Source organism: Magnolia sinica, chromosome 12 (assembly GCF_029962835.1).
Source record: "Magnolia sinica isolate HGM2019 chromosome 12, MsV1, whole genome shotgun sequence".
NCBI classification, from domain to species: Eukaryota; Viridiplantae; Streptophyta; class Magnoliopsida; order Magnoliales; family Magnoliaceae; genus Magnolia; species Magnolia sinica.
In genome coordinates, this window is record NC_080584.1 from 39,746,148 (window position 1) to 39,890,326 (window position 144,179).

General features: G+C 39.8%; 1 protein-coding gene across 5 annotated transcripts; it reads right to left on the reverse strand.

Annotated features, from left to right (window-relative positions):
- Positions 1–24,573: 24,573 nt before the first annotated feature.
- LOC131221251 (uncharacterized) lies at positions 24,574–98,869 on the reverse strand. 5 transcript variants are annotated; one of them, XM_058216446.1, is made up of 7 exons: positions 98,620–98,869; positions 92,373–92,635; positions 92,132–92,251; positions 91,854–92,012; positions 73,987–74,159; positions 33,821–33,926; positions 24,574–24,762 (listed from the first exon to the last, which is right to left on the reverse strand). In XM_058216446.1, the coding sequence occupies exons 1-7, from the start codon at positions 98,858–98,860 to the stop codon at positions 24,733–24,735; spliced, it is 1,092 nt and encodes a 363-aa protein (XP_058072429.1). In that variant the 5' UTR covers positions 98,861–98,869; the 3' UTR covers positions 24,574–24,732. The 5 variants fall into 5 exon arrangements, with proteins under 5 accessions (XP_058072429.1, XP_058072428.1, XP_058072431.1 ...); XM_058216445.1 differs by having other exon boundaries at positions 92,123–92,251; XM_058216448.1 differs by having other exon boundaries at positions 92,123–92,251; positions 92,373–92,701; positions 98,620–98,768.
- Between the last annotated feature and the right edge of the window lie 45,310 nt (positions 98,870–144,179).

Consider the following 144,179-nt stretch of genomic DNA (forward strand, 5'->3'; position numbering starts at 1 on the left):
TATAAATAATTACTAATCCATCATCAATGCATATGCTATAATTCACCATCCATTAAATCATATCTATCATTTCAACCAACAACTCACAATCATCATTATCATGTTACCATACATGTATCATCATCTCACCCGTCACTAGGTGCGTCCTACCTAGCGTGACTTCCACACTGGACTTGAACTACATGCAAGGCATGGGGTCGTATAGGTCAAGTATGAGTCCCACTTGGTGAACCAATACGCCAACCCAAGGGCATAAATGTCCAACCACAACGCTTTCAATGGTGTGGATCTATTTTCAAAACTAAGTGGGCCCCACATATTCCACCAACTAAAAATAATGCACAATCTCAAACATAAATGATAACATACTAACATCTATCATGTCATATATCATATTGGGCCCACTAGCCACATACACAACAAACCAAGAAAAAACCCAATTATCCAGTTTATGCATTGTAAAATGGGTTTCTCTAAGCATGGTCCACTTAACTAGAGGTAGTATGAAAGGCATGCTACCCCAGTAGGCAATGGGCCTACCCAACAGGCTCAAGAAAGGTTACCATTGTGAATTTCTCATTCCCCAACGATTTCTCTTAGTGTTGGGCTCGCTTGGGCCTTAGGGTTATATCATTTAGATGGGCCCAAGGCCACCTATGTCTTAAGAGAACATTTGGACAGTAAAATCTATCCCCTAAATATTTTACAAGTTATACAACACCCATTTATAAAACATGCTAGGTGGACCTCATTACATGAAAGGTAAGGCCTATAAAAGATAGCCCATACTAGATGGCCCACTTAAGATTTTTAAGCCCAACAATAACTGAGAGTTATTTTTCAGAGTTTAGATGATGTATTAAATGCTTTGGGAAGGTGATGGACTATACTGACATGGCCCCACATAAATTTTACATCAAACAGATTTTTGTGCAATGTTGGCTTCTGGCCATCTTCAATTCAGATTTATAATCATGTGGGACCCACATCTGGTGAAAGGAAGGATCCATCCGGTAGCTCTATGTATGGGCTTTAAAAGGTATAAGGCAATCCTCATTGGTTTGGTGTATACAATTTATGATGATGTCCCAAACATGCGTACTTGGAGGAAATGTGCAGGAAACACAGCGCGGAATTAGTTTTGGCCCCATTTTGAGTATGTCCCATGATCATAAGAGACCATCTTTCAGTGTGTCGTCTGGTGCTTTTGTAGTACTATATATGTACTTCAAAAACTATAAGCTGGGACCAGGTGGTTGTGCACACATAATATTTGGTATAGGGCCAAACATAGGTACTTTAATTTTCTGCACATAATTTTCTGCACAGCCATACTTGGCCCCATTTTGGGATCCACTCCCTGATCATGTGGGGTCTGATTTAGCCTGAGAAAAATATTATTTATCTATTCATTAGTATAGGTTAAAGGTTCCAAGTGGTGGCCTACTCATATCTCCAGCGTGTGGTCCATTACAGAGGCCCAAAGTTGATACAAAACACAAATAATCAGATAATTTTCAGAAATGGGGTCTATCACAACTTAGGGCCCAATTCCAAACACTTGGGGATCATTCTTAACACAAAGGTGGGACATCTCAGCTCATTTATAGAAGAATTGAACATCCCTCATAGTGGTACCCTTAACTACAGAGTGTGGAGCCCACCACAAGGTGTTAAAGGGGCCTACATGCAATGCAGTTAGGTACTTGAAAATATTCCAGCAAACGGAAAGTGCAAAAGAAGGGAAATAGATAGAATGGCAAGTGGGGCCCACATACTAGCAAAGCATAGATAAGAGACACACATCAGTATACATGGCTGTCTAGATTAAACGAACTAATAAAGTACATAAATCAAAAGTGGTCTCACTACCAAGTGGGTCCCTAATAAGAGGATGAATATTGTGGTCAACATACATACAACATACAAGTAGCACATGAAATGTCTTGATCAAATATCTATGATCAGATTCTATATTAGAAAATCTGAGCCAATGGATGGTTTGGGAATACATCATTCAGGTTGTTTATAGGTTTCCAACCATACAGAGCCTTGGATCCATCTGAACCACACATAGAAATTTAAGATTTTTCCTAACGGAAGTATCTGACGGTCCAAAATTTCCTAAATTCTATCATGAAAGAATCTGACCATAGTGACCATACATATGATCAATAACTATTTTAAGTTGAGAGCAAACATCAAATACATCTGACCATTAGAATTACGGATATGGCCCACACAAGAATGATCATAACAAGTTCCCCAAGTACATCTTTCATATAAGGCTAAGATCTCAGCCGTCCGAACTCCGATTGAGACTTATTATATATCGTTGGAAAGATAGTTCGATTTTCTACGAATCTAAAGAAACATATATTTTTAATACATTCATTAAAGGAATAAAAAATGGGTCCATTTTAGGCAAATCGGAATCCTGCATGTGCTGCTGGACAGCAGCCAAGTAAACTTGATGTTACAGATGATTGGATCATTGGATGGCTATGAAATTTGATCTAGAGCTAGTTCATATTGTGGTTTATATTATTCCCAAGTTTCAACTCTGATCTTATCATTGTTGATTTTATATGATTTTTAGAACTTGGTGTCCAGATTTTTTATTATTATTTTTTTTTTTTAAAAGACAAGATTACATGTGAAGGGTGTGGATATAATGTTTATCATGGTGGACCATACTGACATGGGCCACTTTATTGTCCAACATAGCCATAAATACATGCACACAAGAACTCTACACCAGTGGGGCCCACACATATCAAGAAAATAAAAAGAGGAAGAAAGAGAAGGATGAGGAGGAGGGGAGGAGGGGTGTACACTCACCTCAATGGATGGATGGTTGGATGATGATGTGTGGTCCACTCCCTCTTTGATCAATGGTGGGCCACACCTTGGCCCCACTCTCTCTCACTCTCTCTTAAAATCTTAGAATTTTCTAAGTATAAGAAAAGAAGAAGTTCAAGAGAGCTCCTACTTTTATATAGGGAATTGGGGGTTGAGGTGGCAAGATGATGTAGCAAGGTTATGAGATCTTATCGATGCTAAATGTGAGGTGGAAGGTGATGTATGGTATGGGTAGTAGATGGATGAGGTGGATGGTGCTAAGCATGCATTTGCGAAGGTGAAAGAAATCTAGACATGCATTGGCTAATGGATGGATAAGGGTTATGGGTTGTGGGTGATGCATGGTGGATGATGAAGTGAAGTGTTATAATTGGTTGTTTAAAGTGATGTGGCAAAAATCAAGACATGTATTGGATGCATGTATAGGATGAGGTGGATATGAGCCATGATTAGTTTCTAAGGCATGGGGAGAAAGCTAATGATGAGTTTTGGGATAGAATCCAATTTTGTCTTATAGTGCTTATCTTATACGTGCTAGCTTCTTATTTTGTCATGTAGCAATTGTCCTATTTGTTAGTAATTTTCATGTTCTAAAAGTGGACTTTAGGCCCACATGGGCTCAAGTCTAATGGGCCTAGCATAATAAAGGTTGCTTGTATTACTGGATACATATTTTGGTCCTTACATTCAATGGGTCATATCTATTAATGGAGCTTCGGATTGATGCGCGGTTTTCACCATTGCGATTGCAACGACGACGCGGTCCACATGATAGAGGTCTCAAGATCATCCAAAAAAAATCACCTGGGTGAGTTTTCTAAGTGCACTAGGGTGTAGTGTATGGTCTATCAACGGTGCAAGTTGGGACACGTGTGCACACGAGCGATGTTGCAAAAGTCTGAGATCCCATAGATGAGCTTCTTAGGAAAGGGTTCATTCAAGAGAGCATAAGTCCATGTGTCGTCCCCACCCTTATGACACCCAATAAGGATGGTATGTGGCGTATGTGTGTGGATACTAGGGCTATCAACAAGATTACCGTTAAGTATCAGTTTCTTATACCACGTCTTGACGATATGTTGGACATGATGGCCAATGCCACAATTTTCTCCAAAATAGACCTCATGAATGGGTATCACTAGATACGTATTTGCCCAGGTGATGAGTGGAAAACAGTCTTCAAGACGAAAGATGGGTTGTACGAGTGGCTAGTCATGCCTTTTGGGTTGACCAATGCCCCAAGTACATTTATGCGGGTGATGACCCAGGTGTTGAGACCCTTCATGGAGAAATTCCTAGTTGTATACTTTGACGACATCCTTATTTATAACATGACTAAGGAACAATACCTCCACCATCTGAGGCAAGAAGGGCTGAAAGTTGGGCAGGTTGGTTTGGGTTGGTGCTCAACCCAAGCCCAACCCAAGGTTCTTATACCTCAACCCTAACCCAACCTTGGGTTGGGAATTTTCAACCCAAGCCCAACCTAAGCGGGCTCGGTCAGGTTGGTCAGGTTGGTCAGGTAGATATATGTTAATATTTTCATTATTACATTAGTCTATTATATTTTCAATATATGTCTTATTTTTTGTACCTATAATTTTATTAATTATATATGTAATTATTTATAGTAAAGAAGTTCATTTTTTTCTAAACAAACAAGCTAAAATATAGGACAACTACTCCTTTAAAAGTCATATTATGTATCAAGCAATCTATTTGGGAGAGAGAAATCCATCGTATCTTGTTAACTTAAGTTATCGGAAATGACTCGGACCAATGAAACCCGTTAGCATTGGAATTTTATAATTAATTTATAAGGAACTTATATATTGATCGGGTTCGAGTTGGGTCAGGCAACCCAAGCCCAACCCAAGTTTTATTGGGTTGGTGTTTGTATGGCCCAAGTCCGAGACCAAACCCGATACATCTTGGCCAAGCCCAAGCCCATGTCGGGTCGGTCACGGGTCAGTCGGGTTGAACCCGCCCAACTTTCAGCCTTAGAGGCAAGTGTGAAGGATCCTTAGGGTAGAGAAGTTATATGTCACCTCAAGAAGTGTTCACTTTTGTCTAGTAGTGTGATTTTCTTAGGTTTTATCGTGTCATCTGAGGGCATGTATGTGGATCCTGAGAAAGTCAAGGACATAATCAGTTACCTTGAGCCGCATAATATTCATAAGGTGTGTAGCTAGCAACCTTTTTTAAACGATTCATTAGAGAGTTTAGTTCCATCATGGATCCCATTACCGATTGCATTAAAAAAGGGGAGTTTCAATGGACTAAAGTAGCTTCTAGGGCGTTCAAGGAGATTAAGGTCAAGATGACTAAAGCTCCTGTCATGCGACTTCCAGATTTTTCCAAGGCTTTTGAGGTCGCTTGTGATGCGTTTGGTGTAGGTATAGGTGAAGTGCTTAATCAAGAAGGGCACCTTGTCACTTTCTTTAGTGAAAAACTGAATAAAACAAAATAAAAGTATTTATCTATTACGGTAGGAGTTCGTCTTATTTTTTTACCATGAGTGATCGGAAAATCAAAAGATCTACTCGAGTGTACCAGAGACAGAGACGATCACCCACATCAGCATAACTTTCCTTTTAGATGAGAAACGAGTTCCATATGTAGCCCGCCGAGCCATTTTGAAGACCCCACATGCATTGGATGTGCATCAGGAAGACCCCACTTTGGAATGATGCATGTGGGCTGCTTAGAGGACTATTTTAGTCATAGGATTTCTATTTTATGTCGATCTGACCATTGGATCTTATCGATCAGGCCATTGGGCCACTAGATCTTTTAAATTTGGGCCCCTTAGACCCTGATCTTGCTTTCTTTATGGTTTTTGTTATTTTTAGGAGTTATTTGATGGTTGAGATTGATAATATATGTTTTAGTTTTCTTATTTTGAACAATGAGTCACTTTACTTAAGTGAGTGACATCGTTATAATTATACTGAATTTTAATTCCGAATTTTTTAATTATAAAACCACAAGGGGAGTGGAGTTCCAACCCTAGTGGTGTTATTAAGAAGAAAGGAAAAAAAAAAAGAGAGAGAGAGAGAGAGAGAGAGAGAGAGAGAGAGAGAGAAAGAGAGAGAAGCTCTTTTGTGTGAAAGAAATTTCGTCTTTACTTTCTAGGGTTTTTTTTTTTAACCTCCCTTCCAATTAAATTATGGAAGGGTAGAAGCTTATTTGGTGGTGGATTCTAAGGTACATCCTTCCTCTTCCGCTTCTTCGAAAGGTATTCTCTTCTTCTCTTGTCTTCCTCTCTTCCCTTCCATTACAACCTTCTAAACATTAGATCTTCGATTTCTTATTTTCCCCAATTTCTAAAACCCTAATTCCAAAATCTCCAATTCCCATGAACCCTAATTCTCCATATTTCATATTTTTCCCTTCCTAACCCTAATCATAAAACCTACTAGTCATTCCCTTGAGTGTGAAACGTGCCTACGCTAGATTGGAAGTCCCTACTTTCAACTGGTCCACTCTTGAACTATTTTATATTTTCGTAAACCGTGTATGTGAAAACCTAGGATCTTCATGTTATAAATATGAATTTTTGAATATATTATAAGGATATGCTTGATTTTACATGTTGATTACTGAAATTAATGTGTAATTGATCTCTCGTCATGCATCCAAGGATAGTTTCCATCATCCTATATCAATGAGGCTTTGTGCTATCTCAACTCGTAAAAGAAGTTGAACTCGAGGCATGCCAAGTGGGTCCAATTTCTCGAAGAGTACACTTTTGTGTTGAAGCACAAGGCCGGGGTTGAGAATAAACCTGTCGATGCTTTGAATCGTAGTGTCTTGTTACTTCGCTCCATTAGCGTCGAAGTCATTGGGTTAGAGCATTTAAAGGAAGATTATCCTAGTTGCCCAGATTTTGGAGAGGTGTACGTATTGTTGTTAGATGGTCGGTCTAAGGGTATTAGTGACTTTTTGTTTAGAGGTGATAGATTGTGTATACCCTGTACGTCCCTCTGTGACTTTCTTGTCTAGGGGCTTCATTCTGGAGGGATAACTGATCATTTTGGATTCCAGAGGGATAGTTAGTCATTTTGGGGGTGAAAAACTATTGTCCTTATAAAGGAACATTTTTATTGGCCAAGTCTCAAGCGAGACGTGACTGACATTATAAGGCAATGTAGGACTTGTCAACTAGCAAAGCAGAGGACGGAGAACACATGTTTATATACACCTTTGTCAGTCCCCCACGTCCATTGGGTTGATATTAGCATGGATTTCGTGCTTGGGCTCCCCAAGACGATTAAAAAGCATGATTCTCTTTTTGTAGTTGTGGACCGTTTTTCGAAAATGACTCACTATCTCCCATGTTCTAAAACGTCTAATGCCACTAACATGGCAAAGATATACTTTGGGGAGATAGTCCGTCTACATGGTTTGCCAAAAACCATTATGTCAGATCCAAATGTGCGGTTTATGAGTTATTTTTGGAAAACTCTATGGTACATGATGGAGATTAAGTTATAGTTCTCTTCGGCATACCACCCTTAGACTGATGGACAAACGAAGGTTGTCAATCAAAGCTTAGGAAATCTGTTACGATATTTGGTGGGAGACCATATTAGGACCTGGAATGTGGTTTTGTCCATAGTCGAGTTTGCATACAACAATTCCATCAATAGGTCCACAGGAATGAGTCCATTTAAGATAGTATTTGGGTACAAGCCTAGAACGCCTATAGGTCTCATACCCATGTCTGTTTCACATAGGCCATCTGAGTCCTTAGATGCATTTGCACAGCATATTCATGATTTGCATAATGAGATCAAGAAGCATATTAATGCTAGTAATCAACATTATAAAATCTCTTCAGATTCACATTGTAGGTTTAAGGAGTTTCAGGTGGGTGACTACGTCATGGTCTGCATTAGGCTCGAACGATTCCCACAGGGAACCATGAGGAAATTGCATGCCCATAGTGCAGGTCCATATAAAATTTTGACAAGAGTGGGCCCTAATGCGTATGTGGCGAATCTTCCATCTGACATGGACATTAGTGCAATATTCAACGTGGAGGACATTGTGCCTTGTGACAGACCCACACATCCATCTTCTAGCCCTCCTGCAAACCTTTATCCTATTTCAGATAATGTTTTTCGTGACCCCATCCCCAATCCATGGCCTTCACCAGATTTTACTTCCTACCCATTGCCTTCTCTTCCATCACTACTTGATTAAAAAGAATATATCGAGGATGTTCTGGACCACAAAGTGGTTTCTACCCACCATGGAGGATATCAACAATACCTCGTGAAGTGGAAGAATAGGCCGGAGTCAGATAACAGTTGGATTACAGAGGCAAAGTTCCAGCGCATTGATCCTAACCTCCTCGAGCGTTATCACAGCTTTATTAAGCCAGTGGCAAATTCTTCTTAGCCGGGGAGAATTGATGGGGACATTAGAGGACCTGCTTGGGTGTACCAGAGATGGAGACGACCACCCACATTAGTATAACTTTCTTTGTGGATGGGAGATGAGTTCCAGATGGGGCCAGCCGAACCATTTTGAAGACCCCACATGCATTGGACGTGCATTAGGAAAACCTCACTTTGGAATGATGCATGTGGGTTGCTTAGAAAACCATTTTAGTCATAGGATTTCTATTTCATGTCGATCTGACCATTAGATCTTGTCGATTAGGCCATCACGCCACCAGATCAACTTAATCTGGACCCCTTCGACTTTGAGATTACTTTCTTTATGTTTTTTTTATTTTTAGGATTTATTTGATGGTTGAGATTAATAATAATTGTTTTAGTTTTCTTATTTTGGGTGATGCGCCACTTCATTTAAGTGAGTGGCATAGTTTTAATTATGCTAAATTTTTAATTCCGAATTTTTAATTATAAAACCACAGGAGGGGTGGAGTTCCAACCCTAGTGGTGTTATTGAGAAGAAAGAAAGAAAGAAAGAAAGAAAGAAAGAAAAAAAAAAAAGCTCTCTTGTGTGAAGGAATTTTCCTCATTGTGTTTTAGTGTTTTTAGAAACCCTCCTTATAATTGAAGAGTGAAAGGGTAGAAGCCTATTTGGTGGTGAATTCTAAGATACATCCTTCCTCTTCCTCTTTTTTGACACATATTCTTCTTCTTACGCCATTCGTCTCTCTTCTTCGAAAGGTATTCTTCTTTTTCCATTGTCTTCTTCTTTTTCTTTCCATTACAACCTTTTAAACCCTAGATCCTTTGAATCCCTAAAACCCCATTCCTGAATTTCCATCCATGAATCCAAAACTCTAATCAAAATCTGAATTTTTTGTTTTTATTTTTGGAAACTTTCTCCAAACGAAAATTTTGCTAGCATCATTATATATCCACGTAGTTGCTGCACTACCCACCCTAGATTGGAAGTCCCTACTTCCAAGTGGGCCACTTTTGAACTATTTTATATTTTCATGCACCGCGAATGTGAAAACCTAGGATCTTCATGCTATTAGTATGAATTTTTGAATTTATTATGAGGATATGCTTGATTTTACATGTTGCTTGATGAAATTAATGTGTAATTGATCTCCCATGCTGCATCCTAGGATAATTTCCATCATCCTGCATCAGATCCAACGCGAGATGGTCATGTATGATTTTGAGACAGTTGATGATGTTCATTGGAAGACTCGACGAGTGGAATAGCAGCTGCAGGAGCATACTCTTCGACGCTTTGGTTCTCCAATTGGGGAACCTTCCGTGAGAAAGGGTTCAAATTCACAACTCAATCGGACTGCACCACAGGGCTACCGACCACCTCCTCATGCTTTTCAGTCGTGCCCACAGATGCAAACTTCTCTTATAAGACAGCCTCAAGCTTTGCAACAACCTCCGCCAATCAATTCATACCAAAAGCAACCAGCAGTGCAGGGTCATGACACTAGGGGGCGAGGTCTTAATTTTAATTTTTCCCTTCGTAGAGAATGGTGAGGTATTGACCATTACTATTGTGGACAGATAGGGTACTTTTCTAATGAGTGTCCGCAAGTCAGGAACCTCCATTATTGTAGTAATGAGGACCCCTACAACCTGGACGGCCAAGAGCATTACGATGAGTGCATTGAGATAGAACAACCCTGTATATAACCTGGATCACAACTAGAGGACCCTCCTATTGAACCTATGGTTGAAGTTGAGGATAAAGGCCCTACTCATACGCTGCCTCCTTACTACCATCAAGGGGGAAGAGGAAGACTGGCGATGAACCATTGTTTTCGATACGCGGGTAAAATGTCAAGGTAGGTTATGTAACATGATTATTGATGGTGGCAGTGCAATGAATATCTGCCATCCCCATGACTCAAAGGTGTTTGGTATCATTGAAAATTGGCATATGAGGATGATATTTGGTATGACATAATTCTAATGGATGTCACCCACATTCTTCTCAGTCGACCTTAGCTCTCTAACTAAAAGGTACAAAGTGGCAGTGAAGCTAATACACAAACTTTTCTATGGCACAAGGTATTCTGTATTGGTAATGGTGGCTGTAACGGTCACAACTGTTACTGATACGGGCATCAGTCATAACGGCCGATACGAGGGTGTAACGACCGCTACAACCTCCGTAACAGTTCAAAAAAAAATTGCCCAAAATTTTTTGAAATGATATCTAGAAAATCTATAATAATGTCAATATTTCAAATCTATATTCATTTTTATGTTTGAACATGTTTATGGTAGCATAACAATCCACCCTTTGGTGAGAGTGTTGTATTGGGTTCTTAAGTGAATTTATGAACATGGTTATGTGTCTCTAATGTTTACACATCACAATCAAGCATTAGAATTAGAAATTGGATGATCTACCTGAGGAGTTGCCTCTAATGTGTGATATTCAACACGTTATAGATTTGGTTTCTAGAGCAATCTTACCCAACTTGCCAGCATAACGGATAAGTCCCGCCAAGCACGTCGAGTTGAAGCGCCAGGTTGATGAGTTGCTTAAAGGGGTCTACATCTGAGAGAGCCTAAGCCCATGTGCAGTGCCAGCCCTCCTTCCTCCTAAGCAGTGTTTTAAATATCGACAATATCGACCGATATATCCCACGATATTTCTTGTATCCCACCTGTGCGATACAAAACACATAAGTAGTGGGATATACCCCATATGTTCGATTCGGTAAGCATTTTTTATTTTCGATCCTTTTTTTCTATAAATCATGTTAAATCATTGTCAAATTGTTACAAATCCATGTTTTTTCATGTTTTGCATGAAAAATTATCGATTGGGAGCTTCGATTTCAAGATTTGTAGGAGAAATTCCAAGCTACAAAATTTTGAAAAAAAAAATCCCAATTTCTCCTAAATCAGTTGCAATCTTTGTGTCCAAACATAAAATCAAACATGTATGTAACTTGATTTAGTGACTCTTCTTTTGCTTTTGAATATATTACTTATGTTTCCACAAGCCATCTTACATTTATAAATTATATGAATAAACTTTGAATAGACTTGCATCAATTCAGTTAGAATATGGATAGATTAGGACCTCATACAAAGAAAACCCATTATGTGCACTTTTTTTTTGTAATATTTTGATTTGTGTGTATTGATATCTTTTTTAACAATCACTAAAATTCATTGAAAAAATCTACCAATTTCCAATGTTTTCCCATGTTTCCAACAACAGCAATACATTATGCCATACAACCAATATATCTCATGCGATAATCGATACATATCCACATCCCAAAGGTGCGATATGTAGCGCGATACTGATATTTCAAACACTGCTCCTAAGAAGGATGGAAGTTGGTGCATGTGTGTAGATCAAGGTATTCCTTATCAGTAACGGTGGCTATAACAGTCACGACCGTTACCAATACGAGTATCGGTCATAAAGGACGATACTGATATTTCAAACACTGCTCCTAAGAAGGATGGAAGTTGGTGTGTGTGTGTGTAGATCAAGGTATTCCTTATCAGTAACGGTGGTTGTAACAATCACAACCGTTACCAATACGAGTATCGGTCATAAAGGACGATATGGGGGTGTAACGACCGCTACGATCCCCGTAACAGTTCCAAAAAATTTTGCTCGAAAAATTCTGAAATAATATCTTAAAAATCTAGAATAATGTCAATATTCCAAATCTATATTCATTTTTATGTTTGAACATGTTTATGGTAACATAACAGTCTACCCTTTAGTGAGAGTGTTGTATTGGGTTGTTTAGCGAATTTATGAACATGGTTATGGGTCTCTAATATTTACACATTACAATCAAGCATTAGAATTAGAAATCAAATAAAAATGCATATATACCACTTTTTTCAATTTTTTGAAAAATGGCCCTTGGAGATTCTATTTGCCTAAATCGCTTCAATCTACTATTTTAATCCTAAAGACTATAGTACGAGTGTTTGAAATCTATTGTAGAATAATGTAGGAAAGTTTTTGGAATGAGAAAAGTAGAAAAATTGGGGGAAATGGATTTACATAGAAAAAAGAATTAGTTGTTTTTAACCATTTCGAGGGTAACGGTCTTTTCACCCCTGTATCGCATAACAGTCACAGGCGTTACCTCTATGTATCGGCCTTTACGGCCATATTGTAACGGATACAGGGCACCTTGATAAATGACCTATTAATAAAATCACAGTTAAGTACCATTTTTCCATTCCTCGGCTTGATGATATGCTAGGTTTGATACCAAGTGCTAGTATCCTATCCAGGAATATTGATCTTTGCAGTGGATACCACCAGATTCGCATCAGACCTGGTGACGAATGGAAGATGGTATTTAAGACAAAGGAGGACCTCTACAAGTGACTAGTTATGCCATTCAATCTCACAAACGCACCTAGGACTTTCATGCGCATTATGACCCAATTGATGCACAGTTTGTCGTTGTCTATTTTGACAACATTCTTATCTACAATAAGTCAAGAAAGGAGCACCTCAATCACCTAAGTCTTATCTTCAGAGTTCTTCATTGTGAGCACTTTTACATCAATGTTAAAATGTGTACCATCATGAGTACATTTGTTGTCTTCTTAGGGTACATTGTCTTGTCACAAGGTGTAGAGGTGGACCCTACCAAGGTGAAAGCCATTGTTGATTGGCCAACACCTGCCAATATTTCGGAAGTTCGTAGTTTCCATGGCCTCGCTACATTTTACAAACGTTTTGTGCGAACTTAACAACATCATGGCCCCGATCACCGATTGTATGAAACAAAGGGAGTTTCAATGGACAAGTGCAACAACACGAGGGTTTAATAGGATCAATCGTAAGATGACCGAAGCTCCAATCGTGCACCTTCTGGACTTTGAGAAGGTATTTGAGGTGAGCTGTGATGCCTCTAACATCGACATTAGTCGAATTCTCAGTCAGGAGGACCTTCCGATAGATTTCTTCAGCGAAAAGCTCTTTGATGCGAAGCAGTGGTACTCCATTTATGACTTGGAATTTTATGCCATTATGCAAACTCTACGTCATTGGCGTCACTATTTGGTTAGCAAGGAGTTTATCCTATAATCTGATCATGAAGCACTCAAATATCTAAACTTTCTGTAGAAGATGAGTGCTCGTCATGTCACGTGGAGTGCATACCTCCAGGAGTTTTCTTTTGTCAATCGCCACAAGGCTGACAAAGACAATTAAGTTGTTGATGCATTAAGCTATCGGGCACTGTTTCGACAAGAAATGAATAGTATTGGATTTGGGGATTATCTCACTTAATAGTAACAAAGAACGAATGAAGAGAATAATCATCGCATTTTACTCATTCTAAATACATTTACATCCTTATCCTTTTGATTCCAAGATAAAGTATTTATGATTTAAAAAAAAAAAAAAATACAAGTACTGAATGAGCTTAATGTCGATTTCAACAACATTTCGGCTCATATCATTTAAGTCTTCATAAGAGAAGAGTTGTGCGGATCTTCTTTCATGCATATTCCTTCATTAATAGTATAAAGGAATGCTGAAATCCCTTGGAAAGAACTACAAAACTACAATATATGTGTTGCCCTTTAGGTTACCGCGGGCCGAGGAGTTGCATGGACTCGCGTAACTCGTCCCAGTTGTGCGGTCCTGCCTTCTTCTCTCCCTCTCCTCTTTCTCAAATACATGTCAGAAGTATCGGTCTTCTGTCAATCTAATCCCTTAAATGAAGGAAGAAGGGGTATTTATAAGCCTTTCACACGTGTAAACCCTCGAAACTTGTGTCTTGGGACCCACTTCGCATTTATTGCGCGCTACTCTACGCATTCCTCATCTATGAGTTGCACGGACCCGTGCTACTACATGTTTCCGCGCAACTTATTGTTCCTACACAACTTGATTGTTCCCGCGCAACTTGACTGTTCCCACGAGACTTGATTTCTTCTTTCTTTCTTCATTTCTTTTGTTTCTTACCTCTCTTAATTGATTTTTTTTATGCTCCAATAGATGCCCCCTTGATCCGATATTTGACCAATCATCAGGTAAATTTGAAGGATCAATCAACTGGCCTATCTGAAAATCGAGTTGCGCGGACCCACGCGACTCAACGGAATCGAGTCATGCGCAACTATAATCAGGTCCTGCGCAACTCTAATCGAGTCCCAACGACTATAAATACTGGACTTCCCAATCATTTCCTCACTTCGAAATTTTCTTCAAACCAGAGCCCTCTTTGTCGCGCAACTCATCCCCCTACGCAACTCATCTTTGGTCGCGTAACTTCCATTTCGCGCAACTCGTTACCCACGCAACTTGTTGTCCCGCGCAACTCCTTTGTACTTAGTACAATTTCTATCCATTCTGAAACTTTGCAAAAAATTTCCAAGAAGTTTTCTCACTTGGCCAAATTTTCTAACTTTCCAGACTTAGCCAATTGCTCCAACCTTGCGAAGATGGCCCGAACAAAGAGAACTTATCATGTCGTGGACCTTCCTACTGATCAACCTTCCCATGCTGAACTTTCATCATCTCCAACTCCTTCTCAAATCCCTGAACCTTCTTCTCAAGTTCCTGAAACCTCTTCTTCTCCCTTTGTACACAAAGATCGTCCAAAAAAGAGGATCAAAGTGACCAAACAATGCCCGGCTTATATCAAAGACCATGTTCTGCCTATTTTTAATTTCTCCAATAGAATCTTGGCCAATATGCAAGGCTATCATCGCTGGAGACATAGAAGGACCTCCAAAGCAAGGATGGGAGATCGATTGGGAAACATGGCTGAAATCAACAGCCAATCTTTGCACTGACCTCACACACTCACCTATTAGAGAAGATACACCGTCTCCCTCTTTTTCCAAAAAGAAGCGTAGCAAGTCAAAGAACCAAGAGCTTCAAGAGAAGATCAAAGAACATAAGAAGAAGAAGCTTCATTATACCTGGGATACTGTGAAAATCCAGGAGGGTATTATAAAATTCAATAGGCCCTTCAGAGACACGCTGATTGTCATTTCGCTGAACATACATCGCCACGTGTCCATTCTTCAGAGTGAACCTACAGACAGGATGACTGAAAGCAGGATGATGTACACTCCCAACTGGTCTATGAAGGAACCAAGAATGTTGGAAGGCATTCTATCAGAGAGGGGATCGAAGCAGCAAATCGGTGATATTCACCCGATGTGATTCCTCATCCCTTTCTATAACCCCCATGAACTGTTTCCTACGGCTTTTTACGAAACAGTAAGTCAGCACTTTAGAGATAGGAATTCTCTGTGGGGAAACGAAGAGTTCCGTATGCGCGGTTTCCTGTCTTCACGTAACTATTATACTAACTGGGCAAAGGCAATTCTCAACAAACATTCTACTACGTAGATAGAAGTCAACCTTTATGGTGCTATGGAGGTCACTTCTGAATACTGCTGCAAAGACCCTATGGTTTTCAAGGGATTTCTCAACTATTGGTGTCGAATCACCAACTCTTTCCACATGCCACTGGGTGAAGTCAGCATTACCCTTTGGGATTTACATAGGATGGTGGGGCTTCCGATAACGGGTCGTTTCTCTGACGAATATATTCCCACTAATGCAGAGTTTTCACACTTCTCGCCTTCTACGAGACAAGTGTTGGTGTCAGATGCTTCAGTTGAATTATTCAAGGAAATGTCCAAATTTCCCAACATTCGGAAGATTCCTCAGCTTCTCTGGCTAGCCCATTTTTCTCAAGGATTACGGTATAACTTCCGACTTATGGTATCGCAAATGTACAAACTTTATTAGTATTCACCTTATTTACTCTCTTTTCTTCTTTTTTTTTTTGTTGCAGATTTAAGAATAGCCATTCTAATGATTTGGAGAATGCATGGCAAAGGATAAGGAGTGATCCCGAATATACTTCCAAGGGTGAGCTTGCCGCCTTTCTTGCATACTGGCTCAGTATAGTAGTGCTTCCAAGCTCTAAATGGGCTGATGCAATCAGACCTACTATATTTGCCGTAGCAAGAGGGCTAGCAGAAGGTCGAAAATATTCACTAGCACCTCTTATTCTCTGCTCGTTGTATAAGGCTTTCGGCGATATAGCGACTCATTGCCAAAATCCATCGGTCGGGGCCAGTTCCGCATTCACACCATGGCATTACTTCTTATTAGGGTGGCTCGGTGTCTATTTTCCTTAGACATACGATGACTTAGAGAAAGCTTACGTCAATCCTTCGCGCCTCCCGCTATGGCACTATCAAAAGCAATCGATGACAAGAACGTATGAATGGGTAGTTGATAAGATCGAATCGACAAGTGCCATCGATTTTTATCAATTCTCATTTTCTAAGTATGTTGATGATCATGAAGCAGTTGATGATGAAGATCTTCCTCCAACTAAGCGAGCCTTCTTCATCTCAATCAGATCTAACAGCCTGCCGCTAAGAGAAGGTAATAAATTTTGGAGAGAATTATATTATCCAAGCAGATTCGCTCGTCAATTCAACTATGACCAGACAGTGCCTGAACATCTTGACATAGTGACCCATATCATGAGAAGCTATGGTGTGGGTCCTTATAACTGGGGATTGGTCTGGAGGCAATTACGTGACGCGCGTATCAACTCCAAATTCATCATTCCTAGTTCTGGACACTTCGTTCGTACCACATATCCCTGGATGAGATGGTGGGCACACCAATCTTTCATAGTTCGTCGTTATATGGCAATAAATTCTTCTATATGGATACCTCACCCCAGAATGAGAAAGTGAGATCTTGTGCAGGGAGTAGGACACACTGTCGAACAGGATCGTGCTCCTGCCCCCGGTGAAGCTTGCATAAAGATTTCTTTGAAAGAATCGATTCGTCAGATTAAACCTGTAATTACCCTCAAGGGCTGGATAGCTCATGGATTTCCTTTGGAGCATCTGAAAGCTCAACAAATTAAACCTACAAATACCCTCAAGTGTTGGATAGCTCATGGATTTCCTTTGGAGCATCTAAAAGCTCGAAGGAGGCACACTGGCCAAGAAGATATTGTTGACACTGCAGAAGCTTCTCAAGCCCATGTTTCTACAATTCCATCCCCGACTTCAGAAGCTGCAGGACCTTCTGAACCTGAGGCGATGTCTCCAACTGTTCCTCCTCAACCATCATCTACTCATAGAGATTCATCATCTCCAGTCACAAGATCACAAACTCGCGCTAGATCTTCTGTCTCCCCTGCAACTGTTTCCACAGAAGAACTTATCCCCATCGATAAAATAAGATCTTCGAAGAAAGGCAAACAAGTGGTCATTGAGGAACCAATTTTGAATTCATCATCATCGTCATCATCATCATCATTATCAAGGGATGAAGATGGAGAATCCTCTTTTGGTAACACCTCTTCTGCTAAAAATGATTCATCTTCTAATGATTCGAAAGAGGAGAGAGAACTGAATTCAGACGAAGAGGAAGAAGGGGAGGTTGACATCGGTGAAGAGGAGCATATCGTTGTGAACACTGAGGTAGATGAAGTGCCTCAGACTGCTGTTGTTCCTCAAACAATAACTACAGAGTCTGGCGAAGAGGAAGAGGATCTTGATTACGGAGAATATGAAGATGTACCAAGCTTTGATTTGACTATGTCATTCAGCAGTGACTATTCTCCTCTCCCACGTACCATATTTTCTAGTCCAATAGTTGGCACTACCATAGCTTCAGAGACTCTTCCAACTTCTGTAGGCGTGGTTCAAACTGAGGTGGCTGCTCCTACTTCTAGTGCACGTTCTATTAAAACGGCTGGAGCATCTCTTACACCTCTAGTTAAGACCAGCACAGTGGCACGTGAGATAATCTTCCAGACAGAGCCGGCTGATACTACGACTCTAACTACAGTCGCTTTTAATACTGAGGCAAGAGCGCCATCTTTTGTAGATATGGTTCGGATATGCCTGGTCCTTTGTCCTTTCCCGAGAGAGTGCAATCTGCGAAAGTGCCAGTTTCGGTTCCAGTGGTTTCAATTGCTAGTATATTTACTTAATATCTTGTTTTACAAGGGTATTTCATAAGTTTCATTCTAACTCATATTTCCCTTATTTTTGCCGCAGTTCATCCATCTTCGAGTGGTTCCGGAAGCTCCAATTCTGTCACTACTATTTCAAACATAATTTCCTTGGAAAAGATTCCTCCCTATGCATTAGTCTTGCTAAAAGGTTCTCTATCAGCAGCCATATGTATTTTTAAGGATCCGACACAGTGGTTGGATTTGGATATAGCATTGGCATCTCTAGACAATGCTGCAAGAATAGCGAAGATTAATATCTCTCCTTTGTGCAAATCTCTTTCTCACTTTTACGTCACACTTTGCAAACTGGAAGCTGCTCGAGACATGACTATTGCCCTTGAAATACTGGCCCGTCAGAAGGAGTTATTGCATCTCAAAGACAAGTTTTTAAGGGCGATAGCGACGATTTTTGGATATAATAAGGAATTCAATTCCCTCCAAGAACAAGCGAAGGCTTCTAAACATTCTTCAGCAATCATAGGTGAGAAGATTTTGAGTCTCAAACAGCAAATTTCTGATCTTGAGGCTCAACAGCATGAAGTGGATTCGAAGACCAGCAAGCTCGAAGCTGATATTGAAGGCAACATGCAAATAACCAATCTAGAGCAGTCAGAGATCTCGAAAGATGAAGCAACGATAACTTCTTTGGAACAAGAACTAACCCATGCTCCTGATCAGGTTAAGACTTATTGTTGATGCAGAGTTAGATAATACAGCTACAGAGGTTCAATTAAAGCAAGATTTTCAACGATATATGGTTGCACTAGGAATATCGGAAGACCTGTAAATTTTCATTTGCATCTACTGTAATTCACGCTTATACTTTGACATATTGTGAATGAAATTTTGATTAGCCAAAGATTTTGCGAATGTGATAAATGACTAAATATATGTTTTTATGATTTTACTTTATCAGTTTTTGCAAGCATACTTTGATAATACATGATATCTTCAACATATAATAAAGTGACAACTTATTCTTGATTGTTAGTATGATGTCACCTATATGGTGTTCTTTTTGATGGGCGGAGCTAGTTTTCAATCTCAGTTAGTTTCACACACAATTTAAGCTCTTGAGTAGTGGAGCAATCACAATTTTTCAGATTCTTAAGTAGCTGGAATCGGGTCTTACGCAAGTAGTCTTTGTAACTCTTACGAGTTCACTGAACCATTGCGGTCGGAAAGTTCACAAACCGCGATCCATTAGAGGGGCCCAGTGAAGCTACTAGGGCAGTGAACTCAGTAGGTTTTACGCGCAGGGTTGGCCGCAGTAACTCTCTAGAGTTCACGGAGCTCGCAAGGCTACCTTAGGGGTACCAAATCCAAGGTCGTCAGTCCATCAATGAGGAGGTAGTTTATTTTAGAGGCCCATCCTCATGAGCTTCTACTGGAATCAAGCCAGGAATCTGGGGGGTCTTACGCATGGTTGGCTTATCTATGGACGAGTCAAAGAGCGCACACTGCAGCCCGCTTTTTCTTCATCTGCAAGGTCGAACCCATTCACGGGAGGGCATTTTCACTCACCATCCCCCATAGTGTTGTCAGAAGATGAACAAACGGCATTGGTCTCAAGCATGATTGGCCTTCATGGACTTTTGGCCGCTTAGGGGTTTTAGTCGCTGGCTCTCTCCGCTGCCCGCATGGGTCTAAGCATGTGATGGCCTTCGCGGGCTTTTTAGGGCCACTGGCTTCTCATTGTTGCCCATATAATTTTTTATGTATCGCCGATCATGATAGGTCTTATGCGTGGTTGGCCGTATAGGCACGCTCTGCTGTCGTAAATGATAAATTGTCATCGTTGTCGTAGGACTTATGCGTGGTTGGCCGTATAGGCGCACTCCGCTCCCATAAATGATAAATCGATAAATGACACATTGCCATTACTAATAATATTTATGGTTAGAATAGTGTATCAGCTTGGCAATGATATCAATTTCAATAAAATGGCTTTTGTATCGGCGCTTAGAGATAGCGATGACGATAATTGTTGATTTAGCGATGATCATCGGCGTTTGGCGATAATCTGCGATTATATCGATATGCTTGAACTTGATATGATTGAGAATCTGCCTTTTATTCATATATGGAGAAGAGTACATGGCATTGCCTTTTGAGGCCTTTTCATCATTCTGTTTATCTTGCCCCATTTTGATTAGGAAGTATTATATTGATAATCTTCAAAATTAAAATAAAATAAAATAAAAAATGGCCATCTTCAGGGATGATATATTTTAATGCAGTGAGCATTGAGAAGTACACTAATGCCTCGTCCATTTTGGTCCACTACTCGATAAGCTCCATTGGACTATACTTCCGTTATTATATATGGACCATCCTATTTAGGGTCGAATTTGCCCCCTGTTCTGCAAGTGACTACTATAGGTCTTTTCAACATTAGCACCATGTCGCCTTTTTTGAAGGAGCGATGTTTAACTTTCTTATCGAAGGTAGCAGAAATTCTTACCTGATATATTTGTAATCATTGCTGGGCTGCTAGCCTTTTTTCATCAAGTGAATCCAATTCGGTCAGTCTTATTTTAGCATTTTCGTCATCTGTAATTGATTAATGCACCGCTACTCCAAGTGACACGACTTGCGTTTCGATGGGAATTACAACTTCGACACCATAAACCAGAGAGTACGGTGTAGCTCTTGTTGCAATGCGATGAGTCTGTAACTTTTCATCCTAATCACGCTTGTTTCTCGTAACTGTTTTCTTCAATATTTTCACAATTGTCTTATTGAAGGCTTCAGCTAACCCATTGGCCAGCGGATAGTAAGGCGTCGCGAACGAGTGCTGAATATTAAATTTTTGACATAATTTCTACATACCTTTGTTCTTGAATAGAGTGGCGTTATCAGTGACGATTCTTTTTGGGATGCCATGGTGATATATTATTGCATGTCAGATAAAATTTACGACATCCATTTCTTTAACATTTATTAGCACGATCACTTTGGTCCACTTAGAGAAATAATTTGTTGCCGCCACAATGTACTGGTTTCCTTTAGACGAGGGTGGATTTATGGGACCGATGACATCTAGTCCCCAGGCTGCAAAGGGCCAAGAAGCTATTGATTGATGGAGGTCTTCAAGAGGTACATGTGTGACGTCTTCGTGAATTTGACATTCATGACATCGCTTTACATAATCAATCGCGTCTTTGAACATTGTAAGCCAGTAATATTCCATTCGATACACTCGATGGAACAAATTCCGACCAGCCTCATGGGCTCCACATTCTCCTGAATGAGCTTCTTGTAATATCTGATTCGCTTCTTCCATATCCAAGCATCGCAACAACATCTCATTATAAGATTTTCTATAGAGCACTTCATTGCATATAATGAATTTCTTCAATCTCTGTTTGATTGTAACTTCTGTATTGGATCTTCTGGCAGAATATCATATTTGAGATAATCTAGAAAAGGCTGGCGCCAATCGTCTATCGTAATCTCCAAACATGATACAGGAAGTGCTTCAGAAATTTCATTGACGTCTTTGGATGACGGTAAGAATCTCCTTTCTTCGATCATTACTTGAAGAGGACTCCGATCAGGACGGGATAAAGCTACGGCCAAGCTAGCTAAAGCATCTGCCCTTGCATTTTCACATCGTGGTATGTGCTTGATTTCGATGTCATGAAACTGCTCCAGTAATTGTTGTGCTTGCCGGTAGTACAATAAGAGTTCTTTCTTATTTCGAACTCCGTCGTTAGCTAGTTTATTACCAACTTAGAATCACCAAATATTTGTAGCACTTTTATTTTCATCTCGTGCTATTTTCATTCCTATAATGAGAGCTTTACATTCAGCTTCATTACTGGTACATGTTGTACCTAGTGTAAAGGAATACGGCAATAGGTCGCCCTGAGGACTGATAAATATCATTCCAGCACCTGCTCCTGAAGATCTTGAAGCACCGTCAAAATACATTTACCAATAATTGGGCGATTCTTTCATCATTACCTGTTCATCTGGGAAGTCATCACTGACTATTTCACTGTCTACTACAGGGTGAGCTGCTAAGAAATCTGCTACCGCTTGTGCTTTCACTGCTTTTGCCGACTCATAGGTAATCGTATATTCTGAAAGCAATAGCTGCATTTCGTGGTGAATTCCCTTCACTTCACGGTCAATTTCCTTCACTTCGCAGTCAATTCCATGCATTTCACAGTGAATTCCAGCGAATTCCCTTCACTTCATGGTCAATTCCATGCATCTCGTGATCAATTCCCTTTACTTCACGGTCAATTCCATGCATTTCGTGGTCAATTCCCTTCACTTCACAGTCAATCCCATGCATTTCACAATCAATTCCCTTCACTTCGCAGTCAATTCCGATCCGGCGCTAGTGCCGCTGAGCACTTTTTTTGTTTTTTTGGGTGAGTCCCATCGTGGGTCCCACTCATACTTGAGAACACTTGTATTTAAGGTCCCCCACACGCCCAAACCTTCATCTTCCTCTTTCCTAAACCCTTTCTTTATCTCCCTTCCTATAACCCTCTCTTTTTCTAAAACCCTCTTACCATCTTCTCATCTTCCAAACACCTCACTCTTCATCTTCCAAACACCTCTCTTCTTATTTACACAACAATCTGCTCATCTTCCAAACACCTCTCTCTTCATCTTCCTAATCTTCAAGATTTCACGTTTATCAATGCATCCACGTTTTCTCAGAAAAAGAATGCAAGTAGCCTTGAGTAGAATGGAACATGGAAGATGCAATGTGATAGTAGGATGGAGATTCTATGGAGATTTAATGAAGAAAATAGGTTGAAAGAAGGAATAGGGATGATAGAGATGACTTCGGACGTGTATTCGAGTGTAAGGGAGAGAATGGAGTGAAATTGATAAAGCAAGGGCATTTTCGACCTGTGAAAAGTTGTCCATACAACAGGGGAGTATTCTTGGAAGGTAAGAATAAGTGGGCTTAGTAAGGTGCGTGGCCCATAAGTGGGTCGTATAGTAGGAAAAAACTCGATATATATATATATATATATATATATATATATATATATATATATATATATAGAGAGAGAGAGAGAGAGAGAGAGAGAGAGGCTGGCTCACCTACACACCTACGCATGTAAGCACCTTTGCACACGTGTCATGGGAGTGTAATCCGAACGGTCCACGTGATGCAGAATCCCATGAAACCCCATGGGGCCAAATTTCACCATTATCTAAAACTCTGGTGGGCCATAGCAAAAAGAAATGAAAATCAAGGGATGAAACAGTTTTCTTCTTTCATGGTTCACCAAAGTTTTAGATCAAAGTAAAAGTTGGTTCTTAAGGGTTTCATGTGGTTCTGCATCACGTGGACCGTTCAGATTTCGGACTCATATCATGTATGATGGGCCCACCAAAAAGTTTGCACGAGTTCTGTACAAACTAGTGCGCAGGTGAGCATTAGGCTATGTGTGTGTGTGTCTGTGGAAATGGTACTATGAGGTCGACCTCATGGGAACTTCCATGATGTCGAGCTATGTGGGCTCCACAGTTATGTATCTAAGATCAACACTGCATTTGATGGGTCCCCTTTTAAGTTAGGGGATATCCCAAAAATCGCCTATATACGGAACTCAGGTGGGCCATACCATCTAAAGTACTTGTGTGGCCCACAAGTCATAAATTGACTTGATTTTTAAGCCCATGGCCCACCATGGAATGGTGCATCTGACTGATGGGGTAGATGTTCGACACACATCATGGTGGGGCCCACACAGCTTGACCTCACAGGAAGTTCCCATGAGTTCGACCTCGGTGTACCATTTCCCACACACACACACACACATATATAGTTGCTATCCTCCAATCTAGGAAATGTTTTGAAGGTAGTCCTTCACAGTGGTCACATCAGACCAATAAAAGTGGGCCGCACTTTCGCAAACCAAAACCTAGAGAATAATTGGCATATACTTTCGTTAAGGAGGGATACATGAACAATTCAGGATTGATAGCCCCACAATTGCCAACCTGGGACGTGTGAAAAACATTTGCAAAGGTATTAGCGGAGAGAGTTTCTTTTGGCAAGAGGGATAATAATGAGGGAGGGAGAAGAAGGGTACTCTTCGGGGAGGAGATTTTATATGGGCCCGAGTACATACACGGTAATCTGCCCATCTGCAAGTGGTCTCTCCCTCTGTTTTAAATTGCTTGATAAAATGGATGAGGGTCAAATGGGTCTCCTTGGTATGGTCTCTTAAGCATTGTTTGGTCTTTGTCAAGAAAAAAAAAAACACACGAATTGAGAGGAATTTTTCCTGGTAAAAACCCACCCCTATCACAAACTTGACTATATGACTTTTTTACTTCTTTCCAATACTAAAGACAATCAGGAATACTTACATTGGCCACACAAGTCCCCACTACTTTAATACTCAAGCCACATTATAATATAATTCTATTGACAGAGAGGAAGGCAACGTTACTGCACTGGCCTAAACTCTTGGCCATTGGGGACTCACTACCTGCACAACAAGAAAACCAAAATATCAATTTGTTTCAAATTTCTGATTGCCACATCGATAGTAGCTATTGAAGAATAATACAAAACACTAGCATTTAGTGACTACTAAAATCATTATCAGGGGGTCATATAACTAGAGCAACAACATGCTTTTGGGAATATGGAGCATGGTTCATCATATCATTCAACAGCATCTCTCTACCTTGTTTCATGGTCTTGCCCTGGCTATACTCTGATTGCTTGCTAGTTTTGGCTGCATAAACTGATTCACACTGCGAAGTTATGATTGATAGACAACTCTATTACTTGGGAGATATCGTGTCTTTGCTCTTCTTGTTTCTCATGGTAAAATAGAGGAAACTGTTTCCAGCTCCAATACAAAAGCCGAGTATCATGCTACAATCTCTTCTAGGACTCGAAGACTTTCCTCTACAATCAGCATGACCAAAGAACAGACATTGAGGTTGCTCATGAAAAAGCTTTGTTCAAGACATTATCACTAACCACAAGTTTCTATAGACTGATCCATTGCTGACTTGTTCGCTAAGGTGGCTAAGAAAATCACTCGTGTTCAAAATCTCCCACTTGTTGATATTATCAACATCATCTTAGCCTTCCAACAATTTAGAATTAGCTTTCTAATTGGTCGGTTGGCAAATGTTCTAACTATTGGCTGCACGCTTGACATTAACCTTCCTCTTTTAACTGGGCTATCGGAACCAGACGTGGCCGAGGTTCATATTGACATCAATCACATGCCATTGATCAGCACTCTCTCATTCATATGAGAAAATAGTTTGAGCTGATGGCGATCATGCATATTTATTTGGGGAAGCAATTGATGTTCATGTACACTATGATTTCTCAATATAGAAGGCTATCCTTCTAGTTGATTACTTGCTCACAAGTGCATTTGATTGAAACTGTTTTGATATTTCTCTTTTCTAAGTTTCCTTCGGTTTTATTTCAAATATTGTTCTCTCAATTATTATTTTACCTCAGTAAGTTCCCTAGAATAAATGAGGTAGGCATAGACTCTTGATTTGACACTTGGAAAAGCTAGCACATGTCAATGTAACAATATCAAGGTATTCAAAATCGGTTATGTATTGGGTGTAATGGCAGATACATAACAGGAATAGTCGACACCATTATGCGATACGGGGTCAAAACGGTGTCCCCCTAATTTTTGGACTCGAAACAGCCGTTATGGGTTACAGGGCCATAACGGCCCATAATGGCTGTTACCCCCAATAACAATTAAAAAACAGCTTCTTTTTTTCTTTTCTTTTTTTCTTTTTTTTTTTTTTTTAAGTTACGATTTTTCCCATTTTTTGGCATTTTTCTCTTCCAACTTCTTTCATAAACTATTCTACAACAAATTACGACTACTCTTGGCATAAATTTGAGGATCAAAACAAGTTATTTCAAGAATTTTGTGAAATAGAAGCTCCTTAAGCTATTTTCTAAAAAAATCTTCAAAAATAGGTATTTATACCTTTTTTTAAAAAATATTTGTTATTATGGTTGAATATGATGCATTATTCAAATTAGAACATAGGAATGTGCATGTTACAGATTATGCAACTGATTTTCTTTTTTCTTTTTTTTATTTTCGGAATATTTCCGAATGATTTTTTAAAATTAAGAAAAATAGTTTTTTTTCAATCATTTTCTGTTTTAATGGTTGAATATGATGTGTTAATCATAGTAGAACATATCAATATGCATTTAACAGATTATGCAATTGATTTTATATATATATATATATATATATATATATGACTATTTTTAAAAATTAGGAAAAATCATTTTTTTCAATCTTTTTCTGTTTTAATGGTTGAATATGATGTGCTAATCATAGTAGAATATATCAATGTGCATTTAACATATTATGCAACTCGTCTCTTTTTTTTTTCAAACTATTTTTAGCTGATTTTTAAATATTAGGAAAAATCATTTTTTCAATCATTTTCTGTTTTAATGGTTGAATATGATGTGTTAATCATAGTAGAACATATCAACGTGCATTTAACATATTATGCAACTGATTTTCTATTTTTTTAATTTTGAATTTGTGACTTTATGTTTATATTTTCTTATTTTTGACAGGTTTTGGAGCTTCGTAGGGTTTAGAACTTAATTTCTTCTTTATTGATTACATTCAAAACTTCGAACTTTATTTCATTAATCTATTTAAAGTTTCAAGATTTAATTAATACATTCTCCTATAAAAACTATATTTAAATTTAAAGAATCGAGTAGACTCTCACATAGGCCATATCTACCTAAGAAAATGTCTGCGTCTGGCCAACAAGTGATGATATTGGATGGCAACATTGTCAGATGGTAAGTGATAGTAGGCACCAAACGAAGTGCAACTATTGTGATATACTAGTAACTTGTGGAATTATGCGACTCAAACAACATTTAGCACATCAAAAGGGTCAAGTTGTGGGATGTACTAGAGTATTAAAAGAGATAATGACCTTGATGCAAGCCAATTTGGATGAGTCGAAGGGGAAACGTGTTGCTGTGCAGGAGAAGAAAGATGAGATTCTGGACATAGGCCGACAAGAGGTGTTTGGTCCTGAATATATGTGTTCATGATGAAGATATTATTGATTATGACGAAGATTTAGATTGGGAAATAACTATAGTTAGGAAAGAGCTTGTACTTTCCTCGTGGAGAGGAAGAACGTCGGGGGGGGGGGGGGGGGGCAGCTAGGAGTGGCGGGTGGGGGTAGGTTAGGTGGATTATGACGTATGTTTGGCAGCCGATGCGAGAAATCTTCACATGATGCCCCTCTACATGTGGAAGAAGAAGAAAATAAGCCCAAAAGACCCTTTGTTGATCCAATCCTAATTAGGAAAAAAGCAACTAAATAAAAGACGATAAAGCAAATCTGGAGTAAAACTTCCATTGAGAAGCTAGGTAGGGAAACAACAAACTTATTTATACATGCCAACATAACCCCCAACGTGGCCAATTCTCCGTATTGACAAGTGATAATTGATGTAGCAACAAAAGCAGATGAAAACATTAAATCTCCCACGACTAGAGAGATTAGGAGGAAATAGACAGATGCAGAGTATGCGGATGTGAAAGCACACATGGCTACCTTTAAACCCATATGGCATGCTAGATGATGCACGATCATGTGTGATGGTTGGAGTAGTCCAGCCAGACACAGCATGATCAACTTCATGGTGTACTGTCACTTGGGAACGGTGTACCATAAATGCCTTGGAAGAAACCAAAAAATACTAATTATATTTTTCCCTAATGGATAAAGTGGTGGATGAGATTGGCGAGGAGAATGTAGTGCAGATTGTGATAGATAACGAAGCAACGTATAAGGTTGTAAAACAAAAGTTGATAATAAAAAAGAGCACATATATTTTGGTCACCATGCATTGCCCATTGTATTGATCTTATATTGGAAGATTTTGGGAAGAAGAACAGTATTAAGAAAATAATTGAAAGGGCAAGACAAGTAATTACATTTATTTACAACTATAGTCAAGTAGTCGCAATAATGAAAAAGTTCATGAAGGGACGATAGTTGCTAAAGCCTGCGGCGACTAGATTTGCAATAAACTTTATAGCCTTAGAGAGTTTATACCAGCATAGGAGAGTTGAGTGAGATATTCGCTTCCCGAGATTGACTCAACACAAAACATGGGAAGAAGACATCAAGGACACCGATTGATGTTGTGAACACCATAAGGGACAACAAATATTGGAAGAATGTCCAAAGGATCTTAAAGGTGATGGAGCCACTAACGAGGGTACTCCATCTTGTTGAAACCAACGAAGCACCTAACATGAGCTTCCTCTACGATGCTATGGAAAAGGCGAAGTTGGCGATTCAATGTGATTGTACAAGTTGAGTCTTATTGGAAGATGATTGACAAGAGATGGACAACACAACTCCATTACGATCTTCATGCAGCAGGCTACGACCTAAATCCTAGGTATAGATATGGCCAATCATTTATTGCAGATAATGAAGTTCGTGTCGGGCTAAAGATATTAGAGCATAACTTAGATATACAAATAAAGTCATTGAATGAATTAGATACATTAGGAAATTGCTAGGGTAGCTTTAGAGATGCTCTTGCATGGCATGCAATTGATCTAGGTTGCAACCAGTCAAATGGTGGATGAATTTCGGAGAGAGTACAAAGGCTCTCCAGAAAATCGCAGTAAAAGTTTTGAGCCAGACAACATCTTCTTCTAGTTGTGAAAGGAACTGTAGTTGTTTTGCACTTATTCATTCAAAGAATAGGAATAGATTGCAAATTAAGACGTTGGATAGACTTGTCTTCATACACTACAACATGAGGCTAAGAATGCGGCGACATCATAGCAGCATTACAAGCGCCGGTGACATGGACTACTATCCAATATTTATGATGAAGATGACCCGCTTCTACCTTGGTTGGAAGCAAGGGAAAAACATATTGAAGAGGATAGTGAAGAATTGGAAGTTAGTGACCCAATAATATGCACGGCGCAACAAAAGAATCGTGCAGCTGTGTTGGACCAAGAAAGAGGGGAAAGAGGGGTAGAGTTCATGCAAAGTCTGACTCAACGAAAGAGTAGGAGCAGTAGTAGCAGCGAGACCGAGACGGATGATCATGATGGTGGTGGTGATACACCTGATGGTGGCGGTGCTCAGCATACCATAAAGCCGTGTACAGAACATGAGGCCAATGAACATCGGCAAGGTACACAAGGTTGGACTTATGAGTGCACTGAATCACGACGCAGCCAGCAAGAGGAGGCTAGGTCTAATGGTGCATGGGGAGGTCCGGAACATCAACAGGCCCATGGTCCTGGGCATTATGATGGATATTCTTATGGCCAATGGGATTATGGTTATACTAAGCTTGTTCCATCACATTTGTGTTGTAGTCCTCCTAATTCATATTCATATGATTATAGATATCAATATCCAAATCCAAGTTACTCATCACAAACACATTCTCGATCTCGAGATTCTCAACAGCCTGAGTACAGGCACTAGTACGGCTATTCGACAGGCACTGGTGGATATCCCTACTCAAGGTCAGAGTCGTTGCCTAGTCAGGATCAGTCATCATCAGTTTCGTTGACCTGGTCTTTCCCTCTGGCACTGGATATTATGGATATGCAGCACCTATTCCACAGTCGCAGCCTAATGATGACGATGATGTGGAGGTCAAGTAATCACAACAAAGCAGATTTTCATTTTGGTGGTGACTAAGGAATTTTACCAAGGTAAGTATATATTTTTATAAATATTACTTACATTTAACGTAAGTATTGTTATACCCATTACCCACACATTCACTAAGAAAGCACACACTTGACACTGCTGAGCTCGTATTTAAAACTACTACCCTGACAACCAATCAAGTAATCCTCAATCAAGTTGCAGGGGAGCATATCAGACACTACTATTTTTTTTTTATCTTGACTTGAGGATGACAGGACAGGAATCACTGGATAGGAGAAGTCTCTGACATGTTGAAGACTTTAAATAGAATGAACATTGTAATTTATGCAAGTCCTCAGGTATGTAATATAGAATAAATTATGAAAAATAATAGCAAACACCTACACATGTGAGATATTTTGATATTATATTCCTTCTAATATATCTATCATTGATATTAGATAGTTAGAAAATTAAATTTGTGAGTTTTACAGTAATTTCCAGGTTGTCAGGTTCATAAATTCATCAAACAACCCGATACAACTTTCTCACCAAAGAGTGTACCGTTACACCACCATAAACATGTTCAAAATTATAATTGAAAGCATATTTGGAATATTTAGAATGTTTCAGATTTAATGGATAATTTTTCAGATATTTTTGACATAAATTTTTTTTTTTTACCATTACAAGGGGCGTATCAGCTGTTACGGCCCCATATCGGCCGATACGGCCCGTAACTGTATCGGTAACAGTGGGGATCGTTACGCCCACCATTACCGAATGGTACACCTCGGTAACAATGGTTAGAAGCACTCTAAAGATTGGGTTTTCTTTAGCATGATTTTTTGAGCTACTGGCTAGAAAAGACATTCTCATTTATTAGACTTCATTCCCAACCATACCACAATTTTCATCTATGACTTTGAAGGATCAAGTCATGTATGATTGAAGATGTTGGGGAATCAGGTACTTCTCGCAAGATCTATGGATCAAAACAATAAATATGCAAAATTACTCTCCTGATTTTGTTCACTAAGTTCTAACTTTAGTAATCTCAAGGAGATATAAAATCTAGTAAGAAGAAATCTCCTAGAGTTTGTATTCCTGTACATCACTATCATCAACCGTTTATCAAAGGAAAACCTTAGACAGCAGTGAACGGCATCACATAAAAGATATATGCATGAAAGATATGCATGCAAGTTCTTTCATCATATTTGCTCTTGGCTAACACTTGAAAACATAAGCTAATCCCACATGTATGTATAGACCAACCTACCTATGCGCAAGGACATTTAGCAGACAGGCACGCATGTATATCTTTGGCAAAAGAATTTGACATTAACAATCTAGGAAATTTGAGGTATTTTTTGGTATAAAGGTTGCTCGATCAAAGAAAGGTATATTTATCACCGAGAAAGTACACCTTAGATCTATTGAAGGACACTAGCAAGCTAGGTTCCAAACCTGCTGACTGTCCTGTTGATTTGTCGATTACTCTATCTCTCACTCGATGTTATATAGCAATGCAGTAATTATGGTGAGTTAGTTTGTGCAGGCACCACGAGCTCCTTAGCTAGAGGCTGTTGAAAGAATCCTGAGGTATTTGAAGACGTCTCCTGGGAAAAACCTCATATTTGTGAATCATGGTCTTCTCCACATAAGCTTATATTGATGAAGATTGGGCCAATGATGTAGATGATCGAAGGTCAACTACAGGATATAACATTCCTGTGAGAGGAAACTTTGTCACATGGAAGAGCAAGAAACAAATTGTGGTGATTAAGTCTAGTGCAGGACTAGAGTACAGGGCTATGGCTCATGGTGTAGCAGAGTTACTGTAGGTGAAAATTATGTTATGTGATTTGGGAATCGTGGGGAATTCTCCTATGAAGTTGTTTTATGATAACAAGGCAGCCATCAGCATTGCATAAAATCCAGCATGATCGTACCAAGTACATTGAAGTTGATAAACACTTCATACCTGAGCAACTTATCTCTCAAGAACTTTGCTTACTACATGGAGAAGCAAGAAAGAGATTGTAGTGGCTAAGTCTAGCATAGAAGCAGAGTATATGGCTATAGCTCATGGTGTAGCAGAGTTAATGTAGGTGAAAATTATGTTACATGATTTGGGATTCAAGGTGAATTCTCCTATGAAGCTGTTTTGTGATAACGAAGCAGCCATCAGCACTACGCAAAATCCAGCATGACTGTATCAAGCATATTGAAGTTGATCGACACTTCATCTGTGAGCAAATTCTCTCTCAAGAACTTTGCTTACTTTTTCTAATAACTAACAATCAGCTCGCTAACATTCTCACTAAGGAAGTTGTTGAGACAAAGTTTGAATCTATTCTTAGCAGGCTTGCATGATAGACATTTATGCCTAGCTTGAGAGGGAGTGTTGAGATATATTTATAAGAACCTCTTTGTACTAAAAGGAATGTGAGGGGCTTCTTTGTAATTTTGTTATAAGTTTTTTTTTTTTTAATAAAAGAATACGAATAGGGCAGCCAGCCCTAACTTCTCCTTTCTCTTTTCATTCTTCTTTTCTCTTCTTTCCTCTTCCTCTGTCTCTTCTTCTTTTCCTCTTCCAATCTTCCAGTCCTAGCACCTACCCTCATCTTCTACTCTCCTGTCATTGAATTCCAATGCGTGATATTTCTTTCATTGACAATTTGCAGATTATGAGTGAATCACAACAAAAAAAAAAAAAAAAAAGCTTTGCAAGTCTATTTAGACCAGACCAATCCAACAAAGGTGCCAGGTCCAGATGGGTTTAATGGGCTTTTTTACAAGGTTCGCTGGAGGATCACAGGTGCCAAAGTAAGCAATCCAATCCAAAACCTTTTCAACACCTCCTGTCTTCTAAAGCAGGTAAAAGTGGCCATTATCGCTCTCATTCAGAAATCAGATCAGGCTGACTCTCCTGACCAAATCAGGCTAATTTCCCTAGCCAATGAGCGATATAGAATTCTCTCTCACATTATGGTTAATCGCTTGAAAGCAATCACGTCCCACATCATTAGTTAAAATCAATCTCTTTTCATGCCCAATAGAAATATAACAAATAACATTATGGTTAGTCATGATTTAATTAGAAGCATTCACAGGGATGTGGTTCCTCTACGAATGTGTACTAAGATTGATTTGCGTAAAGCATTCAACAACATTAACTGGGAATTTATCCATGCTGCATTGCAAGCCTTAAACTTCCCCATGAAATGGATTGAGCGTATAAAAACCTGAATCTTCAAGGGGTTTGGCCAAAACACGTCTACAAACAATGCGAATGAGTTACTTTAGTAATCCACAATATTCTAACATCCATGAATGACATTCTTGGAAAAGAAATTACATGGTTTTGATGCACTAGCACACGAACAGTGATGCACATGTCCATACAAGTAGAGCCAATGTTCGGTGATGTAGATGGTAGAACATAGATTTGATGGGCCCCAACATGAACAGGGGATGCCCAAATACATCTTCAGGTTGGAAGATACTGGCTCTTCAATGACTTAACAAACACAGTCAAGAAATATAGCAATAGACTAGAAAAAGGGGGCCATTATAGAGTCTAAAAAGATTTCCGGGCCATCCTACATCCACGGTGGAGTCCATCAGATCAATGGTCGTGATTTTCGAGTACTGTCCCTACATTGACCAACTACATTAGATGTGGAAGCAACAACATCGTTCAACTGGAACCAAAGGAAGGTGATTTTCTGAAGCGAAACAATAAAATCAAATTTTAGAACTTCACTATGCATAAGAGATTGAAGCATCATAACATTCTATACATTAATATCTAGATATGCATCAAAGATACAAAGAGAATCAACAAACCTCTAGTGTGCTAAAAACTAATCGCATTCGACCAGCAACAACTGATGGCTCCTCAGCACTTCCCACAACAGCCATTTGTTCTAGCTGTAGAGTTTTCACTGGAAGCCTGTGAGGGCAAAGTAGAGAAAAGAATCTGAGGTATGGAGTTCATATCAAGCATCTATCTATAAGTTGAAATTTCAGTGATAGATCTGACAAGGACACAAAAAGAGTCGTTTTTTTAGATCATCATCGACTCATTTCTTGGTAGCAAGTTTGAGTCACAAACGTCACGATTTAACATGGGCATAATAATAGAATACTTTTTCCTAGCTATAATTTGGTGCAGTTTGACGTAGTAGTTTATAAGATAATGTTTTGCATAAAGAATAAAATTAAAATATTAGTTTATAAAACGATGAACTCTATGCTTCGACATGATATCAGAACTAATTCCCTATTCTGCTCTATTTTAGGAAAATCTATTTCAATTAGTATACTTCGTGAATAATTTCAAACATATGAGTTCAATAAGTTTGAGAAATAAACTTGTTATCACATCTCAGCTTACATCATTTATCCTCGTCTTCGTCATCATCATCATGACAGAAATTCCCCAGCTATTTGGGTTTAAGCTTCATTAAAACCATTTGCCCAAGCAATTAAAAACAAAGTTCTCATGAAATCCTTGGCAAAGTTCAATGATCAGCTGCCAACTTGACATCAACCCTCATTTACCCAGGGTGTGGGGATCGACTGGCACATCGCTAGCAAGTGGGGTTGACATTTCAACTTATACATGAAAAGATGAAGGGGATATATGCTTCCACAACTTACAAATATTTTACATTTTTTTTTATTTTATTTTTTTTTGCTTTCTACATTGTAAAAATAAGATAAGATATAACAAGATAATGATGATTCCTTCTAGATAGAATAAAGACTTTATTGTTTCCCTAGTAAAAAAGTTTGGAAATTGTAGAGAAATAAGTAAATATGTGTGTCCATGCGCGTGCACTTCAGTGAACTTTTGGTGTACCATATGCATTTTCTTCTCTTTTACTATGTAAAGTTTCTAACAGATCAGATTAAATGCTCTGCCTCCTCACTTCTCTTTGTTTCTGTCCTCCTCTTCTCCCTCCTTTTCTCTTCCTTCCTTGTCCTTTCAAAACAGGACATCAACCAGGCCCTTCTAGGGCTTGATGTACGACCAATGGAACCAACCAACCCAACTAGAAGTGCCAACCAGCCCATCTAGGCTAGCTGCAGAACCCTGAGGGCCATCCCGCCCCCTACCAGTGCCAGCCAACCCATCTAGGACCACCTTAAGGGCCTTTCGGCTTTGTCATCAGCTGCCAATTTGAAGTTCTAGTTGGGAAATGTGACTTCTAAGACATGTTCAGTTTCATCTTCATGTTTGAGGTAGAAATTAGGCCCATGGGCTTTGCTTATGTATGTTTAAGTTAATAAACCGCTAATAAAATAAGAGAGGGGAGTTGGTGTGAGAGGCATATAGAGTGCTTCTCCCTCTTTTCACTTCTTTCTCTCCTCTTCTCCTCTTTCCTCTTCATCAATCTCGTAGTTTCACATGGTATCAAAGCTGATCCATGGGTGATTCAAAGGCGCTCCTACTCAAAACCCTAACCTATCAATCAAATCTTGGAGGATTCCAAAACCCAAAAGTGCCAATTGAACACTAGAAAAGAGGATCTCTCTTCATTTTTCGTTCTAAAGTAAGTGCAATAGTTTGCAAAGGGAGTACAAAAATCGGGCTCAAAAGATGAAAGTTTGCTGATTTGTGTATAAAGCTGATGTTGCAATTGTTGTTCCTCCATTATTTTGCAGTAAAATGCAGTTTTTGAGTAGATCTTTGTCATCCATGACCTAATCGTGAGATTTATAGTTCATTGTTGGGTGAACCATAGATGATGAACAGTTGGAAAGTGATATTAGTTATTGTCATGAGATGTAGTTAAGTGTGGACCTAATCATAAATCAACAGTTTTCAATACACATTTAATCAAATTCGTTTAAAGTGGATTATGGAGCATGGTGTGCCATAATGGTCGTTACGGGGCTGTAAATTTCATTACATAAAGGTAACAGTGCCAAATGTTACACATTATGAGGTCATAACGGCTGTAAAGGCAAATATATATATATATATATATATATATATATATATATATATATATATATATATATATATATATATATATATATATATATATGACTCGTAACAGCCGTTACAACCCCCATAATGGCCCGTTACGCTAATGGTGTAGTTGTTGGTTCTTCATCATTTGATGAGAATCTCAATTCTTCATTTAATGCATCAATTACATCTATGAAACTGAATGGGAAGAACTACTTACTTTGGGCTAAATCTATTGAAGTGTGTCTTCTAACCCGAGAGACGAATCACTTCCTCATGGTGATCAAACTTGAGGAATCCGATCCCAAATGTAAACAGTGGATGCATGATGATGCTCAGATTACGACCTAGTTGTGTGTAGCAACCCAAAAAGAAAAAAAAAAAAAAAAAAACAATTTTAAGTGACCCAACTTTGTCCCTTGTGTACAATTTCTCTTTGTAAATGAACATGTGCGCACACATCCATCCATCCACCCATCTAACCATCCATCCATCTATCCAACCATCTATCCACCCATCCATCCATCGAATCCTCCAAACATCTATCCACCCATCCATCCAACCAACCAACCATCCATGTATGCCCCAATACATATTCACACACGCACGCACGCGTGCACACACACGCGCGCACGCGCGCGCACACACACACACACCATCCTCCAATCTTCTCCCTCACTCTTCCTTAAACTCCTCCACATTCTCCCCCTCTCACCCCACACACCCTTACACCATTGCCATTTCCCCTCCCTTTACCACGTATACCACACACATAATTCCTCCCCTAGACCACTCCCTCCCTCTCCCACTATAAATAAAGGACCTCCCCACCCATTCCTCTCAGGCCCAGGGAGGGAGGGAGAGAGAGAGAGAGAGAGAAACTTCATTTGGGTGAGTATATTTGTACACTTACATCTTATTTGTATACATTTGCATCATGTGTAGTATGCTGAAAAAGTATAGATTTACACCTTATTTGTGTTCAGAAATTTTTTTTAAAAAAAAAAAAAAAAAAAAAAAAAAAAAAAAAAAAATTGCACCGATTTCCTGTGCATAAAAATGTTAAAATCTGGACCATCCTCATACACAGAATCTGGACAGATCTGACCACTATTTTGTGCCCAAAAATCGCACAAATCTGGGCCGTCCAGTGTGTCCAGAATCTGGACAGGTCTGACTACTATTTTGAACCAAAAAATCTCACAAATCTGCGCCGTCCAGTGTGTCCAAAATCCGGACAGATCTAGCCACTATTTTTGTGCCCAAAAATACACAAATCTGGGTTGTCCATTGTGTTCAAAATCTGGACAGATTTTACCACTATTTTGTGCCCAAAAAGGCACAAATCTGAGCTGTCCATTAACATTCAAAGTATGGACAGATTTTGACCATACAATTGCCCCATTTGTGAACAAATTTGACCATCCGATCATGGCCAAAATCGAAATAAATCTGGTCGCATATTGGAGCCCAGAAATGGTCCAGATTTGGACAGCATCAAGGACCCAAAAAATGGTGTAAAGTTGGACGTGTATTGAGGCCTAAGCATAGTACAAATCTGCCCATTGTTTAGCATACAAGTCTGACCATGGAATTGTGTACAAAATGTGTTCGAACCTAACCATTTGTAGTGTACTACCTGACTGTACACTTGTGCCTAAATTTTGTGTTAACCCAATCACAATTTTGTACACAGAAATCAATGTAAAATTAAACAGTACTCTAGTAACAAAATGGCATGACTTGAACCTTATACTAGCACACAGAAATGGTGTAAGGATGTGGATAATTGATGTACATTGTTTCCTTCTATCGCTAACGTCATGTACTTTTGTATACTTCATAGTAGTAAAATATGTTTGCCTTTGGAAATGATCTTAAAATCATCATACCAGTTTCGGTTTTGTGAAGATTGGTAATGAGATTAATTATAGTATGTTTGGAAAAGATAATTTGATTTAAATCATCCATAACTCATGAGAATAATGAACCAAATTAGAACAGCAGAAAAAATATATGGGGTGATTGAGTCCCCTAGGTTGGAAATCCCTTAAGCATAGATAGGTGGGGCCATCAAGACCCTTGAGTTGCAAGTCCCAGAAGCACAAATTGGTACCATTTGGAACCTCCATCGTGGTTAGTAAGGGAAAGGCCAGTGGAGTGGAGGTTTGACCAGCTTACAACAGACAAATGGGTTAGGTTTAACCAGCCTACAACATACAAATCGGTTACCCACTGTCTAGGTCGGGTGGGTGAGCATGCCAGGATTGCAAAATTATCCTACTGATAGGTATCATATGGGTTTTCAGGAGAGTATTGGCCTAGCAAGTGTAAAATGGCCCTGGTGTTCAAAGGAATCAACCGTACTAATTATTGTGATTACCCTCTCTATATTGCATCATTATTCGTATATAAAAATGCTTTGGATTTAGTATTTTATCTCATGTATGCAAACTTTCTAATGAGTTTAGCTTTATGCGGTCTCAAGTTGTGTAGCATGTTTTAATTTTATTTAAAAAAAAATAAATAAATAAATAAATAAAAATTGTATAAGGATATACTCACTGGGCTTTTTAGCTCACCCAAATTGTGGTTGAAGACTTTTAGGAAATGGACCTCATTAAAGTTGTTGAGGACCCAGTTGTTTATTGATACCATTATAGATTTAGTTTCTCCAAATTAAAATTTTCTTGTATTAAGTTTGAATTATGGGGAGATGTGTTTAAATTATGGTTGTAGACATTTTAATTTGTGGAATGGAAGTTGATAGCATTTCCTTCAAATTTTAATTTGATGCTTGTGAGTTTTTTTTTTTTTTTTTGTGGGTTAAGAACTTAGAAATACCAAGTCGCGCCCTCAGGTGTGGCATCAGGGACAAGCACACCAGTGTGCCGGATTCAGGGCGCGACATTGTAGAATAGTATGGATTCTGAAGTCTTTTCAAAGTTGGTATTTGTTCTGCTCAAGATGTGTGAGATATGTTTAAAAGGACGTACTCCTTAGAATAGAATATTTCTCAGGTGTATCGATTATACAAAGAGGTAGAAGGGTGATAAATCTCTTAGTGAGTATTTTGCCAAGCTTTATTGGTATGTGGAAGAATGATGTAGGACAACTAACCACTTGCTCTAAAAGCTCAAACTGATAGAGTGTGGCTGACGTAGGACAGCCCTAATTATGATGCATGCTCATGGAAATAATTAAACAGCGGAAATAAAAGGAATAAATGATCTAAAATTCTAACAATAATCATCATAACTGAGAAAATCATAAAGGAAACATGCAATGGAGCGGGCCATCACTACAACCATGGAGTATGGAATTCAATTACTACTTAGGTTGGATCCGGCGAGGGATGAGACCTCCCGATCTTGCATGGTCACACCCAATCGATCAATGAAGATCACTAGTCCGAAGAACCAAGAAGTTTCTCGGATTAGGGATTTGAGAATTTGGGGATTTAGGGTTTAGATCGGTTCTCAAGATTTTGATCGAAGAGGACTTAGCCAAAACAAAAAAATAGAAGAAAGAAAGTTATTACCTTGAGGAAGTTGGAGGGGCACAAGAAGAAATTAGAAGAAGAAGATCAAGGGGAGAGAAGAAGCACCATTAGAGAGAAGAGAGGAAGGAGGCAACCAAAGGGTTTGCTTTTCATTCATCAATAGTTGAAAATCGTTATAATGGCTTTACCCAACTTAAATAAGAAAATAAAGAAATAAAATTACTAAAATACACCTAGTATAAGCAAAAAAAGATATAAGATTACTAAAAGACCCCTAACTAAGTCAAAAATGCACAAAAAACATAAGTATGAGAAATTCTCAGTCTTCTTTCTCCAATCTTCCTTCACATGTGTCTTCCCTAAGTGGGGTCTTCTATATGTCCAATCACATGTGAAAGGTCTTCAGCTCCTCAATATTCGCCTATCCACAAGGACGGCACTTGTGGTTGGCGCTTTCTTCGTTGGTACACCTTGAATGCACCTGTGTCCGCATCAATTCCCCTCGGGTGAGAAAAACTCGACTCCGACGAGTTGAAACCTTTGTAGCGCTCGAGTAGATCTGGATCAATACCTTGCAATGCGTCGCCCGAAATTCAGACGATGGTTTGTTTTTCCACCTGACAAGATACCTTTGGAAACCCCCATCTCTCGTGGATACTATCTCGTCATCCAAGATTTCCTCAATTGCTTCTTTATGGGTAATGGGTGGAGGAGGTGGTGGAAGGGGTTGGGTAGCAAACTCAGAAAAAGGCCATGAAAGGGACGATGTATCAATAATGGGAGTATGGGCACGGACTAGATCTTCCACATTAAAAGTTGGATTAATGCTCATTTCAGGTGGAAGGTCAACCCGATACGCGTTGGACCCAACCTTTTGTAATATCTTGAATGGTCGAGCACTATGCGCTTGTAATTCCTTTGCAGATCCTTGAGAGAATCGCTCTGGCCTTATTCGCACCATTACATAGTCTCCTTCTTGAAATTCTTGCACTTTACGATGAGAATCAGCTGAAACTTTATAATCATTATTGCTCTTATTTAACCGCTGTCTAATATGTGTATGCAAATCATGAATATGGCGTGCGAATGCATCGGTTGACTCAGAAGACTTTGGGTAATAGACATAGGTAAGAGATCTATGGGCATTCTAGGTTTATAACCACTTACAATTTCAAAAGGACTCAACCCTGTATATTAATTGACCCATTATAAGCAAGTTCAGCAATTGGTAAAATTAGGTCCCAAGTCTTAACATGTTCACCCACTAGACAACGTAGAAGATTTCCAAGGCTACGGTTTACCACTTGTTTGACCATCTGTTTGTGGGTGGTAAGTAGAAAATTGCAAACGAGTTCCCATAATGTGCCACGTGTCTTCCAAAAATAGCTAGTAAATCGAACATCACGATCAGACACTATGGTTTTAGGTAACCCATGGAGACGCACCACACCATAAAAAAAAAGACGAGCAACATAAGACGCATCTGACGTCTTCGAACATGGGAGGAAATGCGCCATTTTAGAAAAACGGTCCACGACGACAAAAACAGCATCGTGCTTTTTTATAGTCTTGGGAAGCCCGAGCACGAAGTCCATACTAATGTCCTGCCACGGAGCATGTGGCACTGGCAATGGCGTGTACAGCCCAGTATTTTGCTTTCTTTGCTTTGCCAGCTGACATGTTCGACACTGCCCTAAAACTTTGGCTACGTCTCGCTTGAGGCTTGGCCAATAGAAACGATCTTCCACGAGGGCAATGGTCTTATCACGACCAAAATGGCCAGCTATCCCTCCTGAATGAAGCTCCCAGATGAGGAATTCACGAAGGGACATACGGGGAATACAAAGTCTGTCTCCCTTGAAAAGAAAGCCATCTTTAAGAACATATTCACCCATAATATGTTGGTCACTAGAGAGCGACGCGTAAGTACCCCCAAAATCAGGACATATGGGGTATTCATCTTTCAGTTGCTCAAATCCGACTACCTCTACACTCAAGGAGTTGAGCAACGCCACTCTCCTACTAAGGGCATCCGCTGGTTTGTTTTCAACCCCGGCCTTGTGTTTCAAAACAAACGAATATTCCTGAAGAAACGCTACCCACTTGACATGCCTTGGGTTGAGTTTCTTCGGAGAATGCAAATATCTCAAAGCCTCATGGTCAGAAAACAAAACGAATTCTTGCGGTAGGAGGTAGTGTCGCCAATGTCTCAGGGATTGCACTACCGCATAAAATTCTTTATCGTAAGTGGAGTATTTTTGTTTTGCCTCATTCAGTTTCTCACTGAAATAGGCCACTGGGTGTCCTTCTTGACTCAACACTCCAATACCGACACCAGACGCATCGCACGCTACTACAAAGATTGTAGAAAAGTCAGGTAGACGCATGACAGAGCTTCCACCATCTTGCCCTTAATTTCTTTAAAAGCCTTGACGGCGGCTTTAGACCACCACGAACTCTCCCTTTTTCATGCACTCGGTAATGGGAGCCATGATCGTGCTAAAACTCCTAATGAACCGACGATAAAAAGTTGCTAGGCCGTGAAAACTTCGCACCTCATGAATGTTCCTTGGTTCTGGCCACTCAACTATGGCCCTGACTTTTTCAGGGTCTGCGCGCATCCCTTCAGATGACACTATAAATCCTAAGAACACAACTTGGTTAGACATGAATGCACATTTCTTAAGATTAGCGTACAACTTTTCCTTACAACTTTCCCTTCCTAAGGACACTACAGACCTTCTTTAAATGTTCAAGGTGTGATTCCTTAGTGGTACTATAAATAAGAATATCGTCAAAGTACACCACTAGGAATTTTTCCATGAACGGCCTCAAAGTTTGTGTCATCACCCGCATGAAAGTACTGGGTGCGTTAGTCAAGCCGAAGGGCATGACCAACCACTCATACAACCCATCTTTCGTCTTAAACGCTGTCTTCCACTCATCTCCTGGGCGTATACGAATTTGGTGATATCCACTTTTGAGGTCTATCGGCCATCATGTCAAGCATATCATCAAGTCTAGGTATAGGGAACTTATACTTGACAGTAATTTTGTCTATGGAACGGCTGTCCACACACATGCGCCACGTGCCGTCTTTCTTTGGCGTCAACAATGCAGGCACGGCACACGGGCTCATCCTGAATGAACTCTTTCCTAGGAAGCTCATCAACTTGCTTCTTCAACTCCGCATGCGCTGCAGGGTTCATCCCGTAGTGAGAAGGTTCGGTAGAGTAGACCCTGGGACAAGATCAATGGCATGCTGTATGTCCCTCATAGGTGGCAACTCATTCGGTAAGTCTTCAGGAAATACATCACTGTATTCCTTCAGGACCGAGGTCACCTCACAGGGCAACTCTGATGGAACCTCAGGTGTAATTTCTCTAGCCACAAGGGCATACACCATAGAATCCTCCTTAGCCTCTTTTTCAAACTCTCTTGCGCTGATTATATGTAAAGACTTAGGTTTGGATTTCCATTTCTCTAGGCTCATTTGCCTTCTCATCCTTCTTCTTCCCTAGCGTATTCTCAGGTGGCATGGGATTAAGTTTGATCCTTTTACCATTATACATAAAAGTACAAGCATTCGAACGGCCAAAGATCGTGACATCATTATCGAATAGCCACGGTCTACCTAAGATAACATGTCCCCCATCCATAGGTAAAACATCACACCATAGGGATTCTTTGTATGACCCAAACTCGATGGGGACTAGACATTGCTGGATGACAGGTAGGGATGTCTTGTCAACCCAAGAAACTTTATACGGGTCCGGATGAGGTGTGGATTTCAGTTTTAAGCGATCTAAGGTGCTAGTGGAAATCACATTCTGACAACTTCCACTGTCCACTATCACCTTACAATTCTTTTCACCACACTTGGCAATAGTGTAGAAGATAGTGCTTCGACGCCAGTCAGCACTACTTCTAGACTGAGCTAACACACGCCTGACTACTGCAAGCGTTGCTTCTCCATCCACTTCTTCTTCATCAGTAAGTCCTCCTTCAGGGTGATACTCTTCAACTTCATAATCACCCTGGTCATCTCCACCCTCGTGGGACTCACCTATAACTAAGGCTCTCCCACGGCTCTTCGTAGGACACTGATTAGACATGTGGCCAAGGTTGCCACACTCATAGCACCTCACTTGGCTCATGTTACTAGGACCGGCACCAAGAACCCCTTTGCCCTTGTCCTCCCTAGGCCTAGACGGAATGGTCGCCTGTGCCCTAGGTTGACCACTAATATTAGGTCTAGTTCCTTGGGAACTAGATCTAGCACTGGAGTCTCGGGACTCAAAACGACAAACAACAGGAGCCTTCAGATATTGCTCTAACTCCTGCACGACTTGATATGCTTCATCTAAGTCCGTTAAGGGCCGAGTAATAAGCTCGCGCTGAAGATCCGCACAAAGGCCCGTCTTGAAACGCGAGAGCGTTACTAGAGGGTCTTCTCGGATATCACATCGCATCTCATACTCTTCAAATTTAGCGATGTAGTCAGCGGCAGGCATTGACCCTTGGAGTAAGGATTGCCATTGGTCAAGGAGCTTCTGACGGTATGAGAGAGGAATGTACTTCTCCTTTAACTTCTCTTTCATCTCATACCAATGTGTGATAGGGGCTCGACCAACTCTCTCTATCCTACGCTCGGTGTTAGTCCAGAAGAGCTTGGCTTGACCCACAAGCTTCATCTTAGCAAACCGCATTTGACGGTTTTCCGACATGTCATACCACTCAAACTCGTGGTCCATGTCAGCAACCCAGTCAAGGAACGCCTTGGGATCCAAGCGCCCATCAAAACTCGGGGCCTCAACTCTCACTCTTCATCGCACGCTCATCTGGATCATAACGGTCTTGATGACCACATATGGCTCGTGCCTCTCGCACCACACCACGACCGTTACCACGATCTCTATCCTCACTACCACCACGTGTGGCAGCGCGTTCTTCAATGATTCCTTCCACTTGGGAGTGCACATCTTCCCCTACAGCGGGGTTTTCCTTTTGGGACGCCTCTAGTTGCTCCACCTTAGTCATGGTGGTGGTAATTTGGTTCTCAAGGCGGGCAAACTCACGCCTTTGACCCGCTTCTAGGGCGGTTATCTTTTGTATCAATTGAGCAAGTTGCTCAGATAACTGCTCGTTATTCATGGTAGGTTGAAGTCCGAAACCTCTACCTCTTCTCGTGGGCATACAATGAAGACTTGAACCAAACTCTACCTAACTAGACTACTAGGTGTTATGACTTTCAAGATGAATGCGATGAATGCAAAACTACTATGAACTGACACAATTAAGTTGAAACAGGAAACAACTCAAATCTGAAAATTTTCCAGATTAGGAACTTTCTAAAATTGAAAAGTTTCTAAAATTGAAAACTTTCTAAACCTAGAACTTTCCTAAGTTAAACCTAAAAATCAAAACCCTAATTTGATAACTCGATCTAGACAAAAACCATGCAAGCCTAGGCTTTGATACCAAATTTGACGTAGGACAACCCTAATTATGATGCATGCTCATGGAAATAATTAAACAGCGGAAATAAAAGGAATAAATGATCTAAAATTCTAACAATAATCATCATAACTGAGAAAATCATAAAGGAAACATGTAATGGTGATGTACATCTCTACTAACTTGTAGTTTGGAATTCAATTTCTACTTAGGTTGGTTCCGTCGAGGGATGAGACCTGCCGTTCTTGCATTGTCACACCCAATCGATCAATGTAGATCACTAGTCCGAAGAACCAAGAAGTTTCTCGGATTAGGGATTTGAGAATTTGGGGATTTAGGGTTTAGATCGGTTCTCAAGATTTTGATCGAAGAGGACTTAGCCAAAACAAAAAATAGAAGAAAGAAAGTTATTACCTTGAGGAAGTTGGAGGGGCACAAGAAGAAATTAGAAGAAGAAGATCAAGGGGAGAGAAGAAGCACCATTAGAGAGAAGAGAGGAAGGAGGCAACCAAAGGGTTTGCTTTTCATTCATCAATAGTTGAAATTCGTGTTTAGGGCTTTACCCCACTTAAATAAGCAAATAAAGACATAAAATTACTAAAATACCCCTAGAATAAGCAAATAAAGATATAAGATTACTAAAAGACCCCTAACTAAGTCAAAAAATGCACAAATAACATAAGTATGGGAAATTTTGTGCTCTCGGTCTTCTTTCTCCAATCTTCCTTCACATGTGTCTTCCCTAAGTGGGGTCTTCTATATGTCCAATCACATGTGAAAGGTCTTCAGCTCCTCAATATTCGCCTATCCACAAGGACGGCACTTGTGGTTGGCGCTTTCTTCGTTGGTACACCTTAAATGCACCTGTGTCCGCATCAGTGGCGCATCAATCCCTTTATCTCATAGCACAGGCCCCACATCCCATGGGTTAGGTCATCCGCCGAACCCCCCTTGTGAGCCCCACATCACATGGGTTCCGCCTCACACGGGTGGGGCCCGCCTCACATGAGCCACCCACCCCGAGTGTGCCTCTGCATCCCACAAGCCACCCCACTTGAGCCCGGTGTGAAAATGCCCATGCATTAAAGAACTTTCAACCTATCATTCCATTACTTCGGATGTGACACTTGTGAAAAAGCATATAGAAGATATGAAAGTTGTGAAGCTCTCGTCTAGTCTGTCAAAGGAGCATCAATCCACAAATGATCAGATTATGTGTGGTGTCTCGATTCCTTCAGTTGAGGAAATTTATGCTAGACTTCAAAGAGTTTCCACAAAAATTATTCCAGCAGTATTCAGGTTAATAGTTCAAATAAATCAACCTTGGTCACCTATTATGGTTACACTAGTATGCATGGAGTTTGTGGGGGACGGACTAGCCGTGGTGGTTTTCTCATGGCAGAGGTCAAGATGGTTGTGGTGGTAAAGGAGACGGCTTCTACCCTCACTCTAGTTTGACTAATCATTCTATTGATTTCTATTGGGACCTTTATGAAAAACCTGTAAGGGCCAATCAAGCGCTGGTTATTGATGATATTCCCATCTGATGGTAGACCTAGTACTTAGATTATGTCCAATGCTAGTGGTGATCATTGTTTAAATTATCTCCGATATTATCGTTATCTCTAGCTTGGCAATAGCGATAACACTGGTAGTATTAGAAATTTCAGGCATCAACAATGTACTAAGTATCTCTAACATATCGATAGCACCAATATTTTCATTTGTGTAAGTTCCAAGCATCGCCTGTATTGCCAATGTATCGATATCCTCAATGTATCGCCAATATTTTTTACTGTGTAAATTCTAGGTGATGCCATGACATGTGTATCACAAGTGTATCGGCAATATTTCAATAATATCATCAATGTATAGATATCACAGAAAGTTTGTTTATTAAAAAAATCTATTTCAATTTTTTTGAGCGCATGGTTGCATGTAGTTTTCAATTTGTCGTTGCTAATATTGATAACATCTCAATGTTATCGTTATCGCAACATGGGCAATATCCAATGTTATCGAATCGCATATGCAATCATGTGCAATCGCATATGCCTATGCGCATATGCGATCACACAAACGCATATGCGACCACATATTTTTTGTAAAAATATATATATAAATTAAGGAAACATTCAAAAAAATGTAAAAAAAAAAAATATAAGAAACTAATGGAAACTTTTCTAAGTTAATAGATAACTAATTTTACATATTTAAAATACGTTTGACATAGAAAAAATTAATTAAACATCAAGTCATCGACATTCAACAATACAGTTAACAGAAGTAACAACGAAATCAACAAGCTATTTATTTATAAATGTAGAAAATCAACAAGCTATCTTCCTTGAAACTTGAAAGCGCTTGAATCTTGATATTCCAACTTCCAAGAGAGAGTGAATGTAGGAGAGGGAGATTAAGATCACTTTGAAGTAGGAAATACAAGAGAGAGAGAGAGAGAGAGAGAGAGAGAGAGATTAAGACCACTTGTAATTAAGAAATGTAGAGAAGAAGAAAGTAAGAGAGTTTTGGAGTGAGAATATTGCAAATGGAGGAGATTTGGAAGCATTTTTAAAGGAAAAATGTTGTTTTTTTTTTTGCAAAAAAAAAAAAAAGTTCCATGGCCAATATGCGATCGCATTCATAGCATATGTGATCGCATATTTTCGCATATGCCACACATGCGATCGCTTTGCATATGTATATGCACATATGCAGTCTCACATGACAACATTGGCGATATCAAAACCACAATCTTTCGTTTTCTTTTCCGTTGTTGATGATTTCTTGGTAAAATATCGTGAGCTGTCAATATTCTACAATACCGATGGATTTTTGGATGGATGATTGAATGGTTAGATGGGATGGATGGGATGGATGGGATGGTTAGACTGTTTCTTACGACAACACATGATTTTAAGCCTCCATTAAATGAAAACTTATTATGTATACATTCTTTTTGCAAATTTTTATTCCTAAATGTGCATATATGTGTATTTTAGCATCTCTTGAAGTTTCACCGAAAATTCTACCGTTTTTCCCATGTTTTCCCGCATTTCTGGTTATCAGCGATATCGATATTGTTTCCATATCCCCAGCCAACGAAACTTGTAGTGATCCCGATACTTCGAACACCGGTGGTGATCAAGTTAATGTCACATTATCGCGGGAAGAATATGCACAATTCCTCACCTGAAACAACCTTATATCCAATAATGTACCCTCCACCTTTACTATTACTATGACTGATTCAGGTAAAATGTCTCCTCTAATCTCATTATGTCATGGCATAATAAATATGGGGACCTCTGATCATATTTCTAGCAATCGTAGCTCCTTTGTCACATTTGATCTTTACTCCATCCAACATAGATCCGTTACATTAGTTGATGTTACCTCCTCCAACATTTTTAGACTTGGTGGCCTCATGCACATGTGTCATTATCTTCTATCTTATGTGCTCTGACATTTCCCTTCAGTCTTTTATCCGTGAGTAAGCTAATAAAGCCTATAATTGCTTTATGACCTTCTTTTCTTCTCGAAGTTCTCGTTGTGTTTTTCAAGACAGCCAAGATTATTGGTGACATGAGAAGAGTGGTTTATACCATTTAGAAAGAGAATCAATAGGTGCCTCCGTGCTACTTGAGGGTCCTACTATCTAGTGGCATCATCATTCAAGCCATTCGTCTCTCCAGAAACTGCAGACCCTTATTCCATTCCTTCCAAAATTATCAAGTGTCGATTGGGAAACAGGTCAGCTGAGTAAACGCTATAGAGTACATTTTCTTTTAGAGTTGATGAATAAAGCACTCTTCCATTTAAGTTCATTGTAATGTTTGGGGACCAGCTCGAGCTCCTTGCCTAGGTTTTTCATATTTTATTCTTTTTATTAATGACTATTCTAGAATGACCTGGCTATATCTAATGAAAAGTCATTCAAAATTTTGTTCTATTATTTCAGAATTTTCATAGTGAGATAAAAACTCAATTTGGCTCAACTCTTTGCATATTTAGAACTGATAATGCATTGGAATTTGTCTCATTATTTTCAATCTCAACTACAGTGTAATGGTATTATTCATCAGACTTCTTATATTTACACACCTCAGCAGAACAGGGTGGCTAAGCGCAAGAATATAATTTGATTGAACTCACACATGGTTTGCTCTTTGAAATTAATGTTCCACAGTTTTTCTAAGGTGATGGCATGCTTACTGCATGTTGCTTGATAAACCAAATGCCTTCTTCTGTTTTGGAGGGGAAATCACCATTTTAACTATTGCTTCTAAATAATACTATCTTTTTTTTCCTTCCAGCAGTTTACGATTGTACTTATTTTGTCCACCTATTTGGAATTGGCCACGATAAACTTACTCCACATTCTGTTAAATGTATTTTTCTAAAGTACTCTTGATGTAGGATGATGGAAACTACCCTAGGATGCAAGAAGCGAAATCAATTTACACATTAATTTCAGCAATCAACATGTAAAATCAAACATAACCACATAATAGATTCGAAAATTCAGATTTATAACACAAAGGTCCTACGTTACAACATATGTGGTGCACGAAAATATAAAATAATTCAAGAGTGGCCCACTTGGAAGTAGGGACTTCCAATCTAGCGTGGGTAGTGCAACAACCACGTGAATAGACAATTATGCAAGCAAAATTCTGGTTTGGGGAAAGTTTCACAAAAAAAAAAAGTTGGATTTTCATTAGGGTTTTGTATTCATGGATGGACATTTAGAAATGGGGTTTTTAAGAATTCAAAGGATCGAAGGTCTAAGGGAGTTTTGGAGGAAAATCAAAAAGGGAAAACCCCAAATGGGGGCCCAAACGTGGCTGCCCGTACAGACATACGTGCGTGTGCACGTGGGAGTCCACGTGTCTAGGTAAAGGAGAAGAAAAAGAGGAAGGATTGAGTGAGGTTTTGATGGGTTTAGAAGGTTGTAATGGAAGGGGAATGAGGAAGACGAGAAAAAAAAAAAAAAAAACACCTTTTGAAAGAGAGAAAGATGATGGATGTACATTGGGGAATCCACCACCAAACAAGCTTCTACCCTTTCACAATTCAATTGGAATAGAGAATTTCGCACAAACTCTAAAACACAATGAGGAAAATCCCTTCACACGAGAAAGCTTCTATCTTTTTTCTTTCTTCTCAATAACACCACTAGGGTTGGACCTCCACCCCCTCGTGCTTTGAAAATTAAAAATTCGGGATAATTACAACTATGTTACTCACTTAAGTGAAATGGCCCATCATCCAAAATAAGAAAACTAAAACACTAATTATCAATCTCAACCATCAAATAAATCTTAAAAATAACAACAAAAAAAAAAAAAAAAAACAACATAAAAGAAGCAGGATCAGAGTCCAAGGGGCTCAGATCTAAAAGATCCAGTGGTCTGATTGCCTGATCGACAAGATCCAACGGTCGAATCGACACAAAATAAAAATCTCATTACTAAAATGGTCTCGTAAGCAGCCCACATGCATCATCCCAAAGTGGGGTATTCCTGATGCACGTCCAATGCATGTGGGATCTTCAAAATGGCCCGGCGGGCCCTATCTGGAATTCATCTCTCATCCATAAAGAAAGTTGCGTTGATGTGGGTGGTCGTCTCCATCTCTGGTACACCCAAGTAGGTCCTCTGATGTCCCCATCAATTCTCCCCGGTTGAGAAGAATTCACCACTGGCGAAATAAAGTTGTGATAACGCTCGAGGAGGTTAGGATCAATGCGCTGGAAGTCTGCCTCTATAATCCAAGTGCTGTCTAACTCCGGCATGTTCTTCCACTTCACGAGCTATTTCTGATATCCTCCATGGCAGGTAGAGACCGCTTGGTGGTCTAGAACATCCTCGATCTCTTCTTTCCAACCAGGTAGTGATGGAAGAGAAGGAGGTGGGTGGGAAGTAAAGTCTATATGAAAGACAACCTAACTGAATGTGTACTATATGATGAACGCAGTGAAAAGAAAATAAGATTTGATGACACTCAATGTGATGCGATATGATGCACATGTATCCTATGTATGATGATCCTTAGCACCTTAAACCCTATGGACAACCCTATAATGATTCTAATAAGGCTAAAACTGAAAATTCAACAACTAGGTATCTTAAAGTCATTAAATCTGAAAATTCCAACAATATAAGACTTCGAAAATACCCCAGCAGAAAATTCAGCAAGCCAAATCAGAAAATTCTTCAAGCTATATGCGACCTATATGCTCTAATACGGGGTACAGGAATTTTGTCGAACACCTACCCTACGCTAAACCTAGGCTCTGATACCGAATTTGATGTAAGATGATGGAAACTACCCTAAGATGCAAGATAAGAGATCAATTTACACATTAATTTCAGCAATCAACGTGTGAAATCAAACATAACCACATAATATATTCGAAAATTCAGATTTATAACATGAAGGTCCTAGGTTATCACATACATGGTGCAAGAAAAAATAAAATAATTCAAGAGTAGCCCACTTGGAAGTAGGGAGTTCCAATCTAGCAGTGGTACTGCAACGACCGGATGAATAGACAATGATGCAAGCAAAATTCTAATTTGGGGCAAGTTTCACACAAAAATTCAGGTTTTCATTACAGTTTTGTATTCGTGGATGGAGATTTAGAAGTGGGGTTTTTATGGATTCAAAGGATCTAGGGTTTAGGAGTTTTGGAGGGAAATCAAAGAGAGAACCCTACACGGTGGCCCACACGTGGCTGCCCGTATGGACACACAAGTGTGCGTGTGCACGTGCGAGTCCACACGTGTCTAGGTAAATGAGAAGAAAAAGAAGAAGGATTGAGTGAGGTTTTGATGGGTTTATAAGGTTGTAATGGAAGGAGAATGAGGAAGACAAGAGAAGAAGAAGATACCTTTTGAAAAAGAGAGAGGAAAAATGTACCTTGGGGAATCCACCACCAAACAAGCTTACACCCTTCCACAATTCAATTGGAATGGAGGATTTCTCACAAACCCTAAAACACAAGGAGGAAAATTCATTCACACAAGAGAGCTCACTTTTTTCTTTTTTTTAAATAACACCACTAGGGTTAGACCTCCACGCCCCCCCCCCGGTGCTTTTATAATTAAAAATCCAGGATAATCACAATTATGCCACTCACTTAAGTGAAATGGCCCATCATCCAAAACAAGAAAACTAAAACTGTAATTATCAATCTCAACCATCAAATAAATACTAAAAATAACCAAAAAAAAAAAACATAAAGGAAGCAAGGTCAGTGTCCAAGGGGTCAGAACTGAAAAATTCAGCGGCCCGATGGCCTGATCGACAAGATCCAACGGTCGGATATCGACACGAAACAAAAATCTCATGACTAAAATAGTCTCCTACGTAGCCCACATGCATTATCATAAAGTGGGGTCTTCCTAATGCACGTCTAATGCATGTGGGATCTTCAAAATAGCCCAACAGGCCCCATCTGGAACACGTCTCCCATCCATAGAAAATTGCGCTAATGTGGGTGGTCGTCACTGTCTCTGGTACACTCGAGTAGGTCTTTTGATGTCCCTATCAAGCTCGTCCTTAGAATGGTTATGGATACTATTGTCCTTCACTTAAAAGTCATTTTGTGACAGCTGATGTAACATTCTTTGATAATGTCCTACTTTATGCTAAAATTGAGCATGTTGAAAAAGTCACTCCCATAGAAGTTTTATTACCTACTATGTTCCCAGTAGATCTTGTTACTGAGACGTCACCACCTCAGAGAGATTTCATAAAGACGTTATTACAGAAAAACCAAGTATTGTAGATTCTTTCCTCTCATAATACACTTCTGTCCTCTGCTCCTATTAAGGTTCCAGCGTCTCCTGTGTCTACCGAGATTGTCAATGATCTTCCTTTTCTATTCTTAATGGTAAATGCTCTTGCATACGTCACATTCTATTTCAAATTTTATTTCCTTTAATCACTTATCCACTAATCATCAGAAATTTGTCCTTGTTTTATCTTCTATCTATATTCCTAAGTTAGTTTAGGATGCATTATTGGATAAAAACTAAAAACGAGCTATGGATATGAGATGAATGCCATATATTCCAATGATACATGGGAGTTAACTGATCTTCCATCCGATAGGATACCAATTAAGTGTAGGCAGGTTTATATGGTTAAATTCTTGCCTAATGGTTGCATTGAGTGTTACAAAGCCAGGTTAGTGGCCAAGGGATACACCTAGGTTATGGAGTAAATTATACAAATACCTTTTCCTTGGTTAAAACTTATTTTAATTCCAATTGTTATTTCTCTAGTTGCAAATCGTGATTGGTCTCTCTTTCAGCTTGATCTGAAGAATGCTTTCCTACATGGGGGTTTGTAAGAAAAGGCGTATATATAGCAACTTCCTAGGTATTTTAATATGCAGATTAAACAAGTATGTGTTAAAACAACCATCCAAAGGTTGATTTGAGAAATTCAGCAATATGGTAATATCATATGGCTTGAAGAGAAGAAGCTCACCCAGTTTTCTCTTGGCATACCACATCAAGTCATATTGTGCTTGTTGTATATGTGGATGATATTGCAATTAGAGGTGATAATTTCGTGGGTATTGACAATCTGAAGTCATATCTTAATTCCCAGTTTCAAATTAAAGAACTTGGCTTGACAATCTGAAGTCATATCTTAATTCCCAGTTTTAGATTAAAGAACTTGGCTTACTCCGCTATTTTTTAGACATAGTACGTAGCAAAATCTAATGTTGTGATAAATTTGCACAAGAGAAAATAAGTTCGTAATTTGTTAAAAGAGACAGTTATGTTTTGTGCCAAACCTGCAGATGCACTTGTGGATTCTCATCTCTCCTGAAGAAGTTATTGGAAGACCCCTTTGTGTATAAAAGACTCGTTGAAAAACTCATTTACTAAACCAATAATACGGCCGATATTGCCTTCTCAGTAAGTGTGGTTAATCAGTTTATGCAAAATCCAGAGCGCTATATTTAGCTGTAGTTATGAAAATTCTTAGACATTTGAAGTGTGCACCTAGGAGAGGTATCTTATACAGATCTCATGGTCATCTTTAAATAGCAGAGTATGCTGATGTAGATTATGCAAGATCAAAATTTGATAGGTCTACTATAGGTTACTGTAACTTTCTTAGTGGTAATGTGGTTAATTGGAAAAGCAAGAAGCAAAATGTTGTTGCCAAGTATGGTGTTAAAGCAAAAATAGATCTATGGCACATACAACTTGTGAACTTGTCTGGTTGAAATCATTTTTGGAAGATTTAGGATTTGCAACTCAAGTTATGATGCTTTTATGCTATGATAATCAAGATGCTATGAATATAACCAACAATTCAATGTTTCATTAAAAAACAAAACATATACAAGTCCACTGCCACTTCATTCGCGAAAAGGTTTCTCGAGAAGAAATTTTTGCTCCATATATCTCTTCTTATAATCAGGTTGCATATCCATTATTAAGGGTCTCAGGAAGTCTCAATTTGAAACGCTTATTTCTAAGTTAGACATGTACGATATCTATGCTCAAGCATGTAAGGGGGAGTATTAAATGGATCATTGTGGTCCCATTCATGGACAAGTTTGGTCCCATGTGTGATTTCTTGTAATTGTTGGGCCAAAGTATGTTTTGGGGTAGAGTTTAGGCCCATGGGTGTTGCTTATCTATGTTTAACTTAACAGGGGGCAGTTTATAAACAATAAATAATGAAAGCCCTAATAACATAAGAGGTGTAGACATGAGAGGCATTGATGTAGGACATGAAATTCAGATATGATGTGCAAGATTTCAGGCTTAAAATCACATAGTCATAAACAATTACACAAATTCCACATCCCACACAAAAGTCCAAATATTCAATTAAGGGGAATCTATGTGGGTCCAGACCTACAGACGTTAGGCCTGGACCAATAAAAATTATGAACCAAACAATACTCAAAGGGAAATAGAAATCAACCACACATGTATAGCAAATAATCCCTAATCCAAGGGATACCCCAATCTCAATTCAAGGAACCCTAGGGTCAAAAAATGGGCAAATAAATTAGGGCAAATGCAAACTAAGGTTGGGGTTTAGGAAATAGGAATGAAAAGAGGAAAACAGGAAGAAAAACTGACCCGGAGAAAGCTCCTGCATGCAGATGGTGACCCAGGGCTGACACATGTGCGCGGGTGGGCTGGCCGCACGTGTGATGGAAGCCCGCTTCCCCAAAGTGACACCTAGGCCTTAGTCGGCCAAGGGAGACCTCCAATCCCTCCAAGTTTGACGATGATCCGACGTAAGATCGAGGCGTAGTGTTCCGCCGAAGTTTCGGCCCTCCTACAGGTCCAGATTCTAGAAACTGGCTATAGGGGGATGAATAGCTACAAAAGCTAGGAAATTCAAAGTAATAATGATGATAGAAAATGAGAGATATGGATGGAAGAGGGTAGGGGCAGATGGGGATAGATGTGGCTTCGCACCACGGTAGCAAGCCCTTCGAAAAAGGAGGGCTTCGCACCCGCTTTTGAGTTCTTCCAGAACTCACTAAGAGAGCAGAAAAATATAGCAGGAATTTTTATTAAGCTTCAATGAATCAAAAGAACTACAAGGGGTGCCTATTTATAGGGAAAACTCTATACCCCAAAACTCGCACCATGTGCGCAACCTATTACTTGGCGATGAAGTAAACTAAAATAAAAACCAATCAAAGAAATCTAAAGCGTTCATGATGTTCTAGATAATATAAATAAGCAAAACCTAAAGTATGAACTTAATCTTACTAGTGGGGCATGATCATGAGATCCCATTATGGGCTTTTCTTGACCATCGGGCCCACTCTTTTGAATCAAAACTTCGTCTTCTAACTAGGAGGCCCTCCCTGGACGTCATCATCGAGCCAGATTGACGGTAGGGCCCTCCTTCTTCGTACGTATGTACGTAAGGAGGGTGGTGTGCATGCGCATGTGCGCATGATGTCCCCATCAGGCATGTAGAGCCTTTCTCCATCCTTTTTCTTCTCTCCTCCTCTTCTTTGATGCAGACAAATATGGGACCACGACCCATTGGCCGGGCTCAAGTCCAAGCCCATTAAGCCCAAGCCCAACTATTAACCCATCAACGAGGCCCAAGTCTACTGTTTAAGTAGCTAGCTTATTTAGGTAATTAGCTAGAAAAATCAATCAACTAGCTGAGAATAATCCATTAGTCAAACATTTTTAATGCATTCTTATCTCTTTTTATCTCTTTTTTTTATATTTGTAATAAGTTATAAGTTGTCAATGACATTACGTGTTTTCCTTATATGTACATTTCAAAAGCTTATATAACAGACTGGGACGAGTAGTATCAAGGCACCTTTGAATTGAATGAAAAATTCTAGATTGTTTCTTTCTACTGTGTGTGCTTCTTGTACTTAGCTTGGAGGTGCCTACGCTTGGATGGATCCTCCCCATCGACCAGTGAGATTAGAGCGGGTCCTTATGGCTAGATTGAATTCCTAGATCAACAACAATCTCGATATTATTGTTTCCATGTTCTTTAATCATAAAATTCTGCCACATTTTCTTTATTCTCATCATTGCATCCATCCCTCCTACCCAGTGTTCGAAATATCGATACTATCGGCCGATATTATCAGTATCACGGTCCAGCGATACGAAATCCTTCGAAAAAGACGAAAAAGTTAAATATATATATATATATATGTGCCAAATATCATTCGGAATAACATCATTATCCGAAAAAATCGGAAAAAAAACCAAAGGGTGGATTTCGGTACCTATAAAAGAGATCGCCATGATCGGAAGCTTCCATTTGGTGGGTCATTCGAATCGAAGAGTCGTTCCAAGGTTACCGCAAATAAAATCTCCGATTTTGGAGAGAAATCCGGAGAATTCCACACCGATTCATGAGATTTGGGAGAAATTTTAGGTTCCGGCCTTCCGGAACCCTCTCTGCTTAAAAAAAGGTCGTTCGAGCCCTTTTTTATCGAGATGAGTACCGCACACCACCGAGCTGACTGGTGTGTTGACGTCACCAAGTTCTGTGGGTCCCATCATGAGGTATGTGTTATATCCAGACCGTTCATCCATTTGGCAAGCTCTTCGTAAGGCTTGAGCAGAAAAATAAGACAGATCAAAAGATCAAGTGGACCACACTGAAAACAGAAGTGGTAGATGAACGTCTACCATTAAAACCCTTTTGAGGGTCACAGAAGTTTTGGATCAATATTGTATTTATTTTTCCTCTTCATCCAGGTCTATGTGATCTAATTAACAGATTGGATGGAAAATAAACGTTATGGTGGGCCCTACGAATGTTTTAACAGTGAGAATCAGTCCCCCACTACTATTTGTGTGTGGTCCACGATATGACTCATTTTTGGGTTCATGATCTAAAATAATGTCTCCAAATGCATGAACTGTGTAGATATAATAAATATATTATTGTGGAGCCATGTAACTTTGAAACGTTCGTACAACTTGAGCTCGAGGAGCATCAGCGCCAGACCCGGATTTCCTGCCAAAGCCTTCCGCACATTCGAAACCTTAGCGGGGCCCACTATGATGTTTGTGAGGAATCCACTCCGTCCATCCATTTTGTGAGATCATTTTAGGACATGGGGTAAAAAATGAGTAGGATCTAATATTCAAGTGCGCCAAAAACATGAGGATTGAACATCCGCACTTGAAATATTCGTGGGGCCACATAAGTTTTGAATCAGACTAATATTTGTATTTTCAATTCATACGAGTAGGAATGACGTTATAAACGGTATGGATGGCATGTTAACATCACTGTCGACCCCAAGAGAGGTTTCAACGGTAGGAATTTTCCTAATTCCTACCCACCTTTTCCTTTAGTGCGGCCCACTTTAGTCTTCGATCCTGCTCATTTTTTCTCTCAAGTTCTAAAATGATCTCAAAAAACAAATGGACGAGGTGGATTTCTTACAAACATCACAGTGGGCCCCACCTAGGTTTCTTGCTAAGGAACTTAGCTCGAAATCCGCGTCCGTCAGCGCACCAGTGTGGTGGGAAGTGGATCACATAGTGAGTAGTGTATTTGTAAACTTTGTGGGCCCTCTATAATTCATGTATTTTATCCACTCCGTCCATCCATTTTACCAGATAATCTTATGGTTATAGCCTAAAAAATGAAGCATATCCAAAGCTCAACTGGACCACACCATAGAAAACAGTGCAAATTGAACGTCTACTATTAACAAATCCTTGAGGGCCAAAGAAGTTTTTAATCAAGATGATCCTTGTTCTTTTCCTTCATCCATGTCTTTGTGATCTTATGAACAGGTTAGATGAAAAATAAACATCGTTGTAGGCCCTAGGAAGGTTTCAACGATGGAAATCATTATTCCTACTATTTCGTGCGGTCCATTTGAGCTTTGGATATGTTTCAAATTTGTGCTCAACCCCTAAAATGAGCTGGAAAAACAGATGGACCACATGGATAAACCATGTACATTCACGGTGGGTCCAACAGAGCTTATTCAGTACTATAAGAGCGTATTTAAGTGCGGTGCAGGGAGTTGATTAGGTGAGACCCCGACCTCACCCAAGACCGTACAGCCTCTACTGTGGGACCCAACTTGACATGTGTATTATGTATCCACTCCGTCCATCCATTTTTTTAGATCATTTTACAGCATGATCCCAATAATTAAGAAGATCCAATTATCATACTCAAGGAAATGGTGGTGGTTGAACAGGGTACCATTAAAAACTTCTTAGGGTACACTTTAATTTTCCCTATATTTCATTAGGCATCCAATATGCTGATAACTTCACATAATTTGAATGAAGAGAAAAAACTATTATCAGCTTGATCCAAAACTTTTGTGGCCCACTAATGGTCAATCACCATTGTTTCCTATTGGTATGGTCTACTTGATTATTGGATCTGCTTTATTTTTTGGATAATGTCCTAAAATGATATGGAAAAACGGATGGACGGGGTGGATACTAAATATAGTTGTCTTAGTTCAATCGGACAACGCATAGCTTAGGAGCCTATACAAAGGAAACCTATTATGTGCACTTCTTTTTTGAAACTTTATGATTGAAAAGTGTGTATTAAGTTCTTTTTTAATAATTCCAGAAGTTTCATTGAAAAATTCAACCATTTTCCCAATGTTTCCCCACGTTTCCCAAAAAGTGCGATAAATTACGCGATACAAACGATATATCCCGTGAGATAACCGATACGTATCAGTATCCCAAGGGTGTGATACATTGCGCGATACCGATATTTCGAACACTGATTATAACCATTAACAACCCTAATCCAGCCTATTTCAATCCATTAGAGTCTAAAATCCCAGCTCATTAGCAATCTTCTATTCAAAACCAGAAACCACCATATATTATGTCCATTACTTTCTAATGTCACGATGTCTACCTGTAGTGGTAACATCTATCAAATGAGGCCTACCAATCAACAGTGAGACAATTGCATCACCGAGCTATTCGCAAGGGTAGCCAACCTAGAAACTGCCATTGACCAACTATGTGAACAACAACATGGTGAGCAGCTTGATCCTATTGGAGATCATGATGGTGATCCAAATCTACAACAAGGGTTCCAACCAAAACCTTCGATGAATCAAGATGGCATGGGTTCTCGGGAGTCTGTTTATAACTTCATGCAACGGCTCTTTACAGAGTCAGAGAGAGCCCATGACACTGAGATAGAGACGCTCACGAAATATGATATTACCAAGAAAGTATGGGCTGAAGTTCCGGACTTCATGGGTCGTCTTAATGCAAAGGCTTTTGTCAATTGGATTACAACGCTGGAAGATTATTTTGCATATTATGACATGAATGATGTCTAGCGAGTAACCTTTGCCAATGTCAAGTTGAAGGGCCTAGCAAGACTCTAGTGGCGAAGCATTGACAACAACAATCTCATCATGGGTTGTCCTGCTATCGCCAAGTGAGCTGACATGAGTGAGAAGCTAGAAAGTAAGTATTTGTCATAAGATTACATGGATAATCTTCTCCATGAGCTCCTTGCATTCAAACAGGGAACTTCATCGATGGAAGACTACACCGAAAAATTCAATGAGCTTTTTGTACGTTGTAAGCGTGCATAGACAGACCACATAATAACTAACCATTATTGGGCAGGGTTATACCAAAAGATCCTGATGGGGACATCAGAGGACCTACTCGGGTGTACCAGAGACGGAGATGATCACCTACATCAGTGCAGCTTTCTTGTGGATGAGAGACGAGTTCCAGATGGGGTCCACCGGGCTATTTTGAAGACCCCATATGCATTAGACGTGATTCAAGAAGACTCAACTTTGGGATGATGCATGTGGCCTGCTTAAGAGACCATTTTAGTCATAGGATTTCTATTTCGTGTCGATCCGACCGTTGGATCTTATCGATCAAGCCATCAGGCCACCAGATCTTCCTAATCTGGACCTCTTGGGCTCTGATTTTCCTTTCTTTATGTTTTTTATTTTTTTTTAGGATTTATTTGATGGTTGAGATTGATAATAAATGTTTTAGTTTTCTTTTTTTGGGTGATGGGCCACTTCACTTGAGTGAGTGGCATAGTTGTAATTATGCTAAATTTTTTATTCTGAATTTTTAATCATAAAACCACAGGAGGGGTGGAGTTCCAACCGTAGTGGTGTTATTAAGAAGAAAGAAAAAAGAGAAGCTCTCGTGTGAAGTAATTTTCCTCATTGTGTTTTAGGGTTTGTAAGAAACCCTCCCTTCCAATTGAATTGTGGAAGGGTAGAAGCTTGTTTGGTGGTGGATTTCAAGGTACATCCTTCCACTTCCTCTTCTTCGAAAGGTATTCTTCTTCTTACGTTATTCATCTCTTCTTCGAAAGGTATTCTTATTTTTCTCTCGCCTTCTTTTTCCTTCCATTACAACCTTCTAAACCCTAGATCCTTTGAATCACTAAAAACTTCATTCCTAAATTTCCATCAATGAATCCAAAACTCTAATCAAAATCTGAATTTTTTTTGTTTTTATTTTTGGAAACATTCCCCAAACCAGAATTTTGCTTGCATCATTATCTATCCACGTAGTTGTCCACTACCCATGCTAGATTGGAAGTCCCTACTTCCAAGTGGGCTACTCTTGAACTATTTTATATTTTCATGCAAAGCAAACATGAAAACTTAGGATCTTCGTGTTATTAATCTGAATTTCGGAATTTATTATGAGGATATGATTGATTTTACATGTTGCTTGCTGAAATTAATATGTAATTGATCTCCCATCTTGCATCCTAAGATAATTTCCATCATCCTGCATCAAATTTGGTATCAGAGCCTAGGTTTAGCATAGGGTAGGTGTTCGACAAAATTCTTCACGTCAATGTTCCTCTTCCCCCTTGATAGTGGCAAGGAAGCGGCGTATGAGTAGGGCCTTTATCCTCAGCTTCAACCGTAGGTTCAATAGTAGAGTCCTCTAGTTGTGATCCAGGTTCTACACAGAGTTGTTCCATCTCAATGTGCTCATCATAATACTCATGGTTGTCTAGGTTATAGGGGTATTTGGTATCGTTTAAAATCGGCATATATGAGAATGATATTTGGTATGACATAATTCTAATGGATGTCATCCACATTCTTCTCAGTCGACCTTAGCTCTTTGACCAAAAGATACAAAGCGACAGTGAAGCTAATACGCATACTTTTCTATGGCACAAGGTATTTCGTATTGGTAATGGTGGTTGTAACAATCACGAGTATTGCCGATACAGGTATCAGTCATAACGGCTGATACAGGGGTGTAACGACCGCTACAACCCCCGTAACAATTCAAAAAAAAATTGCCTGAAAAATTTTGCAATAATATCTAGAAAATCTATATTCATTTTTATGTTTGAACATGTTTATGGTAGCATAATGGTCCACCCTTTGGTGAGAGTGTTGTATTGGGTTCTTTAGTGAATTTATGAACATGGTTATTGTGTCTCTAATGTTTACACATCACAATCAAGCATTAGAATTAGAAATCGGATAAAAATGCATATATACCACTTTTTCAATTTTTTTAAAAATGGTTGTCGGAGCTTCTATTCGCCTAAATCACTTCAATCTACTATTTTAATCCTAAAGACTACGGTACGAGTGTTTGAAATCTATTGTAGAATGATGTAGGAATTTGAAATCTATTGTAGAATGATGTAGGAGAGCTTTTGGAATGAGAAAAGTAGAAAAATGAGGAGGGGAGGGAATGGATTTACATTGAAAAAAGAATTGGTTGGTTTTCAACCGTTACGAGGGTAACAGCCGTTGTGGCCCATGTAACGGCTGATATGGCCTGAAAAAACCAATTGCCCCGTTTCACCCCTGTATCGTGTAACGGTCACAGCTGTTACCTATACGTATCAGCCTTTACGACCGTATCGTAATGGATATGGAGCACCTTGCTATGACAAGGTCATTGTATCCTTCTTCATTAGTTGGAGCCAACATCACCTCCTTCATCTACGCCCTCATCGTCGGCATCGGCTGCTCTTTCAAACTCGTGTTCTCACCATGCGAAAGTTCGAAAAAGAGAGCAAGGAGAAATGAGTAATGTTCGATCTAGTCACAAAAATGCACAGGAGCTTGTTATTGACCAGGATGACCTATTCCTAATGAAGTTGAATATACATTGTATGACTTCCAAGATTTAGTCCCCGATGATCCGCCTGAGGAGTTGCCACTGTTGTGGGATATTCAACACGTTATAAATTTGGTTTCCTCAGCAATCTTACCCAACTTACCAACATACTGGATAAGTCCCGCCAAGCACGTTGAGTTGAAGCGTCAGGTTGATGAGTTGCTTAAAAAGGTCTACATCCGAGAGAGACTAAGCCCACGTGCAGTGCCAGCCCTCCTTACTCCTAAGAAGGATGGAAGTTGGTGCATGTTTGTAGATCAAGGTATTCCGTATCAGTAACGGTGGCCATAACAGTCACGACTGCTACCAATACAGGTATCAGTCATAATGGCCGATATGGGGGTGTAACGACCGCTACGACCCCCATAACAGTTCAAAAAAAATTCGCTCGAAAAATTCTGAAATAATATCTAGAAAATCTAGGATAATGTCAATATTCCAAATCTATATTCATTTTTATGTTTGAACATGTTTATGGTAGCGTAACGGTCTACCATTTGGTGAGAGTGTTGTATTGGGTTGTTTAGTGAATTTGTGAACATGGTTATGTCTCTAATATTTACACATCACAATCAAGCATTAGAATTAGAAATCGGATAAAAATGCATACATACCACTTTTTTCAATTTTTTTGAAAAATGGCTCTTGAGCTTGTATTCGCCTAAATCGCTTCAATCTACTATTTTAATCTTAAAGACTATAGTACGAGTGTTTGAAATCTATTGTAGAATAACGTAGGAAACTTTTTGGAATGAGAAAAGTAGAAAAATTGGGGGAAATGGATTTACATAGAAAAAAGAATTAGTTGTTTATCAACCATTTCGAGGGTAACGGTCGTTTCACCCCTGTATCGCATAACAGTCACAGTCATTACCTCTACATATCGGCCTTTACAGCCATATTGTAATGGATACAGGGCACCTTGATAAACGAGCTATTAATAAAATCACATTTAAGTACCGTTTTTCCATTCCCCAGCTTGATGATATGCTGGATTTGATGCCAAGTGCTAGCATCTTCTCCAGGATTGATCTTTGCAGTGGATACCACCAGATTCGCATCTGACCTAGTGACGAATGGAAGATGTTATTTAAGACAAAGGACGACCTCTACAAGCGACTAGTTATGCCATTCAATCTCACAAACTCACCTATGACTTTCATGCGCATTATGACACAATTGATGCACTGTTTGTCGTTGTCAATTTTGACAACATTCTTATCTATAGTAAGTCAAGAAAGGAGCACCTCAACCTCTTATCTTTAGAGTTCTTCGTCGTGAGCGCTTTTACATCAATGTTAAAAAGTGTACCTTCATGAGTACATTTGTGGTCTTCTTAGGGTACATTGTCTTGTCACAAGGTGTAGAGGTGGACCCCGCCAAGGTGGAAGCCATTGTTGACTGGCCAACACCTGCCAATATTTCGGAAGTTCGTAGTTTCCATGGCCTCGCTACATTTTACAAACATTTTGTGTGAACTTCAGCAGCATTATGGCCCCGATCACTGATTGTATGAAACAAAGGGAGTTTCGATGGACAAGTGCAACAATACGAGGGTTTGATAGGATCAATCGTAAGATGACTGAAGCTCCAATCATGCGCCTTCTGGACTTTGAGAAGGTATTTGAGGTGAGTTGTGATGCCTCTAATGTCAACAATGGTGGAATTCTCAGTCAGGAGGACCATCCAATAGCTTTCTTCAGCGAAAAGCTCTTTGATGCAAAGCAGCGGTACTCCATTTATGACTTGGAATTTTATGCCATTGTGCAAACTCTACGACTTTGGCGTCACTATTTGGTTGGCAAGGAGTTTGTCCTATAATCTGATCATGAAGCACTCAAATATCTAAACTCTTAGCAGAAGATGAGTGCTCCTCATGTCAAGTGGAGTGCATACCTTCAGGAGTTTTCTTTTGTCATTCGCCACAAGGTTGGCAAAGACAATTAAGTTTTTGATGCATTAAGCTGTCGGGCACATCTAATGTCATTGATGATGGTCATTGTTCCAGGATTCGAAAAGATATGGCATGAGTATACTGATGACAAAGATTTCGAACGTATTTATATGGGCATTCTTAGTGGTGAGCTTGCGAGACACCCGCATTTCAGCATTTTGAGCTGCAGTAAGATCCTAGCCCTTGTTGGAGATAGATACTTCTGGCCTCATCTAAAATCAGATGTCGCGAAGATCTGTCAATTATGCAGGGTTTGCTAGCTTGCTAAGTGTTAAAAGAAAAACAATGGATTATATCAACCACTACCGATCCCACATGCTTTGTGGGAATATATCAGCATGGACTGTCCTGGGTTTGCCAAAGACCACTCAGAAAATTGATTCAAAATTTGTGGTGGTTGATCGATTTCCAAAGATGGCTCATTTCATACTACGCTCGAATACAGCAAACGCTCTCAAGATTGTTCAATTATTCTTTCGAGAGGTCGTTCATCTTCAAGGGCTTCCAAAGACAATTGTGTCTGATCGTGATAACAAGTTCATGAGTTATTTCTGGAAAACTCTTTGGCCAGCAACGAAAACCAAGCTTCAGTTCTCTGGTGCCTACCACCCTCAAACTGACGGTCAAACGGAAGTGGTCAACCGTAGCTTAGGCAAGTTAATACAATATCTTATCCACAATCATATAGCTACATGGGACCAAGTAATACCCATGGCTGAATTTGCTTATAATAACTCAGCCAATAGGTCCACAGGGATGTCACCTTTTGAAGCAGTAACTGGTATACGACCACGTCTTCCAGTCGATTTGGTTCCTGTACCCGTAAAGTCGAGAAGTTGATGACTTCATCCGTCATATACAGCAAGTGCATGATGAAGTTCGATGCAATATCGCCACAAGTATGAAAGTTATAAGCAGCATGCAAATATAAGACATTGCTTTGTTGAATTTGCAGAAGGTGACATGGTTATGGCCCACATTTGTCCTGAAAGGTTGCCTCCCGGCACCTCGAAAAAGCTCCATCCTCGCAATGGGGGATCACTTAAAATCATAAAGAAGATCGGTGACAATGCTTATGTTTTAGATCTCCCACTAGAGTTATCTATCAGTCCTACTTTCAATGTAGAAGATCTTTCAATCTATTATGGGCGCCATACTGACAATTGTATCGAAGAACAAGCCATCACACTTCTGACTGTTTTGCCACCTACAGACATGATCGTTGACATTCTCGATAACCATATCGTCTCCATGCGCCAAGGTGGTTACCAGAAGTTTCTCATCAGTTGGCAAGGACGGCCTTTCTCCTATGCTACATGGATCACAGCCACAAACTTCCAGCATTTAAATCTTGACCTCTATGAGCAATATCAAGCCATTAACTCGCCAGAGTTGAGTTCTTTCAAGCGAGGGAGGACCGATGCATGCTTATCTGGGCCCATGACCCATGGTCCAAGCCTGGCCCATTAAGCCCAAGCCCAACAACTAACCCATCAATAAGGAGGCCCAAGCCTCCTATTTAGGTAGCTAAATTACTTGGGTAATTAGCTAGCAAAATCAATCAGCTAGTTAGGAATAATACATTAGTCAAACATTTTTAATGCATTCTTATATCTTTTACATATTTATAATAAATTTGTCAATAACATTGTGTTTTCCTTATATATACATTTCAAAAGCTTATATATAGGCCTGGGATGAGTAGTATCAAGGCATCTTTGCATTAAATGAAAAATTCTAGATTGTTTCTTTTTACTTTGTGTGGTTCTTGTGCTTAGCTTGGAGGTGCCTACGCTTGGGTGGATCCTCCCCATCGATCAATTGTGACTTTCTCTCTTCTTCTCTTTCCTCTTCATCAATCTCATAGTTTCACAAACCTTGACAATAAAGATTGAATTTCTATAGTGATGGTTCAGTTAACACATGACAGGATGCGCTCTTTTTTTATTGCATATTGACTTGGACCCAAGTGGCCTATTGATTTAGTTCCTCTTCCTATTGGAAATTGACCATGTGAAGATGTCGGAGGTTTCTTGCAACATATTAAGGAGATTCAAGAAGATGGGAGGCATAAAATAGCCCTTAGTAATGAAAATACAAGGTACAAGCAGAAACCTGGAAAATTTGTTGTTCAAAGGAGATGAAGCATGCCTCTCAAGCCAAAAAAGTTTCCAACAGGAACCTATCACAAGTTGCATTCTGGTAATGTTGGACATCATCATGTCTAAAAGAAGATAAGAGATAACACCTATTTTATTGAGTTTCTTACAAAGTTAAAGTTAGCTCCATCTTTAATTGGAAAGTCCTTACTGCTTGTATTGGACACATGAAGATGAAAGCCTTGCAGAACATGCTAGAAGATACTTGAGGTACCATGACAAGTCCATGAAGAGAGTACTAGAAGTTCGTCACAAAGTTCTTGTTGAACATGCTTGAAAACTAGATTTTCTTTACATGATGTCCAGGTTGAGGATACCAGAAGTTCGTCACAAAGTTCTTGTTGAGGATACTTGTAATTCCTCGTGAAATTAGAAGACCAAGATCCAATAACACATGGATTATACCAATGAATTTGGCGCATCAACCCAAAGCTCTATGAGGAACACATCACAACTAACTAGATGGGTGTGTTTTTCCAAGGCCGAGTAATCAATGTGCCCACGCTAAACATCAAGAATGTGTGTCCATGGAAGTTTTTTAAAGGGGGTGTTACTTGGTGGTTGTTTGATCCCTTTTGCCAAAAGTGGCATCCGATTGGACTGTGAGGCCTATAAACTCAATAAAGTGGCCATAAGAGTTAACCAATGGTATTTATAGGGGCCCACAAGTCTAATCAATGGCTTTTATACAAAGTATATGCAAAGTGCATTTGTTTTTGGAGTTTATATACAAATTATACATTGATATAAGCCATATGGTCATGTGTATAATATATATATATATATATAGCCAGTAGCAATTGAACTCTTTTATTTGGTTTCCCTTGTCCAATTTATTCCCTTCTTGACTACAAGTCGTTTCAGGTTAGTTTGAATTAAATAAGGTAACATATAGGTGCGCCAATAGTAACTTAGGTGGGATTTATTCCTAAAGAAAGATTTGCTTGCATGAACGTGTATACATAGCTTGAAAGAAACATGCATATAGTACAAACATGAGTCTAGAAGGTTGTCTTATTCTCCCACAGTCAAGGTGTCCTGTATCCGTTATGATACGGCCGTATTGGCCGATACGTAATGGTAACGGCCAACACTGTTACGCGATACGGGGTCGAAACGGGCACCCGCCCGATTTTGTGACCGTAACGGCCGTTACAGGCCATAACGGCCCTTCTTCCTCTTCTTCTTCTTCTCGCCCTGCTGCGGCTGTGGCCCGGGCCTCCTCCTCCTTCTCTCTCTCTCTCTCTCTCTCTCTCTCTCTCTCTCTCTCTCTTCTTTCCCTCTTTTTCTTTTCGGTTTCCCTCTCTCTCACATCTTTTTCATTTGAAATCGGAAGCGGAGCTGCTGTAGGTACGTTTCATGCTAAGACGAGCGCTGACACTCCTCAAGCTCCGAGTTGTACGAACGGTTCAAAGGAGATCAAAGTTACGTGGGCTCCACAATGATGTATTTATTATATCTACACCGTTCATCTATTTTCAGATATCATTTTAGAGCACTACCAAAAAAAATGAATTATATCCAAAGATTGTCTGGACCACACCAAAAATAGCAGCGGAGATAATGATTTTCACCATTAAACAATTCGTAGGGCCCACCACAACGTTTATTTTCCATCCAATCTATTCAAGCCTTAAGACGAGCTCGTCAAATGAATGGACGGTTTAGATATAACACATACCTCGTGATCAGACCCGAGTGGGCCCCACCATGATGTATATATTTTATCCATGTCGTCCCTCCATTTTGCCATGTCATTTTAGGTTAGGATCCAAAAAATTAGTAATATCCAAATCTCAGGTGGACCACACCATAGGAAACAGTGGTTATAGAATGCTCACCATTAAAATTTTCTTAGGGTCCACTGTAATGTTTATTTTCTATCTAACATATTAATTGGGTCACACTAACGTGGATGGAGGGAAAACACACGTGTCAGCTTGATTTAAAACTTTTGTAGCCCCTAATAAATTTTTAATGGTCAACGTTTAATTATTGTTGTTTCTTATGGTCCAGTCCACCTGAGCTTTGGATGTGCCTCATTTTTGGGCTCATGCCCTAAAATTATTTGGCAAAATGGATGGACGGTGTGGATATAACACATTCATCACGGGTGGGGCCCAAAAAACTTTAACACGTGTGCTACACTTCACAATCCGAGTCCCGCCTAATTCGGGCCCTTAAAAAATTGTACATGAGACATATATTAACTTAAAATTTACCAATTAAATTATGGACTACAATTGCTAACTCACAATGCCAAAATCAAATTGTTTGAATAGTTTTAATTGTTAATTTGTGGACTTTTATTTTTTAAAATAGGGCCTTTTGATTTTTTTTCATGATTAACTATCCAATAAATGTCCACCAATTCATAAGTGGGATAATGGCAATAAATTGCATGAATTTCTGATTTGGGGCATAGATTGGTCCTCCAAGTCGGCCCCAAATTGGCAACGCCATCTACCTGAATTTAATTTCATTTTTTTAAAGAACTATTGGGAGAAATGATATCAAATTGTTAAGTATATAAATTAGATATTTAAAAAATTAAATATATGAATTTTGTAGTCAAATTCAGGTTACCTAGTTCAAAAATCAATCAGGTAGTCCGATACAACTTCTCACCAAAGAGTGGACCGATACACCACCATAAACATGTTCCAATTTTTAAATGAATGCGTATTTGGAATGCTTAGAATATTCTGGATTTAATTCATATTTTTTCATATTTTTTTGGCAAAAAAAAAAATGTACCGTTACGAGCCGTTGCACCCCCGTATCCGTATCGGTATCAGAGGGCACCGTTACGCCAACCGATACCGATACGGGATACCTTGCCCACAGTAGATGATTCACATCCATTGGGGTATCAATTGGCTTAGAACCAAGAAGGTCCGTCTCTGTGAGCAATACCGATAATACTGGTAGTATCAGAAATTTCAGGTATCGGCGATATACCACCAATATATAAGCCAATGTATCGATATCACCAATGCATTGCCAAGTTTTTTACTACGTAAATTCCAGCTGCCGCTTGTATTGCCAATGTATCGGCGATATTGCGATGATATCACCAATGTATTGATATCACAAAAAATCTGTTTATAAAAATAAAATTTTAAATTTTAAAAAAAAAAAAAAAAATTCATTTCAAAATTTTTTTTATGGGTGCATGGTTGTATGATGAAATACATGTTGTGTGTGTGTGTGCATGGATTGATGGATGGATCATGGATGCATGTATATATCTATGTCTGCATGATGGATTGATGGATGGATGGATGGTTGGTTGGTTGGATGGATGGATGGATGGATGGATGGACGTATATAAGTGGGTATGTGCGTATGCATGCATGCATTGATGGATGGATGGATGGATGGATCATGCATGTGTATATATGTTTGTATCATTGTATGTATGTATGCATGCATGCATGGACAGTTAGATGGAAGGATCATGCATGTGTATCATTTACACGTGTGCATGCGTGGATGGATGGTGGGATGGATGGATCAACCATTTTCTCCATGTTTTCCCAATGTTTCTCTGAATCAACGTTACATGCTTTTAGGCCCCCATTAAAGGAAAACTTATTATTTGATTCCCAAGTGTGTAAATATACGTCGTTCTTTTTTCTATTATTTGATTCTTAAATAGCAATATGTGTATTTTAGCATACCCTAAATTATCATTGAAAAATTCCACCATTTTTCCCATGTTTCCCAATGATTCGTTGAGTCAGCATTAAGTGCTTTTAGGTCCCCATTAAAGGGAAATTTATTATGTATGCATCTTTTTTGCAATTATTTGATTGCTAAATATGCAAATATGTGTATTTTAGCATCTCGTAAAGTTTTATTAAGAAATACCATCATTTTCCTAATGTTTCCCTCAGCAAGGTGTCCCGTATCGGTATCGGTTGGCGTAACAGTGCCCTCCGAAACCGATATGAATACGGGGGCGTAACAGCCCGTAACAGCGGAATTTTTTTTTTTGGCAAAAAAATATGAAAAAAATATGGATTAAATCCAGAACATTCTAAGCATTCCAAATATGCATTCATTTATAAATTGGAACATGTTTATGGTGATGTAACGGTCCACTCTTTGGTGAGAAGTTGTATCGGACTGTCTGATGAATTTATGAACCAGATAACCTGAATTTGACTACAAAATTCATATATTTAATTTTCTACCTACTATCAATGATAGATATATTAGAATGAATGTAATATGAAAATATCTTACATTAGGTGTTTGTGTAAATATATTAGAATGAATGTAATATGAAAATGATTTTTCGAATTTTTAGAAAAAGGGGCCGAAATTAATGCGTAAATAGAAAAAATATAAAAAATAAATAAAATGACGCCCCAAATCTGTAAAATGCACATAAACATGTTCAACTATGATTAACACATCATATGGCATAGTTAAAACAGCAAAACAATCATTAAAAAATGATTTTTTGAATTTTAAAAAAAAAAAAGAGCCAAAATTAATGCGTAAATAGAAAAAAATATAAAATGACACCCCAAATCTATAAAATGCACATTAACATGTTCAACTATGATTAACACATCACATGGCATGATTAAAACAGCAAAACAATCATTAAAAAATGATTTTTCGAATTTAAAAAAAAAAAAGGGCCAAAATTAATGCGTAAATAGAAAAAATATAAAATGGCACCCCAAATCTGTAAAATGCACATTAACATGTTCTACTAAAATTAAGACATCACATGGCATGATTAAAACAACAAAACAATCATTAAAAAATGATTTTTCGAATTTAAAAAAAAAAAAAAAAGGGCCAAAATTAATGCGTAAATAGAAAAAAGTATTTAAAGAAAAATATAAAATGGCACCCCAAATCTGTAAAATGCACATTGACATGTTCTACTATGATTAACACATCACATGGCATGATTAAAACAGCAAAACAATCATTAAAAAATGATTTTTCGAATTTAAGAAAAAAAGGGCCAAAATTAATGCGTAAATAGAAAAAAAATATAAAAAAATATAAATGGAACCCTAAATCTGTAAAATGCACATTAACATGTTCTACTATGATTAACACATCACATGGCATGATTAAAACAACAAAACAATCATTAAAAAATAATTTTTCGAATTTTAAAAAAAAAGGGCCAAAATTAATGCATAAATAGAAAAAAATATAAAAATATATAAAATGGCACCCCAAATCTGTAAAATGCATATTAACATGTTCTACTGTGATTAACACATCACATGGCATGATTAAAATGGCAAAACAATCATTAAAAAATGATTTTTCGATTTTTTTTTAAAAAAAGGGCCAAAATTAATGCGTAAATAGAAAAAAATATTTAAAGAAAAATATAAAATGGCACCCTAAATCTGTAAAATGCACATTAACATGTTCTACTATGATTAACACATCACATGGCATGATTAAAACAGCAAAACAATCATTAAAAAATGATTTTTCGAATTTTTAAAAAAAAAAAGGCCAAAATTAATGCGTAAATAGAAAAAAATACTAAAAAAATATAAAATGGCACCACAAACCTGTAAAATGCACATTAACATGTTCTACTATGATTAACACATCATATGGCATGATTAAAATAGCAAAACATATTTTTAAAAAAAGTATAAATACCTATTTTTGACGAATTTCTAAAAAATGGCCCACCGAGCTTCAATTCAAGAAAATCCGTAATATAATGTATTTTTATCTCAAATACCAAGCAAGATTGGTCGAAAATAGTAGTAGAAGGATTGAGTGAGAGTTTAGAAGCAAATGGTTTCAAAAAAAAATGAAAAAACGGAGCTTAAAAAGGCAAAAAAATGTGACCGTTACGGGCTAGCCGTTACGGGTCAGTAACAGCCGTTACGCCCGTAACGGGCCCATAACGGCCGTTACGGGTACAAAATCGGGACATCGGCCGATACGGCCCGTATCGTGTAATTTGTATATAAGTAGGTATGTGTGTATGCATGCATGCATTGATGGATGGATGGATGGATGGATCATGCATTTGTATATATGTTTGTATCATTGTATGTATGTATGCATGCATGCATGGACGGTTAGATGGAAGGATCATGCAGGTGTATTATTTGCATGTGTGCATGCATGGATGGATGGTGGGATGGATGGATCAACCATTTTCTCCATGTTTTCCCAATGTTTCTCTGAATCAACGTTACATGCTTTTAAGCCCCCATTAAAGGAAAACTTATTATTTGATTCCCAAATATGTAAATATACGTCGTTTTTTTCCTATTATTTGATTCTTAAATATGCAATATGTGTATTTTAGCATCACCTAAATTATCATTGAAAAATTCGACCATTTTTCCCATGTTTCCCAATGATTCGTTGAGTCAGCATTAAGTGCTTTTAGGTCCCCATTAAAGGGAAATTTATTATGTATGCATCTTTTTTGCAATTATTTGATTCCTAAATATGCAAATATGTGTATTTTAGTGTCTCGTAAAGTTTTATTGAGAAATAACATCATTTTCCCAATGTTTCCCTCAGTCAACAATACATTTCCAATCAGTGATAATATTTGCAATATCAATACATGTTTCCATATCCCCAGTTGGCGATACATGTATCAAAATCGATACTACGAACACATTGTAGCATCTCTTCAAGGAATTGATCTTCTTAAAGTGGTACATGGGCATCTTCTAACCAATTAAGTTCAATTTCTCTAATTTGCTACATCGTATGGGCATTGGACCCTTATTGTATTTTTCCATTTATCATTTCTTTCTTTATACCATTTATCATTTTTTTTTTCTTTTTCTTTGTTTCTTTTTTTGTCTGCACACGCACTTGAAGATTGTCTTGAGTTCTTGATCATTTTCCATTCTTTCATTGTATCGATTACCTATTTGTACGTTAACTAACAAGTTGAGCTCTCTTCTATGCATGTATGGTGATTTTCCATTTCTCTATCACAACCTCCTAGAAAGCTTGTCTACCGCAAGCAAGTTCCCATTGTGATTTTACATGATAATGGTTTCTGAATACAGAAACCAAGAAACTGTTTAATGAATGTGAGAATCCCTCAAAAGAAAAAAAAAAATAAAAAATCACCCCATTCAACACAAAAATCACATTGTTTTCTCCCTTCAAGATGAGAATCCTAGAGACATTTGTTGTTAATACATTGCAGCTCAAGAATTTAGCTCCAGTAAAAAGCCAAGGAAAATTTTAAATGTCGCAAAAAGAACACATGACAAATATAAAATGGGAATATGAGATGTCAAATAAAGAGCTAAAAACCTCAGTAAGGAATCCTCACCACGCCATTCCTTTAATATAATATGCATTAGCAATGAGAGCACAAAAACCATTCCACTGCAGCCTGATTTCATCCGAGACTGGAGGCGTAGACGACCATCTAACAACAGTTGGTTGTGGCGTGCACAAGATGGTGATAAAAGTAATGCTTAGCCACAGAATGCACTCATTAACCTGCATTGTGAAATGGAGAGTATGAAGTTCACATTTATTATTCCACTTACTGGAGCCCAAAACAATTGAGTTGTACGCTAATGACGGTGCATTGTGAAATGGAGAGGGTTTTGAATATCAATAGAATTCTATCAACTATGTGAAAGAAAAAAAAAAGTTAATATCCATATAGTTGGGGCAAAAATGATGAAGTGTAGAAAGAGGATGTAGATGTATAGACACATATATAGATGCAGCAAGTTGTAATAGCACTTTAATAACTAACACTTGGGGCATAATCAACAAAAAGGCAAAAGAACGCATCATAACAAACTCATTCGGTGTATACAGCTAAGAGAGACGTTAGGTTTTCCTATGAACTGGAAATCGAAATCCCAAAGACCCACGGGCATGAAAAAATCAGACAGAGAACGCAAAATTTTATTTTATTTTTTTTGAGGGGAAAAAAAAAAAAAGCAATAGAATAAAAGATAGGAAAATGATGATAATTGGATGCGAGTGTGGACTACACCAAACAATCACTTTGAATGATTTTCTTTTTCATACAGCAACTCCAAATCATTCCATGGTAGATCATTGGTTGTTTGGACGACACTACTAGAATAATCATTTGTTAACAAATTCTCTCTTCTTCTTTCTTCTCCACACAAATCCCAATTCTTTTTCTCTTTATTACTCCAAAAACATGGAACATGAAAACAGAAATAATCGTTTCAGAATTTCACTAAGACATCTGGGATACCCTCACTGAACATCCGATGTAGGATGGATGACCTAGCCTAGAAAGATGCAATGAGATCATTGACGGATTAACTAGAACAATTTAAAGCACAAAATAATGTTAATCAATTATAAGCTTAATGAATTCAAGAATTTAGCTATGCTCAGATTCAAGACTAAATCACAACCCGTCCATTAGATCATACAAAACATGATTATATGGGACCTACAGAAGGTAGGACTTCCATCTAGCATAGGTATTAATCATCATTCAAAGGAAGTACTTGCCTTTGTTAGGGTTGATAGGCTAGGACTGATTTAGAGGTTTAATGAATTGGAAAATAGGGTTTAGATTTTCAGATTTAGGGAATATAACGTTTGGGGATTTGGGAGTTTTGGATTTGGGAATTAGGGTTTGAGGTTTTAGGGATTTAGGGTTAGGGTTTTAGGGATTTAGGGTTTTTTCTTTTTTTTTTTTTAAGAAAAGTAAGTTTGGGAATTGGGATTTTAGGGATGGGTTAGGTTGCCGGTGTATGGGTTGGGAGGAAGAAGAACAAGGATGGATGTGGGCATTTTTTGTTGAAGGAGAAATAAGAGAAGAAAATTAGAATGAGCAAGAAAGAGGAGAATAAATACCTTTTGATGGAAGAGAATGATAACTAGGAATCACTCCATGGCATCACGCCAAATTGGTCCAATCACAGGAGGTTGTACTTTTGATGGAAGAGAATGAAAGAGAAGGATAACTAGGAATCACTCCATGGCATCACACCAAATTGCTCCAATCACAAGAGAGAGATTTTTTTAATTCATATGCAATAATAATAGGCTAGGGTGTGGACGTCCAAGCCTTATATAGTCTCAGAAAAGGCTTTTTACAAAAAGATGCTCTCATATAAAAAATAAAAAAAATCACATAAAGACGCTCAATAAAATAAAATTTGGTACTAACTCCCTAATCGCAAAAAATATATATAAGCTAAACTAATAAAAATGACAAAACATATAAACAAACTAAATAAACTAAACTACTTCGTAGCCCATGGAGTCTACAATCAAGATGTCCAATGATGATGATCCAACGGTCCAATAGGTCCGACTAAGTAAACCGCATGCATCTTCCCAGTGTGGGGCCTTCAAAGATGCATGATCATGCATGTGAGGTCTTTAACAGGCTAGGCACTCAAATTGGGGCCAAGGGGCCCCATGCATGCATCACCTAGTGTCAATGGAAGATTGCAGAATCAGTTGAACACTTCTTCATTCATTGTATGTCTGCTTAAAAGGTGTGAGACTACTGTCTAGATGCTATTTATTGATGGGGACATCACGCGCACATGCCCCCCCCCCCCCCCCCCCCAAAGCACGTATGCAGCGAGGAGGGCCCCACCATCGATCTGGATCGATGACGATATCCAGGGAGAGCTTCCTAGTTAGAAGACTGCGTTTTGGTTCCTTGGAGTGGACCCGATCGTCATGTGAATCCCGCCATTGGTTCTCATGATCGTGGCCCACTATTCCAAACGATCTAGTCCTTTGAGTTTTGGTTATTATTATTATTAGGAACATCATGGACGGTTTAGATTACTTTGATTAGTTGTTATTTGTGGTTACTTCGTCTCTAAGTAATAGGTTGTGCACATGGCGCGAGTTGTAAGGTGTAGGATTTTATTATAAATAAGCATCCCTTGTAGTCTTTTTTCTCATTGATGATTGGAATAAAATTTTTGCGTTTTCTTGCTCCTCTTTGAGTTGTGAAAACCTAATTGGGTGCGAAACCCTCCCTTTTTCAAAGGGTTACTACCGTGGTGTGAAGCCACACCCATCCCGATTCGCCCCCACCTTCTATCATCCATATTCCTCTCCTCCTACAGTCATTCCACCTGCAAATCCATTGTTAATTTGTAGTTGTTCCTTCTCTACAGCAGATTTATGGAATCTGGCCTTGCAAGAGGGTTGAAACTTCGGCGGAGCACCACGCACGAACCGTATGTCGGATCGGGCCGAAACTTGGGGGGTTTGTAGCCCAGCCCTAGCCGACCAGCCCCAAGGAAGGGGTTTTTGGGTTAGTAGGCCCCACGCAAGTGCCGACAGCCCTCAGTGCACATGCGTCAGGCGTGGCGTGTTATCCCCACGCGCGGGCGGTCTTCAGGTTCACTCTCTCCTCTTTTTCACTCTTCTCTTACCTGATTTCCCTAACCCTAGATTATCTTAAACTCCCAATTTCTTTGCCCTTTTTCCAACCCTAGGGTTTCCCGAATTGAAACTTTGTATCCATTGGATTGGGGAAATTATCAAGGTATCCCATATCAGTATCGGTTGGTGTAACGGTGTCCTCCGATACCGATACAGATACGGGGGCGTAACAGCCCGTAACAATGCAAAAAAAAAAAAAAAAAATCCAAAAAAATATGAAAAAATATGGATCAAATCCGAAATATTCTAAGCATTCCAAATATGCATTCATTTATAAATTGTAACATGTTTATGGTGGTGTAATGGTCCACTCTTTGGTGAGAAGTTGTATCGGACTGTCTAATGAATTTATGAACCAGACAACCTGGATTTGACTGCAAAACTAATATATTTAATTTTCTATCTACTATCAATGATAGATATATTAGAATGAATGTAATATGAAAATATCTTACATATATAGGTGTTTGCAATTATTTTTCATAATTCATAAAAAAATATATAAAATGACAACAACAATCTGTAAAATGAACATTAACATGTTCTACTATGATTAACACATCATATTCTACCATTAAAACATCAAAACATTCAATAAAAAATAATTTTTCGAATTTAAAAAAAAAAAAGGCCGAAAATAGTGCATAAATAGAAAAAAATTAAAATATATATATATATAAAATGATAACAACAATCTGTAAAATGGACAGTAATATCTTCTATTATGATTAACACACCATATTCTACCATTAAAACAGCAAAACATTGTATAAAAAGTATAAATACCTATTTTTGAGGAATTTCTAGAAAATGGCCCACAGAGCTTCGAATCAAGAAAATCCTTAATATAAGTTGTTTTTATCTGTAATATCAAGCTAAGAGTGGTCGAAAATAGCAATAGAATTATTTAGGAAGAGTTTAAAAGAAAGAAGTTTCAAAAAATGTGAAAAAACAAAACTAAAAAAGCAAAAAAAAAAAAAAAAAAAAAACGGCCGTTACGGCTACAGAATCGGGGGGTGACCGTTACGGCCCCGTATCGCGTAACGACCACGGCCATTATCGATACGTATCAGCCAATCCGCCCATATCGTAACGAATACGGAACACCATGTGCATGTGTGGCTGAATCTACTCTCCTTTGAGTATTGTTTGGTCTACAATTTTAATTGATTCAGCCCTAGTATGTGTAGGCCTGGACCCGCATAGATTCCCCTTGATTGAGTGCTTGACTTTATGTGGGATGTGGAATTTTGTGTGATTGTTTTGAACTAGTATGATCTAAAGCCTGGAATCTCACATATTATGTTTAAAATTTCTTGTCTTGCATCAAATTTGATATCAGAGCCTAGGGTTCTTATAGGGAAATGCATTGCATATTTAGGGTTTGGTCTATTCACGTTTAGTTTGCATTAACTCTCATCATAAAGTCTTGTAGGATCATTTAGTCTCATTTAGACGCATATAGTTGTGTTAGAAGGTCTTTGAGTTGAGGAGTAGTCATATGCCCACACGTACTGGTCGCGGTTTTGGTTTGCACCCTACCCTAAACATGGAGCAATTGCAAGAATCAATGGACAACCTAACCCGGCAATTTGAGTCTTTGGGTAAGAGCTTGGAACAACGTATTTACCATCGCCTTAAACAAATTAATGTGCGCGTTACCCAATTAGAGACCTCCGCCTGGGCAAACTCTACCATTGGGGAAGATGCTCAATCCCAGGCGGGTGGTCAAGCGGATAGACCAAGGAATGGAGGTGGCCAAGGAATCGGTTATGGGCGCGCACCCGTGCACCCACCTCGCGAGGGACATCAAGACCACTATGACCCCGATGTGCAACTCCTCAAGGGAGTGAGAGTAAATGCTCTTACGTTTGATGGCCACTTAGACCCTAAAGCTTTTCTAGATTGGTTGGCGGATATGGACCACTATTTTGAGTAGTATGACATGTCGGATGCTTGTCGAGTCCGATTCGCCAAGATAAAGCTTGTGGGTCAAGCAAAGAGGTTTTGGGCTACTCTAAAGCAAAAGAAAGGGCGAGGGAGCTCCCAATAGTCCACTGGGGAGAAATGAAAGAAACACTTGAGAAAAAATACCTCCATTTTTCTTAACACTTGAGGTTGGTTGAGGAATGACAGTCTCTTCGACAGGGTTCCATGAGTATTGTTGAATACATTAAGAAGTTCGAAGAGTACTTAACCCATTGTGAAGCTGATGAGGACCCCGTACTCACCCTTGTTCAATTTAAGACGGGCCTCCGGTCTGACATTAGGAGAGAGTTGCTCGCCAAAGACATTGACACTCTTGAACAGATGTATCAAGTAGTGTTGGAGGTCAAGCAATACCTCAAAGCATCTGTGGGAAGGCAGTTTGAGTCTCGTGATTTTGGCGCTAAGGCCAACCCTTCTGGGGATAAACATGGCACTGGATATCAGTATAAGCCTTCCAGTAGCTCTCGGTCTAGGCCTAAGGATGATAAGGGTAAAGAAGTCGGATCTAGCTTGCATAGAAGCGAGGCGACTAGATCTTTTAGATGTCAGGGGTTTGATCACTTTGCCCACCAGTGTGGCATGAAAGAGGGCATTAAGGTGTTCCTTATTTAGGGCAAGTAGAAGTAGTGCCCCCAAAAGGTAACGGTGAGGAGGAAGAAAATGAGCCGGCAGAAGCCCCTAGTGATGAGGAAGAGGGACCACAAGAGTCTGCGACTCTTGCGGTTATGCGTTGCGTCTTTGCACAAGCAGAGAATACCGACGATTGGCGCCACAACACGATCTCCGATACTAACACAAAATGTGGTGATAAAAGCTGCGAGATGATCGTGGATAGCGATAGTTGTGCCAACGTGGCATCAACTGGCACTGTGAGCCGTCTGGGCTTGAAACTTGAAGCCCATCCTCAATCCTATAAAGTGTCTTGGGTTGATAAAACTTTTATTCCAGTCTCGCACCGTTGTCTTGTTCCTATTCAGTTTGGATCATATAAAGACACATTTTGGTGTGATGTTGTTCCTATTCAGTTTAGGACATAAAAACCTAGGAAGCCTATTGATCTTGTCCCTATGTCACTGACCCATAGGCCATTAGAGTCTGCAGAGTCCTTTGCGCATCACATTCATTCATTGCATCAAGAAATCAGGAGAAAGATCACTACTAGTAATGAACATTACAAATTTTCTAAAGACCAGCATAAACGTTTCAAGGAATTCAATGTAGGGGACTCTGTGATGGTCCGCATCAGGCCCAAGCGATACCCTCAGGGAACCGTTCGTAAATTTCACGCGCGTAGTGCTGGACCTTTCAAAATTATAAAACGAAAGTCTCAATGTGTATGTGGTAGATCTTCCACGTTCCATGGGATTAGTTCCACATTCAATGTGGAGGATCTAGTTGCTTTTCAAGGGACCTCTGATACATTGTCCGGCCCTTCGCCCAACCATCCTGATTCTCCAGACCTGCCCCTTGATCCATGGCCTCTTTCCGACCTTTCTTCACAACCTCTACCTCCCATACCCACCATTCCCACTCCCAGAGAGGAGATAGATGATATCCTGGACCATCAGATAGTATCTACGTCAGACGGCGGATTTCAAAAGTTCCTAATCAAGTGGAAGTCACGCCCAGCTGCAGATAGTACGTGGCTCACTGAGGAGCTTCAGAAACTTGATCCTGACATCTTGGAGCAATCAAGCGGTTCAGGAGTTTTGTTTCGCCGGTGGCGAAATCTTCGCAGCCGTGGAGTTGATGGGGACATCATGCGCACAAGCACGCCCCCCTACGCACGTACGCAAGGATGGCCCCACCATTGATCTATATCCATAACGAAGTCTAGGGAGGGCCTCCTAGTTAAAGGACTGCGTTTTGATTCCTTAGAATGGACCTGATCGTCAAGTGAATCCCACCATGGGTTCTCATGATCGTGGCCTACTATTCTAAACGATCTAGTACTTTGAGTTTTAGTTATTATTATTATTAGGAACATCATGGACAGTTTAGATTACTTTAATTAGTTGTTATTTGTGGTTACTTCGTCTCTAAGTAATAGGTTGCGCACGTGGCGCGAGTTTTGGGGTATAGGATTTTATTATAAATAGACACCCCGTGTAGTCTTTTTTCTCATTGATGATTGGAATAAAAATTTTGCATTTTCCTGCTCCTCTTTGAGTTGTGAAAACCTAATTAGGTGCGAAACTCTCCCTTCTTCAAAGGGTTACTACCGTGGTGCGAAGCCACACCCATCCCGATTCGCCCCCACCTTCTACCATCTATATTCCTCTCCTCCTACAGTCATTCCACCTATAAATCCATCGTTAATTTGCAGTCGTTCCTTCTCTACAACAGATTTCTGGAATCTGGCCCTGCAGGAGGGCTGAAACTTCAGCGGAGCATCACGCATGAACCGTACGTCGGATCGGGCCAAAACTTGGCGGGTTTGTAGCCCAACCCTAGCCGACCAGCCCTAAGGAGAGGGTTTTTGGGTTCATGGGCCCCACGCACGTGCGGACAGCCCTCAGCGCACATGCGTCAGGCATGGCCTGTTGTCCCCACACGCGGGCGGTCTTCAAGTTTACTCTCTCCTCTCTTTCACTCCTCTCTTACCTGATTTCCCTAACCCTAACCCTAGATTGTCTTAAACTCCTAATTTCTTCGCCCTTTTTCCAAGCCTAGGGTTTCCTGAATTGAAACTTGTGAATCCCTTGGATTGGGGAAATTATTCCTGTGCATGTGTGGCTGAATCTACTCTCCTTTGAGTATTGTTTGTTCTATAACTTTAATTGATCCAGCCCTAGCATGTGTAGGCCTGGACCCGCATAGATTCCCCTTGACTGAGTGCTTGACTTTATGTGGGATGCGGAATTTTGTATGATTGTTTTGAACTAGTATGATCTAAAGCCTGGAATCTCGCATATCATGTTTAAAATTTCATGTCCTGCATCATTTATATTGCTTGGGTGATGTCAAAGTTTGTGGCAGATCTTTTATGGGCTTGACATGGAAGTGGGGTTGGAGAAGTTGTTTAGAGATTGCTTGTTATGGCAATTTTCTAGTCCATTTAGAGGAAGCGAAATAGGCAATGCTTTGAAATAGGAGTTTATCATCTCAGCAAGTCATCAATGGTATTAAATGTAATGTGTTGGATCGGCTTCTTTTGTAAACGCAGCTAATTCTACCAATATCTACTCCTTTTTTGAGTTGTAGAATTGGGATGTATTCTTTCATGCTTTCTTGGCGCTTCTCTAATAAATTTCAGTTTCTCTCAAAAAAAAAAAAAAAAACCCTGAATCAAGCTAATTTGCATTCTCTCCATATATAACCTAACCTCAGATACCTCATTTTGTGTAGGTATTTTCCTACACTACATTTCATATATCTTTGCTTCATGGTACATGAACTTAGTAAAATAAGACTTTCATCCTTCTACTCTATACTTACTAGTTCCACAATTTGTTATACCCCCACCCCCCTCCAAATCTCTCCGCTTCACAAAATTTAAACTTGGTAAATAAGACTTCCATCCTCCTCTATACCTACTCTGTTTGTACCTCGAATACCTCATTCAATGTACATGTCCTATCTCTACTTCACACTCTGTGAACTTGGTAAAATAAGACTTCTATACTTACTAATCTACAATCTTTTTGTACTTGAACATATGGTGAATACTATGGTTGAGTGTTATATTAGACAAAACAATGTCTTCGTTTACTACAACCTATACGTGTTATTATATGTTTCGGGACTTGTACTTTGAAAAATATTTTAGGGAGACTAATGTTTCAACTTTGACTAGACTATTCCCTAATAATGCCTCTGTTAGTGCACTCATTTTCGCACCTTGTTTTGTCAATCATGTGAGCCATTGTGTCATGTAGTCGGTAGAGCTTTTGGAAAGTGAAGACCAAAGACACAAGCGGAACAGAAGCATCAAGGAGTATATACAAGTAAAAGAGATGCCTTGGTGACCCTAACCCTTAACCCAAAACAACCATATAGCCTCTAGATGATCTTGACATGATAGGAATATTAATTTGATCATCCCTTAGTCTTAGGAGACCAAGAAAAACATGATAAAGAAGGCTAGAAGAGGTACGGATCTACTGTGTAAAAGATAGACCAAAACAATAGATTCGATGGCATGTTCAATGGCATCGAAACCTAGCCGATGGCATCAATTGAGAATCAGGGAAGTCCAACAACCAATCTGGAAATTTGGTTGGAATTCTTAATGGCATCGAGGTCCCTTCGAAGTTTCGATGGCATCAAAGACCCTTCGATGGCATCAATTTGAGATCCAGATTTGTCCAGCAAGGTTCTTGAAATTTCCTCTGATTTTCTCGATGGCATCGAAGATTGTTCTTCAATAGCATCGAAGACCCTTTGATGGCATCGACAAGACCATTTTCTGCCCATTTTTTTACCATTGGAGCTCGAACTTTTTATAAAAGGCAGTCAGTTCTTGGGCATTTTTATCAGTTTTTAGAGCAATAGAAGGTAGGGTGATTCCATCTGCAAATCCCTCATCCTAAGCTTCTATTCCATTGAGTTCTAAGCTATCTCCTTTGAGATTACAACTCTAATGAGGATTGCAACCTCACTATTGGAGATATGCTTGAACTCCTCTATATCCTAGATATTGGACTTAGGCATTCTTGGCAAATCATTGTCCAGATCTTCTAGGACCTCATCTTCTTGAATCCCCTAGGAAACCAACTACCCATTAGTTGTAGGAGATTCGACCCACTCACATCACCTTAATCATCTTGAAGACACATCAAATGCAAAGAGATTGATCGTGGAGCTGAAGCCTTGGCGAAGCAATGGCAACATGATCAAGGGGGAGCATCGGGGAGCTGATTGAAGCACGGGAAAGCAAAGATCAAGCAACCCAAGAGGCGCAACAAGCGGGGCCCAATCAGACAAGTGAGTTGTCATTTTTAGAGTCCATTGTCATGCTCCTTGTGTAGGTTGGAATACAAGAGTTTGTGTTCAAACTCACCTAGCGGACCTTGGCCTATGTGGCCTAAATTCGTAGTTCTTGTGTAGGACCTAGATTGTTGGTTAGCCGAAGGAAAAACCAACTCAAGTCCTTATGTTGGCCTCCAGGGGGAGAATACATGTCGGGTTCGGGAGTAGGACCCATGCTCGTGTAGGGCATAAATCTTAGGTTCGGGATTAGGACCTTGGCCTGTGTGGCCCAAAATTATCAGGTTCAGGATTAGGACCTTGCCCGTGTGGCTTAAATTATCGGGTTCGGGATTAGGACCCTTGTCCTTGTGTAGGACAAAGTCTAGGTTCTTAAGTAGGACCTTTGCTCGTGTAGGGCATAAATTATAGAGTCCTTGTGTAGGGCTGTAAAGGTTTGAGGTAAACCTAATTTAAAACCTTACATAGTGAAATCCGGTACACTCTAGGAAAGAGTGAGTTTGCCGGGAGTAGAGTAGGCACGTAGCCGAACCACTATATATGATTGTGTTTGGAATTGCTATTTGCTCATTTATTTAATTATGCTTATGTGTCTTGAATGTTTAAATATGACGCATGATTAGATGAATGTTTAGGATTGATAGCAATCACATCCCACACACTCATATACACTATCTTATATAGGTTAGTTGCTTAACTTGCATATCTAGTGTAGCCTATGTGATTGGACCCTCTAATGGCTTAGAAGCCTTAGAGTTACATTGCTTAGTTTAGCTTAATTGGCAATTAGTTTAAACTAGGCAATTGTAGTTTTTAATTGAAAATTTTTAATTGGTCATAATCACCCCCCTCTAAGACTTAGCCAACATTCCTTAGCTCCACCATACTTCCGCACTAAGATGCATTGCGGCACATTAACCATAATTTCAGCCTCACGATGACATGAACATTGAAGAAACCTTGGCAGTTGCTACTCTTGCCGCTAGCACTTAGTTATTGGCTATGGGAAAATACTTTTGCACATACATGGTTTGAGGTCCTAGCCAACACGGAAATGTCAATCTCCATAGGTTTATCAATGGAATTATTAGAGCAAATGACTCCGACTACCTGACTCAGCTAAGGACAAGTAGGGATTCGTTCTTTCTTTTGTGCCAATTACAAAGAGAGAAGACAACATTAACAAATACAAGAAGATTGACATTAGAAGAACAAGTCATCATGTTTCTCCACACTCTTGGTCACAATGTAAGAAACGAAGTCATTGGATACCATTTCACACGTTCAAGTGAACCAGTTAATCAATATTTCCATCAAGTGATGAATGCAATAGTTTCATTATATCCTGATTTATAAGATGTCCTCGTCAATAGACACCTCCCGAAATTCTTTCTAATCTAAATTGGAGCAACTATTTGCAGGTAATACATAATAGTTGTCCATTTTATATAACATATAATACAATGCGATAAAACCCTAATTTACAAGCAGATGTCGTTAGGACTGCTGGTGACATTAATGGAACCCACATACTAGCATAGGTTCCCTCGTATAAGAATGCAAGCTTTTGTAATAGAAAGGGGGTGATTTCCCAAATGAAATGGTAGTCTATTCATACGATATGACATTTCCTAGCCAAATCGGATAGCACGGCTTCAGATAGATGTGTGCTTCAAGATGCTCTCAATCATAGACCTAATGAACTTAACATCCCACACGGTACATTCACCTATTCCTCATGCTTGTCTTAGTCTTGATACAGTAGTTCATGAATGGATATTTATACGATGTCAATTATTTGTAGAGAAATACTACGTAGTAGATGTTGGATATGCCCATTCTCGTGGATTCATGGCCACTTTTAGATGTGTTTGATACAATATGAATGAGTATCGTATAGGACGAATTCCTGAAAACAAGGAAGAATTATTCTAATTAACGTCACTCCTAATTAAGGAATGCCACTGAACGTTGATTTGGACTGTTGAAGGGTCACTTCCCGATATTAAAAACGACTCCTTAGTTCCAGTTCCAAACACAAATGAGTCATATTTACTTACTGTGTGCTCCACAACTTCATTCGAGTGAGAGAATCCGACATTTTACTCGAAGCTGCTCCAAGCCAAGATGATATACCACCACCACCACCACCAGAAGTAGATCGTGTTGAGTCAGTGTTTAATCGAACCATCACTTGCCGGCCGTGATATAAATGAAACAGTGAAGAAAATATATGAGTTCGCAGAGAGGATGTGGATGGATTCCCATCCAAACCTCCAACGATAAATTACTTTTTGTTCTTTTATATGGACTACATGATACTTATGTGTTTAGGCTATCTCTAATTATGTTCATTTTGTTTATGCTCATTTTACGCACCTACTATAAAACAGTTCTTAAGAGATAAGTTAATTTGGTTATATAGTTATCTAAAATATGTATTATTTGACAAGAACTTTGACTTGCTTAAATGGTGACATGAACCTTTGTGATGAAATTGCACTTTCAAACTACATATAGCCAATGTTCGAAATATCAGTATCGCGTTACGTATCGCACCCTTGGGATACAGATACATATCGGTTATCGCATGGGATATATCGGTTGTATTGCGTAATGTATTGCTGTTGTTGGAAACATGGGGAAACATTGGAAATTGGTCAAATTTTTCAATGAAATTTCAGTGATTGTTAAAAAAGACATCAATACACACTTACAAATCAAAACATTACAAAAAACAAGTGCACATAATAGGTTTTCTTTGTATGGGGTCCTAATCTATGCATTGTCTAATTGAATTGATGCAAGTACATTCAAAGTCTATTCATATAATTTATAAATGTGAGAAGACGTGTGGAAACACAAGCAATACATTCAAAAGCAAAAGAAGAATAACTAGATTAGGTTATATACATGTTTGATTTTGATTTTTTTTTCAATTTTCTGCAACTCGGTCATTCTTCTCCAAATCCCGAAATCGAAGTTCCCAATCCATGATTTTTCATGCCATGCAAAACATGAAAAATCATGTATTTGTAACAATTTGACACTGATTAAACATGATTTACATTAAAAAAATAATAATAATAAATAAAAGGGGGATCCAAAATTTAAAAAATGCTCACCGGATTGAACATGTGGGATGTATCCCACTACTTGTGTGTTTCGTATCGCACAGCTGGGATACAAAATATATCGGCCGATATAGTCGATATTTAAAACACTGCATATAGCCAAGATAACACCTACTAAAAAGACAAACCACCTTTGGTATTTGGAGGTCGTCATCGAATTCCCCATATAAATCACCAGCCAAATCTCCACCAAAATCCCCAAGGAAATCACCGGGGAAGAAGGTGGGTAAAGCGCAAGTATATTGGGATGAGGATGGCTAGTGTTTGCAATATTGATACTATCGGCCAATATTATCGATATCGCAATCCAAAGATACAAAATCCTTTAGAAGAGACTATAAAAAAAAAAAAATGACAAAATACTTGGTATCGATCGATATATCGCATAATATTGCTAAATATCATTCGACATCACTAAATATCTACTGTAGCCAACTACCAAATTCATCAATAAAAGGGCCAGGGATGTTGGGAGAGTTAGAACAGTGTAAATATCTGAAAAAATGGGGAAAAAATTTAAAAAGAGAAACTTCCAACATTGTAGATTTCGGTACCTATAGAAGAGATTATCCTGATCAGAAGTTGTATTTGGTGGGCCATTCAAATCGAAGCGTCGTTCGTAGGTTAGTGCAAACAAAAATCTTCGATTCCCTTTTTTTCTTTCTTCTAATAGATTATTGTTTGATAACGCAAGTGATTTCAGTAGTTAATTTGAAAAAATCCAGAGAAATTTAGAGATTTGGGAGAGATTTTAGGGATCCAGAAGGCCAGAACCCTCTCTGCCTCCAAAAATGGCTTCCGAGCCCTTTTTACGTGTGCAGATTGCATTAGTTGGAGACGGACAATCCTATCAGGGGCTCTATAGGGGCCACCATGATGAATGTGTTTCATCCACACCGTCCATCCATTTTAATAGATCATTTTAGGGCATGAGCCCAAAAAGTAGGCAAATATAAGGCTCATGTAAACCACACCACAAGAAGCCATGGTGGCAATGATGTCCACTGTTGAAGCTTTCCTAGGGCCCACCGTGATGTTTATTTTCCATCTAATCTGTTCATAAGGTTTGACAGACCTGGATGAAGGGAAAACATAAATATTAGCTTGATCCAAAACTTATGTGGCCCTCAAAAAATTTTATTGGTGGCCATTCAATGACCACTGTTTCGTGTGGTGTGGTTTGGATCTGCCTCATTTTTCGGCCCATGCACTAAAATGATCTATCAAAATAAATTAACAGTGTACCATATTACGTCGAGGTGGCCCAGTGTTCTTAATTTCGGCGAAATTTCGATAATATTGCCAATAATTCTGTCACCGATTCAGTGACAACAAAACCCCCTTTTCTCATCTCTTCAGAATATCGTGAGTTGTCGGCGATTTTTTTGCCGAAAACGATAATATCTGAAAATATCGTCGAAATATCGCAAACTATTGGATTTTTCCACTACAGCAAACAGTCACGCGAGAGAGAAATATGATAAAAGGCTCCTGTTTTCGCCAATTATTGCTGGAAATACTGATTGCGTGTGTGAATTAGTCACAAATTCAAAAGAAAAAAAAGAGAGGAAAACTTCCGGAAGCTCCTCCCGCTTCTTCTCCTTGCTTCTCTCTCTCTCTCTCTCTCTCTCTCTCTCTCTCTCTCTCTCAATGAGCCTGAAAAAGGCTCTATTTTCTAATAAATGAGAGACTGCAAAGGCACTCTTTTCTATTCCTTTCAATAAATGAGAGGCTAAAAAAGGCATTGTTTCCTCTGTCCTTTCCAACAAACAAGAAGCTCCTAGGTTTTTCACATCCACCCAAAATTTGTATTTGTGTCATTTTTGGAACCAACCCCTAAAATCAGGTGGCAAAATAGATGGACAGTGTGGACATACCGTGCATGCATCAAGGTGGGTACTACTGTTAGGGTCCCTCCCACATCGTTGGTTCCGCATTGCACGCGAGTCCCAGAACAAGACAGTGTTTGGGTGGATCCTTAGTTCCATCGAGGTCGATCGATCCCTTGTTATGGGGCCCACTGTGATGTATATGCCTTACATTCACACGGTCCATCTATTTTGACAGTTCATTTTAGGGCATGATACCAAAAAAGTAGATCCAAATCTTAGGTGGACCATACCACACGAAAGATTGTAGATCGTTTGTGTTGAAGGCACAGGAAATTTCAGCACCTTGGCTTCTCGTTGGTCCATGTCATTTCCGACGACTCAGTCTAACAAGATATGTCGGATTTATCTCGCAAATAGATTGCGTGCTACGCAACACAACTTTTAACGTGTGGAACTTCTCTGAGCCCCCACAATGATTTATGTTTTAGATCCACACTATCCATTAATTTTTACAAATCATTCTAGAGCACGAGCCCAAAACCGAGGCACATCTAAAGCTCAAGTGGACCACACCACAGAAAGCAGTAGGGATTGAACAAACTACCATTGAAACTTTCCTAGGGCCAACCATGAGGTTTATTTTCCATCCGACTGTTCATAAGATCACACATACCTAGATGAAGTTAAAATACAAATATCAGCTTGATCAGAGCCTTCTGTTGCCCGAGGAAGTTTTCAATGGTAGCATCAACTCCTACTGTTTTCACCGGTGTGGTCTGCTTTAGATTTGGATTTGCATTACTTTTTGGGCTCATATCCTATAATGATATGAAAAAATGAATGGACAGTGTGGATCTAAGAAATACATCATTATGGGGCCCACGTAAATTTCACATGTCAAGAAATTTCGTTGCTTACTGTGTGGTGCAAGCGAGCGGATTAGGTGAGACCCCAGCCTCACCCAAGACCATGCAGCCCCTACCATGGGGCCCAACTTGATGTGTATATTCTATATCCACTTTGTCCATCCGTTTTTTTCAGATCATTTTAGAGCATGATCCCAAGAATTAAGAAGATCCAATTATCATGTGGACTATATTCTAGGAAATAGTGGTGATTGATAGATGTGTTTTTTCTAATTTCTACCATAGGTTGTGTTTTCATACATATCTTGATACATTTATAAATGTTATGCATCATATTTGAATATAGTTGCCTTAGTTCAATCAGACAACGGCTTAGGACCACATACAAAAGAAACCTATTGTGCGCACTTTTTTTTTGAGATATTATTATTTAAAAGTGTGTATTAAGGTCTTTTTCAACAATACCCGAAGTTTCATTGAAAAATTCAACCATTTTCCCAATATTTCACTATGTTTCCCAAAAAGTGTGATAAATTATGCTATATAAACGATATATCCCGTGCGATAACCGATACATATCTATATCCCAAGGGTGCAATACATTGCGTGATACCGATATTTCAAACATTGGATATGGCCAATGTTTTAGCAGACATGTCAATGGAACAAGTCAGACTAGGTCCCAAGCCTGATAATGGCTTTAAGAATGATGCATACAAGGCAGCTGTTGACGAGCTACAACGGCGGCTGCATATAACCATTAGAACTGTTAATCCAAGGAACTGATTGAAGATACTAAAGATGCGCGAAGGAACTGCTTCGTGCTAGTAGCATTAGTTGGGATAGCATAAAGTGGTTACCACAACTGATGTCGTGTAGAAATCCTACATTAAGGTATAGCATTGCAATTGTTTAATTATGCATGCATTACATTATGGCTATCTAATATTACTACATAGCTTGTAGAACGTGCTTTGTTTCTTTACAAATAGTCGCAATTGAATGCCTTACAGAAGGAAGTCAATGGATTGATTTGAAGATTTAGCTATCAACATTGGCAATGAACAAGCGACTGGATGCTATTCCCAGATTAGGAAGCATGTTCCATTGGTTAGAGCTCAAAGAAACAGGGAACCTAGAGACTCATACACCAATTCCGACATGGGCTACCATGATAAGGTTGAATTAATTACTAATTTCCTAACAAAGAAATTGGTCATCATCGTCTTTAGTGGACTTCTCACAAGTCCAGCATGCTTGATATCCATGCTTCAGGTTGAGGGGAGTATTGTGGAGTGGTGAGGAGTGTCATCCGTGTACCATATCATATTAAAGTGTATTATTGGTGTAGTGTAGTCATGAGGATTATCGTATCAGTTCATTATTAATTAAATAGCTAGTTGTCTCAATAGACTAACAAGCAATTAAACCCTAACCTCCCTCTCTCTTCTTCTTCTTCTTCCTTTTCCACACTCTCCTCTTACTTTCTTCCATGTCCCACTCTCTACTTACTTTCTTCTATGTCAACACAAGTTGACATGGACACATGTTCAACACTCCTGGACGCATCTGAATCTATAACAATAGTTTTTTGGGTAACTGATTTTTGGGTTTATTATTATAATTTCTGATTGGGATATCCTTAAATGAAGTACTACAAGAAAATATTAAAATATTTTATTATTGATGTATCAATCAATCGGCTTCTAGAAGTCGTGTCGTGGGTCTGACATCCCTTATCTCTGGCCAACACCAATATACATGTTGGTGTTCAAACCATATAGATCTTCAGTAAATCTTTGTGCAATTAGACCTTTTACTAAAACTTAGTGAGAGCAGTACTGTGAGACAAAAGAATAAAAACAAAACCAGAAACTCATAAACAAAAAGACAGAATAGGATAAGACTACCTAAGAGAAACTTCAAGCTTGGGGCTGCTAACTGAAACCGTGATGGATCATGGAAGTGAAATTTTGTTTATTTGCATCTAGTTTTAACTTCAATTGCTAAAATTTTAAAGATTCTCACCTCCTCAGAAAAAATCTTAGACTTCAAACTGGTGCTTCCACCATAAGTTTCCATTGATTCTATTTCAATACCAGAATCCTTCATATCCATCAGTTCCTTTCTCAAGCCCTCATCAGTACAACCCAAGGCATATGCATTTACAGCAGCACTGATGTACTCCTATTAAGAGAGACCAACATACAAATTACGAAAGACATAATCGATCAATCACCAAAAAGAAAAACAGTGATGCATGAAAGATGTAAAAGAGAAAAAAAAAAAATTAGTACAGAATATACTTTGAGGTTGTCACCGCCTCCACGATCAATAACATTCCTGTACCGCCTAAACAGGCTGGTTGCTATATTCCGAGATGAACGATACTCATCATCTGATGAAGCACAGATATGCAGACGACACTAACCCAACTTGTAATTATGTCAGTCAATACACAAATATTCCTTGTTTTCAAATTTTCTAATAACACTCCCAGTGGTCAAAACTATTCAAAAAAATAGAAATGGAGCAGAGTTGGCTTACCAGCCATTGCTTTAAAGTAGCTTGATTTGAGATCTTTGATACACAGTGAATCTTAGTCTTTGCTCTGCTACACCATATAGAAGACCCAAAAGAAGTGTATAACCTTTGATTGCAAGGGTTTCTCAAAGAACTCTGACCAACTACGTTGCTGCTCAAGAAATTAACATGCACAATGTTGCACAATGCAGCTTGTGTCGATATTTTAGCATCTCCATTTAACCAGCACCCGCTGACTGCTTTTTGGGCATGTAATGTCAGCATGGCTGCATCATAGCCGCCAATACCATTCAAATCTTATATGAAATAAGTTCCAAACTAGTGCTGCTATCCTGCATACAAGAGAGTAACACCGGCCATAATGAGCCAAGAGCATAAATAATGTATTCAGCTAACTAAATAGTTGCCATCTACAAAGCAAGCCCCATATTCCAGATATAACATTTGCCATCATGAAATCATAAAATAAACAAGAAGAAACTGTAATAAGGATATGCCTGTTTAGTTTGAATAATATGAGATGAATGATTTATTAAAAACGAAAGGTTATGTAAACAGTCCAAACTTAATTTGCACCGGATCCTTTTTAGGTGATGCCATATGCAGTCAAGAAAACCAAAACCAAGCAGATCCAACTTGAAGGATCAAACCCAAGACCAGGCCATGTATTCAACCCCAACAGGACTCCATTCTAAAACCCAAGACAAGCCACGGGGAAGCTGGTCGAGGTACAAAATTTCGTGGCTCAGGCCCCAACAAAATGAAACCTGAGTACGCAATGTAGAGCATTGTACCTTGACAAACAAGGTCATATCATGATCATTGTATTATCCACAAACAGTTATGTAACAGCCATAACATTATTGGTGGGTACCATTATACGCTTACAGGGCCATAATGGCTGTAACAGAAAAAATGGCCCATAACAGCCCGTTATGGGGCCATTACAGTTGATGATGATGATGGCAATGAAATGGCCATAACGCCAATTATGGGTTCGGCCACTGCTACCGTTATTGAATACTACCGTTATTGAATACCATGATGGGTTTGTAAAATCTCTTAAATGAATCCAATCACATATGTATGGTGTAGTAAGTGTTCTTGGTGATTTTTAAGCTCTGCAAGGGAAGTTAAAAGCCTAGACCAATAGATCCCTCCTGTGGACTTTCATTCCATTAATGTCATCCCAAAAAGCGAATAAATGGAGGTCCTCCATGCTCAATCTCCCAGTTATGGTGTATTTACTTTTCTTTTGAGGAATGATCACACACACTTCAGTGGATGGTAAGATACCACAAACCAGGTCCACACATATGGCACTTGCCATGTGTGTATGACATCCAAGTTGTCCAAAAGGGAGCCCACCATAAAGATCACCTGGCACAAAATTCACAATGGTCCACCACATGAACCATACCACATGAAAACAATGGTATTAGCTGTGGTCCAATTTGATCGTAGGGCCCACAGATCCAAATAGTACAATTGATTGGTGGGTCCCTCAGCATCATTCTGATGCTCCAAATGAAGGACTGACTGGACTGTGGGGTCTGAGAAGTCCAATTGTCAGAGTTTTCCAGTGATCATATACAAATAGGTAAAGGAAGTTCATTTTGGAAAGATGTTTAGATAGGGGAGAAGCTGCTTTGGGAGGTGTTTCTGCGCCTGGCTAATCTAGCAATGGATAGAAACATCTCAGTCTCTAGTTGCTTTTCTATGTTGCAATCTAGAACCTACCCATATATATATATATATATAGAGAGAGAGAGAGAGAGAGAGAGAGAGAGTATATATATATATATATATATATATAGAGAGAGAGAGAGAGAGAGAGAAATTTGCAGGATAAGGACGTGGGGAATTTCGGGAAGCTTCAAGAACTTCTGCTTGGTTGCTTTCCTTAGGCGGAGGAACATGATAGATTGTTGTGGAAGGTGCATAAATCAGGCTGCTTCTCAGTCTGGTTCTACAATATGATCCATCTTGCAACGGAGGGCGTATTTGTATCTCCTATGTCTAGCACTACAGAGCACCCTCAAAGGTAGCAGCTTTCACTTGGCTCGTAAGAAGGAAGAGGGTGCTATCAGTCGACAACCTCCAGCAACGCACTATGATGATACCCAATATCTGTGCGACGTGCATGGGAGATACAAAATCAGTCAGACACCTTTAATATGGATTGCCCGTTTGCCCAGGAAGTTTGGAAGAGATTCTATGGTCTGGTCAGTGTCCAACTGTCCATTGGGTGATGCCAGGTTGGGGACTTTTTCTGGTCTAGCATGGGGTTGGGCTTGAAAAGAAAACAAAGGTGTGTTGACAGTTGGCCCTTATAACTTCCCTATGGTCTTTGTGGAGACAGAAATGGAAGGCAGCTTCGGATGTGAGCACCTTGGCATTTGAGGTCTTTTGTAATGCTAAGTTCTATGCCATGGAATGGACCTCCTCCATCAAGGCGATAGAGTCTTGTAAGTCCTCCTCTCCTTGCGTTGTAGGGTTTTATGTTTCGTGCAGCACTTCAGTGGGTGCAAATTTGCCGGGTTTGATCATATACTAAAAGTGTTAAAAGGGGCACTCGTTGTGATGTAGGCTCGGTGGAGCGGTAACCTTTACAAGTTAATCGGGAATACCATATCAGCTGGAGCTGCACTGTCTATAGCGGAGTCCACATCGGCACGTTTGTGGCATACGCGTCTAGGCCACATGAGCAAGTGCGCTATGATAGTACTTTCTGATCAGTGTTTGATTATTGCATTTAAAAGTGCTGATTTTAATGTATATGAGCATTGCATATATAGTAAACAATCACGATTGTCTTTTAAATATGAAAAGATATAAGGGTGTTCTGGATTATGTGTATTCTGATGTATGGGGTCGTCGCCCATGGTTTCTTAGGGAGGGATACAGGTTGTGGTGGTGTGAAGGGATACAACCTATATGACCGGGTTACATAAAAGATCAGAATAAGCCGTGACATCAAGTTTGATGAGGACTCCTTGTTCCGTAAGGATGAACACAAGGAAACAGGAAAGTCAGCCAAAATTGACGTTGAAATAAAAAAAGATGAGACACGGGTACAAGCCGGGCCATAGGAAGACCTACAGGAGCAGGTGGAGTAGCTACCTATGAAGAGATGACAAGAATATTGCGTTCGCCCTCATTACGGATGAGGAAAATCCGTCTACCTTCCAAGAAGCACTAGATGATCCAAATGCTAATAAGTGGATGGCAGTGATACAAGACGAGATGGACTCTTTGTACCTAGTGGAGCTTCCCGTTGGGCGTAAAGCGATCGGGTCCAAGTGAATTTACAGGAATAAATAGGATAGATACAAGGCGAAATTGGTTGTAAAGGGGTATGCCCAGAAAGAAGGCATCAACTTCAGCGAGATTTTCGTACCAATTTTCCGCAGATATCTATTAGATTTGTGTTGGCGTTGGTTGCCCAATACAACCTGAAACTGGAACAAATAGATTTCAAGACTACTTTCCTTCATGGAGAGTTGGAAGAGCAAATTTACATAAAGCAACTAGAGGGGTTCGAATAAAAGGCGTCAGAGAATAAGATTTGTAGGTTGATGAGGTCGTTGTACGGCTTGAAACAGTTGCCTAGCCAGTGGAATAAGAAATTTGATACTTTCATGGTGAGTCAACGATTTACCAGAAGTGAATATAATCATTGTATCTACTTAAAGGCTTTAAGTGACGGAAAATTCATCTTATTGGTATTATATGCTGATGCAATGCTTATCCCAAGTCGTATCATGTTTGAAATCAATATATTGAAGACTTAATTATCAGGGACATTCGAAATGAAATATTTGGAGGTTGCAAAGAGGAAATATCGGCATTGATATATATAGAGATATGGAATGGAGCAGGTTACAGTTATATTAGGCGAAGTACCTTGAGAAGGGTTTGGTGAAGTTTGGGATAGACAAGGTTAAGCCAATTAGCACACCCCACGATGCTCGCTTCCGACTTTCTTCAGAGTAATGTCCCATTACAAATGAAGAGAAGCAGGTTATGTCTCGTGTGCCCTATTTGAGCGCAATTGGCAATCTGATGTTTGTCATGGTCTCTACGAGACCGGATAGTTCACATGCAGTCGGTGTTGTGAGCAAATATGTCAAACCCCAGCAAGCAGCATTGGGAGGCAATGAAATGACTACTTCATTATCCACGAGTTACAGCGGACTACGTCTTGATATTTAAGAAATTAGAGGGAAAGCTTATATGTTGTGTGAATTCATGTTACGCAGGGAATGTGGACAACAGAAGGTAGACTTCCGGTTACTCGTTTGTACTAGCGAGCGAAGCGATCAATTGGATGTCGAAGCTTCAGTATGTGGTTGCTCTTTCCACAACCTAAGCTAAGTATATAGCAGTGACGGAGGCTTTTAAGAAAAGTGTTTGGTTGCGTGGAATGATGAATGAGCTGAGGCTTCAGCAGAAGATTGTGTCGGTTAATTGTGACAGCGAAAGCACGATCAACTTGGCAAATAATTCGATTTACCATTCTAGAACTAGACATATTGATGTTCATCATCATTTTATCCGACGGATGCTTGAGGAATGTGGTGTTACTCTTAAGACGATCCACAAGAGCATGAATCCGATGGATATACTTACAAAGGCGATTCTCATAGAAAAGCTCCGATTTTATTCGACTTCTCTGGGTCTGGCAAAGGTTTGATGAATACGAAGTGTGCACGAAAAGTAGCTGTGATGGTGAAGCTATGATGGAGGCAATTAGAGATGGAGCTTGGAGTTTTGGTTCATAATTATTGAAGCCATGGTGGAGATTGTTTTATGATGTCTTCAATATGTACATGAAACAGGGGTCTCGAGCAATTGACCAGGCTAATCGATCGATCGAGTGAGCCCCGGATTATACAAACTAGTCTTTGGACAATTTTGGACATGATCGATCGAGCGACAGGTCGGGTCGATTGATCGAGGAAATTCAAAAAATACTTGTAAACTCTCTGGACACTTTTGTGCATGTTCGAGCAATCGAACATGTGGCTGCGATCGATCGAGGGTTGCTCGATCGATGCTTAGATAAACGACGTGCACGGTTTTGTGTAATTGTGCAAATTGCTTCCTATTCTGGGTGTAACACTATAAATATGTGTGCAATGCAGGATTAGGGTATGATAAAGAGAGCTTAAACATTTCTAAGAGAGTTACTAAGGGAGTTTAGGGTTTTCTGAAGGGTTTCGCATCTGTAAGTTTATAAATCTCTTGTAATTCGTTTATCATAGTGGATTTTGTTATTGCTTTGTGCCGTGGTTTTTTCCCACGGGGGTTTTCCACTAAAATTTTGTGTTCCTGTGCATGCTTCGTTGCGTTTATCTTTCGCTTGTTTGATTCGAATTCGGGTTTTGCTTCCACGGTCCCCCAACATATCTCTCTCTCTCTCTCTCTCTCTCTCTCTCTCTCTCTCTCTCTCTCTCTATACAAAATCCAACCTATAAATCTACAACTGAAGCACATACAGCCCATATAAACACAACACAGCTCTATAAAACACATATCCTAGCCCACAAACACACTCAATCCCAAAACCTAATCCATATGCACCCACTATGCCTAACCATTAAGCTTTGTCCTCAAATTTCAGCTTATCCGAGACCCCAACCAGTCAAACCCCACTCCATTGCATATTCCCTATCTGTCCACTATCTAGTGACATACAACATGCATATAGAAAATGGGTTTTTATAGACCATACAGCACCTACGGTTTATAGAGAGGGATTGAGGGAGTATTCATACATATGGAAACGAGTAGCTACAGTGATATGATATATTGCATTAAATAAATACTTCTTCTTTCTTTTTTCCTTTTTCCTTTTCTTTTTTATTTGTGGGTGTGTGTCTGTCTGTGTGTGTTTCCTGAGAATAGAAACATGGTGAGACTCCACACACCTATCCGCATATTTGCTAAATTTTAAAGAATCTACTGCTGCCATTGGAATAATAACCCAAAAAAGTGATTGAAAGTTTTTGAGGCATCTAATCTTAAGCCGGAATTTCTTCTTCAAATTGGCACATATCAGATCATTCTTTGATCTTCAATTGCTCTATTTACATGCACACAGCAGAAGAAACTCTCATGTATTTGCTCCTACTACTAATACTAGTATTACTGGTTAGAGAAGTCGGCAGCGATTCAACAAACCGAACAGAGTATTTATTTGCAAATAGAAAAATAAGAGAGAAAGAGAGATGGGAATTGACTTCACCTTTCGGTTGGGATTCCTCAGGTGGCCATTTCTTGACAGAGGGCGAGGAGAAGGAGAAGAGAGATGAGCTTCGTGTATGCCTTTCTTTCTTTCCTTCTCCCGTCCACGAATATTGAATGGCTCTCCGCAGTTTCAAACCCAAATGTCGAGGTTCGCAAGGGGACTTGTCAGTCGCTGCTGCCCCTTGCGTTGTACTGCCCGTCATCTCATCTGTCTCTCTCAACGGCTGTTCCATGCCCATGAATTTCTCTACCCCAACCTTTCCCCTCTACGGGATTTTTCATTTATAGTTCAGTAAAAAAAGAAGGGCCCGAGCCTGATTGAATCCAAACCCAATTCGATGCGATATTTATCGATGGTCATCACCATCTTATCAACGATTTGGATCACCCCACCATCGGCCCACTTGTATAAACTGACAACTCGAGACGCACCGGTCTGTTTGCGGATCTAACTCAAGTAAGGTCGATTTTAAATTTATGGCCTAAGTTGTAATTGACCGGTCAGATATTACTGGTATCATGTGATCTTACTGTACTCGCTATCATTGGGGAAAGCCAATAAAATAATGACACGTGGTATTGCATGAAAAATAAAAGGTGGGCGAAAAGGTCTTTGTGGAATTACAGCGAGTGTCAGTTTGATAAGCGGATGATCTACAGAATGATGTGGTCGAGTAACCTAAAATTTGAACTAGGGGAGAGAGAATGATGTGGTCAAGTAACTTAAAATTTGAATGAGCCGAGAGAGAAGAGTCGAACAATTTAAGATACAAAAGATGATCAAGAGGAACAAAGTTTAGCAGACGAAAGAGAAACCATCACAAAAAGAAACATAACAAGAAAATAATCTAAACAGGAGAATGATTTAGAAAGGTTTTTCAACTATTGTAACCATCATAGTAATGGAAAAAGGATTTAGAATAACAAGTTATAATAGAACTTTATAAATGATAGAAGAAAACAATCAATTCAACAACAACCAAACAAATTTATCAATTTATCTTTTCTCTCTTCTTATCATAAGAGTGGTGGTAATTATTAGTTATAATCTTTAGTTGTAATTCAAATTCACGCTCAGATGTTAGATTTGTTCTATATCAAATATCACAAGTTTTTTCATGAGACGCATTCTTACAATTGCTCCTAGTGACCGATTACGAGCATTTCCTTTTGTTTGATTGCACTGGTATTCTGAAAATCATTTTTTTATGGAAGGCATAAAGCAACCTATCTTCGGAGGAAGAACCCCACCCTCCGATTATCGCCTGATCGTTATCAAATTTTGTAAGTGGCTGAGTAAGTGACTGATCTTCTCAAAATTTAGTTATATATTCATATTGGACGTATCTTCTTATTTTGGCACTTGGGGCCAATGTTGATCGGTTTGGATTGAACCGCTTCATTGATTCTAGCACACTCGCACACACTATGCATGATAGAAAACAAATTGAGTAAAATTTTTATCACTCTTGGTGGGACTCAAATATTACTTGATTGTCATCAATATTCATTTTGCACCGACTATGTAAAAAATGACACTTTTGACACGAGTATACTTATCAATGCAGTAATTTCTCGGAATCATGAGCCAAAGAGGTGTCCATAACGCTTCAATAGTTGTTATTGTAGCTAATAAACCTCATGCTCATGAGGAGTTGCAAGTTCAACAAGTGCATGGGCAAGGAAATCTACCACCTAGTCCGATGCCTGTTCCACCAAATCTAGATAGACCATCGACATCCCGGGTTGAACTCTTTGAGATTATGTCAGCCGAGATGATTGATATGCAAAGGGGAATTCAACATATCACATAATTATCGATAGTTCAGGCTGAACACTCATGAATTCAGACTGAGGCATTTAATAGGTGGATGGTCGACCACACTGAGAGCATGAATCGGTTGGTAGCTTTGTTTGCTAAAAGAGCATTTGTTGCACATCAGCAACAGGTCGATACTAGTTCTATTGGGAATTTGGCACTTATAACACTAGCCCAGCCAATGTCACAAATACTTCATTTATAGTGAAATACACCACCTATATCTATCCCTGGTTCAAATTAGGATGTGCAAAATTCACTGATACCGGTAGATTTCAGATGTCCCAAATATATTCATGTCCAGGACATGCGAAATTCACTACCACTGGTAGATTTCAGGCATCCTGAATGTGAGAATAAGAACTTAATCCATGAAACCAGGAATCAAGGGACACCCGGGGAGAAATTTTGCCTAGAAATCAACCGTATAATGAAGAATAATATCAGGTTGGTCCATAAGTACCTTCAATCGTTGCACAACAATAGTGGGAGTGTAATCAAATTGTTTAATTGGTTCAGGAAGTAGTAGGCCAAATTCTTGGTCGAACTACTATGCTAGTTTATCATAAGCCATATCCTGACTAAAACGATCGGCAATATCTATTGCTGAGGAATTATCGACCTAATCTTACATTGTTTACAAGTGATATAGGTCAATCGACCATAGAACACATATGTCGATTTACCATACAATGTGGAGAGTTGGCCAATAATGAGTATTATAAATTACAATTATTTGATCATTCACTCACTGGGGTCATTTTCACTTAGTATTCAAATTTTGATACTAAATTTCATATAGAATTAGCAAAAGACTGAAGAAAAATTCCATACTCAATTTTTTTATAATGACAGAAATTTTCATGGCCAATTTTGATTGTTTTCGGTAGTTGCCAAGATAATCGATAAAAAATTATATTGTTGATTTAAGAGAGAGAAAAGTCGATGCAAGGTAGTCACGACCAAAGCAGAATTTGTCTGGTTAGCCCAAGATAGGTTAAAATTCAAGCTTTGAAAAAAGTTTATATGAATAGAATTCATAGATCTTTATGATTTGACCATAAATATGTCTCGATAGCCCATCTTCAGGAGTCAATACGACAAAAAAAAAAAAAAAATATCATTAGTAGGAACATATTATTATTACCCTAATTATGATGTTGCAGTGGTTGAATAATCATTCTCATACTTGGCCTTAGTTAAAGTAGAGGCAATGACATCTTCTAATAAGAAAGTTAAAAGAATATACACATTTGATATTTCCAGCATTAAGGAATTTTTTTATATCATGTTAGCTAGCAAATTTATCAAAATTCTTGTCAATCATTAGATTTCGACAACTGAAGAACTAAAGAAACTTAATTACTATAAATGCATGGAACTCGGTCATATTCCACTAACAAATGCATTGTTTTCATAAATGTAATTCAGGACAACATCGACAAAGGGTTGCTAAAGTTCCCCATATATATATATATATATATATATATATAAGAAGCAATGTTGATCGATGCTAATCCGTTTTCATCTAATATGGATATCAATGTGGCTATCATTAATCCTCAAAGGCTGGTTCAACTACGACAAAAAGATTGATTTCAGAATTCACATGGGTCGAGCAAAGGAGTGCAAGGATGGCAAGAGGAGTGTGGGACCTAAGCTTGTGGTTGACCAAACCGACGCTCATGTGGAGGCAAAATGTTAAATTATCCACCCCTTTGTGAGAAATGTGCAAGGCCAACTCGATTAAATGGGGGATCTTATTGACCAAAATATCAAGGAAGACAACCGATCAATCGAAATTATGAGGAAGAAAAATCCTTTTACCCATAAAAGGTTAAACACGCCAACGATCACCCTTGGGCCATCCAAGGGCAAAGGATGGTTAAACCTTGGCCTATCCGGGAAGGAGTTTGGAAAAGGTTTAGTCAATTGAAATTATCAATAGTACTAGAAGGGGATGACTCGTACTAAAAAATGACATTGATAAAGGCAACGAGCAACGAAGAGACGACAGTTAACAACTGTTTGGCACGAATCTCGAATGAAGTACCTGTCAACCCGACCTAGGCTAGCGATACGAAGATAGAAGGAGAAGAACGAATATCTATCAATATGAATGAACTTCATGTGGGGCTTCACTCAATCAAAAAATGAAATTACAATAAGGTAAGAATGGATATGGAATGGTTAACCGAACTTCATGTGGGACTTGACTCGGTCGAAATTGGGATATGATAAGCCGAATGGATATGAAATGAACGATCGAATACTTAAGCTTTGAAGAGTTCTCAAATGATTTTCCGATTGAAGAATTGCTTACTAAAGTAAGAACATTAGAATCAACATCTTCTAAACTGAATAAGGAATCAAGAATGAAGTGGCACATGAAATGAATAGGCAAATGAATTCGGAGACACTTGGGGGGAAATGCACGAGTTCGGTCATACAGTTTGGCTCGTTCCCACCGATTACATTGGATTGTAATATGATACTAACATTGTCATTGGACTTCCAGACTAGACCATCTCAACTAAATGGGATGGAAGGAGATGTGAAAGAGTTAGGCCCTCCTATAATCATACAGCATGGTTCCTTTTACTCCAAAGACAAAGCCAAAAAGGTGTCGAATGTGACAGTCGAACCTGGATCCACATCTAAAAACTATAATTATTGAAAGGTCGATTCTTACAATGACGCAACATTTGAAGCCATTATATATATATATATATATATATATATATATATCCGTTCACTTAGAAGGATGTTTGATTACTCAAGTTCTGGTCGATAACAGAGCTGTTGTTAACATTCTTCTATCTAAAATGATGGCTAAATTGGAAAAAAAAAACTAAAGATGACCTTATCACGACCAATGTCACAATGAGTAATTTTACTGGAGGAGTAATGCAAACGCAGGGTATTTTACTGGTCAAACTAATGCTGGGAACCAAGAAGGTATTAGCCGTTTTCTTTGTGGTCAGCACTTCAACAATTTATAATGCTTTGCTTGAACGGGATTGGATTTATTCGTTTTCGTGTATTTCATTATCGTTGTACCAAGTCGTGATCTTTTAGAACCAAGATAGAGAAAATTGATTTTGACTAATAATAAATCATTCTTAGCAATGTCTAATATAGTCGAGACTTATTTATATAAAAATGAGATAAGACTGATACGATTTACAAGCCGTGACAAGAATGGTAAGTCAACTGGAATTCATGCCAAACTCAACCCTGATAATGTTGTACATGATATTTCTACTATGATGTGACTAAACGAAGAGTTATCAAAGACTATAATTTCCTTCAGTGTGATTACAATGTATACAAGTGAAGAAATTTCAAGATAAAACAGTCATCGGTCAAGGCCGAGTTCACAGCCAGAGTGCGGTAACTCAAAGAGAGTTTATGAAATCATGATAATGGATGTTTTATTGATATGGCCGACATAGACATACCAGCTGATTAGGAAATTGAAGACGATATTGAAATGAAGGATTTGAAACTAGCTCCAGAGAAATTAGAGGATTCTCGTGCTCAGGTACAAGATCCTCTAGTAGAGGTAAATTTAGGGATGTAACAACATCCCAAGCCTATTTTTTATTAGTGGATGATTGGATTCCCAAATATAAGCCAAACTTATTAACTTACTTAAAGAATCCATTGGTTGCGTTGCTTGGAATTACCATGAGTTGCTTGGATTAGACCGAAATCTAGTTGAACATAGGTTACCCATCAAGGAAGGTTATCAGTCACATAAGTAGCCACTTAGGTGGATGAGGGTCGAAGTGACACAAAAAATAAATGAAGAAATTGAGCGACTTTTAAAAACATGTTTTATTAAAACCATCAAATATGTTAAATGGATTTCGAACATAATACATGCTATCAAGAAGAATGGTAAGCTTAGAGTATGCATTGATTTTTGAAATTTAAATCGAGCCGCACCAAAGGATGAGTATCCTATGTATATGGTTGATCAACTGATTGATCGGGCTATTGGACATCAAATTGCATCTTTTATAAATGACCATTCATAATATAAATAAATAAACATTGCAGTGGAAGATGTCCCAAAGACATTTTTCAAATGTTCTGGTCCTTTAGGTATGTTTTGTTGGGTCATAATGCCATTTGGGCTTAAAAATACAAGAAACACTTATCAAATAGCCATGAACGTCATTTTGCATGACATGATTGGCCGATTAATGGAAATCTATATCGATGATGTAGTTGTTAAATCAGTCAATTTGACTAAACATCTTGACCACTTACGAAAGTCATTTGAAAGAATGAGGATTCATATATTAAAAATGAACCCTCTTAAATGTGTTTTTGGTGTATTGGTCTGAATTTTTTAGGATTTATGATACATTAGAGGGGAAGCAAAATTGCCCAGCGTAAGGCGTAAGCAATAATAAAAGCTTAGCCACCGAGAATCAAAACTGAGTTACAAAAGTTTTTTGGCAAGGTTAACTTATGTCATGATTTATTTTCAACTGCATTGAAAAAAATAATGTGTTTTCTCCTTTGTTGAAGTTGAAACAAGAAGATGAGTTCATATGGGAGATAGAACATTGTGGATGCTGGAATGAGGATTTCCCGAGGGTTCGGGAGATCTACTCTCTTCTTTCAACTGGTTGCCTCGCTTGAGGGCTTTTGTAATGGGGTAAAAATGTTATATTTGACCAGAGTCGCCACTAACCAATGATTAAGATTCCACAGTCGGTTAGACCCTGTAGAAATGCTTAAGATTGAGAATCCGAAGATCCTTAACCCTAGGATGACTCATGAGTTTACGTTCTAGAGATTCTAAGTAAGAGACCTTGGTTATAGAAAAGGAATGTGTTAGGTACGGATGATCTTTACTTCACAAGATTTGACTAATTTATGAAGAATAAGAGTAGTTCTTAGATGTAGAAAATGTGATGCGATGTAATGATATTAGTGATTAAGTGATCCAAATTTTCGATGGGTGGGATCTGACTATATCGGCAAGACGTAGAGTATACGTTCGAAACGATCAGGTGCAGGGTGCTAGGTATGGGATGCTTGATGTTGTATTGATGCTTATGATAAAACGACGGCCAATCGGCTAAGGTTTCTATAGACCTATTATGATTATATCGGTAGATCTCAGAGCATATGCCCACCAGTTATATATGAAAAAATGATGGAATGCAATGTGTATGCTAAAACGACGGCTAACCGGCTAAGGTTTCTGATAGGTAAGATCCGATTATATCGATAAGCCACAAAGCATATGCCTTGCCAGTCAGATGTGTGAAAATGATGAAAGTGCACTATAACGTTGATGTATATGGGGACCAGGGGGGTTAAGAAGTGAATGAATATTGCACAATGCTAATGCATTATCCGATGAAACTGATAAAAGCTTAAATGGTTAGATGAACGGTAGCGTCGCAAGTCTAGATTAAGTGGCGCATATTTGAACTTAGGTGGCTCATGAGGCTTGGACTCTCTGGCTAGGCTAAACTAGACCAGGGCTGGGCTCTCTCTCTCTCTCTCACTCTTACTCTCCTTGGTGGAGGAATGGATAAGGATTTACTAGATGTAGTGGGGGACTCTCTATGAATTCATAATGCTTGGAAATGAGGGTGGATACTTGAAATAAGAAGGGGAGGGAACTATTTATAGTCTCCTAACTCGATTTTCTGGTAATTCCTAGTAATCCTAGGGGCAAAAAAGTGGTTAAAGGGTTGAGATTTGAGATTTCCACATAGCATCATCTCATGGGTTGGATGAGATGGTAAAAGGGTAATTTTGGGTAAGGAGATGGACATCGAAGTAAATGCTCCTCAACCATACAGTTAAGGTTGGAAAGAGGAGAGTTTCACATGCTTGAGGGTTGCTGCCCCAAAGATGGAAAGTGCTACGTAGCTAGCAGTAACCTGGCTGCCATTGGTCCCCACTTGGACTCCTTGCTTTGGCAAGCAGCATCCTCCAAGCATGTAGAGGTTATGCTATGAAGGTTGATGCTTTGAGGTTTTGACCATTTCTCCAAGACATAGAATGTGATAACTGAGATATCTGGCCCAATTTCCACTTTGATGTCCACTTCTCCTTCACGGTTCGACAAGAATTGTCAAAGGTTCTAATGCTCATATCACTTGGCCGAAAGGATGATGGCTCGATTCCGATGTGGATTGTTATTTAGAGCGGGCACACACATTCAAGATTGAACTATTATCGACGAGGACCAATGGGACTCATAGTTCTTTTATCATAGGGCGATATTGAGAGACCTTCCGTGATCTCATTCATCGGGAGAAAGCTCATTGTCTATGAAGGTGATGGCTTTGGGTGCGAGGAGTATCTCGATCATTAGTGCAATCACTCTAGTGGAGTGTCTGATGTGAGCATCGTTCAAAGTCTTGACAAACAGATCACGGTGCGTCCGTGATGTGCATAGTAGTTCCCATACAAATACCTGTGATGGAATCATCTTGAGCTGTGTTGCTGCATCAAGTGTTGTTTACTGTCCTGACGAAGCGCCTTTGTCGTCACAACGTCCGTTAAGGCTTAGGTTCTTCACTTTGTCGCACTCTGAACGTGCTAAGGAACTACCTTGTAGCATGGAGGCTCCTTCTCCTCAAACGTTACTGGTTGAGCTGGGAGTTGTGTTGCTACTGCATGGATGATCACGGTCTCTTCTTCGTATGAAGCCCTTGATTGTAGGACCACTCTGTTGCTTGTGCTAGATGGGATACAGTGAGGTTTGTCCTTATAGATGATATGAGTGTTAGGTCATGGCCTGATTGCACTTGTGGTCAGAGGCTGCCATGGGATGAAGAAAGGTCTTCTCTCCATTATTGGTGCTTGTCGGGGGATCCTCCTGTAGTGTGCTAGTTGATGAGGCATGTAGAAAGGTGCCCTTAGTGGCCTGTTAATGATTGCACTCGGTGCTCCTTATAAGATGACTGGCTTGTATTCTGATGTTGCCCCTTCCAATATGACTGGCTTGAAGTTGGAGGGTGCGCCTTCCAATACCATTGGCTCATACAGTTGATGAGGAGTGTTCCTTCCTTAAAGGATTACCGGCTCGATTATTGGGAGAGGGGTCTGGAGTGCCCTTTGCCAGACCAATAACACATTAGAGTGGTCTCCTTATATGGCATTGATAGATCGCAGGGGAGCGAAGCGTTCATTGCTTTCCTTTTTCGAGGACATTGATAGTTTGTAAGTGCTTATACTTAAAGCACACTTAGTATTGTCAAATTTCATAGTTCCGAATGGATCACAAGCACACTCTAGTATTCTTCGGCAACTCATGAAGATCACTTAAAGATGGGCTCAACATCTCAAGATCGGCTCAACATCTCAAGCGTTAACGACTTTACATGGTTCAAGACTAAAGCTTTCTGTATATGTCAACCATCAAGTGGTATAACCTTGGAATGATCCTAGGTTAGTGTTCTTAAATTATGGTCGTAAATATAACATATACAATGTAAAAAACTCCGAAGTTTGGCTAGCCCAACTTCATGTTCGGCCGGCCTAACAATATTTGGCTAACCCAACATAATTTGGGCAAGTTTACAGCAATGATTGAATTTTTCATGGTAAGTTCGGCCAGACCGACTCTGGGTTTGGCCAGCGAACTTGACTAAAATAGGAATAACCAAAGATAATCTAATCTATAAACATATGATATTCAGTTCAACAACTTTAAAGCTTAATTTATCAATGCAAATGAAGCTAAATTCTCAGATTTTACAATTAAGCACAATATGAGGTTGAAATCCTTAAATTTTACAATGTGGTACATAAATTGGGCTTGATCCTTAGATTTATCATTTTAGCCCAAAGGGACCTTCTAAGGTCACCTTCTTATGGAGTTATAGTTTCCCAAATTTCTAGGGATGGATAGTGCGATGTGAGCCGGCAATATACGTATGTGACTCAAATCTTCCACACTAGAGGAGTCATCTAAAGTGGATTCAGGCTCCTCCATATCATCTCATGTTGTCAAAATTTTCTTTCCTTTAGATTTTATTTTGTTAGGGCAATTGGGGGAAAGATGTCCATAACTATCACAATTGTAACATTGGACTTGTTTAGATGGTTTGGTGGATTTTCCTTTATGCTTGTCCACCTTCTTGTCCTTCTTGTCTTTTTTGTCAATTTCTTAAATGTTTTGGCAAATTCTTCCTCCTCATCCTCCTCATTAGTATCACTTTTAGATTTAACTACTTTATGTTTATGTGAATGCCTATATGATGATTTGAGGACGAATAATTTCTTTCCTTTAGAGGGGGCCTTAAAGTGTAGTTCAAATGTTTGTAGGGAACATATAAGTTCTTCTACTTTTATCTCATCTATGTTCCTACACTCTTCTATTGAGGTTATCTTGGGAGTGAACCTATCTGGTAGGGATCTAAGTAATTTCCTGTATATACGTCCTTTCGAAATTCTCTCTCCTAAACCCGACATGGAATTGCAAATATCATTCGGTTTAAAGTAGAATTCCATGAAAGTTTCAGACTCTACCATATTATTGTGTTCGAATAGGGTTATAGAGAGTTGAAGCTTTGATCTTTTTACTGTGTTAGTTCTTTCGTGGGTGACTTCCAAGATATCCCGCATATCCTTCCCGGTTTTACAAGTGCATATGCGTTTATATTCATTGGGAGAAACCGCACAGTAAATAACATTGAGAGCTTTGGCATTATAGGTATGCAGCACTCTCTCATTGGCACTCCATTTGGATTTATCCTTGGAAGCGCTAATGGTTCTACCATCAATTACGACTTGTTCTATGGGCCCATCCTTGTTCGACAATAGCCCAAAATATATGGTCAAGGGACATTAGAAAGACCCTTATAGTAGCCAATAGACATAGTTAGACTTGTCAAAGTATGATGGTTGTGTGACGGCATGTCCCTCTAGTTAGACGATATTCTCAAGCTCCTTGGATTAACTCCAGGCGGTTAACTAATTCAAGAACTACCCTCTTTGATACCAATTGAAATTTTTTGCCCGTGGCGTAATGGGATTACCACGGTTGTGCTTGCGGAAGCTTGATGGATCTAAGGAATGAAGGCTATGTCCCAGAGGGGAGTGATTAGGACATATTTAAAACAATAATTGCCTAACGTAAACTAATTAACAATTAAACTAAGTAAGACAATATAACTCTAAGGCTTCCAAGCCAACAAAAGGTCCAATCGCATAGATTATAAATGATATGCAAATAAACAACTAGTTTATATCAAGATAGTGTATATGTGTGTGTTGGATGTGCTACCTATCAATAACTAAGCATTCATCTAATCATGCATGTATAATATAAACATTCAAACTCACAAGCATAATTAAACAATTATATAAATGACAATCCCAAACACAACCATATATAGTGGTTTGGCTACTTGCCTACTCCGCTCTCGGCGAACGCACTCAACCCATGAGTGTACCGGATTTTACTATCGAAAGTTTTAAATCAGGTTCACCTCTAACCTTTACAGCCCTACACAAGGACTCTAAGATTTAGGCTCTACTCCCGAGCCAAGGTCCTACACAATAACTAAATAAGTATTCTCCCATAGGAGGCTCTCGCAAGAGACTTTAATTGGTTTCTCCTTAAGCTAACCAATTACCTTGGTCCTATACAAGAACCACAGATTTATGCCCCACATAAAGGCTAAGGTCCTACACAAGAACCTAGTCGAGTTTGGGTTTACAAACTCTTACCCTCAATCTTACACAAGGAAAGAGAGTAAACTTGGACTCTTATAATTGACAACTTACTTTTCGGATTAAACCCCTTTTGTAGCGCCTCTTTGGGTTGCTTAATCTCTGCTCTCCAGTGCTTCAATCAGCTCCTGATGCTCCCACAATCATGCTGCCACTGCTTTGTTAAGGCTTTAGCTCCACAATCAATCACCTTGCATGTAATGCTCCTTCGAGGTGACCAATGTGATGGGAGGTTGGTTGAATCTCCTACAATTAGTGGGAAGTTATTTTTCTTAGGGATTCAACTAGATGGATTTTCTAGACGATTTGGACAACGGCATACCAAGATTGCTTAAGTCCAATCTCTAGAAAATGAAAGAGTTCAAGAGTTCATGAACTCCAAGTGTAGGATTGCGAAGTAGTAATAACTCAGTGAGACCGAGGTCGAATACACAAGGAATGAGAAACATGGCATAGAACTAATCTAAGTCTAATAGTTTGTTTGGGTTTTTAATATAACGATTTAGAAAATGATTTTTAATAATAAAGATAAAAGCCTAAGGATCCAGGAATCCACTCATAGCAATCACAATATTTATTTTATTGATTTAACGATTATAACTCAATTATAATCGAAATCCTAATCTATCTAATTGGAAAATAGAGCGGTTAAACCATTCATAAACAATGTTAGAATATAAATTCAATTGAACAACTCTCTCATGAAGCACTCGGACATTAATCACATGGAATCAAAAGCATCAAAAACACTTTTTAAGCATCATTAGATCAATCAATTATATAGATTGATTCCTTCTCTAGGTCAAGGTTAAACAATTGTTAAATCAATCATTCATCACACCCAGCATGCATAACAAATCAAGAAATAAACAACTCAAAGACTTTAAAGTAAAATCAAATCTATTCAATCTAATATTATAATTCCAACCATTGTTTACTGAATCAAATAAACTAAATAATGTTATAAAATACAAGCTTCATCCCTTAGCCTTAGCTAAGAAATTAGCCAACCAAAGATATGGTTAAACTAAAACTCTTAAAGAAAAATATAAAAATTAACTAGAAAAGAAAGATTAGAGAAGAAGGAAGAACTCCTAGAAGTACCACCACTCTTGTTCTACTCTTCCTACCCTAATTTGTATATAAAACAACTAAGAAAACTCCTTTAAATAGTAAAAGTTCACACCATCTTTCAACCTACTTCAATTTCTACACTTTTGTTACGCTTCAGTTGCACCGAAGTTTCCTTCGGTCACACCGAAGTCGCATCTGAAAATTTTGTGCAGAATTCATCAAATTTAGGTGGGACTGAAGTTAGATTCGGTGGGACCGAATTAAGTCTAAAAATCATAATTTCTTGCTAGAGTGCTTTGTGTGATTTTAGTCAGACCGAACCGACCTTAGGTGGGACCGAACACTCTGATTTTTCTTCTATTTAACTTATGATTTTTCCAATCTTTTCTCCATCCTTTGCACTTAGTTTTTTTGAATCTTTGGCATATAAATTCTTCATTAAACATTTCCAAATCTCTAAATCTTCATTTGGTAATCTTTTGAGCATAAATCTTCTCTTTAAGCATTCTTCTATCCTTATCTCTCAAAATCACCTCGCAAGAGTAAACACGTGAAGATAGATCGATTAAGTGTATTTATATTCTCAAAACCAATGAATAATAAGGGGGAAATATGTAATATTTCACACTTAACATCAAGCACATCTCAATGTTGAGGTTAGAATCCTCATTATAGTTGTAATCTTAAAGGAGATTGCTTATAACTCAATGGAATAGAGGCTTGGGATGCGGGATATGAACATGGATTCTCCTAGGCTTCTATTGTTATAAAAATCCATCAAAATGCCCAAGAACCGATTGCCCTTTATAAGAAGTTCGAGCCTCAACGGTAAAAAAACGGGCAGAAAACGGCTCTGTTAATGTCATCGAAGGTCCTTCAATGTCATCGAAGGATCCTCGATGCCATCGAACAATCCAGATAATATATGATGTTTTCTCGCTAGACATATCTAGACACATTTCAATGTCATAGAACTTCAAGTTTTGATGTCATGGAAAGGACTTTGATGCCATTGAGAAAGTAAGAGAAAAATCTAATTCGTGTTGGACAATTCTGATTCTTAATTGATGTCATTGAGGGGTCTTAATGTCATTGAGGGGTCTTTGATGCCATCGAAACTTAAGTTTTGATGTCATCGAAGGGACCTTGATGCCATCAAGAAAGTTAGGAAAAAATCTAATTTGATGCTGGACATTTCTGACTCTCAATCGATGTCATTGGGTAGACCTTTGATGTCATCGAAGTATGTTCAATAACAAATCGATGCCATCGAACATCAATCGAAATATGTTGTTTTTGGCTATCTTTTACACAACAAATTCACACCTCTTCTAACGTTATTTATCATATTTTTCTTTGTCCCCTAAGGCTAAGGGATGATCAATTAGGTATTCCTATTAGGTCAAGATCATCTAGAGGTCTATAGGTTGTTTTGGGGTCAAAGTACATGTTTTACCTGTTCTTTGCTCCTTGATGTCATGTCTTCGCATGCACTAATAAGATTCATAATGCGTACTTCCTTAAGAGTTTCGGGAGATCTTAGGTTTACGATTTTGAAATTTTTGGAATGACATTGACCTTTGATTTTGAACTTTCTAAGGAGACCCTTTAGTTCAAGAGTTAATTCATCATCTTCCACATCATCGACTTTATACTAACCCTTAAGTTCAAAGTCCAACTCAAGATTGAAATCATATAAGTTGGCTTCATACTCAAGTTCTTTGACGGTCAGACTTGCACTTTATTGCTTGTGATTTTTAAAAGCAGTTTTGATTTTTATTTTATTTTTTGTTTAAAAATTTTACAAGTATCTTATTTTTTAGAGTTTTGAAATATTTGGTGTTTTGAATTTTTGGTGGTTTTTACTATAAGGGACCTTGAGTGAGACGACAATATGAACTAGGGGTCACCTGACCTGGCTCATGGAGCCGAGTGTTATTCACATTGGTTTTTATTGCCATCAGGGGGCTATGAACCTGTTACTGTCATGCACTCCTTCCCCTTAGGAGGTAGGGCCGAATGGATCAGTAGTTGAACCCCCATCATTGTGCCCAACATCAAGATGAGTATGGGGTTAAGCTCCGAGTCGATATCGAATGTGATTTCTCCTGTTTCATTCTCAATGGATTTAGCTCGTCGGGTTCTTCCAGCTTGGGTGCGACCAAGATTGTGGTCTAGTCAATCGAGAGCAATTTATGCCCCTTGTTCAAGTCCTCTGTATCATCAGATGGGATTGATGTGCAGGTGAAAGGATTATCCTCCTTTTGACAACCTTGTTCTCTCCTGGTGCCCCTATGCTTTGGTTTCTTGCCTGGAGGAGGTTGATACCCTACTTTTCTCCTGTTCACATACTCTTGATCCAATAACCGAGGTCGACTCTTGATATTTGAGTTGGTAGTAGAAGATTTGGTGCTTGTCATGAAGGAAGACATAGTTTGATCTGATGGGACATGTAAGATGAATGTAATCCATAGTCTTGAACTTAAGACTATGTTATGAGATGTCTTCATTGGAGTATTGTATGTCTATGGCAGGGAGGACATGCTCCTTTTGTCTCTCGTTGTTGTGGTAAGATGGTGGGGGCTTTTGCCCCTAATTGTTGGCTGATGACGCTGGCATGGATAGTAGTGCTGGTAGAGGTGTACATGAACCGAGCTAGCTCGACTCGACTCGAAAAAGCTCGATTCGACTCCGTTCGAAGTGGAGTTCGAGCCGAGTCAAGCTGATTTTTTTAGCTTGAAAATGAGTTCGAGCCGGCCTCGGCTCTACTCAAATTGGATCGAACCAAGGTCAAATCGAACCAGTTTGGTGACTCGGTTACTTTGATATTGATGTCGCTCACCAAGTGTTTGATGAAATGACCTAACGAAGTATGGTTAGTGGCAAAGACGGTATGTATATGAAACCAATACCCTTTTTTTCTTGATTTTTATGTTTCTTAGGTGTTTGATAAAATACCTGTAAAACTATTGCTGCTGTCTTAAATATAGTGAGATTTTGAAGGTCCCACCAGGTGTTTGTGAAAATGTCGCACATGCGAACTCGGCTCGATCTTGGCTCAAACTTGGCTTGAACTGCCCGAGCTACTGATCGAACTGAGCCGAGCTAGCCAATCAGGCTCAAGGACTGAGCCGAGCTAAGTCAAGCTGAGGCCAGCTTGACTTGGTTCGACTCGATGTACACCCCTAAGTGCTGGTGTTACGGGCAAGTAGTGCCCCTGGCTAATTGTTGAAGCGGGGAACTTGTCCCCTTGATTTACTGATGCGGAGAAGGGTAAGGTGTGCTCCTGGTTGATTGCTGGAGTGGGGAGGTTGTCCCCTTGATTGATTGATGTTGAGATAGGCAGGGTGTGCCCTTGCTTGATTGTTGGAGTGGGAAAGTTGTCCCCTTGATTGATTTATGCTAAGACAGGTAGGTGTGCCCCTAGTTGATTGTTGGAGCGGGGAGGTTGTCCCCTTGATTGATTGAAAAGAGATAGCTAGGGTGTGCCCATGGTTGATTGCTAGAGCGGGGAGATTGTCCCCTTGACTGATTAAAACAAAGACAGGCAAGGTGTGCCCTTGGTTGATTGCTGGAGTGGGGAGCTTGTTCCTGTGATTGACTGATGTGGAGACAGCCAGGGTGTGCCCCAGTTGATTGTTGGAGTGGTGAGGTTATCGCCTTTATTAATTGAGGGTGTAAAGTTTGGACTCACTGGAAATGCCTCTTGTATATTTAGGGAAATAGAGATTGGACTGGTTGGGGGTGCCCCTTGCAGGATGGCTGGTTCGAAGTCTGAATGAAAGTTAATGGTACGGACAAATTGGACTAGTTGGGGGTGCCCCTTACTAGGGATTCTGGAGTATGTTGTTCACCGCCGCATCAAAGGCCTCGATTAAAATTCTTCCTTGATTGATCAAGTTTTGGACCACATGTTTTAAGCTGAAACAACAATTCGTTGTGTGATCCCTGACTTGATGGTATGCATAATACTCATTCTCATTAAAGGTTGGTGGGGACCTAGGTGGCATTGGGGTAAAAAGTTGCCCTTGGACAAGTGCAGTTAGCATTTTACTGTAAGTTTTGTCTATCGGTGTGAACTGCCTAAGCTCTCGGACCATGCCCAGTTGCCACCCATGATCGGGGTACTGTAGTTCCATCTTGGTTATTGTTGTTGTTGATGATGTTGTCCCTACTGAGGGGTGAATGGTGTGTCTTCGACAGAGGTGACAAGATCATCTTCTTCTATTGGATGGAGGACGAGAACACTGCCTTTACTGTTCTCGCATTCAGCAGGCCTTCCTTCCACTATTGGCTGTATTGGGGAGGCCCGATGAGGCCGCCAAGAGGAGAGTGTCCCAGCCCTTATTCTGGCTTTGACTCTTTCCCTAGCACGGATGTGTTGGGTGAAGTTGGTATATGGATGCGTACAAGGCATCTAGAGATACTTGGGTTTGCCGAATGGACGATCATGGAGATTTTCTTCTCGTTGTCGATGGAAGTCTTCATTCTGGCGGCCATGGCCCGCCAACGTTCAATGTAAGCGGACAATGACTCATTATCCCTCTATCTTAAGGCAACAAGATCCGCTCTTCTCGACACTACATTAAGATTGTACGTGAAACGATCAATGAATGCTTGGAAAAATTGTTCCTAAGTTTTGATCCGATGGTAGTCCGGTGATGTATACTAGTCTAACGTGTCACATTTCAGGGACTTCTGAAATAGAAGGATCAATTCTCCATCATTGTCTACCATGACATTAAGCTCTCCACACAATGTTCTTAGGTAGTCTACATGACATCCTGTATCATCATAATTTTTAAGATTTTGGTACCTCAAAGCCTGGAGGTACCTTTGCATCAGGGAAGAGATAGAAGTCCCTGAACTTGGTGGATGAGAGATCCATCCCACGCTACTTCTACAGTTTTTTGTCCATCTCTCGCAGTTGCTCTTGGAGTTGCCCGATTTTGGAGGGACCAGATAGGAGAGGCTTTTCCCCTTGCTGAGCATGCCTTGTATCCTTATTGTAATAGTTAACCTTGCTAACACCTCTTTGATTCCTACTTGGAGAAGGATGGACCTAGTGGTTGCCCCTGTTATAGGGAGTTTGTTGAGCCGAGATTGGAAAAGGAGGCTGCAAAGAAATCCTGGTTGTAGGAGATTGTTAAAATTGACTGGAATTCCAACAAGGGAGAGAATTTTAGAATTAACTAGGAGTCTTGATGAAACTGACTCTTGTTTGTGGGAGGATATTGGAAGAAATGCCCTGAGGTAGATGGTTGTTCTAGCTAGATGTCTCCATTGAGAGTGTATCAGAAGTCTTTCGCAAACCTTGACTATTGTGGTTGTTATGTTGGGCCAACTTGGGTACTAGATATTAAAACTTGCACTCATGTGAGTTGGCGAAGCATTTCTAGCATGATCTTTATATTCTGGACCACCTCTCAGATGCAAGAGACTAGCGCTGATCCGGCTGGATGCAGTTATGGGGGAATGCCTTCTTGTATATTGAGAGCTGAGAAAGGAAGGGTTACTTTTTCATGGTTAGCAATGGCTATTCAAGATTTGGTTCATACTGTTCTTCGATGAGGGAGATCTTTTTTAGGATGCTTGACTTGTAGAGGTATATTTTTTTAGTTCTTTTTAGTTTTTTGGAATGAATGCTGATGCGGATGCAGATGTAGATGCAAATGTGGGAGAACCGATATTATTTAGGAATTCGTAAGATCTTCTTTTCAAGTTAGGTCACGACTAGTGTGACTAGTTCATCCCTAGCAGAGTCGTCATTCTGTGGACACTGGATGACATATTTCCTTAGGGGATGGGAGATCGACTCTCTTTTCCACTGGTTGCCTTGTGCAAGGGCTTTCGTTTGGGGGTAAAAGGGTGTTATATTTGACCAGAGTCGCTACTAACTAATTATTACATTCCTACAATCGGTTAAACCTTGTAGAAATGCTTAAGATCAAGAACCCGATGATCATTAACCCTAAGAAGACTCGTGGGTTTCCGTTCCAGAGATTCTAAGTAAGGGACCGCTGTTAAAGAGAGGGAAGGTGTTAGGCACCCACTTTGCCCGTACGGACGTACGGTCTTTACTTTATAAGATCTTACTAATTTATGAGGAATATGATTAGTTCTCATGTGGAGAGAATTTAATGCAATGCAATGGTAATAGTGATTGATCGATCCAAATTTTTGATGGGCAAAATCCGATTATTTTAGCATGTCGTAGAGCATACTTTGAAATGATCGAGTGTACGATGCACAATATGTAGAAATGTGATGTATGAGATGCTTGATGTTATATTGATGCTTATGATAACATGACGGCTAACTAGTAGGGCTAAAAGTTGGGCGGGTTGGTGCTAAACCCTAGCCCAACCCAAGGTTCATATACCTCAACCTTAACCCAACCCAACCTAAGCCTAACCCAAGCCCGACCCAAACGGGCTTGGTCAGGTTGGCTAGGTTGGTCGGGTAGATATATGCTAATATTTTCATTATTACATCAGTTTATTATATTTTCAATACACGTCTTATTTTTTGTACCTACAATTTTATTAATTATATATATAGTTATTTATTATAAAGAAGTTCATTTTTTTTCTAAACAAACAAGCTAAAATATAGGATAACTACTCCTTTAAAAGTCGTATTGTGTATCAAGCAATCTATTTGGGAGAGAGAAATCCGGCGTATCTTGTTAGCTTGAGTCATTGACAAGGATGTGGACCAATGAAACCCGACGACATTGGAATTTGTTGTGCCTTCAACGCAGACGATCCACACTCAATTATAATTAATTTATAAGGAACTTATATATTGATCAGGTTCGAGTTGTGTCGGGCAACCCGAGACCTCAACCCGAGCCCAACCCAAGTTTTATCGGGTTGATGTTTATATGGCCCAAGCCCGAGACCAAACCCGATACATCCTGTCCAAGCCCAACCCAATGTCGGGTTGGTCACGGGTCAGTCGGGTTGAACCCGCCCAACTTTCATCCCTACTAACTGGTTAAGGTTTCTGGTGAACCTGCTTCGATTATATCAGCAAGCCTCATTGCATACACCCACTAGTTAGATGCGAGAAAACAATGAAATGTAATATAATGCTGATATATATGTGGAGCAAGGGGGTTGAGAAGGGAATGAGTGTCGTACGATGCTAATTCTTTGGTTTGATGAAACATATTAAAGCTTGAATGGTTAGATAAACGATAATGTCACAAGACTAGATCAAATGGCTCAGATTTGGACATATGTGGCTTAGGAGGATTGGGCTCTGCCTAGGCTAAGCTACATGTTCATAACCCCAAGCGTAGGGTCGCGATGTAGTAATAACTCGGTAAGACCGAGGTCGAATCTACAGGGACTAAACTTGTACGTATTCTGAAAAAAACTAGAACTAGAATTAGAAAAATATCTAAATTGAAATATGAATAATTGAGAGTAATGGTGAATAATATTGATTAAAACTTGTGAATTTATAGATGAGAACTAGGGTTCCGAGGGTACACTTATAGCTAGTAAGATGCTACCTTGCTTGATTCAATAAACACAATTGGAATTGGAGTTCTATCTTATCCAATTGGAAGATAAAGCAATTTACATCAAATCTAAACTTTTCATTGACCTAATTCTCAATGGAAGAGAATTGTGAAGATTGGAAGGGATTCCATCACCCTACCGTGCCCAGGAGACGATGACGAACAATGGGATTTACCAATCTCACTATCTCAAAACAGGAAAAGAAGATATCCAAAGCTATCACAACATCTATTGTAATTTGAGTCATAATAAATCATAAAAAGCTAAAAATATTCCTTTAATATCAAACCAGAAATCAATAGAGTTCAATAAGAACAAGAATCAAAGCAAAATAAATATTCTAACAGGATACAGGCTTCACCTCTTAGACCTAGCTAAGAAGTTTAGCTAATCATAAACATGATTGAAACCAAATCTCTTAAACAAAGCATGAAAAATAAACTAGGGAAGAAGAAAAACTCTTTGGCGATTGCTCCACTCCTTTGTTATGCTCATTGAGACCTTTCTAAACCCTAGAAAATGCTTTGGAGCATCCTAAGGAGTCCTATTTATAATTGTGGAACTCCAACTTTCGCACCTAGTTGGAAAAATCTAGAAACCGCCTCAAATTTATGCACTCTCCGCAGTTTGCTAAATTTAATTTTACTTTGCGTAGTTTCTCAAAATATACTTCATTCTGCGTAGTTTCCCAAAAATACTCAGAGTTTTAGAATATGCTTTTTCAGGACAATTTCAGGAATATGTTTATTTTCAGGACAATTTCAGGACCATTCCCCCTATCCTTTGGAAATAATTACATCTTATTGGTAGTAGACTATGTCACTAAGTGGGTCAAAGCTATCCCGTGTCGAAATAATGACCATAAAACGATCATTCAATTCTTAAAAGAAAATATCATTTCTCAGTTTGGAACGCCTCGGGCCATCATTAGTGATGGAGGTTCACATTTTTGTAATAGGCCATTTGAAAACTTAATGAAGAAATATGGCATATCTCATAAAGTGAGCACTCCATACCACCCATAGACAAGCGGGCAAGCTGAGATTTCCAACAGAAAAATTAAACAAATTCTGGAAAAGACGGTTAACCATGACCGTAAAGATTGGTCAATCTGTTTGATCGATGCTTTATGAGCTTATCGTATAGCTTTTAAGACCTCATTGAAATGTCTCCCTTTAAACTCGTCTATGGGAAAGCTTATCACCTACCTGTGGAGCTGGAGCATAGAGCCTACTGGCTATAAAAAATTTAAACTTTAACTTGGACAACGCTAGCTCGCTGCGCAAACTTCAATTGAATAAACTTGAGAAAATCCGAAATGACACTTATAAGAACTCAAGAATTTAAAAGGACAGGATGAAGGTGTTCCATGACAGGAACATCCTTCGAAAATCATTCATAACCGGTCAAAAATTAATTATGTACAATTCTCGGTTACATCTTTTTTTAAAAAAACTACGATCTCATTGGACCAGCCCTTTCACTGTTACTAATGTCTATCCTCATGGGGCCATTGAGATAAAGAGTCTGACAAATGGCAATGTTTTCAAAGTGAATGGACATTATCCCAAGACATTTGTTGAGAAATTTGATTCAGATGACATGTCCATGCCTCTGACTGATCCTGTGTACTTGGATTGACCTCCTAGTCTGATGGTGGTGTAGTTAGGTTTATTGCTTTTATAGAATTTAGGATTAGGATAGTTTGATTTCATTTTGTTTAGTCTTCTTGCTAACCCATTTACATGTTAAGAACTTTAGAAAAACTTCAATTCTCCTTCAGCTATTATCTTCCCATCACTTCCCATTTCTTTTTGATGTCTCATGTGCATTGCATGCTCATATCTTTTATATTGAAGACAATGTAGGTTTTAGGTTGGGGGTGTGGATTAGGTAAATTAATCAGTGTTTTGATCTTGGATCTGATTAAGTAGGACCTAAATTTGTCCAAAGCGAACACTATGGCTAAGAGTTCCTTCTCCATAGTAGAGTAGTTCACTTGGGCCAAATTTTGAGTTCTACTTGCATAATGAATCACATAGGGCTTATTTTCTTTTCTTTGGCCTAACACCGCCTTAATAGCATAGTTAGACGCATCACACATAATCTCAAAAAGGATGCTCCAATCGGGTGGCTGCATGATAGGTGCGGCAATCAACATGCCCTTGATCTTGGTGAAAGCTTCTTGGCATTGCTCAGTCCACTCATACGGTGCATCCTTTTGAAGTAGATTACATAAAGGACGAGAGAGATGACTAAAGTCCTTTATGAATCGTCTGTAGAATCCGACGTGTCCTAAGAAGGATCACACGTCGAGTATGCTTTTGGGAGGTGGTAGATTAGAGATAAGATCGATTTTGGCCTTGTCCACCTCAATTCCCTTGAACGAAATTTTGTGTCTAAGTACAATTCCCTTGGGAACCATGAAATGGTATTTCTCCCAATTCAGAACCAATTTTTTTTCTTCTCATCACTTTAGCACACTTTAAAGATTTTCCAGACACTCGTTGAAGGATGGACTAAAGACAGATAAGTCGTCTATGAAGACCTCTAAATATTGTTCTACCATGTCAGAAAAAATACTCAACATGCATTGCTGAAAAGTGGCGGGGGCATTACACAGACCGAATGGCATCCTTCGGTAAGCAAAGGTGCCATAGGGGCATGTGAATGTTGTCTTCTCCTGATCTTCAAGGGCTATCTCTATTTGATTGTAGCCCGAATACCCGTCAAGGAAGCAGTAGTAAGAATGACTAGCTAACCTTTCCAAGATTTGGTCAATGAAGGGCAAAGGAAAGTGGTCCTTCCTTGTGACGGTATTCAGTTTTCTATAGTCAATGCACATTCTCCAACCAGTAGTAACTTTGGTTGGCACGAGTTCATTGTCAGCATTGGCTACGATGATGATTCCGTACTTCTTAGGAACCACTTGAGTTGGACTCACCCATTGACTGTCGGATATAGGGTAAATTACACCCACATCCAATAACTTAAGTACCTTAGCCTTAACCACTTCTTTTATATTTGGATTGAGTCGACGTTGTAGTTGTCGGGAGGGTTTTCGCATTATCCTCAAGATGAATGCGGTAAGTACAAATCAAATGGTCAATTCCCTTGAGGTCCGCAATCAACCATCTAAGGGCTCTTTTATGCTCAATGAGAGTAGAAATAAGCATACTCTCATGTTCTTTCTCAAGGTGGGAACCACTGAGTATGTCTCATCTTGACCTAAGTAGACATATTTAAGATCAACGGGCAAAGGTTTTAGGTTAAGATTCGGTGCTTTGAGGCTAGACGGTAGAGGCACAACATCAGTTTGGGGTAATTTCTCAAATTGTTGCCTCCACCGGTTAAATTCAAGTACTGGCGTAATATCAAGCAAGACATCTATCTCCTTAATTATGTCATCATTTAAATTAAGGGAGTGGGCCAAGCATGTCTCTAGAGTGTCAGAGAATAGAGTCAAAAGTGTTATATCTTCCATGAAATAATCGATCATATTAATGTCGTGGGTATCGTTATCATCCTCTGATTGTTATTCATATTGAAAAAGATGTTGAGCTCTAATGTCATATTTTCGAAAGATAGATTCATAATCCCATTCCTACAATTAATGATAACAGTTGATGTAGCAAGGAATGGGCGACCAAGAATGATGGATATCTGAGTGCTCACATCCCTAATGGGTTGAGTATCCATAACAATAAAATCTACTGGGTAGTAGAATTTATCAACTTGAACCAACACATCCTCGGTCATCCCTCTCGATACACAAGTTGATCGATCAACAAGTTGTAACATGGTCCGGGTGGGTTTTAATTCACCTAGACCCAGTTGTTCGTAGACCAAGTAAGGAATCAGATTTACACTCGCCCCCAAGTCAAGAAGTGCACGCTCAATCCAGTAATTCTCAATTACACAAGTGATGGTTGGGCTACCAGGATCTTCGTATTTTTATGGCACATATTTCTTGAGGATGACACTCATTTTTTCTGTCAAAAAGATCTTCTTTTGTATGTTTTACCATCTTGTGGTAGTGCATAGATCTTTCAGAAATTTGGCATATGAAAGGATTTGTTTAACGGCATCCAGTAGAGGGATGTTGACCTTCACTTATTTAAGCACCTCTATAATATCCTAAGAGTTAGAAAGAGGTTTTGGTACAATCAACCGCTGGGGTTGTGGTGCAATTGGCTTACTTTGAGGTTCCGGTTCTAACCCACGTGAGGCATTGCTAAGTCTATCATTCTCAATTTCTTCCGGGTCCTCAAGTTTTTCATCTCTTACCGGAATAAATTTATCAATTGTCTTTCCACTCCTAAGAGTGGTGATAGACTTGGCTTGCTCCATTTGATTTTGAAGAGCTTGGGTCACTAATTTCGCATTATGGTTTTGGATTGAGGAGGGGTTGGGCTGGAAGCATCCCTTTCTCCCCACTCGCTAAGTGTGATTCAATCCTTTAAATGGAAGATGCAAACATTCCCATTGTTGTTTTGAGATCTTGGAATGCTTGCACCGTATTCTGGTTGAATAGCTCTTGATTTTGCATGAATTTTTGAACCGTATATTCTTGAGGCCTTGTTCACAACCCTAAGTGTAGGGTTGCGATGTAGTAATAACCCATGAGAATGAGGTCGAATCCACGGGGACTAAACTTGTACGTATTCTGAAAAGAACTAGAACTAGAACTAGAAGAATATCTAAATCTGAATTCTGGAATAAAAGAGTTTAATTGTGAATAATGTTTAAACTATCAATTAAATGTGGGAACTAGGGTGCCAAGGATCCACTTGTAGCTATTAAGATGTTACCTTGCTTGATTTAATAAACACAATTGGAATTAGAGTCCTATCTTATCTAATTAGAAGATTAAAAACAATTTAAATTAAATTGAATCTGAACTTTTCATTTACCTAATTCTCAATGGAAGAGAATTGTGAAGATTGGAAGGGATTCCATCACCCTACCATGCTCAGGAGACGATGGTGAACAATGGGATTTACCAATCTCATTATCTCAAAATAGGAAAAGAAGATATCTAAAGCTATCACAACATCTATTGTAATTTGAGTCACAATAAATCATAGAAAATTGAAAATATTCTTTTAATATCAAACTAGAAATCAATGAAGTTCAATAAGAACAAAAATCAAAGCAAAATAAACATCCTAACACGCTACAAGCTTCACCTCTTATCCCTAGCTAAGAGGTTTAACCAACCATAGATATGATTGAAACCAAATCTCTTAAACAAAGCATAAAAAATAAACTAGAGAAGAAGAAAAACTCTTTGGCGATTTCTCCACCCCTTTGTTATGCTCCTTGAGACCTTTCAAACTCTAAAAGATGCTTTGAAGCATCCCAGGGAGTCCTATTTATAGTTGTGGAACTTTAACTTTCGCACCTAGTTGGAAAAATCTAGAAACCGCCTCAAATTTACGCACTCTCCGCAGTTTGCTAAATTAAACTTCACTTTGCACAATTTTTCAAAATATACTTCACTCCACACAACTAAAATAGACTCCGAGTTTCAGAATATGTTTTTCAGGACAATTTCAGGAATATGTTTGTTTTCAAGACAATTTCAGGATTCCTTTTCTTCACTTTAAATCTTTAATTCTCTTCATTCCTCACTTAGTTTTCTTTGATCTTTGGCATGTGAATTTTCATTTATGACTTTCAAATCTCCAAATCTTCATTTAGTAATAATCTTTTGAGCATAAATCTTCCTTTTGGCATCGATTTCACCTTAAGTTCTCGAAATTACCTCGCACATGAAAACATGTATAATTAAATCGATTAACCACTATAATCTTTATAAAACCAAAGTAAAAATAGGGAGAAATATGCAATGTTTCACACTCAACATGTATATTTTGATTTAAGAATTGCGTAAGGGCCTCTTGAGGGTTAGTCGTTTGTCCATTCCTCCAACTGAAATTTGGATGATTCCTCCGGCTGAAGTTGTATATGTTTGAGGTGGGTCCTTTGAAAGGTCTTTGATAGTTGTCCACGACATTTGATTGCTCATTCAATATCTCTTGAAAAACAAGAATTGTTGGGCAATTTTCAGTGGTATGTATGTTGTAAGTACAAATACCATAAACAACTTCTACAGCCTTAACAGATTTAATAAGTTCTGCCTTTTTAAGTTTCATGGCCTCGACTTTTCTTATGAGATTGGTCACTCTTGCACTCATATCATCTTCCTCTTTTAAAACATAAATTCCTCCTATTTTCTTTGATTGAGTAGGCTTAGAAGTGGTGGGTCTTGGAGAGATGTCCCATGATTACGTGTTTTCTACCAATTGATCAAGGTAATCTCATGCATCATCAGCCTCCTTATTCATGAATTCACCATCACACATCATCTATACGAACTGGCACATTGGTGAAGTTAATCTGTTATAGGAAAAGCTTATTGTTCGCCATATTTCATAGCCATGGTGTGGACAAGAATTCGTGAGATCCTTGAACCTTTCAAACATTGGAAGAAGGTCTCTTCCTCTTTCTGGGCAAAGTTCATGATTGCTTTCATTAAAGTGTTAGTTTTATGAAACAGGAAAAACTTTTTAAAAAATTCTCGGGTCATCTAGGCCCATGTGCTGATGGATCTTGGCTTTTAGGAGTGCATCCACGTCTTAGTCTTCTCCTTCAATGAGAAGGGAAACAATTTTAGTCACACTGTGTACTCAGACATGTTTGGAAAGTGTAATGTGGCGACTATGTTATCAAACTCTTTGATGTGCAAATATGGACTTTCAGAATCTGGACTATGAAACTTAGGAAGGAGTTGTATCACTCAGGGTTTAATATTCATGTTTCTTGCATTAAGTAGAAAGATCATGCAGGAAGGTGTACTCACCCCCGCCGGTTGTAAATAATCTAGTAGAGTACGAGGTGGGGGTGCATTATGCACCTTGTTTTCATCTTTAACTTCAACTTCCTCAACCGGTGGTTGAGGTTGATTTGCAGCCATCACTTCTATTAACTCAGAGGGTCTCAAGTGGTGTCTAATCCTGTGATGGATAGGCAACCTTTCGACTAATCCTCATTCACTCAAAGATGTATAGTGTTATCACGAACCCACTTGGACATGAAACACTCTCAGCCCTAAAAATAAACCTAAAAAGAAAAGTAGAAAAACTAAAACAAATAAGAGATCTAGAAAAGATAAGAGAGAAGGTTGGAACAAAATTACTGAATAAGAGTTGCTATGTTAGGATCCTATAAAACAGAAAACAATGTTAGTTTTTAAAAATAATTTCAGAAAAAAATCCTAACCTAAAAACATAGCAGAAAAATAAACTCTAATCTTAACCTAATTCTAATACCAATTAATTCCAGAAAAAAGTAGCCATAGTCCCCGGCAACGGCGCCAAAAACTTGTTCATAACCTCAAGTGTAGGATTGCGATGTAGTAATAACTCGGTAAGACCGAGGTCGAATCCACGAGGACAAAACTTGTGCGTATTCTGAAAATAACTACAACTAAAACTAGAAAAAGATCTAAATTAAAATCTGAATAATTGAGAGTAATATTGATTAAAACTTGTGAATTTAAAGATAGGAACTAGGGTGCCAAGGATCCACTTGTAGCTATTAAGATGCTACCTTGCTTAATTCAATAAACACAATTGGAATTGGAGCTCTATCTTATCTAATTGAAAGATAAAGCAATTTAAATCAAATCTAAACTTTTCATTAACCTAATTCTCAATGGAGGAGAATTGTGAAGATTGGAAGAGATTCCATCACCCTACCATGCTAAGGAGACGATGGTGAACAACGGGATTTACCAAAAATATTTCCTTAATATCAAACTCGAAATCAATGAAGTTCAATAAGAACAAGAATCAAAGAAAAATAAACATCCCAACACACTACAAGCTTCATCTCTTAGCCCTAGCTAAGAGGTTTAGTCAACCATAGACATGATTGAAATCAAATCTCTTAAACAAAGCATGAAAAATAAACTATGGAAGAAGAAAAACTCTTTAGCGGCTACTCCACCCTTGTGCATGCTCCTTGAGACATTTCCAAACCCTGGAAGATGCTTTGTAGCATCGTAGGGAGTCATATTTATAGTTGTGGAACTCCAACTTTCGTACCGAATTGGAAAAATCTAGAAACCGCCTCAAATTTACGTACTTTGTGCAGTTTTTCAAAATAGACTTCACTCTGCGCAGTTTTCTAAAAAGACTCGGGATTTCAGAATATGCCTTTTCAAGACAATTTCAGGAATATGCTTGTTTTCAGGACAATTTCAGGATTCCTTTTCTTCACTTCAAATATTTCATTCTCTTCATTCCTCACTTGGTTTTTTTGGATCTTTGGCATGTGAATTCTTCATTAATGACTTCCAAATCTTCGTTTAGTAATTTTTTGAGCATAAATCTTCCTTTTGGCATCAATTTCATCTTAAGCTCTCGAAATTATCTTGCACATGAAAACATGCATAATTAAATCGATTAAGCACTATCATGTTTATAAAACCAAGGTATAAATAGAAAAAAATATATAATATTTCACACTCAACACTACACTAGGGCTAAGCTCTCTCACTCTCACTCTCACTCTCTTTGGTGGAGGGATGGCTAAATGGGTAAGGTTAAGGGATCTCTAGATGAGAAGGGATGCTTCCTGAATCTAATCAATCTACTGGATGAGAGTGAGTGCTTGAAATGAAAAGGGGAGTGAGTTATTTATAGTCTATAAATCCAGTTTTTTGTAATTCTTGGTAATCTTAGGATCAAAAGGTGATTGAAGGGTTATGATTGGAGATTGACATATGGCACCATCTCATGGGTTAGATGAGATGGTAAAAGTGTGATTTTGAATAAGGAGGTGGGTATTGGAGCAAATACACCCCAACCGCACACTTAAAGTCTGAAAAGGAGTGATTCCACATGCTTGAGAGACGCCACCCTAAAGAGGGGGAGTGTCACGTGGCCGGCGGCAACCTGGTCGCCGCTGGTCCCCACTTGGACTCCCTGCTTTGGCAAGCAGCCTCCTCCAAGTGTGTGGAGGCTCTGTTGTAAAGGCAGAATTACTTTGAGATTTTACATATTTCTCCGATTAGGCTTGGTTTTAGGCTTGGGTTTGGGATTGGTTTTGGGCTTAATAAGGAGAGTTGACTGGGTTGTTGGATTGGGTAAGCTAATAGGGTGAGTTGACTCGCCGAGCTTACTCAAGGATCTAGGGTTTTAGGTTCCAAGGGTTTAGGGTTAGGCTGACTGAGTTGACTGGATTTACTAGGTTGAATGGGTTGAGTTTAGGGTTTAGGATTGGGGTTCCTGGGGTTTAGGCTTCTAGGGTTAGGGTTTAGGATTGGGGTTGGGTTGACCATCATTAGTCTAAACTCAATCAACTTATCAGCCTGGGGTAGGGTGTCTACGCTACCTTAGATGATACAAGAAAAGGAATGACCCCACACAGATGTGTCTGTTTGTGGCTAGAAATGGGTAGGGTAGGACTCAATTCGTCTCCCTCATTTCAGGGCATGTTCAAAACATTAAGCATATATGTCTCAAGTGGAAACACTATAGGAAACAATGATGATTGGATGCCTACCATTAAAAACTTCTACGGCCCACCATAATATTTATTTTCCATCCAACTTTTTTTTTTGACACACGCGCACACACACCCCCACACACTCACTCTGGTGGAATTTAACCACCTATGGATACTCGAACCCTTGGCCGGGTGTTGAAACTCCTGAGAGTCTACCACCCGAGCAACAGTAAGGATCCGACTTAAATATTAGCTTAGATTCAAAACTTTTGTGGACTTTCAGAAAATTTTAATAGTGGGCATTCAATCCCTATTGTGCAATGCACTTGAGATTTCGATCCACTTAATTTTTGGGACCATGGCCTAAAATAGGCGCCAAAAATTGACGGACAGATGACATATACAAAGTATAGATCAAGGTGGATCCAACAGTCTAGCAACACCTAATGCGCACCCCATCTTACAACAACTGTTTATTAAACTCTAATCAGCTTAAGACAAATTGGGTGGTGACACAACACCACCCTAGCTGGTGTTGGGCGCTATAGGGGCCCCATGATATATATGTGTGTGTGTGTTTATTCATGCCCTTTTATCTGTTTTGCCAACTCATTTTAAAGCATGCTTCAAGATTGTACCACAGCAAACAGTGGTGATTGAATGACCACCTTTAAAATGTTCACGGTACTGCAGAAGTTTTGGATGAAATGATACTGGTGTTTTTCTTTTGTCTAGATCTGTGTGACCTTATTAATAGGTTGGTTGGCAAAAAAAACATTACACGGACCTGAAAGGGTTGTCTATGCTATTTTCCTGGAGTACAGTTGACTGCTTCATTTTTGGGCTCATGTCCCATCAGATTAATAGATCAGTGGATATAAAACAAATACATCATGTGCTCCCCAAAGCGCCCAACACCACCGAGTAGGTGTCGTTGGATCACCACCCAATCCGCATCCTCGTCAGCTGTAGACTGGCAAACACTTGCCATCCATCAATACCGTCAAATTTGCATTTCTCATGCTTGATGCTATATAGCTGGAAGAGATCCGACGTTGTCTTATGTGTAGAGCACCCCTTACAATTTCTCGTCAACCATCCAATCCATTGACCGTCCGATCAGTGTGTGTGTGTATATATATATATATATATATAAAGTCCACCATGGAATGGGCCATTTGACTGATGGGGTAGACTTTCGACACGCATCACGGTAGGGGCCACAAAGCTCGTGGGAAGTGCATGTCAAACATCTACCCCATCAGTCAGATGCTCATGATAACTTACCATGACGTTGAGCTGCGTGGACCCCACCGTTATCCTGGTCAAACATCTACCCGATGCACCAATCTGTGGTGGGCCTCAGCGTAATGCTTGTCAAACATCTACTCCATCAGTCAGATGCACCATTCTCTGGTGGGCCTCGGGCTTAGAAATCAAGTCAATTCATGATTTTTGTGGGCCACACCACATACAAAAGTTGAGAGGGGTTACCCTCCGATTAAAACATTCATAATCATTTATTGGGCCCACCGAGATTTGGTTCACAAATTCAGCCCATTCATTATGTGTCTCTCACTTGGATGAGGGAACAGACCAAGTTTCAGATGCATCCAAATTTTAGATGGGCCCCACCAATTGCTTTTATATGTTTTTGGCATGTCTTTACATGATTTTAGATGTTATGACCCACCTAAGTTCCGTATATTATTGATTTTTGGGATATCCCATAATTTAAAGGGGACCCATCAAATACACGGCATTGATGTTCGACACACATCATGGTGAGACCCACATAGTTCGACCTCATGGGAAGTTCCCATGAGCTCGACCGGATAGAACCATTTCCCATATATATATATATATATATATATATATATATATATATATTGGAAAAGGAGTCCCACTAATTGGATGACCTGGATACGGTGGAGCAATCGTCTGGCTAAAATATTTCCATTCAAAGGACTCTGACATAGTGCCTGGAAAATACTATTATATGTGTCATCGTCATTAATAAAATATTGGGATTTTCATATATGGTCGACTACCATTCTGGTTATATACCAGAAACCTCTTGCTTTTAAACTACTTATCCAAACCGCGGCCATAGTTTACACCGTTATACATTAAAGTGCTCGGTCTTTAGTTACTTAACGATGATTTACTTACTGAATTTTTAGGTTCATATGTTTTTCCAGCTGAATTTAGGTTCCGACTAAAAAAAGAAGCTGATTCAAATCACAAAGTGAGCCCTGGATGGCTCTTAGAAATTTCAACGGTGGTTCTCATTCCCCACTGTTTCATGTCAATTGGCTCACTGGAGCTTGGTATTGCCCACATTTTTGGGCCCAAATGATCTGAAAAAACTGATGGACGGAGTGGATTTCTCACAAACATCCTATGACCTTACGAATATTTCAATAACAGGCATTCAATTCCGCATGTTTCGTGTTCGTTTGGCCCACTTGTGCTCTCAATAGCAGATGGACGAAGTAGATTTATCACAAACATTATTATAGCTTCCCGATGATCGAGCAACTCTCACCGCATCTACCTAATGTCCGCCATGCCTCTAGATAGTGATTGGCTTTAACTGTTGTCAAAACCTAACCCTGACCATACGTGGGTCCCACTTTTATGTTGTTAGAAATCCACCCCATCTATCTGTTTTCTCAACTCATCTTACCCTATAGGTCTAAAACTAAGGCAGATCAAAAGCTAAAAGTGGTGCCGGGATGGCCAGGAGATGTTTCAACGGTGGCCCCTCCATCTCACTCTTTCCTGTCATATAGGCCAGTGTCGAGCTTGATATTTATTTTGTTTTTGGGTTCATGTCATAAAATGATCTGGAAAAAATAGATGGATGGTTAGATTTGTAAAAAGCATGACGTGGCTCCATGAATGTTTCAAGGGCTAGCATTTAATTCCCACCTTTTCATGTTCATTTGGCCCACTTGAGATTTAGATCAGCAGAATTTTTGGGCCATGCCGTAAAATGAAGTGGATTTGTCACGAACATCATGGTGGGCCCCACCTAAGTTTAGCAACCGTTATCCTCTGGACTTAAATGTCCACCCAGCCTCTGAATCTCACATGGATCGACGTTGATTGCGGTGCCAAGCCAGCTCTTATTGTGCGTGGGGCCACGATTGATGGTTTTTCGAAATCCACCCGGTCCATCTGTTTTTCCAGCTCGTTTTAGGGCATAGACTCGATTGGAAGCTGAAAATGAGGCTCAGGATGGACCCAAGATATCTCAACAGCAGTCGTTCAATTTCACCTTTTTCTATCGTGTGGCTTACTTAGGATTCGGGTCTACCTCATTTGTGGGTCCGTTTTCTAAAATGAGTTCTAAAAACAAATGAACGGGGTGGATTTATCATAAACTTATAGTGGCCCCATGTACGGAGGTGGATTGGCTGGTGTGGGTACGTGTTTTGCGAAGACAAGCGCTGAAGTTGTATGAAGTAGATCAAAGTTACATGGGCGCCACAATGATGTATTTATCATATCTAAATCGTTCATCCATTTGACGAGATCATTTTTGATATTGAACCCGAAAATGAGTAATTTCTAAGTCTCAAGTGGACCACACCACAAATAGCAGTGGGCCAATGATTCTCACTGTTAAAACATTCATATTTTCGGGTAATTTCTAAGTCTCAAGTGGACCACAGCACAAATAGCAGTGGGCCAATGATTCTCACTGTTAAAACATTCGTAGGACCCGCAATAACGTTTACTTTCCATCCAATCTGTTCATAAGGTCACACATATCTATATGAAGAGAAAAAAACAAATATCTTGTTGATCCAAAATTTCTGTGACCCCCAAGAGGGTTTCAATGGCAGGCGTTCAATCCTCCACTGCTTTGTACAGTGTGGTCCAGTTGATTTTTGTATCTATCTTATTTTTAGGCTCAAGCCTTAGGACGAGCTCACCAAGTAGACAAACAGTTTTGATATAACTCATATCTCGAGATGGGACCCACAGTAATTGGTGACGTCAACACAACATCGGTGGTGTGTGGTACACCAGTTAATCTGCTTCCACATGTACCGTCGTACCTGCATTCCCATATAATCTTCGGTTTATCAACGCATGAAATGATAGATTGGATTAGGTGCAGTCACGGCCCACTGTTGGGCATACCTTGATGTATATATTCTATATTGACGGTATCCATCCATTTTGCCATATAATTTGAGAGCATCAACTAAAAAATGAATTTAATTCGATTCTAAGTGAACCATACCATAGGAAATAGTGTTGATTGACTAACCTATCATTAAAAAATCCATGGAACCTATTGAGGTCAAAATCTAGACCACCCTCCACTCAATGCAGCGAACTGTCAACGAATCATGATCCTACACAAAGGGGTGAGCAAAGGATACTCTGGTTCAACGGGGGGACCCTCCGATGCCTAAGTCATGCTAAGGAATCTGGGTCTAAGTTGAATGTAGAAGGAGGGTGCGAGATATTACATACTTGTAGCAATGGGCTCCCCTTGTATTTATACCTGTGGGTTGGACGATCCACGTCCATTAATCTCGGTATGATTTACTCAATTAGAAAGATATTGTGATCGTGGAGATATTATCCGCACTTTTTGGGTTGTGCGGCGTAACGTGTCTTAAGGGTGCGTATCCTTGGGCGAGATCTTCGGTCACGTGTCTGTGGAGGGGCGAGGAGCCGCCTGCACCATTAATGACATTGAATGCTGAAACAACTCCGACCTCGAAGTGCGGGTTCAGACGTATAGCTTTCCTCCACATGTCCCCTGGTGCCAGTGCCGAGTCGCCTTGGCTTCGGGAACGACCGTTTGTAATGATGACACTGAGTAATGAGGCGGTTATATAAACCCCTCTCGTTCTCACTCTCACACTTCTCGCGCTCTCACTTCTCATTTTCTCTGCTCTTTCCTTTTGAATCGCCCTCTGCCGGAAATCGCCCTTCGTCGAAAATCGCCCTCTGCCAAAAAAGGATTTTCATCACCGGATAAAAGGTTTCCGACCATCGGAGAAGAGATTCTGCTTGGAGGAAGTCACCAGAGTTAGAAAAATTTCTGCCGGAGAAAATCACCTGCAACACTGAGTCTTCTGTCACTTTAAAGCCTTTTTCCTTATATCATGTCAAGCAACTCTGACAAAACAGAAGAGGTCCGAGGAGCTGATTTTGATTCCGGACCAGAGACCACTGCCTCGGGGCCAAGAGACTCTGAAGGCCCTTTTAAGGCCATACCCCTTGATACTTCAGCCCTGGCCCAGAGGACAGGGAGCCAGAAGGCTAAAGGCCGTGGTAAGAGGCCAAAGAGGGTTCTCAGAGACCTTGCGGGGTGGTCGAAGGTAGGCCCTTGGGAGGCAAGTCGAAACCGTTAGTCCCTGGGGGCTCGATCCTGGTCGAGTCCCAGATGGCCCAGCTCCACGAAGATTGTCAAATTCCCGACTCGGTGCACATCCGAGCCCTTGCTTCCACGGACCAAGAGGGCTCTCCAGCTGAGGGGGAGATCGCTTTCTTCATCTGTGCCCTTCAATGCGGGCTCTAATTCCCCATCCATCCATTCTTGCACAAGTTGACCGCACAGCTGGGAATAGCGCCGGGGCAGCTGGTTCCGAACTCTTGGAGGATCCTTGCCTCTACCTTTATTCTCCGGCATCGGGCGGGGAGTCAAAGGCTGATACCGGACGAGCTCCTGTTTTTGTATATGACCAAATACGATAGGTCGGATAAGGCCTGGTGGTACTTCTCGGCTAGCCCTCCATGTGTCTCGGGTCTGGTAACCCAACTTCTCACTTCTAACAAGGAATGGAAAGGGAACTGGTTCTGAGCCTCGGGGGAATGGGAGGCCTCTGCTTCTGAATTGGGCGGACTGCAGGTCCGAGTCCCTACCAAGTTTGCCAACCCAGGTCGGACACTTCTTCTAGTTATACTGTACACTTAATCCATCCTTCTATATTTTAACTCAGGCTCTGCTTCTGTTTGCAGCTCAGCCGAAGGGGGCCCCAGACCTCTATGCTCTTCAAAAGTAGCAAGTCGCCCGAGCCAGATTGCCTGCACGAGGACCAGCACATTTGGTTTGAACTCATCACCGGGGAGAACTTGGTGTCGTTTGGCATCTGTAGAATCCGGCCTACTCTCTTAGCTTTCGGTAAGTGGGGTAAGAATATTTGGAGATTCATTTGCTAACATTCAGTAAATTTTACTTGGGCTGATTCTCATTTTTTGAGCAGGAATGGAGGCAGGCGGCTTAAAGAGAAGGAGATCACTCGTGGAGCGCCCTTTGATGGACGTCATCCTATCCTCCGAACCGAGGATGAAGGTGACGCCGAAGAAGAGGAAGACTTCCGAGGCTGAACCTACTCTGGTTGCAGTCATAACCTCTGCTCCCGGAGCCAGAGCTTTTTCGGTTGTAGTCATGACCTTCTCAGCCGAAGTTGCACCCGCTTTGGCCCCAGCTGAAACCGTTCCCATCGCTGCCCCGACCCCTGCCTCTGAAGCATGAGCCCTCGAGGTCCCTGTCGGAGTCGAGCCTATCACCATCTCGACGCCGTCTGCAGAGGAGTAAGCTTCCGAGGTTCCACCTTCAGCAGTTGCGGGCCCTCCTGGGGTAGGGAGAGAGGTGGTCGGGGAGACTCCGGGTTCTATTGTCCTTGCATGATCCGTAGTTGTAACGCCCTGAAAATTGGGGCTCGAGCAGGAGCCCAACTCCCGAGTCCCAAAACATCACTTATGCAACTTATATGATGATGATTGAATGTTATCTGTATTAGTGCATTAAACATGAGTGAGATTATATCAAAACAATATATCAAACTCCAGAGGCAGTTAAATAACGCAAGCAGAAGACTGAGAGATGTATATAAGCATATATGGAACGTATAGACCACTACCGGTCTCCATAGTATGAATACATTGTCAGGTCAAATAATTACATGTATTAGTTCAAAATACAAAATATCAAAGATAGTCCAACTACAAATGATAAGCCCTGTAGCCCCCGTCGATCAGGACGGTCTAAGTAAACCCGCCTGATAACTTCATATAGGAGAACTCCTCCTCGTCATCGTAGAAGTCAGGCTCCACCTCATACGTCGCGTCGCCATCTGCAACTAAGACAGAGTCTGGTTGGTGTTTAAAACACCGTCCCAGAACGTGGGAGTGAGTGATCAACTCAGTGGAACTATAAGGCAAAGGTTAACATGTTATCAATTCAATCAAGAAGAAATGATAAAGCAGTACAACAATTAAGCCCTAAATACTCTTGTTAATGCAAAGATGATATGATATGATGCATGCCCTCGCCTGCACTTCCTTTGTGAACTTTGTCTCACGGTCGCGGCATGCACCACTCCAGGCACATCTTACTTCCTCGTCAAAGCACCGTGCAATGCAATGTTTTGATCGTGTTAACTAAGTTCTTACTTAGGTTTATTCATACAGCAGGGTTGGGAAGCTAAGGTACCTCCCTTATATCAATTCCTAAACAAGGATCCATTCTAAGGTCGTCAGTCTTAGTAAATCTCATATGATGTTACGGTTTTAGGTCACTATAAAGGGCTCGTCACCTGATCAGTGTAGGCCTAGTTTATACTCTACTTGCTACGGAAAGACTCGTTGCCTCAACGCAGTCTTAGAGTTGCTCGAGGTCACTACAAAGGGCTCGTCACCTGATCAGTGTAAGCCGACAGTTCGAATACCGTGTCTCATACCACCATATTCGGCTCACGAGGTAGTGTTGCTCACTGGTCACTACGGGGAGGCTCGTCGCTTCAACGTAGGCTGACAGCTCGACCACGGTGTCTCATACCACCATGTTCGGCTCATGAGTCTTAGCGGATCGAGGTACTAAAGTTAAACGGGCTTTCCACTGGTGAGTTTGGTACCTTAGATTCAAGCAGTAGTGTCCATACATGGTGAACATACATCGGGCTAATCGGGTTACTTGACAAGCTCGACTGGTACAAGCATACATCGAGTCGATCGACATGGAGCGCATAAGCACTCCGCGTGGCCTAACCACTGTCGACTAGCAGCGTACGACTTGAATTCTTCGAATGTGTCTAGTGTGGTGAAACAACCTCGGCCGCCAAACCAAGACGTGTTACCGATTGCCTAGACTATTTCATAGTCCCAACCACACTCGATTCTAATAAGTAATCACATGAAGTAGTAAATGCAGTATTAAACAAATAATTCAGATCCTACAACCATTTATCATTTTATGAAATACAGTATAAACATGGATTCCCACATACGCATTCCATAAGTAAAACAGACAATATAGTGCAGGTTGCATGGAGAGATTTATACACACAATTATGGTAGTTGAGAATCTTATCTCGACACCCGTATAAAGTACAATGCACCAAATACTTACTCATTCTAACATTTTTACAAACACTTAGACTACACATATCAACATAAATAACATATGTTGATTATAACATATACTTGAACAGATCCTTCCAACAAGGAGTTGTCACATACACAACAATCATGTATTTGCATTCCATAGACACGGCAGGCACAAATCATAATCCCATATTCATTCAGTCATTTCAACAAACACTTAGACTACACACTATAACATACATGACGTATGTTGGCCATAACATGTATTAGGACAAATCCTTTTGCCAAGGGGTTGTCGCACATACACTAACCTTATATCCACGACGGATAATCATGTCAAACATGAGTCCAAATTCTATACGCATTCAATCATTTCAACTAACACATGGAGTACACTATACTCAACATAGTTCATATATATATGTAAAGTGCGGGAAACATCGTATCTAAGCATGTGATAGCATTCAAGTCAGTCATAAATCATTAACTGACATTGAAAGCCTTGAAAACTATAACCTAAATATTTATAGTCCACACCTTTTGCCAGTAGACTCGTAACGAACTCAGTTTAAATACTAAGCCTTTGTTTACGGCACAATGACAACCTATAGCATGAAATAGGTTAGCTATTTCATCTAATACACCGTTTGGAAACCTAAAATAGATTAGGGTTAGGATTTCTTACCTAAGAACTGAACCAGAATCACCGGTATAGCGACACGGTAGCAGTGTTTTGATACTTAGAGTGGCAGGGAACGATCTCTGTAGCAAAACCCTAACTTCCCTCCCACTGTCTCTCTCTTTCCTTCTCTTTCTTTTCTCTTCTCTCACCTAGGTTAGCAAATTCGTATGGAGTGAGAGAGAGGGGCTTTTAAGCCTTTATATAGGTCCAGGACTGATGAAAATGGCCCTAGGGCCAAGGTATACTTAGGTTATATCCAAAGGACGTTTGTTTTAGTCCAAAAGAGCACTTCTGGTGGCCTCCCTTCAGCATGCGGCCGGACTTAAGCTCCCTGACATTGGATCTAAGTCAAGCTGAGTTTTCGGTCTGATCGGATTTACAGATCGACCGTGGCAGACCAGTTTCAGTTCAATGGTCACCGGTACTCGATCAGGGCCACAAGTGCACCGAGATGAGTTGAAAAATTTTCCTGATCCGAGGGTGTAATTGGGTCAGATTCTAACGGTCTGAATCTTTAGATTTGGCTTACAAGCGAACGACTCAATTCACTTAAATCTGGGTTCGTTTTCTAAAGATATTCGTGTTTCTCACACACTTCACTCCGGGCTCAAGTTGTATGTTTCTGGACACTGTTAGGATTTAATTTCTGAGATGGCTGTCAAGCCCAGAAAAGCAGTCATATTCGTATAGTTTCGCGGTCATTGGACTTTCGACGTGCGGTCCAGGTCCGATACGGAGTTTTAAGATACTCCCGAGAGCAATCGGGTCTAGAGATTGATTCTAGATTTCAGGGTAAAGTAGTGCCAATGATTCTGCACATTTTGGGTCTTGCTGATCATATTTAAAGTGATTAGTGCTAATTTTACAGGTACTCTAGTGTAGCACTAGCCAATTCTCGTCTAATTTCTAAAGGATTTGGTCCTGAGTGATTTCTGCTTGAGGTGATACTCGGGTCCTTGTACAGATTTTTTTGAACCATTACAGTAGCTCACCACCCTACCGCTGAGGTTGAGCTCTTAGCCGGCCGAACTGACGCCCTCGTCGGATATACCATCACGCCCATGGCAGTTACCCAAGCTTCCGCGGCCAGTGGGGTTAGAGGAACTTTCGAGCCCACTCTAGAGACTCTGCCTCCCGGTTATCACATAGCTTTGCTAAATCCCTAGGTGGCCAAGCATGTACAAGAGGCGAAGATAGCCGACACGCTCTCCTGATACCACGTCAATTTCATGAATGATTACGTAGCAGTCTGTTACTAGTCGCTGCCAATGATGGTGGAGGTGAAGGAAAGGTTGAAGGAGATGGAACGACTGGAGACGGAGAGAGCCAAGTTTGTGGTGGAGAAGGCAGAATAAGAGCCGTTGAGGGCCGAACTCGAAGCACAGAGGGCCGAGCTCGAGAAAATATTGGAGGCTTCGGCCGCAGAGCGAGAGGAATTGAGAAAGGCTGTTTCCGAGGGTCGAGCGAGGGAGCTAGCGCTCCAGTGCGAGGTTAACCAACTCCAAACTCGTTTGGACGTGGCCGACCCCAAAGTTAGGTGCCTACGGAAGGCAGTTAGGCGTCTATAGATCTCTCTCTTTAGGATGCAGAAGGTGATGCCTCACGACTGAAGAAAGACCTCGAGAGGGTGAAGCACGAAGCTATCGAGGGGTTGGTTCAACAGCGGACTGTTCTCGAGGCCGTGGCCGTTATGGATCAAGAAAAGCTACGAGGTGAACTCGAGGCCCGAGCGACCTCGCAAGTTGTTGCAGCAGTGGCGACATATAAGGAGTTGGTGGAGAGAGCCAGAGAATTGGACAAGTTGTATTTCTTCAACTACAACACTAGCTTCGATACTTGTGTTGTTGAGGTCTGAAAGCTTCATTCGACCATCAACCTCGATGCTCTTACTGTGGACGAGGCTGAAGATGCTGAACAGGTTGCGGTAGATGAGCCTGAAAGTGCACCTCCTGTTACCGAAGCCGCTGCTGAAGCTCAGCCCCCCAGCTCGGTGGCTGGTCCCTCTACTCGGAGGGAGTGAGACTTGTATTATTTTGTTTATATGTCATGGATAATTTTTGAATGGATGATGATTTTTCAACCCCTTATTAGAGGGCATATTCCTATGTGCTGATCATTGTGATGATTTGTTTATGTTTAATATTTAAGGACCGACCTCTTGAGAGGTCAACCCTCCCACGAATTGTGCGCGCCCTTTAGTCGTTTTCGTAGATTTATCATTGTGTGACGAGTCGACTCCTTTTTCAAGGAATCAGGTCGTCTGCGGGCTTATCCCCTGCGTATGAGGGGATCCCTCAATAGATTTTCATGGGTTTAACGTTCCGACCCCTTCTTTAAGGGATTGGTCCGTTAAGTTAGCCTCTACTTATTAGAGGTAACTTTTTCTGTTTGTAGATAACCTGAGATGACTTGCGTAAGTAGACGATGTAAAAAAGAATGGACTTTTATTAAAGACCTTGACAGGCTTGTAGCTCTGAGCGATACATTTATTGAGGGCCTTTAATGGCCAGTAGATTCTCACAGATAGTAGATTTTAAGTGTTTGACATTTCAGGGGTGGGGGAGCTGACGCCCTTCGAGATCCTCCAAGTGGTAGGAGCCTGGCTGGGTCGATTTGACCACACGGTAAGGCCCTTCCCAATTGAGCCCGTGTGTCCCAGCCCCCGGCTCGGTCGTATTCTGGAAGACGCGGCGGAGGACAAGGTCCCCTGGCCGGAACCGCCTCGTCTTGACTCTGGAGTTGTAGAATGATGCCAGTTGTTGATTCCGAGCGGCAACTCAAAGTCTGGCGACCTCCCTGGTTTCTTTCAGCAGATCGAGATTCTCTGTGATCCGCTCGGTGTTCTAATCCTCCTGGTAATTTCTGACTCGGGATGTTGGTAGGCCAATCTCAACTGGGATAATTGCCTTCGAGCCGTAAGATAGGGAGAATGGAGTTTCTTCAGTAGACGATTGAGTCGTAGTCTTGTAGGCCCAGAGGACAAATGGAAGCTCCTTAGCACAGATGCCTTTCGCTTTATCCAACTTTATCTTAAGATGGTGTTTGATGACTTTGTTCACGACTTCCACCTGTCCATTGGACTGTAGATGCCGAGGTGAGAAATAAGTATTCGAGATGCCGACCCCCCTGCACATGCCTCAGAACTTATCATTGTCAAACTGCTTATTGTTGTCAGAAACGATGGTACGTGGGATTCTGAACCGACAGATGATGTTCTTCCAGACGAAGTCAATCACTTTCTGTTCGGTGATCTTGGCCACGGGTTTGACCTCGGCTCATTTAGTGAAGTAGTCGACTGCGACAATAACAAACTTCGCTTGTCCTCTCCCTGTGGGTAGGGGTCAAATGATGTCGATCCCCCACTGAGCAAACGGGCACGACCCACTTATGGGGGTCATTTCTTCTGCAGGCTACTTCGGTATAGCAGCGAACCTTTGACACTTGTCGCACCTTCGGACGTAATCTTTCAGTCCTCTCGAATGGTTGGCCATAAGTACCACTGGCGGAGTATCTTCAGAGCCAAGGCTTGACTACCGGAGTGATTTCCATAGATGTCTTTGTGGATCTCACGTATCACATAGTCCGCTTCTTCGGGTCGGAAGCATCTGAGGTAGGGCTGTGAGTGCCCCTTCTTGTATAAGACCTCGTCCAAGGCAATATATCGGGCAGCTCTAATCTTCAGACGTAGGGCCTCTAATTTATCCTGGGGGACCTCACCAGATAGTAGATAGTTGTAGATCGGGTCCATCCAACATGTGGCTGCTTCCATCGTATTAACCACTTCCTGATCCATTCGGTCGATGCTCGGGCTCTCCATGAATTCCACGGGGATGATCCGAGGATTCTTTCCTTCCATGGCCGAGGCTAACCTTGCGAGGGCATCGATCCAAGAATTCTCTGCCCTCAGAATTTGATTGATGATGCAGCTCCAGAACCTTTCTATCAGTTTCCTGGCCTCGGTTAGATAGGCCACCATCCTGGTTTCCTTAGATTCATACTCGGTGGAAATATGGTTCACCACAAGTTGAGAATCACACCGCACTTCAAGGGACTGAACCCCCAGACTAGCTGCCAGTCTGAGTCCTGCCAATAGGGCCTCATATTCTGCTTCGTTATTAGAAGCTCTGAAAGCGAGCCTGATGGCATACTATATAGTTATAGAATCGAGCGCGACCAGGATGATTCCTACCCCAGAGTGCTTGGCATTGATGACCCGTCGACATAAAGGACCCACCTATGCTCCGACTCCGTATCCTTGATAGGCGAGGGGACAGGTGGGGTCGCGAGAGCTGCTTTTGTTTTGGTGCCTATACTTGGAATAGTAAACTCAGCTATAAAGTCAGCCACAGCCTGACCCTTAATTGTAGTCATCGGGTGATATTGGATGTTGAACTCCCTGAGTTCTATCGCCCACTTTGTCCGCGGACCTGAGATGTCTGGCTTTTGAAGGACTTGCCTTAGGGGGGAGTCGGTCAGGATAATGATGGTGTGTGCTTGGAAGTATAGGCGCAGCCTTCATGCTTAGATGACCAAACTGAGTGCTAGCTTCTCCATACTTGGGTATCTGGTCTCGGCGGGTACCATTGCCTTGCTTATGTAGTAGACAGGATACTGCTTGCCTCCTACCTCCCTAATGAGTTCAGAACTGACGGTCGAGGCAGAGACCGCCAGGTACAATAATAGGGGCTCGCCCTCTTCCGGCTTCGACGGCAGGGGAGGCGAACCCAGGTATTGCTTCAGCTGTTGTAATGCCTACTCGCATTCAGGGGTCCACTCGGCTTTGACCTTTCATTTGCTGGAAAAGGAGGAGGCACTTGTTTGTAGCTCTAGAGATAACCGACCGAGTGCTGCTATTCGCCAGTCAGACACTGGATCTCCTTCATTGTTCAAGGCGAGCTCATATCGAGCAGCGCCTTGACCTTCTCGGGATTCGCTTTGATGCCTCTCTAGTTGACTTGAAACTCAAGAAACTTGCCCGAATCGACTCCGAAGACACACTTAGTCAGGTTCAGCTTCATGCGATACTCCCGGAGGATCGAGAACATCGCCCCGAGGTCCACAAGGTGGTCGGATGTTTTGATGCTCTTAATAAGCATGTCATCGATGTAAACTTCCATTGTTCGACTGATCTGTTTGGCGAACATCTAGTTCACCAACCTCTAGTATGTTGCCCCAGCGTTCTTCAGGCCAAAAGGCATGACCCGGTAACAGTAGAATCCTTTGTCAGTGATGAAGATAGTCTTTTGTCTGTCTACGGGGTACATCGGGATCTGATTGTACCCGGAATAGGCATCCAAAAAGGAGAGTCGCTCGTGTCTAGCCGTGCTATCCACCAGCTGGTCGATCCGAGGCAAGGGGAAGCTATCCTTACGACAGGCCTTGTTCAGGTCTGAGTAGTCTACACAGACCTGCCACTTCCCATTTGATTTCTTCACTAGGACAACATTGGTGATCCAATCTGGATAATGCACTTCCTCGATGAAGCCGACGCTGAGGAGATTGGAAACTTCATAGGATATGGCCAAGTACCTCTCGACATCGAACGCTCTTCACTTCTATTTCACTAATTTGTGATCCAGATCCACGTTCAACCTATGAACCATGACGTCGGGAGAGTTGCCTGGCATATCCTCGTGCGACCATGCGAAGACGTCCCTGTGCTGTTGGAGGAAAGTTAGCATCTAAGACCTCTGCTCAGAATTCAGCGAAGATCCGAGCTGAACAGTTTTTGCTCGGGTCGACTTCCTCCAGTGGGACGGTCTCCAGGTCCTCGGGGGATCTTCCATGGGAGTTCTGGGGTCAAGGACGTTGATGGTGAGGGCCTACTTTACCGATCCTTTTCTCATAGCTATCACATAGCACCTCCGAGCTTCACGCTATCCCCTCGGAGGTATCCAACCCCACCTTCAGCGGGGAACTTCATCATTAGATGGTATGTGAAAATAACCGCTCTCATTGCATTAAAGGAAGGTCTGCCCAGAATGACATTATGCACCGACGACACATTGACAACAAGAAAGTCCACAAGAAGTGTGGCTTGATGCTATCCTTCTCCTGTTGTTACGGGGAGGGAGATGGTTCCCTAGGAGATTACCCTATCTCCGGTAAAGCCGTGCAGTGGTGTTTTTATGGGTCAGAGGCGTGACCTTTCAATCCCCATTTTCTCGAATGCTTCAGAATAGATTACGTTGGCTGAGCTTCCCGTATCGACCAGAATGCAGTAAACCTTGTGGTTGGCTATGGTCATAGTCACCACGAGGGCATCATCGTGTGGATGCTGGATTCTGCGCGCGTCATCCTCTTTGAAAGTAAGACTGCAGGGGCTGACTCAGAGTTCTTTTCTTGGCCAAATGGATGTAATGCTTGGGGTCTGAAGTCCGAGAGTGGGCTTTGCGAGCCCTGTTTGAGTCACCCCCACCAGATGAGTCGCCGTAGATAGTGCGGATCTCTGCCGGTTCTTCTGTTGGCTTGCTCGGTTGGTCTTCTCTCTGGGCTGATCTCTTCTCCTTTGTGTATCGGTGCAAATGACCCTTAAGGATGAGGGTCTCAATCTCATCTTTGAGGTCCACGCAGTCACTTGTGTTGTGACCGTGGTCATGATGGAACCGACAGTATTTGCGCTTGTCTTGGTTCTCTGTGTCGGCCTTCATGAATACTGGCCAGTTCAGGAGTTTCTGACCCCCGATGTCCAACAAGATCTGCTCCGCAGAGGTGTTGAGGGGAGTGTAGGAAGGAAATTTGTCCTCGGGTCTCCGGCTTGGCCAGTGGTCACGAGGGGCTCGATCATCGGGTTTTTTGTTGGACGACTGAGGTTCTTCGTTCCTTGGCCTTTTTTCCATTAATGACGTTTCGGCTAC

Bases quoted from the DNA above. Each gene is read 5' to 3' on its own strand.
- LOC131221251 (XM_058216445.1), bottom strand. From the start codon at position 98,860: ATGGGCATGGAACAGCCGTTGAGAGAGACAGATGAGATGACGGGCAGT. The intron at 92,636-98,619 runs GTGAAGTCAATT...GCTATGATGCAG, and splicing joins TGAGGAATCCCAACCGAAAG to CCATGCTGACATTACATGCC. The intron at 92,013-92,122 runs GTACTAATTTTT...CTCTCTTAATAG, and splicing joins ACAACCTCAAAGTATATTCT to GAGTACATCAGTGCTGCTGT.